Source organism: Aphis gossypii, chromosome X (assembly GCF_020184175.1).
Source record: "Aphis gossypii isolate Hap1 chromosome X, ASM2018417v2, whole genome shotgun sequence".
NCBI classification, from domain to species: domain Eukaryota; kingdom Metazoa; phylum Arthropoda; class Insecta; order Hemiptera; family Aphididae; genus Aphis; species Aphis gossypii.
Window position 1 is genome coordinate 56,092,923 of NC_065533.1, and position 144,179 is coordinate 56,237,101.

The 144,179-nt window shown below is 30.8% G+C and overlaps 6 protein-coding genes and 1 long non-coding RNA gene across 10 annotated transcripts; 3 read left to right on the forward strand and 4 right to left on the reverse strand.

The window, feature by feature from the left end:
- Nucleotides 1-2,458: 2,458 nt before the first annotated feature.
- On the forward strand, nt 2,459-18,945 carry LOC114125280 (AT-rich interactive domain-containing protein 1B-like). Its single transcript, XM_027988871.2, has 13 exons — nt 2,459-3,150; nt 3,420-3,980; nt 4,056-4,258; nt 8,739-9,275; nt 9,419-9,607; nt 9,724-9,857; nt 10,572-10,756; nt 10,875-11,084; nt 11,788-12,831; nt 14,278-14,595; nt 16,640-17,002; nt 17,323-17,761; nt 17,904-18,945. The coding sequence occupies exons 1-13, from the start codon at nt 3,069-3,071 to the stop codon at nt 18,277-18,279; spliced, it is 4,641 nt and encodes a 1,546-aa protein (XP_027844672.2). The 5' UTR covers nt 2,459-3,068; the 3' UTR covers nt 18,280-18,945.
- Nucleotides 18,801-27,812, reverse strand: LOC114125283 (uncharacterized). The gene is made up of 3 exons (XM_027988873.2): nt 27,285-27,812; nt 20,884-23,025; nt 18,801-19,254 (listed from the first exon to the last, which is right to left on the reverse strand). The coding sequence occupies exons 1-3, from the start codon at nt 27,751-27,753 to the stop codon at nt 19,175-19,177; spliced, it is 2,691 nt and encodes an 896-aa protein (XP_027844674.2). The 5' UTR covers nt 27,754-27,812; the 3' UTR covers nt 18,801-19,174.
- A 932-nt stretch (nt 27,813-28,744) lies between these two features.
- LOC114125285 (uncharacterized) lies at nt 28,745-36,352 on the forward strand. The gene is made up of 5 exons (XR_007605718.1): nt 28,745-28,842; nt 32,377-32,624; nt 32,705-32,942; nt 33,059-33,362; nt 35,603-36,352. It is a non-coding gene; the product is annotated as an uncharacterized LOC114125285 (long non-coding RNA).
- Nucleotides 36,353-36,557: 205 nt separating this feature from the next.
- On the reverse strand, nt 36,558-44,791 carry LOC114125286 (rho guanine nucleotide exchange factor 7). 4 transcript variants are annotated; one of them, XM_050206121.1, is made up of 11 exons: nt 44,520-44,791; nt 43,746-43,839; nt 43,225-43,351; nt 42,995-43,166; nt 42,707-42,925; nt 42,439-42,637; nt 41,904-42,125; nt 41,090-41,168; nt 40,877-40,998; nt 38,378-38,486; nt 36,558-37,322 (listed from the first exon to the last, which is right to left on the reverse strand). In XM_050206121.1, exons 2-11 carry the CDS (start codon nt 43,809-43,811, stop codon nt 37,210-37,212), a joined length of 1,428 nt encoding a protein of 475 aa, XP_050062078.1. In that variant the 5' UTR covers nt 43,812-43,839; nt 44,520-44,791; the 3' UTR covers nt 36,558-37,209. The 4 variants fall into 4 exon arrangements, with proteins under 4 accessions (XP_050062078.1, XP_050062079.1, XP_050062080.1 ...); XM_050206122.1 differs by lacking the exon at nt 44,520-44,791 and adding an exon at nt 44,315-44,394; XM_050206123.1 differs by lacking the exon at nt 44,520-44,791 and adding an exon at nt 43,999-44,138.
- A 9,405-nt stretch (nt 44,792-54,196) lies between these two features.
- On the forward strand, nt 54,197-56,373 carry LOC114125292 (uncharacterized). The gene is made up of 6 exons (XM_050207244.1): nt 54,197-54,259; nt 54,326-54,635; nt 54,689-54,819; nt 54,869-55,028; nt 55,103-55,305; nt 55,828-56,373. The coding sequence occupies exons 1-6, from the start codon at nt 54,197-54,199 to the stop codon at nt 55,972-55,974; spliced, it is 1,014 nt and encodes a 337-aa protein (XP_050063201.1). The 3' UTR covers nt 55,975-56,373.
- A 756-nt stretch (nt 56,374-57,129) lies between these two features.
- On the reverse strand, nt 57,130-65,786 carry LOC114125288 (zinc finger protein 271-like). Its single transcript, XM_027988882.2, has 3 exons — nt 65,515-65,786; nt 61,675-61,830; nt 57,130-61,599 (listed from the first exon to the last, which is right to left on the reverse strand). Exon 3 carries the CDS (start codon nt 61,536-61,538, stop codon nt 60,252-60,254), a length of 1,287 nt encoding a protein of 428 aa, XP_027844683.2. The 5' UTR covers nt 61,539-61,599; nt 61,675-61,830; nt 65,515-65,786; the 3' UTR covers nt 57,130-60,251.
- Nucleotides 65,787-105,975: 40,189 nt separating this feature from the next.
- LOC114119386 (transcription factor Sox-2-like) lies at nt 105,976-112,749 on the reverse strand. The gene has a single exon (XM_027980914.2). It carries the CDS (start codon nt 112,129-112,131, stop codon nt 110,716-110,718), a length of 1,416 nt encoding a protein of 471 aa, XP_027836715.2. The 5' UTR covers nt 112,132-112,749; the 3' UTR covers nt 105,976-110,715.
- Nucleotides 112,750-144,179: the final 31,430 nt, after the last annotated feature.

The following is a 144,179-nucleotide window of genomic DNA, read 5'->3' on the forward strand; positions in this document are numbered from 1 at the left end:
AAATGATTTATTTATGCTGTTAAAATGATTTGACCTTATATGTAGATTAAAACAATCATTTAATTTAATTTAAAAGATAATTAAACATCACTTCTAGCTGAGGAATTGTATACCTACCTAATTATTTGTATTAGACAATTAATAATAATTACTATAGTGTTTAAAACCAATGATTATACGCATAATATATTATATCACATGTAATATGCATATTGGCACATACCTAGTATACATTTTACATATTTTATAGTCCACAGTTGTGTGGTACTTATAATTAAAATATATATTGCAATAGGTAGTTAATCTTAATAGCTTAATAAATATCTGAAAGTAATTATTCTATTTTAATTGTTTATTCTACAAATTTTATACTATACCTAATGTTTATTGGTTTAACTGGAGTTGGAGTAATCTATTTGAAATGTCCCGTTACGATTTATTCGTTATAAATAAAAAACGGACTTTAATGAGTTTAATGCACTAAAATAACTTATAATATCTAATCACCATAAAAATAAAATAACACATTTTTTAGTATTAATTACAGTGGTATAAGTTACACCGTGTAATTAAATAAATCAAAGCTCTTTTTTGTCCTACTAATTATTATGCATTATCTTAATTTTTTATAATTGTCTTAAATATAAAAATAAGTACTTAATGATTTGTTTTATTTTCATATAATCTTTATAAATAAACATTTTTTAAGTAGAAAAATAAAAGAGAGTGTTCAATAAGTATTAAGTAGCACCTTTAAACATAAAACATTTAGTTAATATGGTAATTTTTGGTTTTTCATGATAATTTAATTAATTATTTTGTTAGTTTCAGATCTGAAAAATTATGAAAGTAACTATATTTTATTTATTTTTGTTTATTTTTGTTAAATTAAAATATTTTGTATGGATTTTGTAAAGCTATACAAAGATACGACTCTACACCTGCCCCTAGATAAATTTATAAAGACTGAAAATAATTGCCATAAAAATGTAGAAGTTATTATAAATTTCATCATCGATGGAAATCTGGAACCGATATAATTCTATATACAATTTTTATATGGGGCAAATATGATAATACATAGGTATTAGGTATACAATAATATTGATAATTTAGGTAATATTATTGTTATGGAATTTGTTTTTTTTTTTTGTTTGAAAACACAATGATGTACATTTCGGTCCATGTACATTACATCGTAAGAATATCAATTTTTCAAAAAATGCGTGTTTTCATAAAAATCATAAAAACCAAAATACCCATATATGGGATTATGGGAAAATATTATGCGATTCATTATTAAGAATTTTTAAATTTATTTCTACGTTTACAACTACGATTATTTGACAATTTTTTTAAATACTAAATACAATTTCGTATGCAGTCCCAACTTCTAAATAGATTTAAATAATATTAATAATTATAAATAGATAAGTGGTTAGAAGTGGATAAAATATAGGTAGGTATTTTGCGAGATAGGTATAGTACGGCGGCGCCGTGGAAGTAATGCGCAAGCGGTCCCCACGGCGTCGTCGATTCCAACCGTAAAAAAAAAAGGTATAGTATAGTATACTTACTAGGTATATATTTAATACCTACCTACGTACCCTCCACTTATATCTAAACTTTAAATACTTATACTTACATTTAATATTGTAGCGTATAAGCGGTTCTATAGACTCTGTAGTTGTGTGGACCATAAATTTTGTGAAAAAATCTTTGAGGCCTTCTAATAGCACACCTACTTACGTATATACTTAATATTGATTAAATATTTTTACCTATGTACATAACAATATTATTATAAACATTTACGTTAGTAATAATGTTAATATCACGGTTCACAGCTCAGTAGGTACTACGCGCTAATCGCGGCCCACGAGTGGGCCATCACCCTTGAGTCGGTTACCGTTGCGTTACAATAATATAATTATTCATTTTACGCTTTACGACGATCGTTCGAAACAGTTTTAAAAATACATCGTCAAAAATGTAAATAACTGGAAATCGATATTTTTAAAACACTAATATTATTCTAGTCATTTCGACTCGTGAATAATATTATTATAATCGCGCGCACAAAGTGAATAACAGCTGCTCCTAACCCCTTCGTCAGATCAGCAACTCGTTCAATATAGGTATCGTTGCTGTAATTAATATTTAGTAATTTTCAAATCGTTTGTCGCAGATCGTAGTGCTTTCGATCCGGTACGACGCTAACCCGTATAACATTACCCGCGTCCGCGCGTCCCATTGCATAATATAGTACGTACCGCGGAGCTTCGCCGGCGGTTGCCTCCATTTCGGCGGCCGTGGGACGCCGCGTGGAGGTGACGCCGCCGCGGCCGCGCTAATAGTGATTACACGACGATTATTACAAAATAATAAATTATGACAACAAACGCTACGCCGCGCCGCCGTCGCGCACTCGCGTCGTAAACCGCAAAACAGCAGCGTGTTGTGCCGTGTGTTCGTGCGCCCGTGTGTGTTGGCGACCGTCCGTCCGCGCTTGTGTGCGTGTGCGTTTGCGCTTGTGTGCGTGTGCGTTTGCGCTTGTGTGCGTGTGCGTGCGTGCGCGCGTGTGTGTGCGCTCTTGCCCGTAAGCGTGCGTGCGTGTGTGCGTGTGCTTGTGTGTGTGTGTGTGTGTGCAAAGGATAACAACACCGACGTCGTACGTACCGTGTTTGTTTGGTCGTCGCCGTTTGTTTGTTTACGATCGCGTCCGTTATTCGTGCGTTCGTTGTCCGACGCGACAGTCCGAACAGCCCCGCTCGATCAGCGGCACTCGCACTCCGGTACTACCGTCCGAACGCTCCGAACATTTTACCGGCCGGCGGCGGCGGCGGCGGCGGTTCGCGATACGCGACGAATAAGATGCCCTAAGCGGCGTCCACGGCTTGGTGCGGCCCCCTGTACGTGTTCTTCTCGACGATCGAGACCCAGCCGACGGCAACACCTGTGTCTGCAGATCCCCGGTCCGGGACGAAAAGCGATCTCTCGCGCGCACCGACGAACGGTCGAATTAATTCCTCTTGGGTCGCGGCGTCCACCCGATCCTCGCCGCGCTCATGGCGGCCATCAACAGTGGCAGCAACAACAGCAACAGCAACAGCACTAGTGCCGGCGGCAGCAACATGTACCGCGTCGGAGGTGAGTTTCGGTCGAGTTTGCCTGTCTACCTGTACGGTTTATGCCGTCGCGTTCACTGTTCGGTCGTACTTTCCGTCACGAATTGTCGTTTACGACGCGCGATTTACTTGACTACATTTTTTCATAAATTATTTTGCTCTCTTATAGATAGGTACCGCTGCGATTCATAAACATAAAACATTGGTTGTGATCGTATCGCGGTGCAAACCGTATAGATGATACTCGTGTGTGTGTGTGTGTATTTTGTATCAACTCTTATTTTGTTACAGATTATGTGTACTTTGAGGCCCAGCAGCAGCAACAGCAGCAGCAACAGTCCATGCATCATCAACAACAGCAGCCTTTCCAAATACGTAGAATCGAAGAGCTCAATAAAACTGCGGGTGGTAACGTTGAAGCCAAAGTCATGTGTTTCTACAGGAGACGAGATCTCCCAGCTCAACTTGTCGCACTGGCTGACAAACACCAACAGCATCAGCAGCAGCAGCAACTATCATTGACTTTATCATTATCTCCCGGTGGAAATAGCACTGTTAAAGGAGCTGGTAAACAGTCGTCCGCCATCAAATCATCCTCAGCCAGTGATAAAGACGCTAGTACGGATAAGAAAGAACAAGATACTAGTGGTGCTCTACCAATGGTGAAAAAAGAGCAGCAGAACGATGAACAGTCTGCCAGTAAAACAGAAACATCTGAAATTAATGAAAGTGTAAAAGAGGAATCGCAACAACAGCAGGATGTTGAGATGTCTGAAGACGTGGAAACTAATTCTTCCGTATCCGCTGCTGTCAAAAGTGGAGATGGTGATGAGATTGAGACCAATGACAAATGTAAATATATTCAATATTTTGTGCATTGTAGGAATTTAAGTACTGTGTATAAACATTAATTATTATTTGTAATAGCTTCAGATGTTGTTAAAGATGAAGATAAGACTACACAGGGCACACAACCACAACATGACTGGTGGCGTGGTGAACAGCTTAAACAACGTGAATTGTTCTTAAGTAGGCAAGTGGAAACATTAGCAGCAACACATATACGTGGAAAGTGTACAGTAACATTGTACAATGAGACTGAGTCATTGGATAGTTATTTAGAAAGAGAGGTAAGAACTGAATACAACTCTTGTGTTTGCTTGCATATTATTCAAATTATATTAATTAAGTTCTAACTAAATTTAAATGCATAGGTACGCATAGGTATGCTATCTATTGTAGTTATTTTTATTTTTTTTTTCATTTTATTGCGGTAAAGTACATTTGAGTAATTATGATAAATCTTGATAAATAACAAAAAAAGATAAGGCAACTTGATTACCAATTATATAACATAACATAGAACTAGGAACAATTATTTATTCAGATGAATGGCAAGCATATAGTTCCTTAAAATATATAGATTATTATTATGAAACCGTTATCATTCCAAGTTTTTTGTTGATCCTACAAAGGGCACACAAACAATTGGGTATACATGGAGACATGTCAATACTAAGTACAGAATTAAAACCCAAAACCAACTATTAAAAGAGGAATAGGGGCAGTTAATTAATATGCTACACGACTTATTAGAAGTTTTATGGGATGATGTAAAAATAATATATATATACTTATAACAATATTATAAAATACTAAACTACTATGATCATCAGTCATCATTGTTATTAATATTGTTAATTTATTATTAATCAATAATCAGTGGGTAAACGGTTTTTGTAGGTATCATTTTACAATTAGTAGTTTATTACACCAATAAAGTAGTGGAGGGTACTGGTAGCTAGATGAGTATTAATGCTTATCATTAAAATTTTAAATGATTATGTTTGATGTGCTTTGACGCTTTGTTGATGTGAGTTTAAAACCTTTTATGGTTGTATATTGCATTAAAAATTCAAAGTATACAAATTTGCAAGGCTGAGCATTAACAAGTTAAAAAGTTAAAGTTAAGTTACTTTTAACTAACTTTTTTTTTGAAAAGTAACTTCTATCTTAACGAATTACTTTTTTAAAGTAACATCTCACTTAACGCATTAAGTTATTTTTGTCTTTGTACGAACTTCAATAATTTATTATTGCATTTTGTGGTAATAATAAAAAAAAAAATAACAATAACAATAATTGTTATGTTAAATATAAATTATTCTGCTATATATTATTATATAGGTATCGAATATTCTAAATATTATAGACTGTCGAACTGTTCTGTACTAAGTCTAAATTTTAAAATAACTTATTTAAATGCAAGTAGATACCTATATTATTGATTAAATATTCTATAATATTATAGTAACTGTATATTTAAACAATGCTAATAGTTAATGGAACTTACAAAATGTCAAAATTTACTAAACAACTTATGAGAAATAAAGAATAATATTTTATATTATTTCTTATTCACAGAATATAGTATGTCTAGAACTCTAAACTCTATATATAAGATTAGTGCTATGCGAGTAATTATTATTTAGAAAAGAAAAACATATATTATCCAAACCCAATATCCCATATTATACGTTTGTAAACTGTCAGTTTTAATTAAAATTTGTGGTTTGTTATATTTAAATTCATTCATGGAAATGATAAGAATAATTTTGTTCGGAGTGAGGGAGTGACCTATTGTATTTACTATTTACTAATTTAATTATTTTGTTGGATTTCATAATTTATAAGTTCCTAAAGCAAAATACATTTTTTTTTAAGATATAAAGATCTACCTATATTATAATAATATTATGTTATTTGTAAATCTTAGACATGAAGTGTAAATGGTGTAATTATAAGTTTTATATGAAAAAAAAGTAACTTATTTTTAACTAAGTTAAGTTACTTATTTTTTCCAACTAACTTAAAACTTAACTTACATTTTTTCAAATTAACTTAACTTAACGAGTTAAAAAAAATAGTTAACTTGCTCAGCCTTGAAAATTTGTTGCTCATGATTTTAAACCAAAATAAACCTATTATACTTAATTTTGAAATAGTTTAATAAATTATATAAAAATTATTCAATATTGGGTTTTCATTAATTAATAAAATGATAACATTAATACATAAATAAATAAATACAATAGCAAATTTAACATTTTTCAAAGCTATAGTCTGTTATTATTCAATTCTGCCAACCCATTACCTAATAAAGGCACTTAATGTCAAATTATGTTTAACTATCTATTGTAATAAATAATACTAAAATACTAGTTAATTTTTAACTATTATCCGTAGGCCATTACATACCCAATCACTTGAAAACTTGTAGGCGGTCTCAATTATTCTTTCTCTATGCTGTTTACATAATTGGATAATTTACTAACAATAAAAGCTGTCTCGTTAGAGTAAAATTAAGTCTCATTCCTCTATTTTTTTTTTTTTGTGCAATAATAATATATATCTATTTTTTTGAATTAATAAAAACTATATATTCATTATTTAATAAAAACAATAATTTTGAACTTATACATTTACATGGCATGTTAAATAATGAAAAATATATTGATTGTATAAAATTTAATAGTAATTAAATTTAGTACATTAATAGCTCATCAACTTTATAATTATCCTATACTCTAAGAATTTATAGTTTTGTAAAATATTTATACAAATATATCATATAATTAAATAGTAAAATGTTCAATTAATTAAAAACATTTGTTCAGATTCAAGTTATTTCGTAATATATTTTTATAAGCTGATAATCATAAAAATTAAAAGATGGATAGGTATAGTTAAAAATGTAGTTAATAATTATTATTGTTAATTATGCATATTAATTGTTTATAATTTATCAAATAATAAACAGTTGGTGCACATATGAAATTACATAATTAAATACTACATTTTAGGGATATTATTTAATGCAGTGGTTCCCAACCTTTTTTTTTTTTATCATAAACCCCTTTGTAGGTTCTCAAAATTCTCGTGCCCCCTTCCTATAATTATTTTTCATTTTTTCCCTAGATTGTAAAATAAATATAATTAAGTTTTTATTGTGCTCTACATCCAGACCTCCAATCCAATATTAATATAGTCTACTTCTTAAAGGAAACTAAACTGTACAACTTAATTTAAAGTTTTACACAAAATGCAAACTATTAAAAATTAAAATAATAATAATAATGTAATACTCTAACTATTGGCCTTGTAGCTGATGATTTTTTTTTTTGTTTAATAAAATAATAATAAAAAAATAAAAATAAATAAAATTTTACTTTGTAATGACTGCTTGCACCTCCACGGCAATAATTACATGCCCCCCAAGTTGGGATACTCTGATTTAGTGTATCCTTGGTAAAATAATATTTTTAATACCTATAGTATTATTATGAAACAGTAACAAAAGTTAAAAAATAAAATATATGTATTCTCAGTGGTATGAAAATAAAATTTTTATTGAAAACCTGAAATTGCATAGATTTTAAAATTATTATTAAACGAACATAAATACTACTTGATATGAGACATACCAAATTAGCCATGTAGAAATAATCTGTATGTGTAATGTATTTACGTAATAAGTAATAACATTAATAATAATTAATTGTACACATTTTAGCCATAGATTTTTGATATTTAACTTTTAAAAACTTTTATATCAACTGTATTAAACTATAAAATGAAATAATCTTTGTTTACCATTAATTATGTGATAATTAGTTATTATTAATCTTAAAAAACATAGTACTATACTGCCCTGCTAAGCAAAAGTGCCGTAAAACTCAATTTCTTATTTTTGAGAAAAATGAATGTTTGTTTTTTTAATTTTATTATAACTTTATTATTTGTTATCCCAATTAATTTAGTATAATACATATTCACCTTTATAGTTTTTTTGACGAGGAATGCAATGAAATAATAAAATAAAACTTTTATCCATATGTTACATGAATAAAAGTTATTTTGATGTTATTACTTAGAGCCATAAGCCGTAAATATACCACTATTTACTAAATAAAAACGCCGTAAGTCAATTTTACGGCATTATTGCTTAATAATTATAATTGTCTATAGATATAATTACTTGAACTAATGGCCGTAAATAATTTTATATTTATTATGATAGATATTATATCTTGGTTAGTAGATACTATAACTTGGGTAGAACATAGAAATATTAAGCAAAAATGCCGTATCTATCAAAATATTTACGGCGTTTATGCTTAGTAAATGTATGATACGGCGTTCTTACTTAGTAGTTCTAATTTTCTTCGTTACTTACGGCGTTTCTAAATAACGTTTTATGTGTTTGTAGCCTATTTAATGTGATTTTGGGGGTATTTTTTCTACAGAGAATGTGTAAAATGTGTTTACCGATCAGATGCCGTATCTATCTAATTTTTTTTTTTTTTCGAGTTACGGCACTTTTGCTTAGCAGGGCAGTATAATACTCCAATTTTATAAAATACCATTATCCATTAATTTTTTGTCGAAACAAATAAGGTACACATTATGTGTATAATATTGATTGAATGTTAATTGTTTTACAAAGTTTGAGAATGGAATTATTCACTACTATCTTTGTATTAATTATTTTTACAAACAATTTTGCATATTTTCTAGTTTAATAATGAAATTAATTTTTATAACCAACAGGACACATTCTTCTATTGTCTGGTATTTGATCCTGTCCAGAAGACATTGTTGGCTGATAAGGGGGAAATTCGTGTTGGCCATAAATATCAGGCTGAGGTGCCGCCAAAAGCACTATTTAATCGTGGTAGTAGCGATTTAAATGTAAAAGATGTAACTACAACATCGGCAAAAGGAGATATAGTAAAAGAAGAAAATATTACTGATGGTGATGGAGAAGAGCCAATGGCGACGGAATGCAGTCAAGACGATGAGGATGAGGATGATAAAGATGTCGATGCAAAATCCTCTACTGCAATGACTACAGTGACAACAATAGGAACAGTAACAGCAATGGCAATGGAAAGTGATTCTGAACTTGAAACTTTGATATGGACATGTAGGCCACAGTGGAATCGTTTGACTGATAGACAAATAGATCAGTTTTTGGTAGTGTCTCGATCGCTAGGTACATTTGCTCGTGCCTTAGATTGCACCAGCTCAGTGAAACAGCCTTCATTGCATATGTCAGCTGCTGCTGCATCACGTGACATTACATTGGTGAGTTTTTTATATCTCAAAATTGTTTAATGGTAATTAGTTATATTTTATGTGTCTTAACTTGATTTGTATGATATTTGGTTAGTGTTCTATTATTTATTAACAATATTAATTCTTTATGAATTTTTTTATTTAAACAACAGTTTCATGCCATGGACACATTGCATAGGCATGGTTATGATCTGGGTACTGCTACCTGTTCCTTAGTGCCTAGTACGGGTCCTGTATTGTGCCGTGATGAAATGGAAGAATGGTCAGCTTCTGAAGCGAATTTGTTCGAGGAAGCGTTGGAGAAGTATGGAAAAGACTTTGGTGATATACGTCATGATTTTGTTAGTATTTCTTACATTCTCTAGTTTAATTTCAGTAGATATTGCTTTTAATATGTACTGATTATTTGTTATTTGGATATCAATAATCATAAATTTATATGCACATGGTGTTACAGCTTCCCTGGAAAACACACAAAAACATAGTGGAGTACTATTATATGTGGAAGACCACAGATAGGTATGTGCAACAGAAGCGTGTTAAGGCTGTAGAACAAGAATCCAAGTTGAAACAAGTGTATATACCTTCTTAGTGAGTATTTGTTGTAAAATATAATACTAAGTTTACATTTAGCCTATAGTGCGTTTCACAACAACTGCGACTCGTGATGGTTTTGTCTCAAACCAGGCGTTCTCAATCTAGGATAGAAAATAAATACATATTTTTATAGTTTTAAGTTATTTAAAAATAATTACGTGTAACATAAAATATGATATCTTATTTAATAAATGTATAATTTGAAAAAGTATAAAATATTCATTATCAATTTTAAATTTTCTGCGGATTATTACACCCTGGTTTTAGAAACCCTGATGAAAAAACACCACGAGGCGCATTAGCGTCGAGTTGCAGTTGTTGTAAAACACACTATAGGGTATAGTATGCTGTATCGAGCTTTTACATAGTATTGGATATTAGTATCATTGGTATATAAATTTCAATGTGATAAGAGGTTGCTACACTTGGTTATATTGTCTTTATTTTACATATGTTCATCATAGCAAATTTGCGTTCAGTAAAACACATTATATGTTGTTACTTGTTAACTTTAATAAAAGTGATAATTTAACTATTAGCAAAATTAAAGGTTAGAACAATTATCAGGGTTGTGGTGTTGATTTTTTTTTTGATATTTTAATTTTTAAGCTAGATAAAAGTATTTTCAATTTGTGATATTTTGTTTACTGTGCCATTAGTATGTTTTTAAAACAATAGTTAAATTTTAAAAATTTTTCTTGTAAATAGTAATGGAACAAGTGGTGGAAAGCAGCAAGCTATAACATCAGGTGTAACAATAAAATCTTCACAGCAGCAACAACAGCTTGTAAATGGTAATTCAGGAGCTATGGAGCTGTATTCTCCTAAAAATGGTAGCGGTGGATTAGCAGGGGAGGGACCATTACAACCTGGATTGTGTGATCTATGTGATGGTGAGAAAATAATTTTATAAAAAACATTTTCGTATATATATATATATAAATATGTTATATAATCTTAATATATATCATCATGTATTAATTATTGTCTAATTTATATAATTGAATTTAGCTGTATCTTCACAACAATGGTATCCAAACACTATAGGAGCCACAACTGGAACAACCTCAATATCTTATCATCAACAAAACGGAGGGCTATCTTCTACATTATGTCACGAGTGCTGGACTCATTGGAAAAAATATGGAGGACCTAGAACTGCTACTTCCGATAAAAAAGTTATTGCATCAGCAAGAGGAGGAAGCATGTCGGGAGACGAAGGTAATATTAATGATATATCTAATTATGCTTGAAAACGTCTTTGTAGTAGTAACCTAGGAATAGAAAATTAAAACTCTAAAAAGTACTTGACAAGTATTAATACTTAACTTATTCTATTTATGTATTTTTACATATTTTAAATCTAGTGGTGAATAACATTATTTGCTTAGATTTACTATAACATATATGTGTATTATGATTGCATGTCAGATACATTTTCAATACTAAATAAATCCTTTAACGTGGTTGTAATTACAAGATATTAAGATCGTGTGTATTAATATAAAAATATTATTAATTTATAATTCTCAGGTTTAATTTGCGGCTCAATGATGGCCCTTGCATAGTTGAGGTCAAAATGAGTGATGCTGAATTTTCTTATTCAAAATATTTAGGTACATTGTTTTTGTTAATTTTTCCATCTTTCGGTGAATCGCTTACTCGATATGAAAACCACTTCAGAGGCCTCATTTTAAATTTTAATTTGAAATCAATTACATTTTATGGTTTTTGTCTTGACTTTGCCCTTTATAATTATTATCTTCTGTGAAAGTTTGCAATTTTTTTTTGTATTATAATAATACGTGAATGTTTTTGTGATTAGTCAATAAAAGAAATTACAAACATCTTATTTTTATAAAATACTAACACACAATAGTTAATTATATTTAAATCAATATTTGTTTGTAATGTTTGTAAACAGATCGACCACATTCAAATGCGTCATCTAGTTCTGTAGCAGCAGCAATGAACCTGAATGTATCAGCTGGTGGCGGAAGATCTTCATCACACGGACCCACTATGTCAACCCCACCCCATCATCACCATCATCTTATGCACCTCGGTGGTAGTGGAAGTAGTCATCATAGCAATTATCATCATCAATTACCACACCATCACCATCAACAGCTTCACCATCAACAACAGCAACAACAACATCAGCAACAACACCAATCGTCAGCATCTTCACCAGGTGGTGGTGGTTTATTACTACACCAACCACATATTAACTCGTCTGGATCATCAACGACTGCTCATAGGTGCACTATTATAGGGTGCCAAGCAGCTCTATTTAAGAGCAAGTCTCAACTGCTACGTCATTATAGTACAGCACATGGCATTGGATTAAATTCCAACAGCAGCAGTAGTCCTAGTGCTATCATTTCCTCGATTGGTGGTAGTGGTAGATCTTCTGGTAGTGCTGGTCTTGATGGTGGAGGAAGTGGAAAACTATCACCACAACCACCACAGCAACAAGCCGTTTCCGGTGCAGGACTTCTCCACCACAATTCTGGAGGACCTTTAAACTTGAACAGTAGCAATTCAATTCAACACTCCATCAATAGTGGCTCTGCTAGTCAAGTAATAAATCTTATTGCATCATCATCTTCACCGCAACAGCAGCCCAACAACCTATCTACAAGTTCTGGAGGCATAACAACAAATGCAGTTATTGGAACAGGAGGAGTAGCTACTGCCACTGGGAGGCCGGTTATGAAGACAAGAACAGCATTTTATTTAAGATGCACATCGTTGGCAAAAGCTAGTAGGCGCCGAGCTGCGCAACAAGCAGCTGCTGCACTATTACAGCAACAACATCACCAGAAAAAAGCTTCGTCTAGTGGGGCGGTGTTATCCCCCATTGCTTCAGCTATGGTACAACCTGGATGCTTAGCTCGTCCTAGGAATGTAGCTCGAAGACCATTTGTATGCGTTCCACAAACAGCACATACTTACAAACACGAATGTGAGTATATATTGTATTATTTATCGAGTGTTGTTTTGTGTCATTTATCTTACCTAACTTTACCTATTTATTGATAGTGTAGAGCAGTGCTTCTCCACCTTTTTTGTTATAGGGCCCCCTAAATTTAATGTAAATCTGTCAAGGCCCCCTCTCAAACAAAATCATTAATTATTTTTTTCTTAATGATATACTAAATTTATATGCACTATTTCACAGAAATAAATTATCAAAATGTAAAGAAAATAACTAAATAATCGAAAATATTTTAAATGAAATAAATATTTCAAGGCCCCCTAGTGCTGCGTCCCCCAGGATTAGAAGTATTAGTATAAAGTGACTTCAATGGGTAAGGTAAAAACTTTTAAGGCCTATCTTAATTGCATAGTAACTCATTTATTTAATAATATTGACTACTTTAGTTAGGAAAATAAATTTAAAGAATAACAGGATTTTTTAAGCAAGTATTTGACAAAATTGATTTTGATTTTTTAGTTTTTTTTCATATGAACGTGGAAAAATTATTTTTGCTTAGTTAACATGGTTGAAGATTTAATATAAAATTCCTTATACATTTTTTTCATAGACATATAAATTTATTAAAAATACATAGGTACAATTTTTATTTATAAGTATTTGAAGTTCAAATTTTGTTAATATTACTATACTGCAAATATATTTATTTTTTTTTAAATTTATAAAATGTTTAATATTTATAGCTAAAGATTGAAAATTTAATGAAAGGGTTTTTATATGTAGCTCATATTGTAACTGAAAAATACTAAGATTTATAAACACAAGTTTTTTTTTATACACATTTTAAGTTAAAATTTGAACTTTACTAAATATTTGAACTAAGAATAACAATTTTAGCTATTTTGTTGTAATTTAGAAGTATTATTTGTGAATATTTAAACATTTATCATTAAAATTAATATAAACATATAATATTATAATATAATGACATGTTCTAATAAAACATTTTCAGCAAAAATTGATTCAATTTGCTGTATTAATAGTAAAATAAATAATTTAATTATTGTAACATAAAATGTACTTGGTAATTTAGACTTACCAACTGGTTGTTTTTACTTAGAATCTTTTCTTCATGCAATGATTTTTCATTGAGTTAAAATTTAACACATTTATTACAGTGTCTTACTCCTCAATGATGAGGTTTACTAAGATTCCTACTGTATGCAAAGTGGCTACTAGCTACTTTCCTCTATTTTATTTTTCAACTTTGGTCTATTTTTATGTTAAAATGTTAAAATATATGATACCATAAAGGTTTTATAGATCTCATATGTCCTATCAATCTTTTGGCCTATTCCACAACATATTGTCATATTTTACTTTTAAAATATAAACTATATTTTAGATTTAAATAGCTATATACTTATGCACATTAGAATATGTATGTGTAATTTTAAGTATGTCATCTTTCAGGCATGCTATCAATGCAACATGCTCCAGTCCATGAACTTAGAGCGTACTTGAGGGCTGCTGCAGTCAAAGCACATGCCCGGCGACCAGGAGTTACTCGAGTAGCTAATGCATTAATAGCTGCAAGGAGAGGTCGTGGTGGAATGAATTCAGCAACCGCTGCTGATATAGCTGTGCCAGATTGGTTGTCTCTGCCATCTCAGCAACACCAGCATCAGTCTTCACATCATCATGTTTCATCTTCATCAAAACATGGCAAACATTCTTCAAGATCATCAACGGGTGGACGTGTCGCATTTCCTAAGCCACCTAAGGCACCGGGTCAGTGTTAACTCCCGAAGTCTATAATTTATTAGTTGACAATAATATACATATTATGTATTGTATAGCATTTTGAAAAAAATATTGATGTTTCAATTTTTTTGAATTGTAATAGATTAAAATTGAAATCAATCTATTAACGCTTATTGGGTATTTCAAGTAGGGTAAGCTTAAGTTGACTCATTTAAATAAAAGTAAAGGAATGGCTAATAATCATTTTGAAACAATTTCAAATACTATCAATGAATGATCAAAATCATAAATTATTTCCTTCTTAAAATGTAAGATAATAAAAATAAAAATACACAACATAAAATATTTATTGATAGAAATAATAATATAATATACAATTGTTACATTTGTTTTCATTCTAATATTAACTTATACAGATGATTCCAACTAAAGTTTAGGATGTCTAATTAGTTGAATTAAGATTAATTTTATCGATTTAAATTTTTCATTTTTATTTCTGGATCTCCTAAGGTATTATATTTGTATACAATTAGTAATACAAAAAATGATACACTTATTATTTAAAAAAAGTCTGTAGTCACATTTAGAGAATATTTTAATGTACACCAGGGTGACCGGGATATATTTTATTTTTAAATTAATTTTTATTGTTACCTTAATTATAATATTAACTTAATTAAAAATGTCATACTTAGGTATAAATGTTGGGCCACCATAAATTGTATCAAGTTAATTTCATATTTTTATCGTAATTTAACTGGTTTTTAGATAATTATATTAATATAATAATTTTTAACTTTATATTTTTGGTTTTTTTGTCAACAATGTTTGTTTTTTTTTGATATTTTAAGTGAATTAAAGGTTATACTATAACTAATACTAATCATAATTATAGAAATAGTTGTTAAAAATTATAATCTTAAAAAGTATAACTTGTTTACCTAATTTAGTAAGTTTCTTTTATTATTTTCGTTGGCTTTAAAATGAGTAGACTAGATTAAGAAATTAAATAAGTCTTAGAATTCTTAATAAAGTACTATTTAATATGTTGCTGTCAACATTTAATGTATTTTTAGAATATTTAAGAATTTTACCTATTAAATCTAATCTAAAAAAAATTTATTAACTGATAATATTCATTAGCTATTTAAATTTAAAACCATTATTTTAGGCAACTAATTTTATTATCTTCTGCTTCCGTCCCTGAATTAATAAATGTGATTGATGTTTTAAAAATTTTGAGAAACTAACAAGAATTTATACAATTGTTAATATTTACATCCAATAACTTGGTATCATTTAAAAACAAATTACTTTATAGTATAACCTCAATGTTTTCAATGTTTAATACAATATAAGCATACCTTTTAACTGTATATGATTTAATATAAAATAATTCTATATTATTATTACATATTATCTGTTTAGTATATGTATATATATTAAGTAAACAAGATTAAATAGTTGTATATTATTGTCAACAATTTTACTAAGTATAACTGCAATTTTATGGTTATATGATTTCCAACCACAACATTTTTTGGATAAGGGTGTGTTCTGGTTGGATGCATACATGCTTTAGTGCTCACATTCAAGTCATTCTTATGAACTTTTCCACTACCAAATAGATGCATACATTGGCTTTGCTTACGCTTCAAGTGAAACATGGTCCGCTAACTGATAAAATATAATTATTGCCTATGCTGCACTACCTATTTCAATTGAGCATTTGTGAGGGTGGAGTGATGACGTAGAGTTCAGATCTGATGACATCACTGTTGTAGCGTGAGTGCCTATATGTGCCAAGTGGAACATACCATGAAAGCTCATTAATGTTAGAAGTGTACCAAGTGTTCAACTAGAATGCACTCAATGTCTGTGTTATATCGTCATAATGGAAAAAAACTAATGACACATCAGCATATATATATATTATGTAGCAATGACCACTGTAATTCAGTTTATTGTAGTATTTTATATAGTTAGAAGACATTTTATTTAAAAAAATAATTTAAGCAATGTACATAATTATAACTCCATTTTAATAATATACGCTGTTGCGTTATTGTAGATGGAAGTTTGCTATATGAACGAGTGCCAAATAAACAGGAAGCTGCTGCGGCTGCAGCAGCTGCTGCTTCTGCATTGAATAACCCATCGGCAGCTGCGGCGGCAGCAGCAGCAGCTGCAGCTGTTGGACTGAACCCGGCTGCAGCAGCTGCAATACTTGGAGCTTTGGGTCCTCCGGGATCGGCTAGCAGTGGTAATTCTGCGGGGGCATCTGGTTCATCAAATGATCAATCGGCTTCGGGGTTTGATGTAGCAGCTGCGGCTGCTGCTCTCTACCAACAGCAGCAACAACAACAGCAACAACAACTACAACAAGGCTCTTCGTCATCCAGCAATAAAAGGCGTCTTTATGAAACAGATGGTGGTGAGCATCGTTGCATTAAGTGTTCTAATTTTTTACTCTGTGTTATAATCATAATGATGATATTTTTGTGATTTCTGTTGGATTCGATTAGTTAGTTTTAATTTATGTATTAAGTATCTATTGAATTAAAAAAAGTAAAATATGTATGTATCTAAATATTCTGATTTCTCTATTGATAATGCAACCATATGAAATTTTAATTTTTTAGTTTTGAGTATTTAAATACCACCATTAATATTATTATATACACAGGTTTCAAATTTAGGAGGGAAACTATTTGTACAGATCTTAATATAATAATGATTTTTTTTTCCGTATAGCAACTATTCAACAGCAACCACAACCTCAAGCTGGGCCACCGTCAAAACGTATGCATCGGCAACAACATCACTCGCAACAGCAGCAGCAACAACAGCAATCTACTGGTCACCATCATCTTAGTCAACAGCATCAACAACCTTCATCAACATCACAAGGGGGCAGTGGAGCTGGTGGAGGTGCTGTGGATGGAATGCTGGCATCAATCGTGGCGCATCAACAACAGCAGCAACAACAGCGAGGTGGTACATCAAGTGGAGGACCTTTACAATTGACTGCCACGGGAAGTGGTGGTAAATCTGGTGGTCACCACCAGTCACAACAGCATCAGCAGCATAATCATTACAGAACACCATCAATGGCTCGAACCGGTAGAAAGCATGTAATATCGTGGACGGATGCTCCAGACGACCTGTATTATAGATGTACTTCATTGTCTAGGTACGATAACTATTAAGACCTATGACCAGTGGTATTGTCCCAACGTTAGATTAATTTTTAATTTTTAAATGGTTGATTATTCACTTTTTATCATGTTTATTTTGTTAATGCACAACATTATTAAGTATTTTATTGTATATAGATCTTTGCGGAAAGCCAGGATGACGGGTAAGGAACTGAGGCGGTCGGCACGCAAGCCATGGCAGCCGATCGCCGCACTTCTTGGTATATCATTCACAATGCCGTCCTCTGCTGCATCGTCATCTGCAACACCATTAGGAACAGCTGGGCCTACAGGGTCACCGGCTCCACAAACCAGTAGTACATCCGGAAATCCATCATCAATAGGATCAGCTGCACCGTTTGATATGTCTACCACTGGTGGTGGCGCCAGCAGTAACAATAGACAACCGTCCACCATATCGAATCAGTCGGCGACACCGATAGTAGCGCCATGTATTAGTGGTGCGCTTCCAATGTCGTCACGTTCCAGTGGCAGCGGTAGTAGTCATCACTAAGTACCATGATTTTGTATGGACTTAGGCACTGTTGGTGGCTAAAACCCACCAACCGTTTGGACGATAATTTAGAATTTCAATTTTTTTTTCATCATCGTACTATTTTATTTTTATACATTAACAATAATCATATTAATTTTAATCCGAATCCTTTCTATAGGTTAAACCTAAATATGCTAAAATTATTTTTATTATTATTATTTTATTTTTTTTTTACTATTTTACTATTACACACACTATAATTATTGAACTTTATTATTATTGATTACATAATACTTGTAACATTTTTAATTAATTAGGTGATTTTTATTTTTATTTTTTCGGCTACACTGAGTATTTTATTATAATTAAAATACATAATATGATTATTACTTCGATATTGACTATATATTGTAATAATAATAATGAAAAATATTATAGTTTTTAAGGTCATATTTTTACAAACGACATTAGCAATTTAGCAGCCATAGTTTTTAGCTTAATTAGTATAATAGTTGCGGTTTAAATGAAAACAACTGCTGTATAATTGATTGTTTTTTTTTATTGTAACAAATAATTTTCTTATGACTACACGCACATGCGACTTTTCTTTTTGTTTTATGTCTATTTACAAAATAATAAAACAATAAGACGCGACATTTGAATAAACGATTATATATATATATATATTATTATCATTTTACATAATATATATGTATGTATGTATTTATGTATGTATGAATATATATTTACAAAATATAATATTGTTTTTTTATATTCATGCATACATTTTCGCATATTCAGTACATATAGTATTTGACACGATAATGAAATAGTATACTCAGTTAGCCTTTAAGAAGCGGCCAAACAGTCTAATGCTAATAGCTAGTCTATTGTAGTAATTTTCGCTCAAGTGTCACCTGACTCTTGCCGTTGGACTAGTACCACTGACGTTTTCAGCTATAGAATCCTTGGATAGATTGAGCGGCATACAATCTAGGAGTAAAACAAAAATATTATATTTCTATATAATTATAATAATATTTATAAATAACAATCAAAAGGGTTAATTATAATCTGTGCAAAATATTTTTTTTCATAGGTGTTACTTTTTAGAATTATAGTATTAAATAAAAATTAATAAATTTTAAATAATTGTAGATAAAGATGTTTGTGGCATGTTTCAGAAAATCCAAATATATCATAATTACATTTGCAATAATTAATTATGTGGCATCTAAACAACTTCAAACTGACAATGTATTTTGAAAATAAAACTATTATATTTTGCCTAAAATATTTATTTATTTAATCTAGACTCTAGAGATTACAATTTAAATATATAAGGATGATAAAAAGTTAATTTTAAAAAAGCCAAAATAAATGGCCATAAAATTACCTATACCTTAAGGTTTTTAAATACATAGTATCCCCGAAAAGGGGATAATTATGATTACGGGAGGTCGAAGAAGTGGTAAATTTAAAAACTTAAGGCGTGTAGGAATGAAGTTGGCATCAAGACTTTGAGAAGAGAATATAAGTAAGAGGGAATAAGTACTCATATACTTGCGTATACATTCGATTTTAAGAATAAAGACTTTCGTTTAATATAAATAAGGTGATTATTGCTTTTGCTCAAGTTAAATAAGCAGGTTAGGGTTGGCAAAAACGTAAAAAATAATTGATACTTAATTTCACTAATCCCAGTGCCTTTTTTAATGGGGTTTTTTTAACATTTTAATGGTCAATGATAAAATCGATTAACTTTAAATTTGAGGATAATTTACAAGAAGGATAGCAAAAAGAAGCAAATAACTAGATTCTTTTAATCTTTTTTATTATTAAGAAATATTTACTAGATGACCCGAAGAGGTACTGCCGTTTTTAATAAAACGGTTAACTTAGATGTCAGAAAGCAAATGTAATAAATAGAGATGATAAATATATATATCGGTTAAAATAGCATTGGCGATCTTAGTAGGTATCCAAATTTATTTAAGAAAATGTCATTATTTACTTAGCAGCTATTGAATTAGGCAAATGGTAGATATATGAGATTAGATTAAATAGCTTATATGACAGTGCAATTTTTCGAGCGTAACTTTCACATGGCTATAAAAAAAATCATAAGAGCCTTTTGACTAAACGAAGGGTGATTATTTAGTCATTACTTGTTTATTAGATATTAGGTGTAATAATTTATTCAATAATTAAAAATAACATTATTCAGAAAAAGTAGAATATAAGGTTAATATGTAAGACAATACTGAGGCACAAGGCAGGTAACTAAATGTAAAATAGTAATTATATGCTGTTATTACGCTGGTAGACAAACATTAGGAAAATCTTTAGTTTAGTAACTTTTGTTCACTAGTTCAGATGACTCGAGTTTTTAATTATTGATAACCATTGAACATATAGATACCAATCACTAAGCAATCGTATTTTAATAGGCGAGAAAAAAAAAGTTAACCATCAACTATAATAAATATAATATAAAATTGTAAATTAACTAACAGAATAATAAAAGTAACAGTTACGCTGACATTATTATCACAATGATAAATCATTATCTTGTAACATAAGTACATAGTAATAGTAATTAATTATTATAGGTACACTTACCGGTGGAAGAGGATGACTCTTCATCTAGGGTAGCTACAACTTCAGAGTTATTTTCTTCTATATAACCGCCATACTCGGTAGCACCTATCGCCACTCCAGTTCTTTTTTTGACATTACTACCCTGTTGTCGATGGAACGGTGATGGTTGTTGTTGTACCGTGGGCGCTAGTTGATACTGTTGCTGATGGTGTAACAATAAATGGTGGGGGTGAACAGGATGAGGATGCAACATTAAAGAAGGAGGCGGCGACGGAGTAGCAGGTGGCAATAAATTACTGCCATTGACTGTGGCAGCTATCAAAGGTGAAGAGTAAGGTGCCACAACCGTTGATGCAGATGAAGAGATAGTGGCATTAGTAACTCCACTTCCAACAATTGCTTCTGGCGGATGTAGAAGAGGTGGCCGCCGATTCATTTGACGTTGCCAAGTACTATTGGCACCACTGGTTGTGGGAAATTGTGAAGACAATAAAGGCGGTGGTTGCGATTTTGACAGCGGTTGTGGCAGTTGTGCGTGGGTTTGATAGGCCATAGCAGCAGCCATTGCGGCTTGATGGTATAACACATTAAAGTAACCAGCCGCGGCTAATTGTCCAGCAGCAGGATGGTGAATAGTTGGAAGTTGATGAAGAGCAGTTAGAACGGCAGAAGCATTATCAGCTGCATTAGCACCAACTGACGGTATTGACATCGATGGCGTTCCTAGGCCATTTTCAACTTTAACGGAAGCTGCATTAATAGGCGGTAATGATTCGACTGATGACCTTTTTCTGCTGCTATTCGTATGATGCCTGTATCCAACACCATTTGTACTAGCAGCTATGGGCGGTGAACCGCTTTCACCACTGGGACTCTTGAGCAATGTACGCAATAAGGATAGTGGTGCAGGTGATGGCGTATTAAGATTTTTATGTGGTGACAATATTGTACTAGTAGAAGTAGGTGTGGTAATGACACAGTTTTCTGGATCCATTACCATTGAAATGGCACCACTACCATTAGAGCGTTTCGCTCCCGCCGCACCACCAGACAATATCGCAGTTATGCTGTGATCGTTGGTGGACATGGCTTGCGGCGGAGGTTGTGGAATAACTTTTTTTACATTTTTATCAACTACTAACCGTCGCTGCGGTAGTAGCATCTGTTCTGGCGGCTGCTGGTATCCCAATTTATATTTTTTGTGAGGGCTACTATTACCACTCTTATTACTAAGGGTTATTGTAGTAGCTGTGACGGGAATTTGGGTAGCGGTAGTGGGCGATGGAGAAACCATCGATCGCCTCTTGCTACCTCCCGTATTAGAACACGAGGAATCGACAACGCTTGTTGAAGAAACGGTGACGTGACGAGAAACGATAGGTGGGACATCAACGACAGCAGAAATAGCAGCAGCAACAGTATCTCCACTATTGTTAATCGAGAGTTGCCTGCGCAACAATAATTCCGTTGTATGTCGCCGACACCACAGGTTCCGAACAACACATTCTAAATTTATTTTCGGGGGCTTAAGTTCTTGTAACGTGGAGTTTTTAATCACAGATTTTCTCTTTCTTTGACACCAGAGACTTTGCTTTTTTGGCAATGATAATAAGCGCCTCTGAACCTTTATTGTTTCGGTGGCAATCATCATGAACGCCTGATGTTGGTGTTGCTGTGAGCGTCTTGGTAAACCTCGTGATTGTGCGGATGGTTGACAGCGTAGATGTTGAAAATCGGTAATATTTTCTGCTGCTATTGTAGTTGAACACTTTCTAGAAGGTCTTCGCACGATATTTGTCGTTGTTGCAACTACAATTCCACCAGATTGTGTAGTTGTATTACCAGTACTGGTAATGAGAGAAAATGGCGGGGGCGTCGTCCTGTGTTGAAATTGTTGCTTCCGCTCACCAATTCTTACAGTTTGTGGTTGCGATTGCTGTATCGGTTGAGGTGACTTACTGTCAGAGGCAGTATTGGAAACCAAGTAAGGCCATATTGTCTTATTTTGCTGATTTTGTGACCACTCACCTATACACTTGACATTATTTTTATGTTGCTGTATCACTGTTGGAACTGGTACCCAACGACATGGAGATGTTATAGCAGACGTATTGTATGCATTTTGTTGATGATGGGCTGCTAATTGGAATATAAATTTGCCATCTGTAAAAATTATACCAAAAAGTTTATATATTTATGTAAATATTTAATTCATGTAATATTAAAACAATAATAATAACATATTATAAATATTATAATAATATTATAACATTTATCATTAAAATCTATCAAATATAATTAATTTAATTTATATCAAAAACCTTGAAGTTATAGATTTTACAGCACGGGTTCTTTTATTAAACTTCCAAAATAAAGGCAACTAATTTTAGAAAATAGTTTTTAGTAGGCTGTAAACATTTTTGGATTTAATGACTAATATAAAATACCTAGGTAAATTGTAATCAACTATAATTAGTAGATTTATTTTAAATATTTATTCATGTAATTATTTTTATTTTAGATGAATAAAAAATCTGCCACATATAGTTACAATAAGAAAGGTGGAGTGTACATAGTAGTTAGGGGTAGGTGTGAATGAAGATGTTATCCATTGATATTGCTTTGGCATGTTTAATAATTTTTTTTTTTTAATACAATTTTTTTTATAATGTGATATTAATTGTATTGTAATTAAATATGGCCATACACTTTCAATTTGAAGTTGAAAGTAACCTTTATAATCAACTAAAATATAGGTAGTTTTAATTTATCTGACTATTTTTATTCAAAATATTTGAGACACATATTATATTTTTTATGTTTAAAAGTTTAAAATGTTTTGTCCTTTATTAATATTACATTTTGCTTAAGAATATAGTTTTTATTCAATAAAACCAAAATCGAAATATTAACATAAGATACTGGTTTTCTTTTGCTGCATTTAAATCTATACAAGACATTTATTATTTATGCTTATCATTTAATAGCATGATATATTATTAGGTGTAATGCAAGTACACTAAATATATTTAAATACATTTCTTTAATAGTTCATACAAATCTTTAAGACAGGATTTCGATATACATAACAAGTAATATAAATTATTAAAATAAAAATTTCAACTTTTATACAAACTATAGCAAGTAATTAAAGTTAGAAACATAGCTGTACTATTTTAAGTACACATATATTCACTTTTTTTTCAAAATATATTGATAATAATAATTATTTGTATTATAATATGTATATTTTTATTTGTTTTTCAGTATATAAATAAACTTTTTAAGAACTAAAAATAAAAAAGGGAAAGTGGGTACCGCTCTGCTGTACATTATGTGCCATATGGATCATTATTGTATATTATAGGAGTGTTGAATTTGAATTCAATGATAGGTATCATTGTATACAAAAAATGATTCTGAACAAAGATGATTTGCTAGCCTAGGATATCTTTTCGAATGGTTGATGAAAAAGGTGGTTTATGTTTCAATGACCTGAATACACTAAAATTTAAGTTACTTCATAATTATTATAAGCTAAACTTATGGAAAATCTCGTATTGAATTTTTCACTCTTAGCTACTTTTACAAAATTTTTTATGAATTATACCTACAAAATAATTTGCAAATATTCATGATTTTGACGAATTTTTGTCAATATTTGAACTTCAAATGCTAATAAAAAAAAAAACTGTGCCTATGTATTCTTATAATTTTTTAACCACTTTGAGAATAACTTATAAGGAACTTTGTATTAAATTCTCAAGTATTTTGTTTGGGTCAAAAGATTTTATCCACACTTCAAAAAAAATTTTTCAGAAAAAATTTCAGTTGTCTATAAATAGCTCAAAAAAAGTCAAAATATTTTGAAAATTAAATCATTTAAAGAAAATGCCAATTTAAATAACTGGTGAAATTTTTAAGTATCTACGACTTATACTTTTTGAATAATAACAAATATTTAAAATCGTTTAAGGATAAATTATTATTGTTACGCTATTTCGTAAAAATTTAAAATTCAAATGCACTTAAAATTTTCCCTATAATGACGCTTTGAGTTTTCTCTATAGCTACTTGAAGGAAAACTTATGGAAAACTTAGTGTTATATTTTCAATCCTTAGCAATAAACACAAACATTTTTATGATTTAACTTCAAAATTACTTGTAAATTTTCGCGATTTCGTAAAAATTTGAACTATAAACGCTTATAATTTTTTTTAGCTACAATAAGAACAACTCAAAAGGAACCTTGTATTAAATTTTCAATTTTTTTTGTCATCCAAAATTTTTTTATCGACACTTCAAAAAAAATTCTCATAAAAATCGAAAATTTCAGTGGTCTAAAAAACTCAAAAAAATTCAACTGTATATAGATAACACTAACATAAATATTTGATAAAAATGTCAAGTATTTTCAGTGATTAATTTTTGAATTACAACCATATAAAAAAATCGATTTGGTCGAAAACTGATTTTGCATAAAAATTCCCGTTTTCCGTCGTTTTTCTTTTTCTCTTTTTTTTTGTAAACTGTTGGAAAATCTTTACTTTTTACCTCTATAATACACCAAGGATATTACTTTGCCATTGGAAACCACCCCCGAAGTTTGAAATTGAAGCATTATTTCGACTAGTTATGCTATACATAGACACAAAAAAGAACAAAAAAAAAAAAAAAAACACACATCATTGTAAAATCAATACATTTATCACTTCGTTTAGAATCTAAAACTAATAATAAACTACAGTTTAATTGACAGAATGAATTTCAATTTCAATAGTCAGGCTAAAAGACAACTAAAATACTAAGAATTTTCTGACATTTTAAAAACCAAAAACTTAGTAAGTACCAAACTTTTAACAATACTTTGCTTATCTCACGATTATGAGCCAATACTTAATAAATTAGAGCCTCCTTCCCTAGTAGATAGATGTATTTATGATAACTGAGTTTTCTTAAGATAGTTTATTGATGGCTTATTGACTGTCCATAATTATTAAGCCAAATAAATTTTAAGGTGACAAACATTCAATCACGTTCCTCTTATCCATTTAACATTCTAATTTGTACCATCAACTTTTCCCACAATTGAATTATATTTAGGATAATATGCATAATATGCATTGCCAATGAGGATCCGACTGCTTTTGAATATTAATTATAATTGTATTAATGTTTTCTTTTTTAAATATTTTTTTTTTGTTTCTTAGATTAGGTATACCTATATTATTACTATGAATTGTATGTTTATATCTGTAATTATCTATACTTGAATCACTATCCGTTCTGCAATAATATAAGTATATAAATAAAATGTCGGTAGGTAATAAAAACATTGTAAGACCTTATTGTTATGTATTAATCTTATTTAACAAGAATTATTGAAAATTTTTGTAAATTGATTGATAATTTAAGTATAATAAATATTTAATTGTATTCAATTATAACAATAAAAATTATAATATAAATAATACCATTAATCATAAAAATACCATTTTATTATTCAAATTGGTTTTTATTTAATTAATTAAGTGTAATTGGTATCCAAAAATGTTTGATGTCCATATAATGTAATAAATATAAGTTATATTTTTATATCATGAAATAGGTAGATAAAATGTCATTAAGTTATTAAAAACAAATTAGGTAGATATTATTTGATAGGATATCAAAGTTCATGAAAATGTTAATTATGATAATTTTGTACAATATTATTTATGTAGTTACATATCTAAATACCTGCTCTTTAAATACTTTATATCCACTTAGCATTAAATTAACAGCAGATTAATAAATGTTTCAGATTATTTCACAGTTGGATTATTGAGATTAAACATTTTATCAGTAGTTATTAATAATTTAATAAAATAAAAATGCTTTGAAGGAGTATATTATCTATAATTTTTTTCTAATTATACGAAACAAATTTAATACCAATTATTGTTTGGATTACTGATATACAATTAAATAATTGTTACCTACTTATAGGTAAATCGAAAATACTAATATTTTATAAAAATGTTATTTATCGATCATAATCATAAATGTATGTAGGTTAAGTAAGCAATAACTTTAAATGCTAACTATTTTATATTGAATGTTTTAAATGGAACTTTTACTATGTAGAAAGATTAATAATGATATAAACTCAAATGATTTTACATTTCATAACAAAAATGGTCACCTAAGCACTTAGGTGTTTTGTATGCACCTACTCTTAAACTTACTAAACCCAAGCATGTATAAATGTTTAAAAACATTAGATTCTATTTTTCTACATAACTATGTGTATATTTTTTCTTTAATACATATCTAATGTAAACTAAGCGAATATGAAATATACAAAATACGCCTATCGATTTTCTCAATTAAGAATGACACCGACAACAAGTGTTTGAAAATATATTGTAATATGAGTTACCTTTATAGAACGTCAGACGCCCTCCAATACTCGTTGGAGTGGTGGACGCGGCCGCTTCATCACTGTGAGTACTGCTAGAAGAATCTCTATCACCGTTATTGTCGTCTCCCGTTTGTTTGGGCGACGACAGGGGCATTGTCGGGGTTTTGACGGGCGTAGAACAGCCGTCATCAATCGTTGTAGACAGCCTGGTAACGGTGGCAGAGTCGTCGTCGTCGCTACCACTTCTGCTGCTGCTGCTGCTGCTACCGCCACAGCAGCTGGTGGTCGTCGACACTTCGGACGATGACTTGAGGCTGCCGCCTTCGTCTGCGCCGCCGACGTCGTCGTTGCTACTCGAACCGCTCGTAGCGATACCGTTGGTCGTCATCAGTGTCGAGGCGTCGTCCGCTACGTCGGATGCCGCCGATATAGGGCAGCGGCGGCGGCGGTCGTCTAGAGCGGCGACCGCCGCCGAATCTCGTGTCATGGCTATTGCCACCACAACTATTATAAGGGCGACGGCAGCGGTCCGGCGTCGGTGCTAGTGGCGGTGGCACTGCAGGGGCGAGCGTTAGCGGCAGACTGCGACGCACTACTGTAGACTCGACAACTGCGGCGACAGCACCACCACGGCTGCGTACCATGGTATCGAAAAACCATTTGATAAGTGTTGTGTTGCTGCTGACTTGCGGTGTCGGTAGGCAGGTACGGCGTACACGATGAGACACGGGCAGACTGCGGGTGCAGACTCGGAGGCGAACCGCGTCCAGACGCGCTACGCGGCGGGCGAGACGACTTTACGACGAGGCGAAAAACGCGCGTTTCCGTCGCCGACAGTGGACGACGCTGCTACCGCTGTAAATTGTGGCTTTCACGTCGGACGTCAGTATCAGCATAGTATTCGCGCGATCGGTAAGCCAAACGGATGGTGCGACGAAGACGACGTACGTACGTAGGAACGACGACAACTGCACTGTCCTGCACGTCCGCAATGCGAAAAAATATTGAATAATAATATACGTTAGGTAGGTAGTGTTTCGGATGGCAATGGGATTCTAGGGACCGAGAGAAGACCACAAACGACGGTGCGGTGATATCGTGACTTTTGATAAAAAACACAATAATAATAATATGCGACGTTTAGCGACAATGACGATTTCCCCGATCGCCGACCGTAAAACGAAAAAGTGTAATTAAATCGTTTGAATCTCGTCCGCTGTTGTTCTTTCTCGACACGCGTGCACGGTGGTCGACGGTGCAAATATTATTATTATGCAATTATTTATTTTATTATATTTTATCTATTATAATATTTTGGTGGTAGAAGTAGTAGTAGTAGTAGTAGTAGTATCGATGGTTGGTCGTAGAAGTAATAACAAGTAGTCGTTGTAGTCGCGATGGTTTTAGTTAATATCATACACGTCCGTGGTTACGTTCAGTAGTAGGAATAGTTAAAAACTAACCGAGTTACACTCAAATACAGAGCCTGTTTAGCAGATAAGTGAATAATAAAAATGGAACAGAGAACAGACGTGACACGGAGGTAACGACGTATGTGTATGTGGCGTGACAGTCTGTAAGTACGACATTATGTTTGCGTGGTGTAACGCGCACGCGCGATGCCGCTGTTGACGATCGGTGGAGGTGAAAATAATATACGCCGACAAGACGACAAAATGACATTTCTCGTAGGTGTAATCGCGTCTTAGCGTTTGTCTTTTCTGATTTGAGTGGTAAAAAATATTGACAACCGTTTATTCGTCAGCTCTGAGATTATTGGGTACACGATATTATTAAATGAATCTAGGAAAAAAAGCCCCGGAAAAAAAAGCCCCAGAAAAAAAATACGGTAAAAAAAGCCCCGTCATAGGAAAAAAAAAGCCCCGTACCTACGAAATACATATTACTTATTTATAATAGTGTACATTTTATAATTTTAAATTTTTAAACAATATACCTATCTATATTATTATATAATATTTTACACTATATAGGTATAAATATACATTCGGAATATAAAAGATTAAAGCATAGGTACAGCAATAAAAGTAGGTAATTTATTGTCATTTGACTTTATCTAATAAATGATGAAAGTATTATATTTTATTGTAGACACTATCTGGCAACTATGTGGGTATGGTAGGTTAGGTAAAATGAAAATGGAAGTTGCTGCAGACCGCAAGCAAAATTGGCGTTAAGTAATGTAGGAGATTATGGTAATACAAAACTTGGTACAAAAAAATTAACCGAAAACCGCTTAAAAAATTTATGCATGCAAATCAAAAATAATGATATAAGTATATTAGATTTTCTTATGACTGTTAGCCACAACATTAGAAACCAATGCTACTAAATTTTTTACCTTTAAACATTTTTTAAAATATAAACAAACAACAAACTACAATTAATAATGTATTTTAACTGTGATATAATTAATTTATATTTATATTTATTTTAATAATATGTATTCATCTTATTTACATTTTTACATTAAAAAAAAAAAAATGGTTATGGATATTATGATTATAATTAATTGTATAAATCATAATATGGTATGGGGCTTTTTTTACCGTATTTTTTTTCTGGGGCTTTTTTTTCCGTGGCTTTTTTTCCGGGGCTTTTTTTTCCGAGTACTTCTTATAGTGAACACACTAGTCTACCTATATAAATTATAAATTAAATTATATAAATTATAGGTAGACTAGTGTGTTCACTATAAGAAGTACTCGGAAAAAAAAACTATAAGAAGTACCACTAAATATTTCAGTTCGACGATCTTGTGTTGAAAATGGAGTTTTCGCTGAATGAAAGATACCTAGTGGCTAGTACCTATTTAAATACACATTTTCGGATAAATTTCAATATTTTTAAAACTTTCGATAAGTGCCGCATGCGCTGTACAATTTACTTTATTTAGATGGAACTCCATAATTTTTTTTTTACAGATTCGAGTAAAGAATTTTTTTTAAACAATGTTTACACAATTTTTTTTTCTAATTTCGAAATTGGTATAACTGGTATAAGTAATTTAACGATGGTATTAAATATTTACGAATAATTTGTTTTTGACAAAATTAAAACTAAATTCAACTTATTGTTACTTGAAAATCGAAATAATATCTCCGATTTACCTGTTTCCATACAAATAAGATATCAAGTACAAAGTAACAAAAAATTGAATTTGGTTTAAATTTCAACAAAATCAAGTGATCCGTAAATATTAAATTTCATATGCCAATTTTGTAATTAGAAAATAACTTTTTGTGTAAAAATTGTTTTGAAAAAAATACCCGAAACTGTAAAAAAACGTGTTATCATTTAAAAAAGAAAGTTGCATTGTGCATGCGCGGATCGAAAGTGTTGAAAATTTTAAAATTGTCTGAAAATGTATATTATCTGTACCTACTATTATCTTTCATTCAACAAAAACCCAATTTCATTATAAGATCATCAAACTGAGATATTTAGTGGTCCCTCTTAGCGTGAACACTATGTATATATATATATTTATAGGATGATAAATTTAACGTAAGACTTATTATTTCAGATAACACTTATATCTTTAATCGCTGTATTGTTTACTCTTATGAATGACAACCAGTGACGTTAATATAGATTGTTTATAATGGAAAGGGGTTGACTTTAAATTACCTGTAAGTGCTGTTAAACGGACGTTTCGTCCCCATCAAAAACTTAAAAAACTAGTCCACTGACATTTCGTCTCGGAGACGGAGAGTGATTTCCTATAGGACGTTTGGTCCCCAGCATACGTAGATAATCTAAATCAATTAATTTTTAATGAAGAATTAAATGTTTAAATGAAAATACTACAAAATATACAAATATATAGGTAATCATTAATCAATAATCATACAATATAATATTAAGTCAACATAAAACGTCGTAAAAATGAATAAATTAAAATTATAAATATTATAGATACAATACTAAGATAAATTATCTTATGTCATTATCGTCATTATATTTAAATCCTGTACAATATGATTGTAATTTCTTTCTTTAAAACTGAATATTTTCGGTACATATATTATTTCATATTTAATTTTTTTGTACCAATACAGTCGTTAAAAACGCATTGCACATCTGTCTTAATTCAATAAAATATATATGTTAATTCCTACAATATTTTTCAAGACTTCTGAAAAGTTGTTGGTCTGGCCATAGGCTTATATAAATTTATAAATTAAAACAAATTATAAATTACCTTCTTTTACAATATTAGGCGGAAGAAAGGCTAAGGCAGGAATCATTTTTACAGCTTCTCTAAATTGTATGTTTTACTTATATATAATGGCTGATGTAGACTTTTGAACTTTTCGCCAGATAGATTAGTTTAAATGGTAAAAACTAAAAACCCAATTGCACCGATACTTCATTATTAAGTGAATTTATTGCTTGATTATGTATTTGTATATTTCGAAATATTGTTATTTATACATTATGTAATAACGCAAAAATAAATGAATAGAAAAAAAGAGAAAAATAAAACTATAACTATAAATATGATTGTGATATTAATATAGAATATTGGGAGTAGAATAGTTATTTAAATAAAAGTAAGGCAATCACAAGGGACACAAGCCTTGAATGAGTTGAATGAGTACCTTATATATTTCTAAGAGTTATTGATTATTTTAAGTTATTTTGTGCAATTATATTTTTCATGTTATTATCTGCCATAAAATTTAAATTTCAAAGAAAATCTACTAGAAAACATGTATTTTTTTTTTTACCTTTAAAATTATAGGTACTTAAAATTACTGTAATATCAACACTAACAACACAAAATAGATTGAATCAAAATAGATTCAAATTTACTGTGGTTTAAAAATGAATACATCATGTACCTATTCTTAATTATCAATTTAATGTAATTTTTTTTTGTATAAAAGTATCAGTTAAAATATTTTCAATGATTTATTAACATAATAAAATTACTAACTACTAAAATACAATTAATTATACCTATAGAAATATATTATATATGATACAGATTTGTTGTATTATAAATAATTATACACATTATTCACAAAAGTTGTGATGTCGCATAATCTTATAAATGACATTAATGATTCAATTTTAATTTTAGCTTATTTTCAAAAATCGGAATCTATATCAAATATTACACGAAAAATTGTAAAAGATATTGGGGATGAAGTGTATTTGGATTGCTCAACTATAAATAACCTAGAAGTCAATGTTGTATGGGTTAAGGTTGCAAAAGATCAAATTGATGCATCTATTGTACTTTCGTCTAAAAGTACACTTATTGTCGATGATCCAAGAGTGACATTGATATCAGAATTGAAGCAAGATAGCAATCGATACATTATACATGTAACTAGTTTTGAAAAAAAAATATAAGTCCCATGTGCCTATTGAAAACAATCAAAATTAGAAATAATATTTATTTTCAGATTCATAATATTCAGGAAAGTGATACTAGTATCTATCGCTGTGATGTGATAACTGGGATTAACGACAAAGTATCTTACTACACCGAGTTATTGGTGGATAGATCACCATTTTTTATGATAACTCCACCAAATCATTAGTTGTAGTAGAAGGTCAATCAGTGCAACTTGCATGTTTTGCTGGTGGATATCCTACTCCAAGAGTTTTCTGGAGGAAACGTAAAAATGCAATTTTATTTATGTGAGTATCAATGTAAAGGTACCGAAAATAATATAATATACACAAATTAAACATTATTTTAAGCATAATTTATTAATGATTAATTACATAAATTAATTATGCATAACATTTTCTAGAGGTAACATTTTGAAATTTTCTGCTATAAAAAAAGAACATCGTGGAGATTACTAGTGTAAAGCTGAAAATAATGTTGGGAATGGTACCAGTCATACAATTTCCCTAGAAGTAGAATTTGCTCCAGTTGTAACTGCTCTAGAAACTAGTGTGGGACAAGCTGTACTTTATGACGCATATCTTGAATGTCATGTTGAGGCGAATTCTCAACCAGCCATCACTTGGATATATAATGGAGTAGAATTATCTAATAATCAACATTACTTGTACGCTTTTAATCATTGTTATTAATGGAATAATATTTAGGTAATGTTATTTTTCTTTTTATGTCTAGGATATCAGATTTTGCTACTACTGACAACAATATGGACAGTTTTTTACTAATTATGAAAATTAATTATGAACTTTATGGTGAATATATTTGCAAAGCATCAAATTATTTAGGAACTGCTGAAATAGCAATTACTGTTTATGATAAATATTGTTTTTATACATATTTGCATAAAATCTTATGCTTTACAATTTGATAAAAGTTGTATAGGTAATAATGTAATATGAAAAGATTTTAAATATAATTTTACATTTATATTCATTGATGTAAAATTAAATTAAATCAAATTCTTATACAGTTTCTCACTGAACTATACTATAAAAATTAAACACTGTATTAATGAATAAGTATTTATGGTATTACAAAATATATTTTATTATTAATGTATTTTAGATTCTGAACGAAGTGATGAATGTATTGATTTTACAATGGTGTGTGTTTTTTTTTTTTTTTTTTGTTTTTGTGTCTGTGTACAGCATAACTAGTCGAAATAATGCTCCAATTTCAAACAATGGGGGTGGTTTCCGATGTAAAAGTGAATATCCTTGGTGCATTATAGAGGTAAAAAGTTAACATTTTCCAACAGTTTTCAAAAAAATCGAGAAAAACAAAAAAAAAATTACGGAAAAAAACGGCAATTTTTACGCAAAACCAGTTTTCGACCAAATCGATTTTTTTTATGGTTGTAATTCAAAAACTAATTACTGAAAATACTTGAAATTTTCACCAAATGTTAATGTCAGTAGTATCCGTATATAGTTAAATTTTCAAAAAATTTTGACTTTTTTTGAGTTATTTATAGACCACTGAAATTTTCGATTTTTTTGAGAAATTTTTTTTAAAGTGTCGATAAAAAATTTTTGGATGACTAAAAAGTTTTGAAAATTTAATACAAGGTTCCTTATGAGTTGTTTTTAATGTAGCTAAAAAAAATTAAAAATCGTTAGTCACAATTTTTTTTTATAAGCGTTTTTAGTTCAAATTTTTACGAAATCTGTCGAAAACGCGAAAATTTGCAAGTAATTTTGAAGTTGAAAAATCATAAAATTTTTTTCTTTTATAACTAAGTTTTGAAAATTTGGTACAAGGTTTTCCATACATTTTTCTTCAAATATCTGTAAAAAAAAACTCTACCGGATTCAGACAAAAAATTTTTATGAGTGTTTGAAATTTAAATTTTTACAAAAACCGCGTTAAATAACAGTTTAGCCTCAAACGATTTTTGATATTTGTTATTATTCAAAAAGTATAAGTCGTAGATACTTGAAAATTTTACCAGTTATTAAGATTCGCGTTTTCTTTACGTGATTTAAATTTCAAAATATTTTGACTTTTTTTGAGCTATTTATAGACAACTGAAATTTTCAATTTTTCTGAAAAAATATTTTTGAAGTGTCGATAAAATTTTTTTGGCCCTATCAAAATACTTGAAAATTTAATACAAAGTTCCTCATATGTTATTCTTATAGTGATTGAATACATAGGCACAATTTTATTTATTAGCATTTGAAGTTCAAATTTTGACGAAAATTCGTCAAAATTATGAATATTTGCGAAATATTTGAAGTTGAAAAATCATAAAATTTTTTGTGTTTATAATTAAGGATTAAAAATACAACACTAAGTTTTCCATAAGTTTACCTTCAAGTATCTATAGAGAAAACTCGAAGCATCATTATAGGAAAAATTTTAAGTGCGTTTGAATTTTAAATTTTAACGAAATAGCGTAACGATAACGATTTATCCTCAAACGATTTTAAATATTTGTTATTATTCAAAAAGTATAAGTCGTAGGTACTTGAAAATTTTACCAGTTATTAAGATTCGCGTTTTCTTTACGTGAATTATTTTTCAAAATATTTTTTAATATAAGCTGGTTTTTTTAAACCACCTTTTTCACCAACCACTAGAAATTATATGCTAGGCTGATAAATCAACTTCGTTCAGAATCGTTTTTCGTATACAATGATAACTATCATTGGATTCAAATTTAACACTCCTATAATATATAATAATGATCCATACGGCACCTAATGTACAGCAGAGCGGTACTCACTTGCCCACTTTTTTATCAACTGATTTTACTTTTTAACTGTATTATTTTAATTTTTACTTAATAGATAATTTTCTATTACAAGGTTTAAAACGATATTAATTTTTTGGTAATTAATATATTATATTTATTAATTTCTTATATTAATTGTTTAATTTACAGAAACGCTGTTACCACAATGCCCTCCTGCCTGTTAAGATTATTCGACAATGCAAGCTGCTGTTTCGTTCTAGTTGTAGCTCTTTACCCGTATCATATTTTATACATTCAATTATTATTTCCCTGTCCAAAAACAACGTATTAATAATGAAATAATAAAATTCCAAAATAACGTAATAATGATTTCCCTTTATAATGAACAATTAAAATTAAATTTATAATACAATTTAAAAAGATATCATTTTATATAACGTCTAAATTAAATATATGATAAGCTTGTAATGTATTGTTTTAATGTATTTATGTAATTCAATATTATTTAAAAAATTATGAAACTGATTAAATCAGTTGCAACGAAAAATTGTTAGCCAAAAGCCTTTTAAGATATAATAATAAAACTAACAGATCCATTTTTTTTAGAAGTATTGTTGCAATACCACAAAATTTCAATCATTACCATTACTATTTTTGAATAATATCAATTTAAAATTTAATATAAGCTATTTTATTACTTTGAAAACATATTTATTTAGCATAGGTAATTTATATTTAAATTTTAATTGAAAAGAGTGAATCATAAACTTGATAACACTCAATATTCTGCTCATAGTAATCAATTTATACAATTTTTCGAATTTATAAATCTATGCAAGATTATTGCACAATTTATTCTTTTACAGTAAAACCTCTTTATAATGGTCCCTATTTTAGACAGAATCCTTCTTAAAACAAAAAATTGTTGGCCCCAACCGATTCCGTTATATAGAAGATTTACTGTATTCTCAAAAAGTCTCAATAATTATCATTCTTATAATCATACTAATAAATGAATAGTTTTTTACTATTATACTAAATCATAACCGTTATGGCCCCTATAAACATAAAAGTTCATTAGGATATTGTCATCAACTACTGAATGCTATTGAGTTGTTTGGTAAAAAAATAATCAATACTACAATTAAAAATGTTATTTGTATAATTTTGTTTAAAAATATAACATGATGATTTTATAAATTAAATAAAATAAATTCATTATAATACAGATATATATTTAATTATTTAAACAATTTATAAAAATGTACAATATAGTATAAGACTATAATTTAACATATTTATTAACTAATTGTATTTAAGTCCTTTTGGATTTACCTAATGTCTGGGAAGTAACATTCAATGGCAGATTTTCAAATTAAATTCCAGCAATGCAATACTGTAATAAATTTACATTTTTTTTTTCAATAGTTTAATGTAACACATGCAACAGTAAAATTTTATCTAACTACTTCCGAATTTAATATTTATTCACATCAAAATACATTTTTTGATTATAATTTTGTACAGGGTAATAATAATAATAATAAATAAATAAATAAAAACAAATTGATTCATCCATTAAGTACAATAATATTATTACCAAGCAATAATTTTCAACATTTTAATAAACAAGAAAAAGATGTTTAGTATTATATTATTAAAATATCAGTAATAATAATTTAACATAATACTATTTAATGCCTAAAAAAAGTTATTCACAGCCTTACAGAATCATTAATTGTGCAGAAATTATAATATATTTATATTTAGGTATATTTAACTATTTTTTTAATAATTTACAACAATAACAAAGAATGATCACCTGAACTGGCATGTCGTGATTTTGTATTTGAACAAAATGCTTCAAATACTCTCAAGACTTTCCCATCATCTTCAAATGTTCTTTCAGCTAAATTAGAAATAAAAAATGTTTTTATTTTATTTATAATGGACATTTTTGATTAAGATTTATATTATAATTAAATTACCCAAGTATAAATTTAGGTCATGAAGAATAGCATTAGTTTAAAATATAATTTATAAAAGTAATATAGTAGTAATAGTAACTATAATCAGTAGTAATATTAGAAACATTATGGAGTTCCATAAAGGCAGTTAGCAAGAAAAACAAACAATTAAAAAACTGTTACACTTAAAAAAAAATTCTTAATCAATTCGATAGGCAATTAGTTCAATTATTTTAAATTAGAAATAGTCAAATTAGATGTTACAGATTAAAAAGACTAACGGGGATTGTAAAAATATAATAATAAATAATAAAACAGTAAAAAATTATCTTCTGTATTTTTTATATAAACCAAAACAAAACATAAAAACAATTATACTAATAATTATAATAATTAATTTTTCTGCAGATTATTATTCTTTTCCCTGTGTGAATTTATTTATGGGAAGTTTTTTAGAAGACTTTCTACAGCAATATTCTTCTATAATATAACCCTTCCATAAGATATATTGTGCTAACTATTTGATTTGGTTATTTTTGTCATTTGCACATTAATGTTTGTCTTTTGCATAGTGAAATTTAAATTTTGAGATCTATATGCTTTTATAATATTAAAGTTAACTGTAGTTAATTTTAATATAATAATGGCCAACAAACACATATTTAAATATTATAAAAACCATAACTGACATATTAACAAAAATTGGAGTAAACATTGTAAGTAATTACAGGATTTGTAAAAAAAAAATAATGTGCAAAGAATGGAAGAATTGGTAATTAGTTATATAAATAGTTATATTTCTGCTAAAAGAAATTTAGTCATATAGTCTACCACATTATCACTAAACATCAATACTACAAGAAGTAGAGAGAACAGAGAGGGACAGGCTACTTTTTTATGAAAAGAGATAGGGAACAGTTCATAATAATATATAATAATAATAATAATATTTATTACGGAATAAATAAATTCCAATTACATCCAATTATATACTTACATCTTTTAGTTACACAGATATTTTTTTCATTGATGTTATGATAAAATTGAAGTGGTGGAATGGGTCTAAGTCTTGTCACATCCCAAGCAAATCTATTACTTTTTTCGATCTAAAAAAAAAAAAAATAATAACATTTGAAATCAAAATCTTGAAGATTTACATACAGAACTTATATTATATAAAGTTATGTATAATAAATAAAGAGCAGATGTTCATGCATTTGCATATTTTTTTTCTTTAATAATAAAAGTTGCAGAGTAGGACAAACATTTGTTTTTTAACCAAAGAATACAAAATTAAAATATTTATGTCACGTATATTTGCATATTTTAATCCATTTTTCTTTCAAAGCATATTAATATTTTATTAGAGCATAATATTGTATCTTTGATATCTTTAGGTTTTACTTGACATTTAACATTGAATTAAAGTCTATTTCAATATCTACTTTAAAAATTTTATCTTCGTCGATAAATGTTATCGATTAGAAATACTTAATGAGTAATGGCTAATAAGTAACTATAAGTACTCTAAATTACCAAAATCAACAATAAAAGAAGATCCAATACAAATACATGAATTTTATTTATATTTTAAATTTTTAACCGTTTTAATAAATATCTTCTACTATTTCATTGCAGATTTAATGTTTTTGCATATATTATTACATTTTTTTTTAAGTATATAATGGTGTTTTATTGAGCATAAACATCCACCCTTTAATAATAAGTAATATAAACGATTATTATTTCAAATATATTTATTTAATAGTTAAAAAAAATATTAACCACAGCAATTGGCATGAAAAATTTAAATACCTAGTAAATATTTATTATTCATTTAATTTAAAAACATTAAATTTTTGTTAGTTCATTATTAAAAGTAGAACTGTAAAAGCATGATAATTATGTTATGTTAAAATATATGCTAATAGCATCTAATACAATAGTGTATGATAGCATTAAAATCACTATCTAAATAATTTAATACACATTGGTGGAATAACTAAGTCTAAAATAATTGGCTATGTGATTCTAGGCATTTATAACATTTACTTTTTAAAAGCTAAATTATTTAACATTACAGTTTTGTCACAATAATGACAAAACTAACAAAAGAGAATAATTTAATTTTTACATAATATACAACAATCAGTAACGACTTGGGTTCTTATGCGATATAGTAGTCGCACTCCTTTGGTAAATATGAAAAAAAAAAATAATATAAAATGATCAAGCACTTAATTACTTAAGGTATATTATGTATTAATAATTTAGTTGCAATGATGGTTATATTATGGCGAATTTTGTCAGACTATCTCAACATTTTTCTTTATGTCATAAATAGATTTTTTGTTGTGACACTGGAGTGAGATGTATACATTTTTTTTTGCATTACCAAGTCAAACCAACACAAGCCGCCACTGCATACAATCAATTATCTTATTGTGCATCAGTATGTAATAAAAGGATATTTGTGAAAAAAAAAAAATCAACTCGGCAAATGTCAGATGTTAGTTCAAACTGTATAATTTGTGTGACACAACTAGCAACACAATCACAGTCAAAAATAAATTAATATCTTGCCTGAATCACAACTGTCAAGAGGTCCCTGTAGCTTTTTTTTGAGCCACCAATGTGCATAAAGTTCAGATCGAAATGTAACACCTTTGTCTAGTGGCACAGAAACATTATTATTCAGTGATAATGAATCTATATCTTCAAAAATACACGAGTTGATATGTAATGACGAAGAACATTTACACAAATTTTCAGAATTGCTACTAGATGTTTCAGTAGGCGGTAATGGTGATTGCTGTGCAATAGGAATTGTGATATCTGCCAACCCAGAATCAGACGACCTTAAACTGTTATGATCTTTGAAATTGAAATATTGAAAATCTTGACTTATTTCTGTATCTTTTTCATCTTCACCACTGTTATCATAACAGTAAGACGTTTTTAAATCACACAAGGAGAATGTACTATCCTGATTATCTGATAAGTAAATGTCATCTTTATTGTCTGTATTTAGTAATGGAATTGTCAAATGTTTTGGTTTTAAATTTTCAATATTAGATTCGTAGTTCAAAAAATGCTGATTATAATTATCATTCATGTCTTCCTTGTACAATGTTGACATAGTTAAATCTTGACAGGCTTTGGTTTGAATTGGAGTGAACAACAATTTTTTCCCATAAATAATTTTTCCATCTTCTTTAAGAACCATTGACGAGCAATGTCTTGGTGATGCAATATCGTAATTATTTGATTCATTAGATTTGTCATTGTGTTGTGTTCCTTCTAGACATTGCTGTTTACTTTTACAAGGAGAATAAAATTCACTACGTTCATTTGCATAACGCCTAACAACTTTTGATGTATCAATACTATTTATGTATTGTGAATAAAGAATTAATTTCAAAAGTGATCTAGTTATAACACCCTTGCATACTAAATGTGCAAAGTAATCACTAAGGCGGCCAAGACTTAAACTTACTGATTTACTAGATGTAGTATTAGTGGCACACTTATTTCCTAATTGCTTGTTAATTTTTTGTATCCAATCAATTTGCTCTTCTTTGGACTGACAAACAGCAACAATGCGATCAATTAAAGGACCTAAAAATATAAATTTTATTCAATTTATTTTTAAAAAATTTAATAATGTTATAAATTAATAATGAATACTGGATGGATAATTATTTCTTACCAGATATTTCAAAAGCATTTTTTATGGCACCATTATTATCTAATTTTTTGACATAAATTCCACTTAATGGTAATTTACCCTAAAAAAAGATAAATGTAAATACAACTATAACTATCTATTTTCATATTATTTAACAAATATAATTGAATATTGATGAGTTGAGTAATATACATATAAAAATATTATATAATATTATAAATTAATATATATAAAATTATTTTATTTTTTTCAAGATCTGAATACTATATATTATAAACACAATATACCAACATTTACTGCTTTTACTTATCTAATGAAACACAGGAAAATCTAAATCTATAAGTCAATTACAATTGAGTGTAAAATTACTTATATCAAATTAAAAAGGATTATTTAATATATGTAAGCACATTGATGAAAATTGGTAATATCTGTAGTATTCACTAAAAAAGGTAGATTTAGTTCACATTATTATCAAATGTCGACACATTGTGGCTGTGAATTAAGAACAAGAATCAAAAGTTTGGAGATTATTATCAATGGCATCAAAAAAATGATAAATTTTACAATAATATTTATTTGAAACAACAATTTTTACACGAATTACAGATATTAATCCACAAAATATAAAGGTAGTTGATGTACAAGTAATTTATACTAAAATTTATAAATTATGAACTAATATTTATGTTTTAATCAGTCAAGAATTATAGTTGATAACTATCAGATTGTGGACTGTAACTAACACGCATAATTAATGGATAAATAGAGGCAGTAAATATCATAATTGTGTTATGATAAGAAAAAAATAATAAAGATTGTACAATAGGCTTACTTCATATATAAACGAACTTAGTCTTTGGGATACTGATAAAATAACCAGATGAGTAGAAAATAACATTAAATATCTATCTTTATGCTCAGAGCCAAATGCAACAGAACCAATTTTAATTGCATCACCTAAACTTAATGCATCAGTGCCTTCCCATCCTTGTACAACTCCACTTAATATAGATAATTCCAATTCTTTTTGTTTTCTTGTTGATAAGCATACACTCTGAAAAATTAAATATAATATTTGTAATTTTGTTTTAATATTATCTTAGTAGAAACAAATAACAAAATTTAGTAAACCATAATTTACTTTAAAAAATCTTAAGAAAAATAAAATTTTCACAATTTCTAACTGCCAAATAATATTAAGGCTTAGTGATAAAAGGACTAAGGTGACTAAAGTGTTTGTAAATCACATAGTTTAAAAAAAAACTGGATATATTTCATCAAAAAAAAAAAAAAAACAATTGAACAAATTCAAGTTCAAATATTATGGTAGTAGTATTTTATTTTTTGTAATATAAAAATTTACAAACCGCAATTTCTTTATAAATGCTTATGGATCGCTGAGTATCTCCTCTATCAACATGACTTTCTTCAAGATGTCTTTCCAGTTCTTGGAGCATCCCACTATACTTGTCTAATCTTCGAAATGGTTTGCTTAATGACACAGTCAGCACTAAAATTCCAGGACTAACTGCACCCTGTGTTTCCATTATTTGATTTAATTCATCTCTAAAATTTAACCATGCAAGGTAAATTAATTAATTATTTAAGGAAAAACAAAATAATTATAGTCCATACTTGTATTTATCAATGATATTAACTGCTCTGGGATGAGAAGCGCAGTATTGCAAATGTACAGTCCGTATAAAAGATGCTTTGTTTAGAAACAGTTTACCAATTCTTTGATCAGACTGCGGTAATCCAGAGACTTGTTCTAATGATTTCAGAAGTTCTTCATGAGTTTTCGAAACTTCTTCAATATTATTTACTAATTGGTTATATTCTTCAATAGTCATTCTATAATCAAATCATTACTATTATTATTATTATTTATACTTAAATTATATTGTAGTAAAAATGCAATACATATTTGAGTTTTTTAAAGGAATCAAAAAACTCTGGATAAGTGTCTTCAATTCAGTGACATGTGCTCTTTCAGATTCCACAATATCCATGACTACTACAGCTCGGTTAGCTCTTAACTGCTCTGTTAAATCAATCGGTATATTTGGCACTTTATTGTTTGTAGTATTTTCCACTGTAATAAATAAATTTACAATATCATAACTATAAATGAATAAAAATTAATGTTTTACCTTGTGGTTTATATTCTCTAACATAATTTGATGGAAACCAACCAGTTTTTTCTTTAAGAGTTCCTTCCCACCAGCCACCATCTTCTTTTTGAGTGACAATTACAATATCACCTTTTTTCAAACAGAGCTAGAAAGAAAAGAAATATACTACAATAATTTAAATAAAATATTCAAAATAAAATAAAATATAAATAAATTTATATGCATGGGCTTCCATGCACTTAAAATACGCAAGCTCAACACACAATTAATAAATAACACTTAATGAGTATAAATATACTTTTTATAAATATATAAAAATAATAAAATCATACCATAACGTTGGTTCAAGGTCTCCTCTAAGGGATATAAAATGATTAAAGACATGAAAATATAATATTACAATTCAATGTATATTAAAGCAAATAAATATTATTGGCAATTCATAAAAATATAAACTAAGATTAAATAAGCAATAATCAAAACATCAAAATGACATTAAATATAAGCGCAAACTCAATGATATCAACACATTATTTTACCTCGTCATTATTTTTTCCTTTAAACGAATATACAGCTTGTACGAGTAGTGGCTCATTAGAAGTCATTTTAAATTCACTATAAAAACTTCATGAACTGTAACAAAATAAAACAAAATAACTTATTAAAATATCAACATTATTTGTTTAAACTGGGCAGTAAAATTAGTAATGCTTTATATTACTCAGAAAGAAAAAAATTATTATTGATAAAAATGATTGTGAACTTCATAGTACTTGTTATAAATAAGCATACCTAGGATTATGTATTTTGGCAAAGCTACAATAATGACAAAATAAAATATGGTATGAGTGTGTTAGGAATGTTGGACTAAAGCCAATTCATGGTTAAGAATGTAACATTTGGGTTTAATTTTTACAGTAAGTATTAATATAATAAGTCAAGTAGAAAAATAATATACATATATATCAACTTGACACAATAATAAATTGATTTACATTGTCTGAAATAGTAATTTAGTCTTATATCAAATTATATTTTAATAAAATAGGTATTGATTTGAAAGTTTATTGTAATAATTAAAACCTATGTAAAATATACACACAAATACCTTTCATTTTTAAACATAATAGTTCTTAATTTATATTGTTGATGCATCTAAATCATTAACCATTTAACTAACGCAATTGATGTGAAAGAAACTACTAAGAATCAGATTATATAGGTATCTAAGTACTTACTATTTTAATCAGAGATTACCCGCCCACCTAAAACAATTAATAGTTATTGTCAGAGCAATAAATAAATCAACTCACCCATCAATAAATTCTTAAACTTAATAACATATACTGTTTACACTAAATATGTAGACTAATAAAACTTAAACATAAATTAAACTTCATGACTTGATGTTTAAGTATTTGCGACATAATTTAGGTAATTTTATTACGATACTTTATATTCAAATAACTAATAAAACAAAAATTCACAATTCAAAATTATTTTAAAGAATATAAGTATTAAGTAACAAATAATAAATTATTTTTTATTTGTTGCAAACAGGTGGATTAAAATTTAAAATATTTAGTGTTTATGATTGTTGATCACTCACTAAACTATAATAACAAACATTTCGATGTCAAATTCACAGATAACAGCTTATCAATAATAAATGTGGCCTAGTGATTAAAGAAAAATTTCATAATAATATATTACGTGTATACCGTGAAGATTAGAGATATTATATTATACAATATTTATATACTCTGTAATAGATATAATTGTTTATCAGATAATTTGTGTTCCGCATATTAATTCCCGCAATAAAAGAAGCAGGTTTAAATACAAACGGAAATTATCAATTTCCTTAAACATTTCTTACTGAACACAAAATTCATGTAACATCAGGAAATCTACAAATGAAACAATAATTTTACTTGAATGAATAAAATATTTAATTAATATTTATCATAATGTGTGTATCTCATCAAGTATGTAAAATATTAATAAATATTTATGTATTAATATTCATATCTATCATACCTATTATTTGTATTATGCAAATAGTTGACCTTTATGTTTTTACCTGTGTACTGAATAGTTTGAATAAAAGTGGTAGTGGCTACTCAACGGTCTAGCAAACAAATTTTTGTTGCATACTCACATGAATATAGATTGTAGACATTTATATAGGTACAAAATAAAATTTCACAAGCATGTATATAACATATATATAGTTAATTCTTTAATATTTTGGTGTTATATAAAAATTTACTATTTATTTTCACTTTGTTCAATTAATACTAACAACGAAAAATGGGATGAAATAGTAATAACAGTTCTTGCTAGGGTAAAAAAATTAATGTAGTATTGAGTTTAATATGAATAAATTACAATTTTATCAAAATAATGAAGTCGAGTATATAGGATTATTGTTTTGTAAATAATAAGTGAAACCTGCAAATGATAATCCTATCACTACAATTAAGAAACTTTATACATCTTATAACAAAAAAAAAAACTGAAACAAATATTTGGAATAATAAATTGTTCAAGACAATTAATACCAAATTTGTCAGAATTAAGCTCACCAGGAAACTATTAAAAATGAATTAATACTTAATTTGCACAGGCATCAGTTCTAAAACATTTTGACATAAATAAGCAAATTACAGTATAGTGCAGGCTTGCCCAACCCGCGGCCTGTGACCAATTTATAAAAATTAGAAATTTGTATAGGTGCTTTACCTTATACTTGTTTTATCACTGATAAATGTGTTAGAGTAGAATGGAGTTAGAATAAATATGTTTCAGCTGAATTTGAATGAATTAATGAGTAAGTATTAATACTAAATTATTTTTACTGACAAAATTATATGATGCGTACATACTACATATATATTTCAAGATTTGTATTTGCTTTGTTAGTATACCTACCAAAATGTATTATTGGTATTAAAAAATTAAATTTTAAAATCAAGTATTTTTTTCTATTGTTATTGAAAATAGGGTTGCTAACTTTTTTAATTGTAAAAACTGGACATCTAACTGAAAACCGTTTTTTTTTTTGTCTAATATAAATATTTATTATTATGAATAATTAATTTTTTTATTAGTTTATTACTCTACTTCTGATAGGTAATACAATAAATAAATAAAAGTATTTAATATAACATGTATATTAATTGAACAAATGAATAAATATAATAAATTAAGTTTATATATATTAATTAAGTGCTACTTTGGTATTTTAAAATTGTATTTTTTCGGCCTTTATGAGTCACTTTCTATCTCCAAAACTTCACAAAATTTTTAACAAGACAAACTGTAGTAGAAATTTTGTACATTTAATAATTTATGGCGTCCAGTTGAAAGGTATAACTGTACACTGAACAGGAACCAGAAAATCTGAACTGTCCAGGTGAAAACTGGACGGTTGCAACCTTAATTGAAAATAGTATTGAAATCAAAAGTAATCTTATAAAATCTAAAACAAGTGCAAGAGATCAAGTGTAAATGTATTTTCTTCATAAAGATAATGAAGATTGGAGAAAAGAAAACTCCTTCCTCAGAAATTATCCTTTTGGTTATCATTCTCTTGAATTGATTAACTAACAAATTATTCAAATTCTACTGAGATATTGGTAAATCCATGTTCGATATAATTGTTGATTTAGGTAGGTATATTCCAGAATTATTTTTAATTATTATTAGAGTTGGAATTTTGAAAAATTTTGTCTAAACACCAAATTCTCATGACTTTAATAAAGTCAAGATTGAATTTAGCTTACCCAGACTTAGCGTTTAAATTTGAAACTAGTGTATCCACAGTTGGTAATATTATTTTAACATTAATAAGTGTTCTTTATAAAATTTTGTATATTAAATTAATAAATACAGTAGGTACCATAAAAAATGAAATCTAAAATCCATTTTAAAAGACTGATGGTTAGACTGAAGAAGTCTAAAAATTTAAAACATATTTCTTGCTTTATACTAAATCATTATTAGTATTTCAATTATGTGCTGGGTTAGTAAATTTCCAAAATTCAATAATAAAAGAAGTTAAGAATTGTTTATGAATAATGACAACACAAAAATATAAAATAAAAATTCTAATATTCAGTTTTGTTAGATTCTGAAAGGAGTGATGAATGTATTAATTTAACAATGATGTATGTTTTTTTTTTTTGTTTGTTTTTGTGTCTGTGTACAGCATAACTAGTCGAAATAATGCTTCAATTTCAAACTTCGGGGGTAGTTTCCGATGGAAAAGTGAATACCCTTGGTGCATTATAGAGATCAAAAGTAAACATTTTCCAACAGTTTTTAAAAAAATCAAAAAAAAAATAAAGTGACAGAAAAACAGGAATTTTCATGCAAAACCAGTTTTTGACCAAATCGATTTTTTTATATGGTTGTAATTCAAAAAATAATCACTGCAAATACTTGAAATTTTTACCAAATATTTATGTTAGTGCTATCTATATACCGTTGAATTTTAAAAAAAATTTTGAATTTTTTTGAGTTATTTATAGACCACTGAAATTTTCGATTTTTATGAGAATTTTTTTTGAAGTGTTGATAAAAAAATTTTGGATGACAAAAAAAATTGAAAATTTAATACAAGGTTCCTTTTGAGTTGTTCTTATTGTAGCTAAAAAAAATTAAAAATCGTAGAACATAACAAATAAATATAATATATAACTATATAAGTATAGTTAGAAACATACTGATAGTGTAAAATAAAATAAAATGTAGGGGAAATAGTACTTATATTATACTTCTGTACAAAAATTGCAATAGTAAAAAATATTAATAATACTTGACTAGATGCTTAGTGTACATTAAATGTGTGTGTTACAAAATTCCGAATACTTACTACAAATTGTTGGTACCTATTAACGAAAAAAGGATTTAGGATCATATTTTTGATCGGTATGTATATATAAACTTGTGGAACAAATCTTGTTTAGCACCCCCTCAAAATTTTGGAAACCAATGTATTTTAACATTATAAAAATGATGGAGCAAAAAGTTTTTTTTGGAAATCATTAGTTTTAAAGTTATAGCCATGTTAAGTTCACGATTTTCGGTGATCTGCGCACACGCAAAACATCGAAAATCGTGTTTCGCGCACGCAAAGTGGCGATATAATATTATAAAATGCAGGTTAAATAATAATATAATATGATACGTGTCGTAGCACTTGTACGGGAACAAGACTACTTAACCAGGCCACCTTATTTTTTCAATTTTTTTTTAAATAGGTACCTAATTAGTTTTTGGAACAATTGCAGTTTAGCTTCCAAATGATTTTTATGATTGTTTTTATTGAAACATCAACGAGTTAAGAACGACGGCACAAAAAAAAATATGTTCAAATCATTATTTTGGAAGTTAAAAATTAAATTTTTAAGTTAAATTTGTAGGTAAAAACACAGCCAATAATTAAATAATAAAACTATCAAGTATAGTGGCTCCCTTCGCCTACCGGATCGGCCGTCAAATCCCCCGGGGCTAAAATAGCTAACGTGGGGTAGAAGGAAGGGGGGTGGAAAGCATACCTGCCCTTCGGGTAGCCAGTAACCTAACCTAACCGCCCTACCTAGCCTATCACCTCCCCGTGACATTAAAGTAAATATTATGTAGTTGTTATTCCGCGCATACGTGAAAATGTAAAATTGTTAATTGTACTTATTTAATTAAATTAAATGAAATGTTTAATTATTAAAAATAAAAAAATATTATGTTTACAAATTATTTTATATAAGTGTTTGTAAATATTAAAACTTCAAATCAATTATCTATATACATATAGGAGACGGCCCCTATTCACTCATCAACGCCCAGACCAAACCGCTGGGTCTAGAGACTTGACATTTTGTACAGAGGTTCCTTAAGCCAGGGGTCACCAAATGGCGGCCCGCAACCGTCCCGTGGATGAATTTTAACCGGCCCGCAGACAAGGAGAGAAAAAGCCAATAATTTAATATGTAACCTAACTTAATCAGCATACTATAATAAATATTATGTACTTCGAATTTTTATGGCCCTCAAACATTTTCTGAATTCTTAATGTGGCCCACGGAAAGTATTAATTGGTGACCCCTGCCTTAAGCAATGTAAGGGCGCACTAAGAAAGGATTTTTCGAAATCCAAATTTTAAAGGGTTGCTTAAACGGGAATTTTGAGATTTACGATGGAAATTTTGTTTTTAATTTTTGTTTATAAATGGTTGCTATAACAACTTGATTTATGTGTTAACACATTTATCACTTTATCATGTTTTTCACATGGACAGTTCTATATCACATGTTCTAGAGTAAGCTCTACCAGTAGTTTGGTTATTTTAGCCCCAAAAGGTAATACCAAAAATACTGTTTATAAAGAGTTATTGAGATGAATAAAATATTTCAATATAAATATATTTTTTTTTTTGGTTTTTATAACACCATAATGTTAAGTATTTTTTGCCGACAAATTAAAATATTACAATACATGGGCAACCAAGGATCAACATAACATCTAAAAGCAGACTGTAATAAATATTAAAACTGATAAAATAAAAGTTATAGTAGGTAACACAAAAAAATGTACACGGGCAAAGCCGGGTTATTCAAGATTTTTGAGAATCAAAACCTAGGTTAGGATTATGTATTAATTGATTATATTAATCTACCGTATTATGTCGAACTTAGTATAACTTTGATACTTTATTAGAGTTAAATCATACACTTACGTACAAACACCACTAGGTCCGCGATCTACCGCAGGTAGATTGCCTACCTGATAATATACTGCTGCGAATCAGAATTTTTATTCCGGGCAACAGAAAACTTAAGATAAATCTAGAACATCATTCATCGAATATTAAATAACGTATTGAACAAAGTCTGAGTCATAAGGAATTGGCATTTTTAACGGGCAACGAAGTGCAAAACATGAAGTAAGCAACACGAAGTCTGCCGGGTCAGCTATTATTATTATTAATATAATATAAAAAAAATCTCGATTTTCACTTGAGGTGACTTTTGCGTGGGCAACGCCGGGTGGGACAGCTAAAATTTACGATGGAATTTTTGTTTATAAATAGTTGCTATAACAACCTGATTTAAATGGTGATACATTTACATTTAGTCATTTTTGTCCCAAGTGGAAGAACAACCAATGTAGGTATATAAGGAGGTGCTTCAATAATAATATAAAAATATAATAATATTCACGGCCTATAAATATATATGTTATCAATGAATTTACTAGTGCTATGTTTATAGCAAAACATAAGCACACACACACAAAATTAAATTGTGAATTCGACGTAATATTAGCACTATCAATACGATTAAATTAAAAACTCACACGGCATACGAAAATGCAAAAAAAGAAAGTAACACACGGGCAACGCTGTGTCGGGTCAGCTAGTATATTCATAAATAAATATAATATTATATCGCCACTATGCGAGCGCTAAACATCGAAAATCGTGAATTTAACGTGGCTATAACTTTAAAACTTATGATTTCCGAAAAAAATTTTTTTTAAAACGTTAAAATAGATAGGTTTCCAAAGCAAAATATCGAAATTTCGAGGGGGTGCTAAACTAGATTTATACCAAACTAGTAAAGAACGTCATGTTTTTAATAGGTAGTAAGAATTTTAAGAAAAAATACAAACGCAAAAAAATCAATTTTTTTCTACCCTCGTATTTTTAATGGAATGAAAGGTGATAACAATTTATTTGGAACCGTCAATGGACTATGCGACTTCATACTATTTGTACCTGCAGAGCCATGCCGTTAAGATTTAGCGCCCGGGGCAAAATTAAAAATATTAACCCCCTAATATTCTAAAAATTTTTCGGCGCCCCCTTTAAACCAGGAGTGTCCAACCCGCGGCCCAGGGTTGGGGGTTAGGTTAGGTTAGAATGTATTATTATTAAAAAAAAGGATGTGGCTCACAAAAACGTCTACCTATATGATGTGGCCCAGTCTTCACAAAAGGTTGGACACCTCTGATTTAAACCATGCGTCCGGGGCCAGCCCTCTAGCCCCCCCACGGCACAGCTCTGTATACCTGTACGTTTACCGTTAGTCAAAAATTATAATTTGAGATAATATACCTACCACCAGTACAGCCAACTTTTATTTTCCATTATAAATTATAATGGTAAGTAATTTTCTACTAGAATCTTTCACTCCTTCGTGAAATTGTTAAAATACTGACTATGCTTTCAGCATTTCCATAAAGATGTTGAAAACCATTCATCAATATCAATTATTGTAAATTTATAAAAGACAAAATTTTAAATTTTATTATTAATTACTATTCTAATTTCTAACGAATTTTACTAAAAAAATAGAAAGTGACAACAAAACTAGCGAGACATCTGGCAGGCAGGTTAGCCAACGTGACATTAATACCTTTTCCCCATACCAACACGTTATAAGGTTCATGTTTTTTCCATGACAATGGTTTTTTCATCGTCATTCATGATGAATATTGAATATCGCAAGTCGATGTCATTCATCAGGTTAAAACAACGTGTTAGCGTCGTTGACATTTATTATTACGAACAAAAGTTCACGTTATTTTCTTTTACTTAGACGATAGGAGTATAGAACAGATGTTATGTAAGTATTTAAATCATAGATTATATTAAGATTTATAATTTAAAATATAAACCAGTATAACACAACTTCAAATAAAACTTATGTTAAATCGAGTTAGGTTAGGTTAACGCACCAATATAAAAAACATTTCATAACAAGATTCATTGGCATTCAAAGGGACAGTAATTCGTAAGTAATTTGTATTTCAATCATACTTTTATAAATTGATTTTTGCTAATTGATGTAGAAACTAATTATTACTATACATAATGTTTACTATTATATTGTAATACTCAGTGGCGCAATTATCGGGAGTGTTTGGTGTGCAATTCACTGGGGCCCCTCGATTAAATCTCGTATACGATATTCCTACTATAATCTGTATTATACACACGTTATATTATATTTGTTTCAGTATAATAAATAATAATGTATTAACTGTTTTGAATTCAATGAATAATTCGAATTACGCGAGTACCTATGTGAGAAACCAGTGTACCTATCGTATAAGTATAACAGTGTACAGTAAGCAGTATTAATGAATTTGTTGTCGTAATAACAAGAAGAGTTATTTTTATGTTTGATTAACTAAAAAAAAGTAAATTTAACTTATAATTATTAACTATGACATGTGAAAAAACAGTATTTTCTAATTATAATAAGGTATGACTGTTTTTCATTTTTTTAGCAGGTAAGGGCCCCGGTCATGATATTTTCACATGGGCCCTTTATTATCAAGTTGTGCCACTGATAATATTACGAATTGACATACTTAAATATAGGTATAATATCATACAGGGGTGTGATAACGGGGAAGGGGGTGAGGGTGTCATATCCCTCCATGAACTTTTTTTCTTATGCATTTATACATTTTGTGTCTATGACAATCAACAAAACAATACAGTTCATCCCCTTATCATTGGAAAAAACTTAACACGCCCCTAAATTATTATAAAAAAATATTATGTTATTATGATTGGCAAAACATAATTGATATAACAGGTTTTAATTTTTTTTTATTATTAATTTTATATAAAAGATCATTTAATAAAAAAAAAGTTGTTAACTATTGAAAATGACATGCATGACTTATGATAAATATGCTGAATCTAATTTACTGCTTTAAAAATTTATTTATTAATTATAAATTGAATGAATAAAATAAATGTCGTTTATCGTTTTGATAACAAAAAGTTTATAACAAATTATGGAAAATTACAATAATATATTATTAAATAGGTGAAGTTACCTACCAAAAGATTAATAATAATTACGATAACAATACAAGTGGTTAGAAAAAATAACTAAAATTTAAAAATGTTATATAAATCAATGTCTTAATAACAGATAGTTAACTATATAAATTATTAACAACATTAAAAACATTTTAACATTAAAAGTTTTGAAAGACTAATGAGATATACTTAAAAATTAAGTGTAGTTGAAATAATATTGGCTATACGAAAAGCTCTAAGGAGGGGTTAGTTTATACCAGTATTAAAACAAAACAAAAATAAAATGTTAATAAATCTAAACTAAGAGGAAAACAGAAACTAATTAGGGCTAAGATTTCAAAATAAATAACAAAACCATATAAAATATTAAAAATTAACATTTTATCAAGTTAATGAATTTCTAAAAATTCTTGGAAGTAATTTATGGAGCATTTGGATTAAGAAAATCCTGAGATATGAGCTATTATTTAAAAAAAAATTATTTTAAATATTGTTTTAATCACTATTGTATATTAAGAAACCTCATGACTAGACAAGTAAGCCAAATTTGAGATATAATCTTACTAAAGAGTAGTAGAGAGTTTTTAAGCAGGTAATATTTCTGAAATCATTTGTATTCCTACAAATGAAACGAAACTAAGCATCTTATAAGACTTATTGTCAATTATTTTGTATTTAATTTTAAAGCTATGGTTTACAAAGTGATTAATTTTAGAGATGAAGGATATTACTTTGCATTTATTGATAGTAAGAGGGAAAAAAATTGTTTTCACTTCAAAGAATAAATTTATTTCAGCCAGTTTGTAATATAACTTCATCATTGACTGATATGCTTTTAGAAATATTTTTGTATAGGAAATAACAATACACAAATCGATGGTCCGAGAATTAATGGTAAAACATTCATAAATATCAAAATCTTTATGAAAACACTTGATGTTTTACATTAAAATTATTGTATACATAATAAGATTATAAATCAATAGAATACAATTAGATTTAAAATATTAAAACAATATTCTAATACTTATCAGTTCTTAAAATCTTAGTATAAAACTGTATAATTATTTTGTATCCATCCTATAAATTATATATTTATTTTAATCATGTTTTGTATTTGCTTAAGGTGCATTTTCATTAATAACAATGGCCAAGAGGAAAAGAATTGCTAATCGTTTAAGTGAAATAATGAGACCTAAACGATTCTTGGTTAGTATTAATTTATTAAATTATTCGACTTAGTTACATTACTTTATTTTTTGTTTTTTAATATAGAAAACCAAAGTAGTGTTTGATCCATCTGATACTCATATACCGAATAAGAAAGCTAAATATTCTGATAAGAATAAAAACAATGAAAGAAAAAAAGATACTGCTAAGTCAAATGGTCTTCCAGTAAATCCGGAAACTGAATTTTTAGATTGTTCATCAACTGAAATGAATGCTATATCTCCAATACATTCACCAATAAATTCTGCAGTAACTCAGAAAGTATCAAAAAATTGTTGTTTGTGTTCAAAAATGGTAAAAAAGAAAGATTTAGTGGATTGTCCAATTTGTAATATCAGAGGTAGAATAATTGTAATATAAAATAACATATTTATTTTTTAACTAAACATTTATATAAAATGTTTATAGTTCACAAAGCCTGTTTAATAGTGAATGCCCCTACGTGGAAGTTCAAATTAAATTCCAGTCCTTGGCTTTGTGAGAGATGTAGAGAGCTAAGATGCAGTAAATGTCTCAAAGAATGCCATTCGGTAAGTTTAGTAAAAATAATAATAATAATGTTACTTAATTATTCAAATTCATTTGAAGGTAATGTATTACTGCATTTCTTGTGAAGTTGGTTTACATCGAGATTGTTATGAATCATGTTCCATTAAACCTATGGATAAAATCGATGACGATACGTTTGTTTGTATTCCTTGCTTGGATTTGGCTACTCAAATAAACATCGAAGAACTTGATACTGATGGTAAGATTAGACAATTTAAAAATATTATAATTATTAACTAAAAATAAATTGAATTAAATTTGTGTTTGTTGAAGTTGATTTATGTACCGCTAATGTTGTGTCTTTTTCATCTACCAAAGATGATATCGAGTCTGAAAGTTATAAATCCGATAATTCATTTGCTATTGAAGAAGATGATAATAATATCCCAAATTCATTGAAATGGAGTACAAGTGATGTAACTGAATATTTTGAAAATAAATTACCACAAGAAGTAATTGATAGACTCACTAATTTAGTAAGATATTATTAATTAATTAATAAAAAAGTTAGGAAAGTGGGTACTGCTCTACTGTACATTAAATGTTAGATGACTTACATTGTTATATGTGTATTAAATCTGAATTCAATAATAAATTATTGTATACAAAAAATGGTTCTGAGCAAAGACAGTCCATCAGCCAGGCTGACTCAGCCTGTATCATTAAGTATAATTCATGATATAGCTATTAAAGTAATTAATTTTACTTTTAATATTACAGTAGGTTATTCTAATTTTTCCTGAAAATATTGTATTTATTATATTATAATTTATAAGTATTTAATTATTATAATAATATATATTTATAACTCAAAATTTAATGTTATCTTTCTATCAAATCATTTTTACTACCACAAAAGATGATGATAGACAGGAAAAAAGTTAACACACATCAATGTTAAATTAATACATTCATTGATCCGCTCAGAATCAAAAATTACTGCTATGTTGTGCATCATAAATTATTTAACATTTTCTTATAATTTTTTATAATTTTAGAATATTGATGGTCGTGCAATACAATTACTTCAACGATCTGATATTGTATCAAAAATGGATTTGAAACTTGGTCATGCATTGAAATTGTATAAACAAGTGAGAATTTTACAGGCACAAAGTACATACAATCACATATTTTGGGAATAATTATTATTAAATTTTACATCTATTTATCGTCTAGTGATTTAAAATTGTGTTCATTCTTTTATTTTTTATTCTTATAAGTATAATTGTAGTAAGTTTAAGACCCATACTATCAACATTATATAAACTAATTCAATTTGTCAATTTATATAATAATTTTATTTATAACATTTTTTGTGTCTTCTAATAATGAAATAATTGTTTAGCTAATCCTATATTATAAAAATATGTAATTGACAGTATTGTATTTTTGCTATTATTTTAGTAATAAGTTACTTAAGTTATATTATTATTTAAAACCATTTTTTGGTGATGTATAATATATTATTATTATATATATATACAATACATAAATAATTGTATTCACGTAATATAAGGATTTATATTAAGAAACATGCTGAATTATACATTTATTAATAATTAAAATTAACTTACTGGAAATATTTAAGTGATTTTGTATAAAGGAACTAAGTATTTAAATTTTTGTAGATGAAAATTAGCATTTTGCTTTTATTAATATGCAGTACTTAATTAAATTGTCTACAAGTATCTTTAACATAACTACACAACCGAACAACAAAAGCTTAGGTTAGGTTATATACCTACAAAGAGTATTAAATTCTAATCTAATCTAAAAAGAGTATTAAATTTATTTTGAGCATAATATTTAATTTTAAATATTGGTTAAAATAACAATAGAGATATTTCTGAATAACGGACACTGCTAACAAAATTTTAGGAGGATTAACTGTATTATAATTTAAATTATTTTACTATGTAGTAATAACTTAAAAATAATATTAAATTTTTATTACTTGCTGGTAAATAATAATAAATGATAATTATACCTAATATTAATTATTTGGCTAAATAGTTAATATCATTAATAACTAACGATTAATTGATAATGATTGATACATTTATATAATATAAATACACAATATTTAACAAAATGCATTTCTTAAAAAAACAGGGCATATTCTGAATTTGATTATTTCATACTTTTATTTTAACCAGATTAATTTGTTAAATTATTGAATTACGTCGTTGACATGAAGAAACCTCCTATGTGCTAAAACCTAATTTTTCAGGAGGTACGAAAAATATTATAAGAAATTACAAATCATCAATGATTAGTGAAAATAGATTTAAAAAATGTAAAAAAATATAAATTTTTATTCTGAAAAAAAAATTGATATATATATATATTTTATTGTACACATTGTAAATATTTCATCACATTGAAGATTATGTTAATTCTTTTTTTTTTCAACAACGGTTATATCAACAATTAATTCAAACCAGGCCTGTCTAAAAGTTTTTCGAGATTGGGGCATATTAATGTTGGGCCCTTAAACCATAATGATATGATATGCTAAATAAAATATTTTTTATACTAATATATTAATTTTAATACAGATATTTTATTCAATACAATATACTGGGTAGTGGGTATAGTGGGTACTAGTAATAAATATACTTTTTTTAAATGTGGAAATTATGTCTAAATTAGTGTAATAAAAATAACACTATTAATATTTACATTAATTATAAAATATTATAAATATGATATATTGTACATTTAAAAATTAATATTTTTTTTCAATTTAATTTGGAATTGATGTTATTGTTTTTTATTCTAGTCAAAAAAAATTTTTCATCCAGCAGAATTCAATATCATCAATTTGTCAAGACTGGTAGGCTTAGTTAACTAATTATTTAACACTCATTTGATTAATAAAATAAAATAAAATATATGAACTAAGTTTAAAAATTAGTTTTTTGTCTGATTTGTATTTCCAGAAGAAAAAAAAAGTAACTTAACTTAGTTAAAAGCCTGACAAATACAATTTAGAATTAAACCTTTTTAAAAATTTATCCTATAGGAACTTTTGTATTTAAATTATTTAATCAATTAATCAATGTTGAAATCCAATAAAATAATTCAATTCATTATTTAATAAATTTAATAAAATACAATTGATTACATATCATATAACATTAATTAATTAAAATTAAGAATAAAATATTAAGTCATTATTTTAATTTTAGGATATTAGCTAACAGTATTATAATACTTTATCAATATTACAAGTAAAATAATTTGACAATTAATTAAGATTTTTTACAACCATAAAATAATCATTAGCAAAAACCCATAAGTGTTATGATTATATGAAAAAAAAAAACTGTAATTAGAATTTATTTCCGTAATAAAGAAATATTATTATTATTATTATTTACCCAACATTGTTAGTCCTGGGTGTTAATATATTAAAGTAAAGTTTTACTAATCACTTACACACAAATAATAAAAAATTTATTTTTAGTAGATGAACACAGCTATAAAATGTAACGATAATTGTTTTTTTTTGTTTTTACTACTTTTTGTTTTAGGTATACAATAACAAAGATTTTAAATACGAGTATGAATTTTGAAATTGTGTACCTATTATTTATCAAACAGTATAGATACATTTATAAAAAAATCAATAAAAAAAAACTACATTGCTAGGAATTTTAGGTATCTATTAAAATCTTAATAAACAGTAACAATTATTAAATGTTTTATTAGTTAAGGTATTAACTCTTTTCAATACAAACAAGTATAAACTTTCTAACTTCAAGTAAAATAAAAAACTCTTAACATTATATTAAAACCAAAAAATATTCAAAATAAATTTGTTTTATCACTATGAGTGTTCATTTACTAGTACCACAATATCAAAAGTATGAATTCAAAATATTTTATACTAAACAAATAAAAAAAAATGAAAAGATATTTTAGTGGCAAACATAGAAAAATAAATTATTTATTACTCAAAAATTATAGGTTATAATATCAATTCTATTATCTTACTTATATTAGTTATATTATTAATATCTCAGTAGGTGTTAAAGAGACGTGATTTTTCAAATTATGAAACTACATTAGTGTACAAATATATACCACAAAAAATATCAAGAATAAGAAAACACAAATTGCTCCCAGTATATTTTAGGTATAAATTTCTATGTAGGAAATTGCGCCCAACAGAAATATTATTTTTATTATCATAATTTAGCATTACCCAGAGAACAACGTGAGGAGGCGACTATCACTATCCTCCAAAAATTATTTTTAATATTATAGGATTAATAAGTTGTTTTAAATATTTTTAGGTTATTTTTTACAGTAAATAATAATAATAAAAAAAAAAAAATTAATACTAAAATATCAAGTTAATTATATAATATAGAGTAAATAGTATAATAAAATTATTAGTTATATATCAGCATAGTAATGACTAATGAGACATCATTTTTACACATTCAGCTCTCGTAATAGTATTTTAATTGTATTGTTGAATAATTTTTTCCATTGTTTTGAAATTTATGTACATTTTGGACTGTAACTCTAATATTTTATTCATAAAATCATAAATATGATGATGAGGAGTATAAAAGCTTTTATTAAAATGACTGTAGAAAGATTCAAAGTGTTAATGTTACGAAGCTGATGCCCAAATATTTGGAGGAAGGTCAGCAGATAAAATCGTTAATATTATAATAATTAATGGTTACGTTTGGTTTTTACACCAATAAATGTACAAATGTGTTTAAAACGGACAAATTCAAAGTCGCTCTTAAATTAGATAGTATGAGCGCATTTTACTACATAAAAATTTATAACTGAAAATTATTGGGCGCAATTCACCATCGCCCATCTTTACTATGCTTACATAATTAATTTATCAACATTCATAAAATAATATTTAATGTCTTTACTCTTTGTTAATAATTCATTCACCTATAAATATTTTTTTATCATTTATATATAGTATAATAGTAACTCTAAATAATAAATTTATCAAAATGTACTTAACATTAATTTCTAGTATAATGGTATATTATATTATTATTATGCTACCAGAAACTAAAATAAGTAAGAACTAAATACATAAGTTAACAATGTACATACTTAATTTTAAAAACTAGATTCTTAAATCGACAGGTTTATAATTTCTCGGGAATCAGTTTAAACGGGAGAGGACAGGCCCGTAGCCACGGGGGGGCGAAATATTAAAAATATAAGAAAGGCATTGTTTTTATATATAATGCCCCCCCCAAAAAGTTTAATTTGCCCCACCTGAAAATTTGGTCTAGCTACGGGCCTGGGAGAGGGCGATTATCCTATTACCCCTCTCGTATTCACTTGCAACGATATGACTACACTGTCGAACGAATAATAAAAAACTATAATATTACTGTTAACATTAAAAACATATCTGTGGTGACAATCATGCGTTGGACAGAGTGATGACGTCTTTCGACACGTTCGCCAAAAACGGTTGGTCCGGTTGTGTGTGCTTGATTCGCCGGTGCTTCTTCAGAGTACCACTGTCGCTGAACGACTTTTCGCAAACGTCGCAGGCGTAGGGTTTCTCGCCCGTGTGCGTACGCTTGTGCTTGGTCAGACCGCTGCTGTCGGCGAACGACTTATCGCACACGTCGCACAAGTACGGTTTTTCGCCCGTGTGTATCCGACGGTGCTTGGTCAGATTACCGTTGATGGCGAACGACTTGTCGCATATGTCGCACAGATACGGTTTTTCGCCCGTGTGCACCCGCCGGTGCTTCGTCAGACTGCCGCTGTCGGCGAACGATTTGTCGCACACCTCGCACGGGTACGGCTTCTCGCCGGTGTGCGTCCGCCGGTGCTTGGTAAGGCTGGCGCTGACGGCGAACGACTGACCGCACATGTCGCACGCGTACGGCCGTTCGCCGGTGTGCGTCCGCCGGTGCTTGGTCAGATTGCTGCTCTGGGCGAACGACATGTCGCACTGGTCGCACGGGTACGGTTTCTCGCCCGTGTGCGTCCGCCGGTGCTTCGTGAGGAAATCGTTGTCGGTGAACGACTTGACGCACATGTCGCACGGGAACGGTTTTTCGGTCACGTGCGTCCGCCGGTGCTTGGCCAGGTGGCTGCTCTGAGAGTACGACTTGTCGCACACGTCGCACGAGTACGGCTTCTCGCCGGTGTGCGACCGCCGGTGCTTGGTCAGGCTGCTGCTGTCGGCGTACGACTTGTCGCACACGTTGCACGGGTACGGTCTCTCGCCCGTGTGCCACCGCCAGTGCTTCGTCAGACCGTCGCTGTCGGCGAACGACTTGTCGCACACGGCGCACGCGAACGGTTTCTCGCCCGTGTGCGTCCGCCGGTGTCTGGTCAGGTGACTGTTGTCGGCGAACGCTTTGTCGCACGCGTCGCACGCGAACGGTTTGTCGCCCATGTGCGACCGCCGGTGTTTGTTCAGATGCCTGATCTGGGCGAACGACGAGTCGCACAAGTCGCACGAGTACGGTTTTTCCACCGCGTGTGTCCGCCGGTGTTTCATCAGTTGACCGTTATCGGCAAACGACTTATCACAGATATCGCACGGGTACGGTTCCACGCCCGTGTGCGTCCGCCGGTGCTTGGTCAGATGGCTGCTCAGAGTGAACGTCATGTTGCAAACGCTGCACGTGAACGGTCTGTCGTCCGCACACGAAGTCTTCGAACTGTTGTCCGAGAGTTCGCTAGTCATTTTACGAGTAGTTCGTCTCACACCACCGACGTCGTCACGGCGTGTGCTCTATCGGGTTCCGCTGAAAAAGACACCAAAGGTTAACGATTTGGTCGACTTTGTATGGAATGGGTTTTTTTTATTTTAATACGCATACCAAATCGTATTTATTTTTTGGTTAAATAACGTGTGGGGTAACCAGATAATCTGGGTATTGCGATTTTGAAGACGGCGGTTTCACTGGTTTGTCGATTTATCCGGGTTTCGTTATCAGTTGTGAAGTTGTTTGCCAGCTGCCAGCGTGTTTGTATTCCTATTAATAATATACATGAGTATGACTAATATGCGATTAAAAGCTATATTTATAAAATAATAAAAATCGATTTCAATCGTAAGATTCAAAGTTGAATAGCAATCGGCCTAACGTAACTTAATTTAAAGTATTTTGTGATGATTTGATTAAATACTCGGAACAGTCAGAGCAATATTTTTGTTAAATAATTTTAGAGTATATAAGAAAACATAATTTTTATTAACAATTATTTTTAATGATAATAGAGTATATTATATAAAATAAATGTAAAATAAATAGTACAAAATAAAAATTTGAAACTTTTCAAATCACGCATTATGCAATCCAATAGTGTTCGATATACTTGATAATATCAGTTTTTAATAATATGTTCATGAATTAAAAAATTCAAACATGCTCTTAAAAATGTTCAAAAACACATAGGAAGCCTTTAATTATATATTAAACATTCATAATATGAAAACAATTAATTTATCATTAACACTTCATTTCATCAAGTTTTTATTTTTGAATTACAAAACAATTCTTTGTTGTGCATTAATTTATAACTGTTTTTATTGGACTTGTGGGTTGATCATAATTTTAAGAATTTAACTGTCTTAATACATCACATTATTCTATACACATAATATAACCAGTTGGTCATTGATATAATTGTTTAAAATTTGATTTCAATAATATATTGTCTATAAAAATATAAAAACGATTTTAAGTAGAGACAGTGTGAACTGTGTGTTAGAGTATTAGCATTTAACAGTTATATAAAGTAAATTTCAAGAAATCTTTTTTGATATTTATATTTAAGTATCTAATTTATTTTACTTTTAGTATTATGGTAGCTTGGTATAATTTTTCTAAGATAATGTAATATTTAATTATAATAATAATAATAATAATATAATATAATATCATGTTATAAAAATTTAAATAACTCAAAATTTAATTTTATCTATCTGTAAATACTGTAAAACAATAAAAATAGGAAAATAATATAAACACTAAACAGATAATATATTAAAATAAATCAAAAACATCATTGTCTATATTGAAATTCATAATAATATAATAAATTTAAAAAATTTAAGTTCCAAAAAATAATGTTCTTAAATCAAAATAATTAACATCGTTAGGTACCTATTATTTAATATAAGTAGTTTCATCTAAATTTGAACTAATAAAAAGTATTTGTTTTAAAAATATATTTTTTAGATTTAATGGTTTTAGTAGGTACAAAATACTTATAGGAAATCTTTAATTAAATTTTCAAAACTTAAGTATAAAAAAATAAAAGTTCTCTAAAAATCTCTAACTAAAAATGGTTTGCATTTTTTGCATTTTTGACAAATTTTCTCCAAATTTTAACTTTAAACGTTAATAAAAAAATATTGTGACTATAAAATATTTAACATATTATGTTCAATATTTTTAATTGTGACTTATTAATGACTTATGAAGAGCTTTGTATTACATTTTTAAGCATTTCTACTAAGTAAATAAATTTAATCGACAAATATAAAAAATTAATCATAATTAATAATACATATTACATACTCTTATTTTAAATGAAATTGGTATTTGGTAATATATTTAATATAATGTTGATTCCATAATATCACACATCAAAATAATAATTTTTACATATAGGCAAGTAATTATACATATTATATTATGTAGTCATTAATAAATATAAATATTTTTATAGATTCTCATACTTTATTGCCTTATAGGTCGAATTGAAGTCTGTAACTCATTTTACCAGTTTAAATGTAAATAATGAATAATACTTATGCTAGTAGGTAGTATTATTCTTATTTACTGTATTTTTCTTTTATTTGATACTGGTAATAACATAAAAAATATGTTGATAGAAAATTGACAGGGGGGCACGTGCTCTCGTGCTCCTCCCCTGAATCTGCCACTGGCCAAACGGGCTAATTATATTATAGTAAATCATACCAAAAAATAACAGTTGTAATTCCATTTATATTTTTTATAAAGTAGATATCTATTAATATTTACAATAAAATAAATAAATAATAATTTTTATTAAGTTTAAAGAAGTTCAGAATTATTATTTATAATGAGAATTTTTTAAAATATATACAGTGATACATTTGTCAGGATCGTATTATCAAAAACTAGTCTACATCAAATTCTATTCAAAGGAATACCTATTTGATAATCAATATATTAAAAAAATTGTGCTTAGATGTGTATTTGGAGTATTAAGTTGCTGATCAATTCAATATACATCAGATAGATTTAGAAAATTTAAAAAAATCAGAAAATTATTTTTTTTAATTAGGTGATATTAAATAAATGAAAAAATGTAAACAAAAGTATGATTTGGTGTCACATAAATTAAATAAGTTGAATGTAGATAAACTCTATTTGAGGGTTATAAAATATACATTTTACATTTTATTATACATTTGAAATTTGAAAAATTGAATTTTATGCGTTATATCAATTATAAAAGAAGGATATTAATTTTCATTGGAGTAAGAGGTATGGAGTAGTCTTTGAAAAAATGTAAATATTTATTGATACAAAATCACTATAGCGAATGATATAGAAATAAATTATATTAATAGGTTACATTAAACAAAATATTTTAATTTAATTGCTTTAATTGTTAGACTAATCTTTGGATTGATAAACAAAAAAAAAACTTTAATTGTAGTAGTATTTACACAAAGATAACATATTATTTTAAACATATACTTATGCAAGTATTAAAACAATGGTATAATAAATATTAGAGGATGGATGAAGTTGCTTATAATTTTAAGTAAAACATTAAATACAGTGCTTAGGATATTGCTTAATTTGATGATCAAATTAGAATAGTAAGAACAAAAATTGCAGCAATAAGTAAGAAATGTGTGATTGTATGAATAATGATGAAAAGCAAATAAGTAAAAATATAATAAAAAAACAAAAAGTCAAATAGCTTGTTTAAATGGTTAAAAATTCTATAAAAATATAACTTGTGGATTAAAAAACAAACAAATAAAATAGAATAAGACTTGTGAATTAAAAAATACTACCTATATAGTATATATATATATATATGTTATAAGAGGACATAGTACTCGCATGTGTTGTTTCAGTCTTACACAAGTACAACATAACAAATTTTTGTTCACCAGTTTCAATAGTGTGCTGTTAGTTGTGATATTAGAGTAAGTTAATCTATAATAAAGTTTAAAGGTAAGATCCCTACATAGATTAGGTTTAGTTCATAGGATTTTTAATTAAATTATGATTTTTATGAAACTGTACATTTTAAAATGATCAGAACTTACTTAAAAATAATAATATCAATAACATTTTACACAGGGATCTAGATAATAATCTTACCTTTAAATTTTATAATAGGTCAATTCACTCTAACACTAAAACTAATAGCACTATAACGGTGGCAGTAAAATTATATTGTTTTGACATCACTGTAGCAGTAGCCTTAAAATGCAGCTAATATAATTTACCTCTACTGTTACTATCACAATGTGTTAGGACTTCTTTAATAATGAAATTAATATGAAATGTAAAAAACTTGTGTGGTGTCAAAGGCTCTCTTGCAGACTGCAGCAAACACCATTAGGTGTCATATGCAATATGCCTTAGTTTCATCTCAAATGGTTACCAGTAAATAAAAATAAATATTTCTTAGTAATATACCTGAATGTATGAGTACATTAGATCCAGTTGAGGTATCCAAGAGACATGGATAAAAATTAATGATACTATAATATGATCGATGGAAAGTCACCAACAAGTAATAAAAATAAACTAAGTGACATTAAGATTTGGCTACGAAAAGTATTGAACAATTAAATGTTATTACTAATATTACTATTCAATATTGTATTTTATAGTATTAAAATTTAAAACATCATGTTATGTTTTTTGTAATATTATGTTATAAGTTTCAAACACAAATAATAAGTAATAACATTTTGAAAAGGTGATAATGTAGTGATTATATCAATGATAGTGTATTATCAGTAAGACTATGGTAAGTTGTGATCAGTCGTCAGTTGTGTAGTATTGTTAATACCTAGTGAGTAATTCAAAAGGATAGTATAAGTGGTAGTAAATATAATGTTCCCGCTCTTCTTTAAAACATGAAAAACAACGTAATATTAATAATATAATACATATTATTTTATGATATATTATATGTTGACCTAACTTACATAGGCACATAGTTGTTCACAACTGTTGTTTCATTCACTGTTGTACAGTATTGAACTGCTATCATCGTGTTATACAATATAAATGATATAATAATAATAATAATTTAGATGGTTATAGTCAATGTAAGTAGGTTCCTAAGTAATTAATAGGAAATTTCCACTCACGTTCAAATTCAACAAATCCATGACCACATGAAATCTCTGTTCGAAAACGTTGATAGATCACTGCTAAGTTCTACAGGCTTACTTTATTAGGTAGGTAGGTAGGTACAATAGTTATTTATGCTCATCATCCACCTCGACGTGGATTAAAATGGAGCTGCTCTTCTTAGTCTACATGCATAGGTACCTATGGACTGAATAACAGATAAAACTTATACTGTATTAAAATTTAAAATTCAAATGCTCATAACATTTTTTCTATAATAACGCTTCGAGTTTTCTATTTAGCTATTTGAAGGAAAACTTATAGAAAATTTAGTATCGAATTTTTTTTTATGTTAGATATAAACACAAACAATTTTATGATTTTTCAACTACAAAATTACTTGCAAATTGTCACGATTTTGACATATTTCGTAAAAGTTTGAACTATAAACGCTTATAAAAAAAAATTGAGACTCACGATTTTTGATTTTTTTTTTTACTACGATAAGAGTGACTTATGTGAAATCTTATATTAAAGTCTTGAGTTTTTTTGGGCTCCCAAAATTTTTTTTATTGACACTTCAAAAAAAAGTTCTTAGGAAAATCGAAAATTTCTGCAGTTGTCTATATATAGCTCAAAAATAGTCAAAATATTTTGAACTGTATGAATGTATAAATATATTTAACTGTATATAGGTAACACTAATATAAACATTTGGTGAAAATTTCAAGTATTTACAGTGATTAGTATTTGAATAACATTCATATAAAAAAATCGATTTGGTCCAAAACTGGTTTTGCATGAAAATTCCCGTTTTTCTGTCATTTTTAATTTTTTTTCTTGATTTTTTTAAAAACTGTTGGAAAATGTTTACTTTTGACCTCTATAATGCACCAAAGATATTCACTTTGCCATTGGAAACCACCCCCAAAGTTTGAAATTGAAGCATTATTTCGACAAGTTATGCTGTCACAGACACCAGAACAAAAAAAAAACACACATCATTGTAAAATCAATACATTCATCACTTCGTTCAGAATCTAAAATATTTTATCAAATGTATATTTTGTAAGAGTGTCATTTGTACTTGAGTGTCGGTTTTTTACGATATTTTAATTTTTAAGCGAGTTATGAACATAATTTAGTATAATATTTAGCATATACTTGTATTATTATTATTCAAGAATACTTCATGGCCATTTTCTTTGAAGTCTCTTCTATGGTTTGTTATAAGGATGGTGACATTTTTAAACTATTGCAACTTTTTTTTTTTTCCAGGTTGAATCGACGACCGAGAGGGAACCGCTTTCGCATTAGGTACTTCCTCCCAAAAAATATTGCAACTTAGAAATACTCATAATAACTCTCTTAAAAATGAAAATATCGTAAAACTCATCATTCAAACACATATTACAATTTTACCAATAGACAATAAGTTGTTTGCTTTCTCGATATTTTGAACCTTTTAGGATATTAGAACACTCAATATTCAGTAGTTTGAAGATTTTTATATGTCCCACCAACTTCAAATTATTGAGCCACCCGTATATTTAGATTGCTTTTATATTAAATAATTATACGGTCGGTAGAATACATTGTCACCGAAAACATTGCATTTATTATACTATTAATTATTATAATAGAGAACAGTATATATTTATATCATAAATAATAAGTGACTGTATATATTGATTAACTTTTAAATTTATACTATCAGTATAAGTAGGCAATGGCTTAAAATTAATCTAACTATTTTGAAAATACTTTAGTGTATAATATTATATAATATTATACTTACATACAAATGTTAACGTGATGTCACATTGGCAATTAGCCAACTTCAAGCACATTTTACGATATTTTAGTTATCAAATTTTTTTAATTTTGGGATACATTTGGATTTAAGTGATTTAACAATTTGTAAGAGAAAGAGGGTACTATGTTTGTGTTGGTTAGTAATGTTACCGACAAGTTATGACCTAAATGTCCTAAATATACGAGTAATGAGTAAATATAAATGTATGAATAATCTAACTGCAGGTTAAATACTCATACTATAATATCTGAGTGTAACTTATTATATCTATATAAACACCTTAGTATTTTATTTACATACATAACTCGTAACATTAAAAATATTTTATAGTGCGAACTTTTATAAGTTATAACCTTCAGACATTAACCATAATATGAAATGTAAAATATAGTATTATTAATAGCATTACATTATATTGTTAAAAATATGACTGAAATTATTTGAGTTAAATTTATTAGAATGAACCACGAGTCTAAACTTTTAAGCCATCACACAATACAATTAATACGAGTACCTAATATTATAATAACAGTTTTAAAATACATACCTATACATCGGTATAGTTAGCTACGCCTTATTGTAATATTAGAACAAATTATTCATAACGTCATAATGCCAACTGAATAATGATTGCGAAATAGGTCAAATTAATACAAAAAAAAAAAAAAAATAAAATAAAATAAAATAATTTAAACCCACACAGTTTTTATCAGTTATACCTACTTGCAAACACGTAACTATGTTAGGTATAGTATACGCGTAAACTGCAGTATTTGTAGAGTTAAAAATTAACTCCGAAACTAGTTAACGCTCATTGCTCTTTGCTGAATATCTTAAAAATTGAGTATAATAATATATACTTGTCGGTGTATAATAAAAGAACGGTTTTCTGTGTGCGGTTGAAATTTAACAAAGAATTGCGTTTGTAACCGAGCAAACGAATCAGCCGCATTGCAGCAGAAGGTGTGTAGAGCTGCTACTATATAGGTAAAATAATGCATATATAATAATATAATAGATATACCTACGCATTATTCCGCAAAATGTGCGTACGGTAATTTTATTTTTTTTTCTTGACACCGCACATAATTTCGGCACAAATTGTACACGAATATTGAAATATATATATTATTATACACACGTCTTTCGAAATATTTTACACGCAATAGCCACCGAATGCGTACGCCGTTTAGGTACGTATTTAATATATTATGTACACACTCACACACGCACGAGGCTATCGTCTATAGTGTCTATAATACTCTATATACATACGTGCACATATAAATACATATAGAAAATAGAAATAATAATATATGTATTATTAATAGTATAAGGGACGGTGGCCGGGTTCGTTGTATATTAGGTACGCATATTGGAAAAATATAAGACAGCTGAACGAAAATCGATTATATTTCCCTTTTATGTACATTTTTGTGCGTACTCGAAAGGACGTGTATATAGAGTCGGGGAAGAAAAATGAGGATTCTTTACCAGATTTCGTCCTTTTCTATATCCGACTGTAACCCCCGTTCCACCAACCCCACATATGTATAATGTATATATACTATAGTTAACCGGACTATCGTCGCACACAAACCGTCGCTCGTTCGCGATATCTTCTCGTGAGTGAGTATGTATGTGTGTCTGTGAATGCTTCGGAAAACTGCTGTTGCTGCTACAGAGACTGTCGCCTCTCCTCAGTGGACCGTGTCATCTATAAAGCTTTGGTGCGTCCACCGCAAGTCATTACATCCGCCAGACCGGAACTAGGATTTTTACCCGCCCAGCATCAATGCGACCGGAACTTCCGGGATTTCGTTCATCGGATCCTTTTTATTGACCTTTTTGTTGACCCGATCCATAAAAACGTCCATGTCATTTTCGACTGAATTCACCCAAAATGTGTGTGTATATCTATGTATAATCTATATAATATTATGTATCTATGTATAACGCATTTTATGAAACATAATATTATGTACACTTTATAAATTTATTATGGGGTCATTTTTACCAGCTGCTAATGAACATTTCTGAATTTTGTATTCCATGTTGATTGTTTGCAGACTATTTAAGAAAATATTTTGAAAAATATAACTACAAAATAATATAAAAATATTTTTAATTATAACGAATTTTGTCAAAATCATAACTTTGAACATTTATAAAAACATTATGCGTAACCACACATTTTTAATATTTTTTAAATAGTACATGAAAAACTTACGAGGAACTTTGTATTAAATTTGAAAAGATTTTGATTGAGATAAATTATTTTTTTTATTGACATTTATAAAAAAAAAAAAATAATAAAAGATTGAAAATAATAAATTTTTATAAATATCTAGAGCTTAAAAGTTTTTAAAATATTTTTAAAATTTTATTATGTTTAGACAATTTTGATGAAGAATACGGCGAACATATCAAGTATCTACCGAAAATAGTTTTTAAATTACAACAAAATACAAAAAAAACCGATAATATCAAACATTTTTATTAAAAAAATCTATAAATACTAAATAGCTTAACAAGAATAAAAATATTTATAAGACTTCAACGATCCTCATAAATAGTTTACTAGTTCATAATGAAACAAAAAAAACATTTCAATAAAAATAGTTTTTATTATTATTTTATTGGTAATAACGCCCGCTAGGGCAAAGAGTGCCGAAGGTATATATATATATAATAAGGGACGAACAGGTATTACTGTATTAGTATACAATCAATGTAGTTTATTAAGCGGTTATTGTTTTTTGATGTTTCACCTCTGGTAGGCGTCCCTCGATGGCTCAGTTTTTTTTATCATTCGAGGTTGAACACATAAATTGTGACCGTTGAATTTTGATTTTGCCTGACAACTTTTTTTAAAGTTTGGAGTTTTAAATGGCCGGGTTTTATAAAAAATTGATTAATTTAATGGGGAACAATCATGGGCCACAAAATCATACTTTAGAGACCATTAACTCATCGCTATTGATGATTCATTAAATATTTAGTGATTATTTATTCAACCCAGCGATAATATGTCTAAAAGCGTGGGAAAGAGTATGATTTCGAAAAAAAAATAATAACCTTGACACTAGACATGGTACAAAATGTGTGCAACTACCTACACAAAATCAATACCGATGTAAAATAATTTTTATTTTATCTGATTGTGTATTAGAATACAATATTACTTAGGTTAAAATAATTATTACCATTTTTGCAAGAAATTATTTTTTTAAAGAGGCATGTTAATTATATGAATTCGTATTATAAAATTTGTTTCACGAACTTACCATATACTTACTTTATCAAAGCTAATGAAAAAACTGTTAAGGTAATTAGATATATTGTATCATTCAATGTTCGTTATTAATATCATTCCTAGTATACTTGACTTTAATAAACATATATACTTACTCTACTCAGTTTTTATATTCAGTAAAACATATTTATTAAGTTGTTATAGGTATTACTGAATATGCCGTTTTGTCAATAAATATATAAAGTATGTACTTTAGATACATACATATAATATTATTTATGTTATATACTAGACTACCATCTAAAATATACAGTCATGTATTACCATTATTTTAACTACATAAATTATTGTTCTAAGATGGTCTATTATTAAATAAAAATAAAACGTTTTTATACAACGAAGATTTATTCGTATTATGTGATTGAAAACATTTTATATAATTAAGAGCATACTACATATTTTTATAATACACATTAAAATAAAAATTAGTTTCTCAGTTATTTTAATGTAAACGAGTGATTTAATAGTATATCATCATGCTGTATAAATAATATAATGTACATAACCGAAGCAGGAAAACCTTTTTTATAAGCATATATACGACCACGGTAGATGGAAATATTAAAATAATATATTCATCGCATGTATCCTAAAAGACTTGTGTAAAAGAAAGACAAGTCCGCATTACAGGTAATCCGGACACGATAAGAAGAAGAAAGACAAGTAAAGACTCTTTGTAATATAAAATTGAAAAGCGTAAATACTATATTATTATACATATGTTAAAAAAATTGTTCGAGTTGTACCCCGAAGGTAAGTAATGAAATCTTTCGACTATTATTTATTATTTAAGTATACGCATGTTCATACAAAACAAATACACTTTAATTTTATATTTATACGTATACATTATACACTATACAAATTACAAGGTATAATATATAGGTACAAGTGCAATGACGTTCATAACGTTCATAAGGTGGAAGGCTCGTTGGGACATTACTATACTTGGGATTTTATTGACCGTATATTATGTTATTTAATATCATCCATAATAATAATATGGCATTATATTATAATATAGTTTATAAAATATTTCTGAATAATTGTTGTAGAATAATAAAGATTGTTTTAATCTCTGTAGCCACCAGCCGGTGTAGGTAAACCTAAATATTTACTAATTTACCCATTGAATTTTATTTTGTACTGAATGGAATTTTATTCTGCCAGTACGCTTGAGTAAGTACCTACCTACCAATTCATATAATATAGTAATATATATATGCAAGTATGTGCCATTGCCCATTAATAAAATCTGATATTTTTTCATAGATAAATATTTTAAATGTCAATTGGGTTTTATGTTAATGCATGATGGTTATGCCACGCAGTGATAAAATAAAGTAGTAGGTATGTACTCGTACATATTTAATGATTTTTGTTCACGTATCAGCGGTACTTCTAAATTGTAATTCATGTGTAGCGGTTTATTTATTTTTACTGTTGACGGCAGATGCGACCAAGTGGAAAGCAATGCGATTAATATATATTAATATATTATAGTATTATATAGCAGGTATCTAAATACTGTTTTCTTCACTTTCATTACTTTTAAAATTCATACAAAAGTTAATTGTGTTTAAACTTAATATAACGATTCATTTTAGTTAAATTATAATTTAATATACCTACATTAGACGTCTTAAGAGTTTTTAATTTATTTATCAATTATAATAAATACCTAGTTATATGTAGAGGCGTAGAGCTGACCGACAGAATAACAATTAACAATTAATCTAGGTAAATTATTGTAGTTTATATTATTGTATATTTTAAGTTGAATAAAGCATTCCAATTAAAACAAATCATTAAAAGAAAATGATTTTATTTGTTAGTTGCAATGCATTGTAAAGTAGCCAGTACCTGATTAAATCTAAAGTATACAAGCAAATTCAATAAGTACCTACATACTTGAAATTTGAGGTAAAATATTTTTATTATTTATTATTTTGTAAATATCTACAATTTAACTATTATTATTTAAAATGTTTTTTGTTGTTGTTGATGTAATGGTCACTAGTCATTTAATATTTTATACACTTTATTGATAAAACCTGAATATATTTAACTTAAAATTTAAATAAAACAATTAATAAATAAGCATTAAATTTAAAGTTTAAACAACTAGTGTATAGGTAAACATACATTATACAAAATTATAGATAATATTATGTACATAGTTATTTAATGTATTATATCAATAATTATTATCAACACTTGAAAACCCTTAATTATTCTTTTTCATAACGTGTAACTAAAACGAATATTAATTTATAAATAAAACTGCAAAAATTGTTGGATTTATTATACATTTAATATACGGTATAAACCTATTATAAGATGTACTAATTAGTAATTTTCCGAAATATATAAATAAATGCATAATAAACTGCATTAAAAAATAAACTTACTCGTATAATGAAAACTTTTTTATTTTTAACTAACAATAGTGACTGCAATATGGTTTATAAATTCTAAGACATTATGTTTAGTATGATAATAAAATATGAGCAATATTTTATTTTTGCATGGTCTAAATATAACTTTATCAAGATGTTTGCATATTACATAATCTCCGGTTGAACGAAATCAGTAAAATTTTGCATAAATTTACATGTCATATTATCTTTAACACAAAACATATTATTTTGCACATCTATTGTATAATAGAAGTATAATGTTTTAAGTATTAATTGTTGTTTATTTTTTTCAAGTTTTTAAAATTGTTAAATTTTCTCGAAGGATTCAGATATTTTGTACAGAACACTAAATATTAAAAAAGTATACAACTATTACAATAATAATAGTATAATGTGATATTTGCAGTTAATTTGTATTATCATTTTCGAGCTTTTTATTTTTGAAGACCGTTATACTGCCGTAGGATTTGTAGTTTAGTTATATGCGAAACAGTTATTCGAAGCTGTTATTGTACTACTGCATCGGAAATAATATATTACACACGTGCACTCGCATACAGCGTGCGCATATACAGTATTATCACTCGCGTATACACATTGTCAGCGTATATACAGCAACTAGGGGATTTCACTAGATGAACCGGATATCCGGCATTTGCTGCCTATATAGGATATGACACTTCCTGCCTCTTTCCACTAGCGCCTTGCCTGTAATTAATTCTGCGCCTATATATTGCTGGCGTGGACCATGCTACCGTAGCTGTAAAAAAAAAACTATACACGCGTATTACGCATCGCAGAACATAATAAATATACAGTACCTGGCAGTATATATAATATATATTATATACAGTATACACTACATTAAGGTTTATATGTATATATATTGGTCAAAAACATTTCAGTCAGACCGATAAGCGTTGCAACGTTTTATAAAAATCATTTGAGCTAGTCCAGCGCTTAATCCTATTTGAAATAAACAAATAAATTAGCTTGAAAAAAAAAACCTAAAACGTAAGAATATTTTTAAGACTGTAAAATAATAATTGTAAACTCTATTATAACGCTCGTCTATAAAATATGTTTAAACCACAATTAGTATGGATTTATTTAAAATGGTTAGGTTAGGTTATGTTTGTATACTATGAAATGGGGTTAAAGTGAAATGTAATTGGTGTTATTTTGACTACATTAGGTGGTCAATGGAACACTTAATCTATGGCTAGCTGAACTACTCTTATGTTAACAAACTACTATAAAGTTATAATAACACCAATCGAATCCTAGCTCAATAATAACGTTCAATTGTGTATGAGATTTACATCAGTTGTTGTTAAATCAAATACAGTTTTCTATGTGTGTAATGGTTATGATTTGTACTATAGGTACATATTTTTAAGTAAAATAATATTTATAAAAATGAGATAACGAATACAGTAAAACCTATTAAATATGTGTCTACTTATTATAGATTTTGTGATATTATTTATGACCACTTAAAACAATTGTTATAGTTAAGTATATAATGTTTTTAAAACTTTTTTTCGCAATTGTTAGTCATTTATTAAAATTATGCTTTTTTTATAACGTGTGATGAATAATAACTGTAAATGGATGTTCGATGTTCTGTATAATAATCTAAAGTTTAACATTATTATTATGCTATTATCCTATATAATAGTATTACCGTAATAGCAGTACTGTATTTAAATGACAAAATAATAATTAACAAAATACATTGCTATTTACTTAAAAATAAATAATTTTTATATTATTATCCTATAATTATGGTATGAATTATTTCTTAAAGTTTTACACCCCTCTTGTATAGTTGTATTATACCTTTAATATGACTTTATTGTCGCAGTTATTGGTGCTTGGTTACGTGTTGTCGACACAAAATGAATTAAACAAACATCGTGCGGTCCATCGTGAAATGGCACTGCAATCTTCGTATCATAAACGTACATTATAATAATTTCTGCGGTGAAATGTTTCGTAATTAAATTCCTGCGTAAGCCTAAAACTATAAATTTGCCGTGCGGCCATCCTTGATATTTATTAAGGAGAGGAGGGTCTTATTACCGGCCTTTCACGCTATATACGTATTATGGTTCCACCCTTGTTGGTGAACTGGGGGTGAAGAGCGGGGTGGAAAGTGCGCGAGTGAGAGAGGGACAGAGAAGGGCAGACAGACTGCAGAGAGAGAGAAAATGTTTCCCGCTATAAATTTATCGTGGCCCGGGACAAATGGGGAAATAAGTTTCCGGACACTGACACCGGATGGCGGGACTTTCGCTAAATCGTCCGGCCATTATTATTCTCCGTTTCGATTAACTTCGGAGGAACAAAAAAAAAAATAAAATTATGATAATATAATAAAAAAGGGGTTATACACATTTCAATGATTTATCATGATATTTGCAGCACGCATATACATGCATAAATAAATAATGCCAAATTCTCGATTTTGAGATATTATAGTATATAATACACACACACGTGATTACATAACATCACGTGAGTGTACCGTGATTACCTATGTAGGTATATAGTTTATAATATTATATATATGTATTCAGTACCTATAATATTACAACGATATTATATGTTTTTTCTTTTTACGCTAATTGTATAAACAATATATTATTATGATGCACCTAACCGTACACAAAACGCGTGAAATTGAAATGTTTACAAAAACTATTTATATGATGTGATAATTGATTTAAGCGATGTGTTAAAAAAACAAACAAATACAATCACTGCGGGTGGTACCTCGCAATGGGTATTACCATAATTCCCGAGCAATATACATACATATATATTATATATATATATATATATATATATACAGTAAATAGGATGAAAGGACTTGGGTTGTTCGCCCTCTCATATTTTTTATTCGTGTTAGAAGATAAAGGGGAGAATAAAAACCGAGGTGATTATGTTAATTTCTGTTTTGGCTATACATGGTTCGTGAAAATTATATTACGTATATTGTATACACTCCGGTAGTGACCAAATGAAAGTGATACAAGTATACAACAAAAGATTTTTGAACCATTCACGAAAACATTTTCATAAATGCTATTTTATCGTACATTCCATTATGGTATTATTATTATTTTTTTTTATCTACATATATGTCCTTTTATAATTATTAAAGTTTCTAAAGGCGAGGTAGGTGAATTATGTCTTAATGCAGGGTTGACTGAAGGATCACAGAAATAATATTTATCTTGATGTATTTAAGTATTTGACTATGATAAATTTGTTGTTTTCTACTAAAGAAATAGACGTCTTTGCAGATGGAAAGTGGAAATGGACACATTTACTTCGCAGCACTATCACCTCTATAGCAGAAGACCACACAAGACTACCAATAAAATTACTCGTTATATTGTTCGTGGCGCTGTTAATTACTTTAAATTAACAAATAAATTAATATAATAACTAAACGTTATTATTTGAATATAGATAATTATTATTTTAAAAGTTCGACGTATATTTTAAAATTATTATTTTATTTTTTAAATTCGAACATTAATTACTGTGACGTCAAATTAAGTACCAATGAATTTAATGTAAAATATAAGGTAATAGTATTTTATTATAATACATAGGTAATAATAAGGGTAATACAACCGTTGAATATTGTAGAACTGTTTACATTATGGTGTTGGACCTTATATCAAACGTCCAATGCTAAAAAACTGTACCCTATAACATTTTTAAATAATGGTTTGATTATAGTAACTACTTTTAAATCATATAATATAATGTATAATGTAGGTTTTGAGGTATTTTTTCTCTGCAATTTCCCAATACACAATATTTCTATAATTTATTAGTGTATACGCATGACATAATATCACAAACGATAAATAGTATATAGGTGATATAGTGTCCATCATCTCTGCAATTGTTTCGTCTATATTACGCGGATTTCGTCACCTAACTATATCAGTCGTCTGCATATACGAACAATCACGTATATATGTTCACGAAATATTATGTAGTATATTAATAACGAATAGTCGCTGTGTAAGTACGTACGGTATTAATATTGTAGGTAGGTTAGGTCTTAAAAAATGTGTATCAGCTGTTTGTGTGCCGTTTAAATAATAATAATAATGATTGGGCAAAACACACTCGGCCATTTATGTAATACATATTATATTATTATGCTGTCGTTTGTGTGTGTGCGTGCGTGTGCAAGTACGGTGGTACTCACTGTGGGTATATAACAATAATAATAATAATTATAATCATATATATATATATGATACACAGGTGTATATAAGTATGTGTATATTATAGTTTTTGGTGTACAGACGGTGTCCGTAGTCCGAGAGCATGTGTCGAAGGTTGTTGTTGTGGCGGTGGTTCATTAGACGATACAAACATATTGTGACTAATAGCCATGTTATTACGTGTGTGTGTGTGTGTGTATCGACGTGTTATTAGTATTAATTTCTTCTCCCGTTTCGTGTGCCACCATCGCCGCCGCAGCGGGGCGTTACCCGTAGGGTTTTCCGCGTTTCCGCCGTAGACTCGTGTGTACGAGACACACACACACACACACACACACACGTTTATATTCATAAACGAATATATGTATAAATTATATATAAACACTTAAATATAATAATACTTACAGCCCGTGAGCTCTTCTCTCGTCTTCGTCCGACCGACCGACCGAGGCAGCGTGTCTTGCGCATATGACATCTGTTTACCGGCGGTGGCGTATATACACACACAACACGCTGCTGCGAGTACGGTGTGTGTGTGTTACAATGTACACGCGGAACGGATACACAATGGCTTCCGTTCCAGAAGTGTTTAGAGGAGGTAGGTAGGTATCCCACGAGAAAAACGAAATGCTCGCGAGTATATTATAATATAATATATAGTTACACATAAATGCCCGTCTATACTACTACTACGCGTGTGTATCGAACAAGCTTTCCACGGACGACCTGCACATGACAATAATTCCGACGAGGCAACAGGTGCAGGTGCTGCGATGTGAGAATATCTAATACTGTTTCAGTTCGTCGTGCTTATATTTATTTATTCCCTCCCCTAGTCCCTTCTATTCAACACACACACATCGCATTAACTCGGTATAAAATAATGTGTATAATGACTATACGACATGAACGGTTCACACGTGAAACGCGGCTGTATGTAGGTATAACGCATGGACCTCGATCGATTATCGCAACGACAAACGACTTCGTTGTATTTCGACTGAACGGGTTATTGGTACAAGATATCATATTATACTTGATGTGGACCAGTTGCGCCTACTGAAAAAATTTGTATTTAAGGAACAATTATCTGCAGTATACTAATTGAGCTCCTTATATTTAAGACCTAGAAACTATAATTGTGTTTAATTTTTAGCTTTAAGCTCAAGCATGAAAAATTGAAAAATATGTTTTAGTACAATATAATTCTCCATCAGGCATTAACGTTCAATTATCACACATTGTAAATGAACTGTATATTATCATTTATCATGTTAAAATAATTGAAAATTTAAAACTCATATTTTATTAATTTTAGAGTCACCAATTTTTGTGACTAGTATTTTTGCTTTAGAAAAAAAAAACAATTTTCAGGCATTTAAAGTATTAATATATGGACTGTAACCAATATAATATATACTATTATATAATAACTGTTTGGTCTAGGACTTCAATTAAACGTCATTATAACCAAAAAACACAAGTATGAATTTAAGTGATACCAATAGAGCAGTGGTTTTCAGCACCGTTGATGAAATATGCCGTGATATACACTTAAGCACAATTTCCTGAATTATCTTTAAAAGCAATACCTAACAGTTATACTATACCATTTTCCACACCGTATCTGTGCGAATGAGGATTCTCAGTAGTAGCCAAAACTCACATCAGTAAAAAGTAAAAAAAAGGGAACGACTTCAATCCGTAGAAGAAAAGCTTAGAGTAAGCTTATCGACAGTTCGTCTTCGAATTAACATTTGTACATACCACGTTTAACACATCATCTCATATACAATACACATGTATACATTATTATACAATAAATATTACTGGTTTTATTGAATATATTTTAAGTTTAAATGTTATAATTTAGTACAAACCAATGTTTGGTCTATTAACTCTGAAAATTACCAAACGCAACTGCAGGTTTGTTGGCCTTAAAACTATTTTAAGCGCAATTGATAAACTTCTATGATGAATAAACGCAGAAAAAGGATCCGATCTCTACACAAAGCTTGTCCTCATTTCTCATAGACAATGATGATTAACGACAACTCACAAACTGCAGCTATTCCTGTTTGTAGTATACTAATAATATGTACATAACATATAGTATATAGATATTATAATATATAGTATATACTTATAAGTACCGACTTATGGTATTGCGTTTACTTTGCAGTATACTACCTCGAGTACCGCGAAGGGTTTTCGACTGGGCGAATAAAGTTCTTACACGAAACATATAGCAGCTAAAAGGAAGTCATATATTATATTATTGTCTATGTGTATACATGGGTATTTTTGAGGTATGCCTGTCTAATAGTTTCTATACGGCTATGCGCTTACACTGTATAATAATAGAATTGAAATATATTAGTTATAACAAGTCACGTACACTGGGGGGGAGTTGTTTTGGGTGTTCAAACTTTGGTTTTTGTATGGTTATTTACTTATTCTATTTTAATGTAAATTGTCATATTATACTTTAATAAACAACCCTCAAAAATACCCCCCAAAACTTTTTTCTGCGTACGTTACTGATCACTATTTACTATTCTCACTACACAGTGATAAAATTAAAATCTCACATAGTTAGTAAATTTATATTATTCAATCTCAATACTAGGATACGCTTTATAGACAAATAACGATTTATTGTTTTCTAGTTTTGAGACATTTTTTCTTGTATAACACTTTGTTGTTATTCTAATTTTTTGTTTGATAATGCTTCAAAATTTTTAAATCTTTATAACTTGTGTATAGATAATAACATATCTTATTTTTGTCGTCGGGTAGGAAGTTAAATATTTTTTTTCACCATAAAAACTAGTGGTTTACAAGTTTACAACCTTATTAACAATGAAGTACAGTTGATCTCTTACACAATTTTTGTGGCACACCAATAATTCATATTATATTATACTATATTATATGAAACACATATAATAATATACAAAATATTAGAAACGTGACACATTTCAAGGATACTCGAGACACACCGATTGAAAACCACATAAACTAACGTATGTATATGTTTTTATTTACTGTAGATTCGTGTAGGAAGAATGAACCTACTATATCTCCTCAACCGGCGTATCGATTGTTAGGACGACAAAACTAGATGGCGCAACGTATTATAGTTTTTTTAAAACCCAAATGAAATAAAATCGTCATGAAACATTAAATCTGTAATGCCCCTTTAGTTTAGTTCTCATCGAAAAGTTAAAAATACAAAAATACAATAAATAAAAAACAGTAATATACATAAAAATAATATCATTGTGAAATAGATTAAGTAGGTACTGTTAATACTGAATATAGATATAATAAGATTTTTTATTATACTTGCTACTTTATAAATTAATTTTTTATTTAATACGTTAAAATTCATCGTTACTATATAATAATTAGTTTATAAAAACAATTTCAATTTCTTTTTTTTTTTTGTAGAAATAAATATTATAATACGATAAAAAATAGATATGGTATTACTTTTTTGACAATTCTTGAATCTAATTTTATAAATTATATATTTTATTTTATTGTTATCCTGTAATCATCAACTTAGTATAATATATATTATGATAATTGTGTATATTAACATAAGTTACTTACCTAACTACCTTGTACACAAGGCAAAAGTTATGCTTACAGATAAAAAATAAAAAAATGAACTTGTGAAATATTTTATAACTTATAATTATATAATATAAACTAATTTATCTGCAATTTTGATAAAATACACAGTAAATTCAAACTTTTAACTTATTTTTAGTACTTATAGGTATATAGTTCACAACTTGTAGAATTTTGAAAATTAACTACCTATTATTATCGGTTTCCTATAAAATATTTACATAACAATTTTAAAGTTTAATTTATTTCTCAAAAATAGTTTTTCTAAAACAAAAATCTCTTAATTAAAATTTTATTTAGAATCTATACGAGACAAGCTTAAAAATATAAAAAATATTGTTCATGATCTACGGTCAAACATTAAAAGAAATTACAGCTAATTATCTTGTCAACTATGGTGTTTTAACATGAAGAAATTACAAAACACAAAAACCTACTTGGTATCGGTAATATTATTAAAACTAATTATGGATTTTGATTTCTGGAAACTAACAATTTAGTTCTTTTATTACTTTTCAGAGACTGTAATGATTACGAATATAATATAATATAATTTACTTATTTGTATGAAATATTATTAATTAATTTTTTTTTTAAAAAGATATTTACTATCAAAGGAATTTTATTTGAAATGACCTTATAAGGTTTCTATCAAACACAGTTCACAAAAGCAGGAGTTAATATAGAGATTATACAATAAGTTATAAATGTTTAAAGAAAAAAAAAATATTAATTGATTTTTGTAAAAATTTCTCATTGAATTAAAAAGTTTTAGTTTTCTAATTAAAATCAAAACCATATGACAGCTGAGTACTTACCTGTGGATGTAAATTAATGGGAGGAATGGAATGAATTTTAACACCAAAAATTATTTAACCTGTTAAAAATATAGGTACATGGTGTCTTACTACCTATAATGGCCTTTCTAATTATTATTTTCAAAATTATTAATGTATTAAAGAAAAATATTTATTAAAATTACAAGTTTTTGTGATTTAGATATTCATAGGTTATAATTAAAAAACAAAAAAAAATCATTATTAATTTCGTTTGCATACTTTTAAGTTTAAACAAGGCTATAAATTATGTAAATTTTTTGAACCTAAATAATTAATTTCCATTAATTAAATATTTATAATTTAGTATGTTCAGTGTTTACTTATAAATATTACGTCAATGTACAGTTATGGCAACCACTGTGAAATCATCCCAATTTGTTTACTACGACTTGCTCAGATTTCTTACTTAATAATTTTTAAAAGATATATGAATGTTACTGATTAGTTTTTATTCGTTAGAGAAGTAACCTAATCTAAAAATGCAATCTAAATAAATAATTAAGTGTCATATTAAAGTATAAATCAGTTTTTCTATAATGAACTAAAAAATAATACTTTACAAAATGGTTACATAAATAAAGTTCAAACTTTTGCAAATAATGACTTACCTTACATTTAATTTAGCTCTTATATAGTCTAGACGGCTATAATGATAGCATATAGAAGCATACAGTTGAAACTATTTTAATATATAAAATGATATAATATTTATTTAAGTAAATTTTTAACACATAAATTTAGAGACTTGACTATTTATAATAACAACAAATTATTATTGAAAAATGTTCAGACAATTTTGACATTCCCGAGAATTTTCGGCCTTCTCGGGTTTTGATAAGAGTGGAAAAAATATTTCATTAACAATCGACAAGTTTAAACAGAATAAAAATTATTTTATTATTCCGATAATACAATTTATACATAATTTATAAATAACACTATTATAGTTAGTAACTATAGTAGGTTCTTAGAAACCATAAATAATATATACAATTATTATACGCGTAAGTATACATAGGCAAAATTGGGGATCTGCTTTGAACTGCTATAATTTTTTTTGATTTATAGTTTTAAACATGATATATTAAATATTCTTCATGAATTTCTAGTGTCTTCTCCCGTTTTTATTATGATAATTCATAGTACATTTATTTTATTAGCTTTATGTTTTATTTGTAATCAATTTAACTGTGTAGGTACTTCATACTTATTTGTTGATAAAGTAATACCTACTCAATTTCAATACATCAATGTCGACAGACACGGTAGTACACAATAATGTAGATATACAACGAACCTAATATATTATGTGGTAAAAAGGAGGTATATACCTACCTACTAAAAAAAAATATAAATGTACGATAGGTATTGAAGTATTAAATCTCACCGATTCTTCCATCGCAGTGGTAGTTGGCGTTTATGAAATTATTATGATTTGGAACTGGACAACTGGCCTCAAACGTTTTATTCGATAATTCTCTACACTTAACTTTTTTAGCCGATCATGTGAAGTGAGAACTACAATGAATAATCTGATATTATATTTATATTATAATATTGATAGGTATAGGCTAACTCACCGCCTACTGCACAGACTACCTCACGCATTACAGATGGCTCGTTTGAGATGCGTTTAAAATCTGACAAGCATATTATTATTACCATTCATTTATAATTTGTTTTCGCGACTATCGCAATAAAAGGTCAATAATCTTTAAATATTATCGCATTGTATAGTAGGTAACCTAAATCTTTAAGTCGTATCAAAATCACAGGATTATAATATCAGAAAATAAATTTTATGATTTGTACTGTTACATAGTAGATATATTTTATATTATATATACATTATATACACATACACTTATATTGATACATATATAATATTTATGATTTATATAGAATATAAACCATAATGTTGAAATTTTGAATTGATTTCGAAAACCGCGTTTTTTACACTTCTTATGCTTATATTTTAGAATTAAACTATAATAGTGAATAACTGATTTTACAATATATTACTATACTTACCTATAGTGTGGATATGGATTATATAATAAATTTAAACCGAAAAATTTCGACCTGAAATTATAAAATTAAAATAATCTTTAGTAGCTTCCCTACATATTTACTATCGATTTAATTAATAAACTAGGTATACATTTACGTTATTTTTATTACTAGGTAAATGTATGGCTATGAATTGAGTGCTATTTTTAACTTTTTTTAATGTAAATTGTGTCCTAAATATTTTTTTATTATACCTAAATTACATCGAGCGATATTTTGAAAAGTCAAAATGTTTTTTCTATTTTACAGACCACTAATATTATAATAAATATAAATATTTATATGATAAAAATATAAATTTTACTGTTTATGTAGTTTATGATTAAAATATGTATTATTAAATATTAGTAATTATGTTATTAGGTAACTGGTACAAACATTTTGTATGAATATATTATTATTTCCATTCTAACATCTAAAATAATAATACTTTTTTTGTAATTCTTTTTTTTTCTTAAATTTTTTCATAAATTTTTGTATTTTGTTCCTGACTGCTCAAACAAATATATGTATCATTTGCATGTTTTTTAAATGTCTTGGTACACAATTAAAGCAGTACCTATATGTTGGTAACCTTTTTTCGACAATATTATTATTTATTTACTTACTTCGAATTAAAATATCCGTAATTAACATGATTTTCAGCCCTAACGGTAAACTAAAAATGATACATTATGAGAATTTTTTAAACGGATATTTTTATTATTATTCATATAATATGTATACGAAATAAAGTTTTTCTAAATTATTGTACTTATATAGTTTTGTTTTAATTCAGTTTGATTGATCTATATAAAGTAGCTAATGTACCTACTACTACTATGACAGTATATTTTTGTTATGCAAATGATTTAAAAATTAACTGAATGAATAATTTATGTTTTTCTTTAAGCCAAAATCAAATAATGAAAAATCATAAATGAAAAATATTATCATATAGGTACAACTTAACGATTGCACAGTATAAATGTAACGAAAAATTGGCAAAAAGTTAATTTCACGTATACCTACACCCAGCGTTAACGTCGTTTACTGCAACAAAAGCTTTATTGTTTTTTTTCACTCATTCTCGCTATCATGCTGCAAGTATTGATTAATGTATAATGTAAGTACAAAAATTATGATATACTTTTTAAATTTTATTTTTTTGTGAAACGGCCCGCTCCAAAACCAATCAACTACTCATTGAACTGTGACTATATTATACATATATATTGACTATATTGACATAACATAATTTAGCCGACTATTTTAATTTAAAATTATTTTTATATTGACAAAAAAAAAAAATTAAAATTCGTTATTTTTCTTCAAATGAATATTATACATATATGTCCTATATAAATAATTATATTAGTTATTATAGACTTACGGTTACATAACATAGATTTTTATTTTTTGTTTAAATAGCTCAAAGGAAAATTTAACTAGGAACATTATCGTTTAAACTTAAACGCCTTAAATACTTAGCATCTATAGTTAACGTTTTAACAGGACTATACTCGTTACTGAACATCCTGTACTACACGCTGGTCCCCCCAAGATTATATAGTTCTAAGTTATATAAGTATAGTACAACCTGCAACAATTGTGATAATGGTTAGTATATTAATATATACATTATACATCGTACACTATAATACTAAACATGCGGCTGTTTATCCGTAACAATAGACGACGAGTGTATTGGACGACAACATATTATATACCGAGACTAGTGCGCATCGCGGGGAATATATAGTAAGTATATATAATATATAGGAGCCTATGTACACTGTAATAATGTTTTATAATATAATATATACCTGCTACAATATTCGTTCGGGAGACGTTGACAACAATTTGGCAACTATATAGGTACTATAATATGTTGCTCACAGTAATATCATATTATGCATTATACACTCTCGTATATAATGTTATATCTAATAATAATAAATTAGATACAACGTCTATAATATAAAATATATTTTGTATAAGTAGGATAATATATAACAATAAATATAAGTATAACTATCTCGTTTATGGTAATCTTATTAAGTATAATATTGAACATAATATTATATTTTTACATATATTTGTGTAGAAAAGCGTCCATGTAGTGTGACATATATTATGAGTAAGAAACTATGCGGTATTGTCACTCGTTTGAGAGGCTAAATCAGCATAATATCTATGATCGCCTTTATTTTATAGAAAAAGGTTTATAAACGTTTTAAATATTCCGTACAGCCATTATGTTCATAAATTATTATGCTACAACGCCATTTCGATTTTGTCTCAAAACGAGCATCTGTATTTATATATTTTCGTACAATCATATACACTAGCAAGTTGAAATCAATTGAATACATACCTTTATTATTTAATAGCCATATAGGTTAGGTCCTATAGGTATAGGTTCTATATAAACGTCGTTAAAGACACTTCCGGTTTATCGAAACCACCATAGTGCTGGACAAATACTATCATTGGATAAAGCATTTTTGAACTATATTATGGTCGATAAAATTGTATACTGGTACCTATATATAGACTTCATGTTATACTTCAAAAGTACAAAATAAATACGTATTCTATGGCGTTTGCGTTAATTCACATGTCACGTTATACTCTGCTTTATAACAATAGACCCCCTGCCGATCCGAACCATCAAAAACTCTGTGAGTGCATTTGAAATCTAATCCCTATTCAAATGTGCTTTACCGAACGAAGTTTTTCCTTTTAATAAACAACCGGTTTAGACCGAATGTCGTTCTTTTTACAGAGCGACAATTTAAACTGCTGAATCCCAATATATTTGTCATCAAATCATTTACGTGGCATAATCGTTGCCAAACTGTCGTCATCACGTGCATAATGCGAATAAATTATGACACATGAAAGTAGAAAAAATGTGACATATTTACAAGGGGTTTGATTGGAAAACGCGCGTACATGGTGTATTATTGAATATTATACTACAATATATAATATTAAAATAAATATAATCCGATATAATAGATAATAGATATAATAAATATCTACAGTAAAAATGTTCAAGTAAAAATTCCCAAATACTAAATAGTAAATATCCAATACAGATATATTATCTATCATACTACATACAACTGCCAGGACAAAAAAAATAACGCAGAACAATTTATATATATTTTACTATATATTTATAGTGTATATAGAAATTATGTTTTAAAGACTCTCTGTAAACAAAGTCATTCAGTTAAAAAAAAATATATAAAAATAAATATTTGACAATCGAATACAAAGAATACATTTTACTACAAATTAAAAACACTTTTGCTTTTGACTATCCTTTTTTCCTGTATTAAAGAAACTGAAGTGGCAACTGGGTTAATATTACTATTGATTATACTATTATAGAATAGTCAGATACTCCACTCAATAATAATTTTTGGCGACCGCACGTAGGATTCAATCGCTAGGAAGCACTAGTATAATTGGAAACCAATGTGGTTGGAACTCTATCGTAAATATTTGACCTTTTCGCGTTTCTCATCTTATCGTTTTATGACAAAGCCACAGAGGCACCACTACCCCGCATCCTGATCCCCTTCATATTTTTTTATTGTTTTATGTATAAGAGTTACTACCACCTTGGACATCAACTACACTAGTGCTTTGTTGTATACTACGTGTAGTCGTCAAAAATTATCATTAAATGAGCTAACTGCAGTGTATACTATAATCAATGGAAGGTATTACTTCCGCCTTAATCGCATCGTTTATTGTACTATAAATACATACAACATAGCATTGATTATTGCAGTACGTATTATATGAAAGGGTCGAGTGGTTGACGGTTAAGCTCACAGCTATCTGCATGAATCGATTTGGCTGCAGAAAGCTTCGTTAGCCGACCGGATCCCGCCGCCGCCTAAGCCTCGTACTAACGTCCAATTTTCCCGAGTCGACTGAAACCCGCCACTCTAGAATATTGTGCTGCAGGATCTGCCACACTCGTCGTCTCACTAGCGGCATCATAGAGGGCAGAATGAATAGAGACTTGGTCGATCGTGATAACGATATAGTGTCCAGCTCCATCAAAGTCGCCTAGTTGTCTAGCATGCATTTAGGACAAGATTTTCTACTATTTTTGACTATCTTCAGTATTGTAAATTACTAACTCTTATTTCGGGAAAAATCATAAATACTTTATTCATGTATTGCAGTGGTAGTGCAAATTACAAACTCTCGACGTTTTTTTTATAGCTTGTTTCCCTGATTAATATATCTAAAACGTTATCTATCATAAATATTGGATTTAAGCTTCTTTTAAGTTTTAATTGGGGTATGTTTAAAATATCCCACGATAAAAATATTCTCGTTAAAATATCCTCATTTATATTATCCCTTATTTTATATAATCCTATTTGTTAAACGTATTTTATAAACTTTTTATAGTACTTAAAATCATATGCTTTTCATTATCATACATTAAAAATTGACTTCATATTTTTAAAAATCATAAAAATTATATTAAAATAATACAGTATATTTTGAATCATAGGTATAATATATTATAGAAGAAAAATTTAAATATACATTATAGTTGTTTTTATTTAAAACAACAGGTTAGATTACTTATAAAATAAGTATTATTATTATTTTTTTTTTAAATAATTTTTTAATAAAATATTATTTTATTTTATAATTTCAATATTATATTGATATGAAATACCTAAATAGTAATGGCAAATGAAAATATACAATTTTAAGTTTAATGTAATAATAATTTTAACGAAATTTAGTAAATACATTAGAATATGCATAGGAAATCCGAAATAGATCTGATACATGGACATTATATTATATATTTTAAACAAGTTGCAACTAACTGTTCCGTTCTTGAATATATAATGAATATTAACGAATATTATCGTTTGAGTAGGTTCAAAAATCAAAACATCTCTCATATTGTCTCATCTCGCTATATCATATTGTACCCTATCATGGCATCACGTACCCATATTATAGACGTTCCGCATTTGACTGATGAGATATGTACCTATACTTTATACAAAATAAAACCACTGTGGTACATCATGATAGTATATATTGTTATTTTAATATACGCTCGCGCGTGTACTACGGCGGCGGCCGTTCGAGAGGAGGAACGGCCCCGCGGACGGGTTTGCCCCGGCGACCGCCGCGATTCGTCCGTTATTATTGTAATTAGCTCGCCCGCCCGCCGGAATTCGGATTGTTTTACTGCCAACGACGACGACCCGGAGGGGACGGACCCTTTTTAAGAGGTCCTCGGTGGGCATACGTGGTATATATATGTACATATCATACATATATATATATTACCTAACTACCCCTGCTACTACCACATGAACAATTATATATATGCGTTTCGAATCACCCGGATTTTCTCGGATTTCTGGGCGCACGCACACACACACATATAAATACACATAAATGTGAGGGGATGGGGGCACCGCGATTACATATATTGATATATTTAACGGCGAGTATGCTGTGTTCAATTATAATGTATTTATAAACACATATTAAGTAAAATAAAACTTTTTTTTGGAAACTTCTTCTTTAGCCAATATGTTATTGTCGAAATTATTTAAATTAAAATATCGAATATAAACAAAATCCAAAACTTTTATATCAGAATGTCTCCGTCCAATTACCGTCAAATAAAGTATCCTTATACACGAGTTTCTCAAACCACACTCTTTACAAGACCGAAAAATCTCTCCATTCCAGCAGTGTCAAGTGTAGAGATATCTTTCTATAAATGTATCCTTTACAAACGCAACCACTCCAACCTCCAAAATCCTCTCGTCATCCTATACTATATCTGGCCTGTCTATTCATATTATCACAATTATCTCAAACGAGACGACTAAACGAGAATAGTGTCGCGACCTGCTGGATTATGAAATAAATATACTCTGCATGCATAATGATAATGAAAAACCATCAATGGATAGATTATTTACACAAGCCTCATCAATTTATCGATCACACACTTCACTTTTTTAATGTAAAAATAAAACTATAGATTGTGAAATATATTTAAAATAATAATAAAAATCACATATATTATATTATTGAGTCTTTATAAACAGTCGAGACCAAAATATTCTCATGTATTGTGACTATTAATTATAAATAATTATAGTAGTATAAGTTATACCCATACGTCATACATGTATAATACGTAGGTATATATGATAATATAATATGATATAGCTATAATAACCTAACGAGAATATATGGTATAAAATACCTAATAAACATTTTGACTATAAAAGAAGAAAGTTTTGACAAAAATTCGATTGAAATTATTGAAGTAATTCGTAGTAGTTCGTGGTATATTTTAAAAATGTTTGTAATTTATTTTTGTGACATTTTTAGAGGAAATAGAATCAAAAATGTAGTTAGATTCTGTGAATTCAAATCTACAACGACTACAATGGTAGGTGTGTGAGTAATATAATATGATCAAATACTGTCACATAGGTATATATATATATATATAACTATATAAGCGATAAATAAAAAAACTATAAATCACTGCTCTTTAAAAAAAAAAAAAAAAAAAAAAACACAACATTTGTAGATTTATACTCTTATACCTTTTACCTTATAGGTCTTTCTAGAGTAATTTGTGTATAATTAAAATATAAAATCTGTATATTTCTAAAGTGATAAATTATAATGATTCATTACGTTTTTCTATACACCTATTATAATTAACTAAATAGCAATAAAATATTCATATTATTCGGAAGTATTATAGGAAGGGATTAGAAAATTATGATATATTATGCTAAATACTCAAACTCAAGTTCCTACCCAACCTCCTAAATATGTAAAGCTATTGAATAGAATTTATTTTATTTTTAATATTATACTCGTAGTAATGTATTAATTTGTATATTATACAAAGACGGTTCTTTATTTATTCATCCCTATATATTGTCAAATGTTTAAATATAATGTAATAAATTATATAAGAAATAATGATGAAACTACAATAGCGAAACATAGATTTTCCGTTCCAAATTGTATGCAACTATATTCCACAGCAGTCTTTATTGAAAATTGAATACGATAGGTTTATATATACATATATGTTACTGGAAAAGATGAAATTTATAGTCAATGCTGAAAATGACTGGTCAATAACGATAATTCCTGATTTAGTAAGGAATTAATGTCAATAACTAGTCATTGATAATAATTCCTATAATAAAAGAAAGCAATGATAATAACTTTAAAAATCAAGAATAATACATTATAATATACTTATTATCTATTTAGGATAAATCATTTGTCAATTTTATTATAAGTTATAAGTAATAAAAACGAAAACATAAAACCGGGTTTACCATAATATATACTAAGGTACCTACTACCTATGTTTAATCAGATTTGTTTACCGATAAAGCGATGTTGATATTTGTTTTAACGCGAATTTATAACATTACCTAATATAATAAGAAAATGTTGATAAAACTACAAAATATCCAACATTGTCTATTCTTTCCAGTCATTTTCAACTAGGGGATATCATGACAATTCCTGAATTATCATTTTTTCCGACAATATACATATATTATATATGAAATATGAATAAACATTAATGTATTGTATTACTGCGATTAAATATATTAAATATTATTTACGATTTATATTCAGTATTTACCTACGTGTACTTTTTAAGACATGCAAATGTAAAAATAAGTACTGTTTGTAAATAATAATTATTGTGTGATTCAAATAAATAAATACCTTTTTTTTTTATATAAATTGTGATTTCATCTTTGCTTTTTGCAGTTATTACTCATTATTTATTTTGTTTTGTTCTTATTGTTTATTACTGCAGTTAAATGTATTACATTCGATATTTCACTTGTATACCTATTACTTACACGTATATAATTTGACCAGATTAAAAATAAAGTAAAATACTTAAAGTCCATTAAAAGTATATAGTACTTATAATGTTGTATAATACCTCAAGGTATACAATACAATAATATATTATATAAACGCATATCTGGTATCCGGTAGCTATCTATATTCTATATAGTATATTATAAATGTATTGTAATATAGGAGCATTAAAGACAAAAAAGTCGTACATCGTGTATATATTAATTTCTGTATTGTCATATTTTCAAATTAATTTTTATTTAAAACAGTATAATGTGCCGTCTATACATACATTATAAGTTATAAAGCATTATGCATAATATGTACTTGAATTTGTTTAATTATTATAATATATTATGTTAAAATATTTCATAGATATCTGGTGTAATATAATGTAACGTAGCACTTACAATATATATCATATTCAATCATTGTTGATACTAGCTGGTAGCTGGTATAAATACCAATTTTAGAAGACAGTAAAACAATTATCTCAACCTATATACAAACTTTTAATAAATAGATAGTACATGTTAAATAATATATTTGGAAATCTGATACGATACTATCTTGGATAATGTATAATATATACCTATATTAGATTATATTAGACAATAAAGTGTATATTAATCTTAATAATACTGAATATTTATTATCATTGATTTGATTGCAAGTTAATTTTTTGCTATATAGATATTTAAATAGGTACCTACCTAGCTACATATATTATATTATCACAATAATATAATCGCATAATATCACTCGTCGATTCTAAACACAGATATATGAATATATTATACATATAGAAGTATACCTATACACCTATATAATCGCAATGAACGAGTTTTCTTTGTTTCTCGAAGGTGTAATGCAGTATAATATATAGGTACATATATAAATGTATATCATGTATTATATTATTTAAATGAAGTAAATCTAATCTGTGTAATTCATATATTGATATAAACAAAAAACTTACCTTTACGCTGCACGTTCCACAAGAAGTCCTGTATTGAAGATGTATACCTATATGTACGTAGGTATATTCGCTATACATGCTGGGAAGCCACAAAACGCCGAAAGTTCGATTTAACCACATATTAATGTTTATAATAGTATCGTTAATTTTATTTACTTTTGTCGACGTGATTATAATATAATTAATCACAATAATTATTGTCTCATAATAAAGACATTAGGTATTACTGCATTTATCTGTAAAACGCCCGAGCAGAGAATGTTTAAACTGCGTTCCTGAGTACCTGCAACACGGCTATAATGCGTGTACCTAAATATTATGCACCTTCTGAACATATATTACATAATATTATATAACATTATGCTCTAGAATCATTCATAGGACACGGCACTCGCGTGCGTTATTATACGCAATAGTGATTACTGATTATTATTGTATAATATATATACATACGACTCTTGGCGTAATTTTGTACAGCAGCAGTAGTATATAGTGTAATAGTACAGTGTAGTATAGTGTGTATTGTAGGATATTCCACCGACAATTCTATTACACATTTGAATAACCTCGCGAATTCGCCCTCACAATGTGAGCGCACGCATTTAGAATATATCGTTCATATATAATAATAACGTAATATAATAATATCTTACGGGTATTTCGCAGCATTCGCCGGCGCCCTACATTACACACACGTGAATTCCGAACCCTTGACGCGTTTTATATGATTATTTTAAATTCCCCATTGACTCGCGGGCTCGTTGCAGGCGATATAATACATATATATGTATATAAACGAGCAAGTATATATTATACGTGTGTATATATGCACTACTATGTGTGTGTATATATATAGTAACCGATGATTAAACGCATGAAACAACAATATGTTCATTTTTAACGCATTCGCGGGTCTCCGGGGAGACGAAAATCAATTCCTACCCCCAGAGATTGTTTGGTTATGACTTTCTACCACACCCTGCACGCGACTCCCGCGCGTCCCGATGCCAAGGGGTCTAAAGCTGGTTGGTGGGTGTGTGTGTGTGTGTGTAATATAAATATGTACAAACCAAAAGCACCGTATCCATAAAGAATTAAATCAAATGTTTATTCAACAATAATTTCTTGGCCCATTACACATGTAAACGGTATATCTTTTTATGAGCAAAGTTCGTTTTTCGTATTCTGCAACAAGATTTATCTCGTATCTGTGTCTTTTGTGTACTTTATTTATTGGATTAATCTGTCGTTTAGAGCAACGCGTTCGATAGTCAATCGCATGTACAGGAAGAATTATAATAAACAAAAATGTTAAGACTGAAATTGTGCGTTCAGGATTTTTATGAGAATCCTATAACTATATAATGAAATACATACCTCTAAATACTTTTATAATGACGTGAAAACGGACAAACAATTATCACAATTAAACTAATATATCGGTATTCATCGCAAAAGTGATACACTTCTATGTATGCTATATGTAATGAAATATATATATTTTTGTATTTGTGATTAGAATAAAACAGGTGGATTTTTGTAAGATATGTATAATATCGAATATCGATGCGCATTTTTCTTGTATAATATAATATAATAATATGAATTATTTGGAAAATATAATGATAACATAATGATAGGAGCAAAAAAGCTAAGAATAATTAAATAATATAAATACAATGTATTTATATAATATTACGAGAGGGTAAATGTATGTGTATATGTGTATGTGTTCGACCGTGGTGCGTATAGGTCAATTTTGATATTATTACTCGCGCACCCTTTCCACTGTGCAGTAATAATAACATCGTCAAGACTTTTAAAAGGCCATTGTATAAGGGTTTCGATAAACCAATTATGATTGCACCCCTCCTGGTAATTTAGCGCCATCGGATGCATTTTGCCACGGAAACTCGGCAATCATGAAATATGTGCTTTGATACACGTATATACGCCACAATGCCACATATATACACCGAATATTTATATATCTAAACAAGCATAAATAGGCATTTGCAGAAATATATATATATATATTATGTTATATAATATTTTAGTCGTAGTTGTTAGCTGTCACGGAGACAAAACTGGAGAAAAATTAAATCCCCATCGAGAAGTTTTTCCGACAGGATTTCCTGAAACATCGCCCCTTAAGCAGCGAGTACTTCTATTTTCATTTTATTTTCACCACCCATTCTATCCCCCACTTGTATATTTACATAAAGCCAAATCCACCTGGCATTACGTAATTCCCACAAAGTGTTGGAAATGCTGAATGTTAAAATAATATTTCTCGGCCCCTTCGCTTTTCCACCGTTTTCTAGCGTAATATATACATTTTCAGCTTTTTAATGTAATGCCATTTTTACTGTTGTCACTTCCCCCTAAAACCATTTGTTTGCTTTATATTTCACGTAAGTTATGTAACATGAATTTATTATGAAGAACTATATGAAAAAATTACCGGTGAACACACACAGTTAGTGGTATATATATGTATACATATACATTTGAAGCAAATGAAATGTCGTGCAAATATGAGACTTATTTATAATCGTTCAATCGTACCTATATTAAAATTCTTAAATCATCAGCCATATTATTGTTTTAATAAAATAAATATCTACTATATAAGTAATAATATCCAATAGAAAAACGAACAAATTTAATAATACGTGAATCATCAATACCTATCTACCATGCCTAAAATATTTTATTAAAATTCTAGATAATTTATGTAAAATAGAAAAAATTTTAATATACAATGTAGATAGATAATATTGTGACTGGATACTTACCGGCCGACTTCTAGCAGTATTTGGATTAGCAGATTCAATTATTGTTCATTTAATTTTTCATAGCGTTTCTATATATATTATTCGATTATAGATTTGAACAAAAAAGTTACGTTGTACAAGTTTACTTGTATACACTATAACTTTCTGTTATTATATTAATCATCTAGATTTTATTTAATTAAATAATTTGTACCTAGGTACCCACATAAACTATAAACAAATTTCATACCAAAAATATTCTGATTATAGACTGCATAATATTATAACAAATAATGATTTCAAAGTGATTATTAGGTATACAAAAAAAGTACAATTTAAATTGTTGTTGAAATTATGAGGGTCAATTTATTTGGAATATGTATATATAAAGCCTTTCTCACATCGTGTCGTTTTAGGTATATCATTAATAATTTGATTTTTTTTTGTTGTTGTTATTATTCAGTTATCCAAAAAAGGCGTGCGCGTTCCCGAACGTTTCTGCAGCCTTCATAAATAATTATTATCAATAAGTGATTTCTCAATATTATCCCGCTGGAATGGAGATATTATTATTTTCAATCGAAATGGTATTAGGTATAGGATACCGCCGGCAATATACCCCATTAATCTTGATATTTAATTGACAGTACCACATCCGCCCAGTATCTATATATAGAACACGCAGACCTAGATGATATGATTTACCGTTTTGTGTTTTTGGATGAATGAAAAAAAAAAGGGATATTATAAAATCGTATAGATATATAATAGGTACATATCGTGTAGAACCCTAAAAACGCGTTACGTCGGGTAAAAATGAAACGACGGAGGCGTTGTCGATTAATTATTTGTAAATCGCGTGGCGGACGTGCAGTATGCGTGTATAATATATATATATATATATATGTATATATGGCCGAGGGATGCACGCGTGGGACCTATATATATTTTGGGATTGTGTCCAAAACGTTTTGGGGTTTTGTTAAGTGCATTGGTACGCGTGTACCCCCGTTGTTTGTGAGCGAAACACATGTGGAGTACATTTTTACACGCCAGCAACAACGCAAAAGAAATCGTCATCGCGTATTATATAATAATATTATGCATATATAGATCGTCGTCGCTCGTACAGCGTGGGCACGGAATGTAAAAGTGTATGATCATCATTATACGATTTACGAGCAGGCGCGCGTGTAGTACCTATCTACACGCTGCGCGAAGGAAAATTATAAATTTTTTAAAAACATAACTTGTGCGTTTATTAACGGGTCGTTGAACGCTGTAACCGCATACATATACGAACGGAGCGGAGACCGCGAACGACAATATAACAATTATCACGTACAACGACTATAACTATATACACTATAATATACCTACAGACACGAGCAAAATTCGAGCTGTGCAGTAATTAAAGCTGCAAAAATTAAAAAAAATAAACCAATTAAAATGTCTGTTTGTATGGCATTGGTGTATACGCATCAGTATACTGTACGCGCTGCAGTGGCAACATTACGAAAAATGGAGTGCGTGTAAAAACTAGTTCACAATTCGGCGCATTGTTATAATAGTGGGTGGTACTTAAATATAATTGTACCGTTCTAGTCGCAAAGGCGGAAGACGAATCACGCATGTCGGATGTATTATATTATAATGAAGATCGTATTATTAACAAGTAGGTATTATCATTACGGTCTCGAACCGAGTGCGTGGCTTTTGTGTTGTAGTATTCAAAAAGTCTGTCGAAAATTCGGCCGACGCGACGGCTCTTATATCCGCGGCCTGCGACGACAGAGACCGCGGTCGACTATATAAATTATAATGATATCTATATAGATGGGCCCTCGGGTGTGTATAATCACACGCAACCTGCAGATGATGATGATATTGTACAGATATTATATATAGTATAGATAGGTAAGATACCACGCGCGGCACAAACAGGACCGTTTTACGACACGGGTCGCCGACGCTATATACGCATACTCAAGAGGAGGGGATATAACCAATCACCTTAGGACTATGTATAGGTACTGTACGTTTCCGACCGGGGGTTTGGGATTTCGTGCCGTGGATATACCGGACGGGTATAGGGGGTGAGAAGGGCTCGCGCTTAGGTACGAACGGTGCCACCGGCTAGGGGTGTTTTTATAATATATAACGATCGTTTGTACCTCGCTCTCTCTATATACGTACATACGAATAAATAAAGAAAAAAAATCATAATAAAATATTGTGTACAGGAAGAGAACCCGTTCGAGGCCTCGGCGGGGATAACGGATAAATAGGGGACGCTATTGCCACGGCGGCCGATGATACAACTAGTTTTATGTTTTGGGGTGCGTTGTGCGCGGCGCGGTCGGTCGCGCGTCCCCCCCGCGAGTACGCGGCGGCGGGGACCACCGTCGCTCGCTCACCCGTTGCGCGTGCGCGCTGGTTGGTGAGAGTGAGACTGACGAGTGAGAGGGTGACGGAGATTGGAGCGCTTGTGCGTATTATATATATATTTTTATTTTATATATACCTCCGGGTGGTGGCAGCAAATAAGGGACCGGGGAAAATTCGTTAACGGACGACTAGAAATAATACAATATAATAATTACCATTCGACCTTTGATAAAATTATTACCTAAATCACAAAACTAAATTTTTATTATAAATAAATAAAATACGTATTAACTATATACATATTACAATTTTTTTAAAAAATTGTTAAAAAAAAAAAAACTGTGTGTGACAGGAGCATCGCGGTCGTCAGTAGAACTAAATATTATACAGTACCTAACAACGACTATAATATTATAATAATATAGTATATTATTAATTATTATACAGCAGGAACGTCATGTACAATTTTAATTTTGCAAATAGTATTTCAGAATACTCTAGTAAAATATTGTATAAATAATAAAATGCATCTTCTATTGAGGCGTTGATATTATATATTAAAATAAATTGAATGCAGTTTTAAGAGGGAGATACCTATATATGTACATACATGTTATAGAATATTATTAAATGAAAAATGATAATATAGGTATATCACATATTATTTTTATTGGACGCGTTATACATGTATATAGGTACGTTATATATTTATGCACCCGCTGTGTTGCATTTATGCATAATATTTTTCTAACGGCAATCGTCTCGCGGTGATTCGTGTCGCAAATCAAAATCTCATTATTCCTCGGTGAATTATAATAATATAATATTGGATGTTCTTTGTGCACCCGGTGCGTATACTATATATATAGGTACACGTTCAACGATCGGCGGGTTATTCGCCGCAGTTATATAGGTGTGCGCGTTTTATTGTTTTTCAATAATGCACCCAAAACTATAGAATATCGAAATTAAAATAATCAGAGGTCGTGTATCGTTTAAAACGTTTTTTTCAATTAAAAAATACGATGGCTTAAACACGATGATAACTGACGATATATTTTTACCTACTTTGTTTCTTGTGTGCTGTTTGTACCTATAATAAGCATTTTTAGTTACTCGAGTGTTGCAGATAAACTAATAATTATTATTTATTAAACCTACATATAATATCATGGTCGTTTAAACAGATGCTGCGATACGTTTCTGTTTAAACAAGAAATAAGTACTGTATCAGAGATGGGTGATGTAATCTAATATGTAAACATAATAAAATTCATGTTCGTATCATCGGTTTGTTCACGGAAAACGATACCGACAGAATAGAATAGATAATAATACCTATATATAATGTTTGCGAGCAAAAATGATATTATAGTTTAATAAAAATGTATTACCTATCCCTCCATTTGACAGACTCACACACATCATACGTGCATATGTAATACAAATTATTTATTTTTATTGTACGTTGCAGTATTGAATAAGCAATTTGTTGTTGTTCTATAAAATATATTATGACACACTGACTGTTGTGGGTTCTTTACTGACGAGGGGAACACTATATCGAATCTGTATAACGCATACTATTGTATAATATTATTTAATATGTACGTCGCATTAATTAATTGCTACTATAGCTGCTTTAATTCCCACCGCGGAAAATCATATGTTGTATGGTTATTACCGCGAGCTGTGTAAGTACACGATGTCGGGGGATGCTGACGACAGCCGGAAATTAAACGCGACAACGCGATAATGTTCGAGCGATGATCCCAATAATTCTATATTATCTCATACATATATTGATATATACGATGACAGCAACGAAATCTGCAACGGGTTAGTATGTTGTAAAAAGTAAAAACCTATTTTGGTGTTTTTCGTGACTATATTTTGTATATTATATAGGTATATATGTAATCGTATATAACCTGCAGTCCTCTGACCACAGCTGTTATACCTACCTATAATATTTTATAGGTACCTAAAGTCCTAAAATAATATTGTAAGTATTTTATTTTACGTAAAACGCCGCATAAAAGTTAACAAATCTACACAAATGCCAACGTTATACCGCAACGCTTGATGTAACCTGCATTACCTATGTATATATAAAATTGAAATTCGTCAGCGCACCCGACAATAAGTTATAAGAAACCGTAGTCAGTTTCTGTAGTAACTAAGCGAAAGTTAAAATCGATATGTATAGTAATATTATAAATCGTTATAAGGTATTGCTATTAAACCGTTTTCGCGGTATTCCGTGCATTATAATGTACCTATATAGACATGTGTACGCGGTTACAACTTATAAAGTTATAACCCTTTATATCACTGCAGAACCTATGTACCCATATCAAACGATTTAAAATATTCAAAGACTCCTGTACCGTGGCGTGCGTATATATAAAAGGTGGTTAATATATTATTATAATTGATAGTATCTGTAAATGCAGTTTTATCTAAAATCGAATTTGGATAACGAGAGAAGATTCTGAACATGATGTATACCAGGTGACAGCTGTGTAGGTACCTACACATAAGTACCCCCCCGAATCGACTAGCCGCAGACGCTTCGAGAGGTAATATTCGCTGTAGCCTATACGCAGACAATAACGTTCATTCCGGACTCGCGTACACTATACTATTGTGCCTGCAGTATAATATATAATATATGGGAAACGGAAGCAAAACGCAGAATTTCACCGTTATCAAACGCGTCCGCGGACATCTGCAGAATACCGCATGCGTAAACGCTCGTGTGCTCGGCACTTACGACCTGTGATAATATATTGTAAATAATCTCTCGCCCGTCGTCCGCACACGGCCTAAATAATAGGGGCACACACGTTATAATATCGTCTAAAATATATTACTATATTATTATCATTACGATGTATAATCTTCGTGTTCCTTACCCGCGTCGTCGTCGTTTCTCTCCGCTCTGACGATACGCACCGTCGACGCGAAATGTACTCGGGCTCGCGGCGGCCAAAAAATAAAAAAAAAAAACGCCGCCGGCTGGAAAAACCGATGAAAGCGAATTAAGCGGCGTGCGCGAGCCGTGTGTGTGTGTGTGCGTGCGACCGAGCTCGACGGGCGGGAAAGGCAACGCGCTCTCTCCCCGCCCGTCCGTACGTCTTTCCCCGTCCCCGACCGTCAGCCGGCAGAGGCGTTGCTAATTTCCAGTGTTGTTGCGCGCGCGCCGGCCGAGCATTCCGACGGGGAGGGCGGCCTCGGGCCCGGCTATTGGTTAACGGTACCGGCAAACCGTCGTCGGATGAGAGTAAATAATAATAATAATAATAAAAAAAAAAAAAACCGCGCTGGAGAGATTAGGTTTGTCCGGTGGTCTGCCTGCATACAACAATAATATAATACCTCCACACTCTGCAGCAGCACTATATATGTACCTTCCTTTTTCCACAGCTGCTGCTGCTGCAACGAAACGCGACGGTTGTATACACATATTTTATAACATTAATATTATAATAAAATTTGAGAGAGATCGGTGGAGGCGATCTCTCTTTTGAGCTCTACATATACGTGACCGACCGCGCGCTACAGATGTCGCGATCTATTATTATATTATCATATAATATCGAGAGGTCGAGATTTGTATATATATAGGTATACGCATAATATGTATAGTTGATTTACCTATTACACAGATGACCCGATCGGATTTCCGCATGCTGTACACACGCATAGAGATAATTAAATATATTATAATAAATATTTGGGTCACATTATCATGTAATGCATATACAGAGTATATAAACGTCGAAGAAACCGTCAAAGCGTAGTTGTATACGAACAGGGTTTCTTCCCGGAAAAAGCTGCACTGCGTTTGTTCGTAACCGAGGTATACGCTGCATATACGTTATTCTATACTATTATTACGCCGTGTACGTTATTATAATATAATAATTATTAATATACCGTGTACCGAGAACATAATTTAAATATAAAATTTAAAAGTGCGTATAACAAGACGTCGTCGTCGTCGTCGTCGTCGTGCTCGAAAACCGTTATAATAATAATAGTACCTATACGTGTGACAAACGGATGGATCGTCATCATCGTCGTCGACGTGGTCGTTCCGGTCTCGGATAATAATACAACATTTTTTTTTAAAAAACCGTTCGTATTTTTGCATCGACACTGTTTTTCGGTCAACTCTTTACTGTCATTTTTCCTAGGTGTGTCAGGGTCGAACACGACACAACGCGCGTTTTTCGCAACAGCACATATAATATATCTAATACCTATACGTATTATATTACATACGTATAATATAGGTATGTAGGTTCGAACGCACGGTGAAAATCCAATCAATATATCTACGAAATGATACGGTGCACAGTAATATTATTTGAAGTAATATATAAGTCATTACGCACTACAATAATAACGATATACGCGTATGTATATTATTATTCATTGTTCGTTCAGCGCCGGGGCGACCGCGAATAATTCGGCGTTTTCGGAGTGAACGGAAACGGACGATAGCGATCTACGTATACAATAATATATTAATATAACGCATTACATATGACACCGATATTATAGTAAATTGTACTTAGAATATATATATTATATAACAATATTTAACGTATATATATATAACACCATTACGCTGCAATACAAGGCGCACAGTTATATATATACGCGTTCTATAATAATATATGTTGTGCGCGTCGGAATATGATTTAGCGAGCGCGAAAAGGAATTTTAAGCCGGATACGAGCCGTCGAACCCCATTATATACGTTTTGCTATAACCGCTGTGACATATATCGACTATATATATTATATTGACGAGTGGTGCAGTGTTATATATTATAAGGAACACGAATCGTCAAGACGAAGCCGAGGTACCTGCGTGGCGAGTTTGGAAGCCGCTGCTATAGAAATTCGGACGAAGACGACGATGCGTATTATTATTCGCTACAACAGTCGTTTTGAATTTCAAACGAAACCCGTTTTCGCGAGAACAAAATGCACGCATTCATATAATATATATATATTATATATAATGCCATTGTTATCCGCCCCGGCTTTTCGATCCGTTTCGCAGAACACACCCGTCAAACGATGACGGGTAGGTCGCGTCGCACGTCTGTACATATACGGAAAATATATAAAAATACGAAGAGCTAGCGGCTATACAAGTGTGTGAGAGCTGTATACCCTGCTCACGGTGTTGTTCTTCTCTATAATACATCATATACAATAGCGAGAAATACGGAAATTCACGTGTAGACGTCTACAATAATAATGCATGAGAAAATATATAAGACATGACAATATCAATGCGAACATTTTTGCAGACGTTTGAAAAATCGCGAGAAACATAACGACTCGAAAAAAATAACCCCGTCCGTCGTTTCGTCGAAAGCGCGCGGGGCTCGAGTCATAATATAAGTTTAAACGATATACAATGATGATGGTAAGGTACATGTGTTTTCTCTGCAGCAGAATCCAAACGCATAGGTGCATTTAATGCGACGCTCGTAATAACGAAAGACGACACGCCGAATTAAAAAATATTATATAGATTAGTAAACAAAATAATAATAATACACGACTGCAGACGGTATCCGAACTCGCGGAGAAGAAAGAGCGCTGCACCACAATCGAAATAACAAAATGTATAACGACCGGGGAAAAGTTTTTCGAGAATCATCGAGGCCGACGTCGAAATCGAAAACATAATGATCGACGATCGATTTCAAATTTCTTTGTTGCGCGTGATTAGTATTGTCCCGTACAAGATTTACGCACAGTCCGTCTCATACGCACGCATGTAGATAGATAGATAGACGTCCATCCGATGAAACGGCTCCACAACGAATTATTCGGCTGTCGTGCGCGTTCCGACGTAACATAACACTTCATATACACGTCATATACTGCACTGCGTAGTTATTAATATTTTATTACCGTGTAGGTAAGACAAGCGCGGAGGAAGAAAATATGAAAATTGAAAGAGTTCAGTATATATAGAAAAAACTGGCTCGGTCGCGCGTTATATAGGTACAAAGTATATATTACCTATATATATATATAGAGAGTATCATTTCGTAGATATTCGATTATTTTTTCACTGGCTGTTTTGAAATCCAAACGGTCGTTACTGCCACGCTGACGGTGAAACGAACACGGACTATATAGACGCACGATTTACACAACCCGCGAGCGATTGTGATATCGCGGTTTTTAAAACGTTACTGCACAGTAACGAGTCGCGGATATATGTATGTTTTTTATTTATGTACGTAAAAACGTCGACGTGAATAACACTTGATTACGAAAAAATCGATTAGTCGAGCCGTCGTGTTTAAAAAATGAACTGTGAGGGGGGGGGGCACTAAGACCGTTACCGTCGCGAAAAAATCGTATAAAACGAAAACACGACATTATATTATTACGCGATCAAAACCGGATTCGACACTGTAAGTTTCTCCGTTGCACTCGCGAGACGATAAAAATTATTGTATTGTATAATAATACGCAGCGTGCAGCAGAATAATACAAGCTGCACATCTGTACAATCACTGCAGTAGGTGTAACAATATACATTTTTTTCGATTTAAAATAAAACATTACGCGGTGTTTAAATTAATAATAATGATCGACGGCAAATGATTTGCGATCAAAACCTACCTATTATAAATATAATATAATATTATAATTAGATATAGGTAGGTAAATCGGTAATAATTAGAATTATTGAGAAAAATAAAACCGAAATCTGTGAGACGATTAATATTATATTTTGTTAGATGAAAGCGCGTAGTAACGTTTTACGACGAATTAGTGTACGGCGGCGTTTTTCGTTTTGCGCAACGTCGTACAAATCTTAAAAAACCATGCTCAGCATCTTCAACTATATTACTATTAATATTTCCACTGGCAAACACGAAGACTCCTTAACCTATATACGAAATATTTATATTATCAATAATCATATGTAAGGTATAACAATAACATAATATACCTATGCGTCTTTATGATTTACCCGAAAATACACACTGCGATAATAATAATAATAATACTAATAGTAATAATAATAATTATATTAATAATAAATAATGATAATTTATAATAGAAAGAATATTATATAATTTTCATTATCGGACCAAAAAACCATACAATTTTTTAGTCAATTTCACTACGATTTTTACGGTCATTATTAATTTAATTTCATGAAATATTAAAATATTTCATTTGCACTCAATTTAATGTCATTAAATTTTCGGACTTAATTGTCACCTGTGTAGTTTCGTCGGCTAAAATACTAATAATTAACATGGAGGCGCATATTATTTGTATCAAATCGTACAAAAAAAAAAAAAAATTAAAACTCGGACTTCAATAATACATTATCAATATATATTACTAATAAATAATACAGACCAAACGCTATATCAGACTTGGTACAGAAATTTAAGTCTAAAGACAACAGAACAAGTACAACATTACTTATTTTTGTTATATTATTACAATTTTATATACAAATTTTTTCAAATTGTTTTATAGTAAATTATTTACAAAATGTAAAAATAATAATAATAATTGTAATAATTATAATAGTAATAATAATATAATAATAATGATGATAATAATAATAATAATATCCATAATAATAATAATAATAATAATAAAAAGATAATAATATATTAATAAAAAAAGTTGATGAAAAAAAAAATTGATTCGGGCTTACAATTAATATAATATGATCTTTTTTTTTTTGAGCTGTAAACCTTAAAAACACTACAGAAAATAATACAATAATAATAATATTATCATAGCACTGCATCCGTGTCGGATTCAATGTTATCGAATTCGCATGCACAACGGGAAAACAATAGGTTCTCCAGCCGGCACGGTCGTAGGTCTAAATTTATAGTATTATATTTATAGGTGTTTTCATCAACAACGAAAAAATTATAATAATAATAGTAATAATAATAATAATCATAATCATAAAAATAATCATAAAAATAACGCGAAATGTGTTCGGGTCACTGTAATTTGTATAATTAACTTAAAATAATATATTTAAGATGAAATAATAACTTCTAATAGCTTGTTGCATATTTTTTAAAAATGTATTTTATCGTTTTGGAGAAATTATCAGTTGTTATCTTTTTATATATATAATATTTTATATATTGTTCCTTAAAAATATATACCCTATTTAATATTCATTTTTCATCTCCAGAATCACTTAATCACGATACAACAATATTTACATATATATAGTTTTATACAAATTATTATTATTTTATTCGATTTTGTATTTGTTTTTATGATATTCATATATCATAATTACGCATTTAAATATATATTTAAAAATATTAATTAAAATTGGGAAACAATGGCACAAAAACAACTCGGTTCGTCGTAAATGGCAAGAAACATATTATTATGTAATTGGGGTTCATCGGTGTGTATAGAAGGAAAAATTTAAATATACACATTAAAATATTTAAAAAAAAAATCACACACACATACGGTTGTTATATTTAGTCAGGGATTGTTGATCAGGAAATCAAAAAGAGAGGAAACGTCACGACTCACAGCCAAAGAGTATAATGTATGAACGAATGACATTCAAGTAAAAATAATCATAAAACACACTAAATTATTGTGAACATAATAGAAACACTACTATTGAAAAAAATAATATAAACATCGGCATTATACACGCCGTGGACGCGATAATATTATCAAAAAAAAAAAAAAAAAAATCACAAATAAACCGCAAGACCGCGTTATAATATTAAGATGGAGTTCGATCGATCGCACGTCATAATTTTGCGTCAGGTATTACCACAGGTATTGTTAGGTTATTTTGTGTGTTTGTTTTGAATTTTTTTTTCTTTTTCCGTTCTCTGCGCCCAATTACGAGATATCAGCCCGCGCGAGTGAATGATCGCAACGAGCATAATATCGCACAATTGACTGTACCGTGGACTTAAAGTATATCGTTATCCTATTACGAGAATGACGATATACTTAACGTTTACGCGTTCAGTGCGGGAACATAAAAAGTAAAAAAAAGAAAAAACCAACGGGTAAGACGGAATCATAATAATGTTATATAAATCGGAAAAACAGAAAAACAAAAATTAATAATAACAATTTCGGCTCGTGACAGGCGATTTTGGAGAGAACCACCGAGGACGTGCAGGTCGCAGTGCGGCGAGTACTTTTAAAAAGCGTACATCAATACCTGAGCATATCGACAATAATATCGGATTAAAAACAACGTTATAATATTACTACAGCAACTGACACATTATATGTATATATTTTTATAATGTGGTAAAAGCGATTTTAGTACGGCGGGAGAGGCGCGTCGCGTAAAATCGCTAGTACCGCGTTAATGTCGTATATAAATATAATATCATGTGTGCAGTATTATATGGGTACGTGATAAAATAACCGTGTACGGAGTTTGAAGCGAACATTATCGTCGATAAGCGCTGCGGAGATAACCGAAAATCGTCGACAATTTAAAAACTATATATACCTAATAACAACAGTAATGGTAAAAATAGAGGGAAACGGAAAAAATTCGAAACGCGTGCACGGTTTATTGGATATTCTCCTAGGCGGCGGAGAGTCGTCATCTAACGTATATAATATTATGATGTGCTCTATCGAAACTATTAATGTTGTCATTATTGTAAGGGGGTTACGGTGGTTTTTATTATCGACAATACTATGCACGGCGGGTAGTACAGCTGTACTCGTTTAAACGGTGTGTAGGGAAAAATTCACGGTCGCGGCGGCCGTCGTCGCACAGATAAAATAGGTATGGGTTTAAGTATTGTCGCCGTACGGTTAACGGAAATCTTGGCGATAATATTGGGAACACTTGCAATGCACGTAATATATGATATATAGAGGCGTCTCGATGGACGAGCGGGAGACCTGCTGATCCGGTCGGGAATTACTGCTGCAATAATTTTATCGGAAACGAAAATAACACGAAACGGACGATCGTAACGCACGCACGAGAAAGCGATCGCTGATTATTGAACTCACTACAGAAAACGCGACAAGTTTATTTTTAGCGTCTCGATCACATTTCAGCAGTAGTAATAATACACGCGAAATGTGATGGAGAAGCGAAAAACAAATTCGATGCCGACGATACGGCCGTAGCGTGAATTCGCAGCGTGTCTTTTGTCTTGGGAAATGTCGTCGAAAACGATAATGCCCGGTGAACAGGTGATACTACACGACGATACCCATCACTTATACGGGTTAACAATCGCGTTCGGCGGCGACCGTGTTTGACATCAAATCGAAGCGGTTTAAGGCGGTTTGTTTTGTGCGTGCGTGCAAGACACACCTTCCACGCCCCGTCTAACGATCTTGTTTGAAAATCGGGGAAAAAAACGACGGAAAAAAATATAATAAAACACATCACTAATTGAATACAATATATTACACGTATATAATATATAATATACACACACACTCATTATGCGTCTCTCTCTCCCCGGGCGTCGGCTGTGGCGGCGTCGACCTGCAGAGGAAAGGGAGACGGGTAACCAGTTTTTTATTCCTCTTATTATGGTGTTTTATTTATTTATTTTTTTTATTTCGTTTGTTTTACTGGATTACGCGCTTAATGGTGTGCGTGCGTGTGTGTTTTGACCGTCGATGATATTATCGTACTATAATCTTACAATATTAATGTCGACAAGTGGCATGGGTGGTAAGCTAATATACAATGTATGAACTATATTGACTGGTGCAGTCCAAGGTGGGTTTTTTGTTTTCGGAAATTTATTATTGTTGGTGTGCGATCGGTTCATGAAATTCAATGTACGGCAATGTCGTGATGAGAATAAGGATGATGGTCGACGGTTAGGACGGATTTCGATTTGCAGAAGAGGCGAACGTCTTTTTCGATTTGCAAATTGTCGGGTGTTTGGGCGTGTGTGTGCGTTTTTTATTCTACAATTTTATTTTCGATTTTAATTTTATGGCACAATCTCTGACGGCTCCGCGCCGTAGACTCGACCGAAACACTTAACAACGTATATAGATATTATTATTGTTCATTTGCGCGCATTTTTCACACAAGTATGTGTATTATTATAGTAATGTATATTATACTTAATGTAAAATATTAATTGTTAAAGGCGTGCGCGCGACTGGGGAAAGGTTCGGGGGTAGTTTAATTTAATCTCTTTTTTTCGTTAAGCAAAAAAATACACTTTTATGTACAAAGCAAATGTATAGATACATAAAAGAGTCGTTTTTTGTGCGTTCGAATTAAAACTGTACCCGCGACGATTAATGGATAGGAGGAATCACGCCTAATATTATAGTATCGCAATACATATTATAATATGATATTGAATTATGCACGTCGATTTTCGACATGTAGTCGCACATAAAAATAATAATAGATTAATATTATCAATTATTACACGGGAGAATAGACGAAAATGTTATTCGTGTTTAACATGATTTTTTTACGTTTAACGGAAAAAGGACGTGTTTATTTCGTTACAAATTTTGTGAACATTATATTTTTTATAATAAGCAAATGGTTTACGCGGCCGACACGCGGTTAATGTTTTTCAAAAACAAATTTGAAAAATAATCAAAATTATAAATAATAATAATAAAAAAAAAAAAAAATATATAATGAAACAGGAAAAAACAATAATCGTCATCATAGAAATGTCTACTACTCGCGGCTCGTGCAAGTATAAAACGTAAAACGTTTAGTTAATCGTTATAATAATATGACAATGTTATTAAAAAAAAAAATATATCCCAACGGCGAGCAAAGATCACGGGACAAGACCGAATCGTTTGCCCGCCGTTCGCGCCGTTCTAATGTATATTATATAATAAGTTTTAGTAATTTTTTTTAAATTTTTTTTTTTTGTTTTTTTTTAAGTATGGCTTACATGACACGCGTAGTGCGCGGCGCTGTCCTTTGGTGGCGCTCGCGGACGTTGAGATGAGAACGGTGTCGACGGCGATGAGGAGGAAGTTGCGGCGGCGACGGCTGCGACTTGTCGGTCGTCTGGCTGGCTGGCCGGCAGGCAGACAGGCTGGCGGACCGAAGTCGTTTACATGTGATGGCCCAAGTGGCCCATCTGGAGATCGGGCGACATGGAGTGTGGGTGAGTCTGCTGCACGAGGTTCTGCTGCTGGCCGTGCGACAGATACGGGTGGCCGTGCACGCCGGGCTGTTGGTGTCCCTGGGCGGCGGCGGACAGCCGGGACTCGAGCGGCATGTACATGCGGAGCAGATCGTTGCCGCCCAGCTGCTGCTGTTGCTGCTGCTGCTGCTGCTGCTGTTGCTGGTGCAACTGCTGTTGCTGGCACAGCCTGGGGCTGGGCGAGTGTCCGCCCGACTGGACGGGCGGCGAGATCCTCTCGGACTTGATGCTGTCCGGGCTGTGCGACGTGGACGGCGGCCCCTGCTGGTACTGGTTCATGTCCGAGTACAGGTTGTAGCTGCCGTTCAAGTAGTGCATGGACGCGGCCGCGGCCGCGTTGTTGTTCATCTGCGGCATGTCGTACCGGTAACTGGCGGCGGCGGCCTGCGACGCGGCGGCCATGTGCGACGCGTACGGCGACGGCTGTTGCGCGTACGGGTTCGGGTCGTGGTGCATGCCGAACCCGCCGTTGGGCATGTAACCGTTCATCTGGTGGTACAGCTCCCGGCTGTTGCTGACCATCTGCTGCTGGACCGCGGCCGACGCCTGCGAGACGGCGTTCCGGCCGCCCACCGAGTTGTCGCACGGCTGTCCGCCGGCACCGCCGAGGGACAACGGTCCGCCGCCGCCGGGCAGCGGATACTTTTCCTTCTTCATCAGTGTCTTTGTCTTGCGCCTGGGCCGGTACTTGTAGTCCGGATGTTCCTTCATGTGCACGGCCCGCAACCGCTTGGCCTCGTCGATGAACGGCCGTTTCTCCGTCTCGGTCAGCATCTTCCACTCGCTGCCCAGCCGCTTGCTGATCTCCGAGTTGTGCATCTTCGGGTTTTCCTGGGCCATCTTGCGGCGCTGTCCCCGGGACCACACCATGAACGCGTTCATCGGCCGCTTGACGCGGTCCACGTTCTGGTTCTTGTTGGCCGACGACGAGTTGTTGTTGTTGGGCGACGGCAACTGCAGCTGGCCGCCGACTACGTGTCCGCTCACCTGATGATGGTGGTGCGCCGCGGCTTGCTGCATGTGTTGATGGTGCTGTTGCTGCTGTTGTTGCTGCTGTTGCTGCTGTTGCTGTTGCTGCTGCTGCTGCTGCTGCTGTTGGTGCAGCGCGGACTGTTGCTGTTGCTGTTGCGACGGCGGCGGCGACGAGAGCGGCTGCTGTCCGCCGCCCTGCGGCCCGCCCAGCACGACGCCCGCGGAACCGATGCCGGCCAACATGCCCATCTGGTTCAGGTTGCCGTACGTGTGGCCCATGTGCGCGGACGCGTGGTGCACTCCGCCAGCCAACAGGCCGGAACAGTTTTTTATTTCGGCGTCCATTAGCATTTTATTAATCGCTGCTGTTGCGTTAGTCGTTTGCGGTCGACGGCGCGACTGCGGGTACTGCGAGTTATCGTCAATTATCGACGGGTATTTACCGTGAGCGGTGAAGATCGCGGGCGACGAGCTCGCGTGACGGTGTTATCCGCCCGCGGGACCGGTGGTGGTGCGGCAGCGGCGGCGGTGTCGGAGCGATGTCGGCAGCTGCGCGACCTGGTCAGATCAGCGGTGTCATCCGCGCGAGAACAGCACACGGAAAAAACCACGAAAATCCTTTTGGAAAAAAAAAAAAAACCGAAAACGGAAAAAAAATTAAAACGCGAATAATTTATATTTTATTATCGTTATTATAATATTATACGACGAACGCAGGTAAAACGTGAAAAAAAAAAAAAATAAATAACACTACAGCGACGACGACGACGACGAACACGCGATCAACGCACGGACAAACGGTGTCATGTGTGTGGCGCGGCGAAAAACACTCGGCCGTGAGGAAACACACGCGCGCGAGACTTGACAAAAACAGAGACACCGCGATGGCGCGCGTGTTGTACGTGCGGGACGAACGTTGGACGTGTACGACTGCCGTTGTGCGACTACGCGGACGGCCGATCGTGAATAGCGCGGCGCGCCGTGTACGCTCTCGGTGCGGCGGCGGCGGCGGCGGCGGAGGGGTTGCTCTCTCCCCGCCACGCCGCGCGCGCAGGTACGTATCGATTGTCGTACCGCCTCCCCGGCCAATCGGGTGCCGCGACGTCACGGCCACTGGGCGGCCGCCGCCGGGTGAACCATATTTTTACTCGACCGCCGCGCACGCCTAACCTTCTTTCCGCCCGACGCGTACCCCCCGCCCCCGCCGCCGCCGTGCCGGAGCACCGTACCGCACCGCCCCGCGCAGCGTGTTACCGCTTTGCACGTCCGAGCCCCTCGCCGCCCCGCCCGACGATCGGTCTTCCGTGCGCGCGAGGCACTGCGGCCGCGGAGTCGGGGGGGGGGGGGGTAAAAACCGAAATTTCGACGGCGGACGAAAAACGACGCCGCGGCGGTCCCCTGCCCCGCCGCGGTCTCGTGTCGGCCGGAAATTTTTACGCCTCTGGAAACGGGAAAAAATTTGCCAACAAAAGCCGCAAACGCCGCAACTCTCCGCCGCGTCTGCACCGCGACCTTTGTATATAATATATAAGTGTAGGTGTAGGTAATATCGCGCACGCTGCACTGTATAATAACCCGCGGGCCCCTTCGAACGAGTCACACGTCGTTGTCGTCGTCGTCGTTTGCACACTTTATATTATATTATTATTTTTTATTTTTCACGTCATTTTTTTTAAAAAAAATCCGCTAATTCGCGTTTACGAATGTAGGTACTCTAGGTACCTATAATTCGACGTGCGGCGATTATACCCATCATATTTACGAGCCAGACGATCGCGCGCTCGTTATATGACATTATTATTAGGTACTGTGAATTATCGCGTAAACATTACACTGTAATATATATATATATATATATTATGTATATAATACAGGCGCATTATAATATAATAACGCGCGATACGAAAAAAAAAGGGTCTCCTCTATAGTCCTCTTTATTATACACATATATATATAATATATGCGCTATTTGTAACGCATTTATGTATATATATAGCGCAAGGTCATAGGTCAACAAAGTCTATACACGCTAGTGTGTTGCCGGAAAAGTATATGCACACGTTATATAAGCGTAATAGATATGTATATTATATTGTATACATACATCAACAGATCACACACACAATGACTATATACAGATATTATATGTATACGTTTACAATAATACGCATATTGTGCTTGTACACACGACCGTCGTAAACCTGCAGTGGCGAGTGCATTATCTACACCGCAGAACGTGTGTATAATATACACCTATGGGTACACGCTGTTGTATATATAGTGCACACACAGTATGTAACGGGTAAACCTTTTATACTTCTATATAACTGTCCGTAATAATATATACCATATAAATTATAAGAACATAATATATATGAATGCAGAATTTCTGCAGTGCGACGGGACTGCAAAACTCATAGGTTAGGCCAGCCTTCTTGCAGTTCAAAAAGTGCAAATATTTCTGGAAATCTTAACGACCTCCCCTCCCCTCATAAAACTATTATTATTACAATTATGTAGGTATAGGTAATTGTATTGTCTATGTATATTATGCGCTGCATTTATAGTAGCAGTATAGGTAGGTACATACCTAAGTAACAAAATAAAAATATCAAAAAAATTACAAATTGTCAGGTTAGGTAAGAAGCTTAGAGGGTGATGCCACTGCTCATACCCTGCACGCCCACTGGCTACGCCTATGATCAAACTGTATGATGGGTTTGTTTATATGGGTATAATTATAATTTATAGTATATATATATATATAACTATGATACCTAATTATGATTAAATACGCATGTTAATACGATGTGCATATAATAAAAACCTCGATGTACATTGTACTCCAATTATAAATATTATATAATAATATATACCTACGACGGAAATGATGTTCTATGATACGCGAGGTTGTGTCTATCTATAGATAATATATTGCTGTGACCACGTTTTGCAAAATACAATTTGTGACGAGTTTACGATTTAGTATACACTTATATACCTACAATGTGGTATTTTATAATTTTTAAAGATACATAATATGCTGTTGTCTAGTGTATGTATAATATATAATAAAAAGTATGATATGTATTCCCATTTCCCATATAAGTATTAATCATAATATAGTTTTATGCTGGTATAGGTACATAAGGTAGATATAATAATAAAGTATACTATTTAATTTTTTACATTAAAAATATAACCAGAAAACATCACGGAGTTAAAGATTATTATGTCTTTTAAAAAAAAATTTTATATTATTAATATATAGTTGTTACAAGTATAGTATTTAGTTTCTATGTGTAGGTACCTATATATAATACTATATGTGTAACAAGCGTTAAGTTATATGCTATAAATTTTTTTATTTATTAATTAAATCAATTTTATAATATAAATAAAAAATGTAGTAGGTACCTATACGACATTGCATATGTATTGATTCAAACAAATACAGAAGTATACAATATACTATATATACCAGCTAATATATTAATATGTCATCGATTAAATCGTGTTTAGAAATATATAACATAATAACACCGCACTGAGCTGTTAATAAGTATATTGTTACCAATAGATTTATTGGTTAGATATCGCGTGTAGTAAATATTTGTAAATCAGTAGTATATATAAATTAAAATGTATTCATGTTTGATAACATGTGTGTCTGTATAGGCGGATCGATGTTGACTTCACTATACCTACAATAATAAATAGTGGTATAGTGTAAAATATAATAATAAACAATCATATGTACATAAAATGTCTTTTTGTTGGATATATATTATATTATATAATGCCTAATTTCCTCAGTGTAGCTGGTGAAAAACATCAAATGAATATAATATTATCCGGTGAAATAAAAAACAACCATTTTATTTTTTAACAGTGGAGTAGACCGTATTTTGTATTTCATATATTTTTTTTTTTTTTTAGTAAACTGCGGGTAACACATGTATAATATATAAAGGCCATATCTAAATTCTAAATAAGTAATTACAATCATACATTTTTTATTTGACGTAAATTGTACATTTCCAAGTAGTATATATAGGGTCAGAAAAAAAAAAATTAAATTAAATAAAGATATACTGGTGGATGTATATTACGCGCCGTCGAGTCCGCCCGAGGTTTAAGCCGTACAAATAACGCTTTTGTGCTTCACAATAGAATGACCCATTAAAAAAAAAATATATATATATATACGTGTGCGTATATATATAATATTTCCCCAACTTTTACCGTTTAAAGCACACAATTTATTGTTAAAAATAAAAAAAAAAACATAAATCCTAATGGAACATCTTAATAAAACACAGCTGGACGACCCAAATGTTGTTGGAAGTGGAGGTAAACAAACATTAAAAATAGCGGACATTTTTCGCACGTATTATTGCCGGATAAGTTGGTGTTTAGTATAGGTCAGAGTAACGGATATCGACGTACTAAATTTAAAAAAGTCATTTATACTAAGTACAGTGTATCTATAATTTTTGAGTGCACTAGGATATTTTAGAAAAAAAAAATTAACATATGTATATTTATGTATACACGATATATTGCAGTAATTATGGTAAAAAAAATTATAGTTGACATTCTGAGCTCGTTAGAAATATGGTGTCTAAAACTATATATTATCAAGCATAACGTAGGCATATACACAAATAGGTATTATAATTAAATATTATCTAAACTGCAGTTAAATTCGTCGTTTAAAAACAACAATATAATTGTATATAATATACAGTATTCATATAAATATTATATGTATTGTGTATAATATAATATATCGTTTGTATTTTTTTCTATTTATACCCTACACATGCCATCGACACTATATAAATCTATAAATATCATGCATTTTTTATATTTTTTTCATTATTATACTATGTGCTTATGTATATACAATAGGTACAAAGTGATTCTTTTAATAAACGACATTTATTATTTCAAAATATACCTATAGTATATTATAATGTTTTTAAAAATATTTTTTTAAATAATTTCCAAACCAAATAAAACGATATTTTTTATCGTTACAGTTTTCTGCTTCGAATTATGAAATTAAAAATGTTCATGTTGTCATTCGAAAATGTAAACAACTTTATAACAGTATTATTAAGATAAAAAAATAAATAAAAATGTTTTATTTTGACTGAAAATTATGTACCTAAAAAAAAATATTTTTAAAAACTTTAATAGATTTTGAAATAATAAGACTTTGATAAAAAAAATCACCCTTTTACCCTGCATTAGACTGGAAACGGTTGGTATATATACCCTCTCGTTATATATATACTCGTATCAAGACGTTGAAAGTGTTTTTCCTCGAATAAATCAAAGGGATCATTAAGAGTTGCAAGACGCTGCAGTATCTTTATCTATATATATATAATATATATATTTATAGTAAAACATAAAACTTATTTCCACTGATTACTATTATTATGATTATACGTCGTAAAGCATCATCTGCTTTACATATACACGTGCGTTGCACAATCGCGAGTGTGTGCACACACACGCACACAGTAATACAGTATACACACATAATATACATATACTCGGTATATTTTATCGTGTCAGTTCACAAAGTCACATTCGGTGTAATATATGTGTACATAAATATGTTATAGGTAAATTCTAATCTCGCGACGATTCAGACTAATTGCTGCGAAAATACGTATATATATAGGTACTAGTATAGATAATTTTTATTGAAAAGATATAGGACGTAAAAGGTATGTATTATTATAAATTATGTAGGTAAATACTAAATACGTTTTCGCAATTGAAGCGATTATGGTTGCCACGACCATCACAAAAGCACGACACGACGATTTTTAAAAAGTGATTTTTATTTCCACGGGAAATTTAGTAAAATTTTATGATTACTTCGAAAAATATATGTACTCCGCGGCACGATCGACCGTTAAATACTACTACGCTATACATATAGTATATATATATATAATATAGTGGTTTGTATATTATATATACACAGACGATCGTGACGTGTGCACCGCGGCAGTATATATACGCATGCGAACGTTTCGTTTTTTTTTCTCCTATCTTTAAAACCTTCTTAATGAGTGTTATTACGGCACGTTCACGAATCGCGATAACTATACATATATATACTGTGTATAGTGTATATACATGCAAACGGCGTCGGCACATAACCGGAGTAACCACTAACCGCGCGCCACCGTTGACTGTATAGCGTAGAATAATAATAATAATGATATATGTAAGTAATAATATATATAACGTGTGCTGAAAAAAGCGAGGAAACTATTAGCGCGAGTCGACGTCGTAACGAAGACGTAGTTTTTTGCACCAGCGACATATGAATATATATATATATACGTCATATATGTGTATGCTACACGCACACAAATTTAAACGCGGTATAATAATATGTAATATATAATTCGAGGAGACGAAACCGTAGGAATAATAATATAATATTATAATTGTAGGTTGGGCAAATGGAAATTATCGTGTTACAGCGGTACACGAGTATATACCTATAATAGATTTAACGCTGAGTATAATATATGTGTACACAGTAAGTAGGTATATTAGTCATTATATTATCTATATGCGGGAAAACGAACGGCGATGATTGAAATATCAACATAAATACATACCTTTTAAAACTAATTATTCATATTATACGCCGTAAATATTTAGCTTAAACTCTGTACGAGTTTAGAAAATGTATTACAGACGCGATAAATACATTTGAAAATAGCCGCAGACTCGCGGAGAGTTTACGATTTTTCGTTTCGTACAGGTGTGTATTCAGTCGAGCCCAGACCACAGCAGTGTGACTGCGTACTCTATTGACCTATTGTGTCGGCCGCGGATGCAGTTGTAATATATTATTTTTGTGACTTACTCGATTTCCGGTCCCTAATCGTCGTATTGACCACATATTATAAAAATACACGTATGCCCATAATATATGTATATGTACTACATGTATGTTATAAAACTATACTCGAGCGATGCGCGTGTGTTTTTGAGTCTTGTACGAACTGTCGTCGAACGATCGAGAGAAGTGTCGAGCGAGAAAGGGAATGAGAGAGAGAGAGAGAGAAAAAATAAACACTTGCAAAGTTCTCCGACGCGAAATATTAAATTTCTCTAGGGACCGAGCGCGCGAGTAGGCCCATCGAATCCGTCCCCGCACAGCATAATAATGTATATAATATATTAAAACCCCTCCGCGGAAAACGCCTATCGCAAAGACTCGCGGCGGTATAATAATATACGCCGAGATAAGAATATGTCCTATATTAACTAAATATACACAAGTTACAGACTTCGCCGTATATAATACACGTACGTGACGACGGAATCCAATAGGTACTATATTATAGGTATGTGTTTATTGTTTTGTATATACTTTTAGGTATCCATCGATCGTTATATTATTATTTATTATAAAATATTACCCGATAAATAAATACTCGGTTTTATGTTCATATATTATAATGCACTCGCAGGACACGAAGTTAATATACGTATCGTTAATATTATATAGCATTGAGAGGACGCTATATACCCGTGTGTGCAGTGGTCTCTGAATAACATGGAACAGGTTCAGTAGAACCGATTTTATAATAATAATAATAAGTGTAATAATAGAGAGAATTGACCAATGATTAAATTTAAAGGCGAGAACAATGAAAATTTAAATATCGTAAACAAATGACATATCTTCCGTCAATTAATGTCCTTACATTTAAGTTTGATCACCGGAAAATTTATTCTATACATAATAATATTATTAAATTGAACAACACAAAGTCCGTTCTACTGAACTCGTTTTTGTTATGTTGCGCACATTTTGTAAGAATCAAGACAATACTTGCAGTGGGTGAAGTGTGATTTATTTTATTTTATAAGCTATATTGCACCGAATTAAGTAGGTATTTATTATTTCTATTGATTGTAAACAGTGGCGCTATATATAATAATTAATGCTATTTGATACATAATACTTGTAGGAAGCGTCATTTACATGAATATTGTAATTTTGTAATACTTATAAATATTACAATTTATCATAGACTACGCGTGATAGATGGAAACACTGCAGAACACTGGAATGAATGCATGAAAACATAATAATTATTCGGAACAGACTCTAATATTAGACTCGTCATTACTTAATAAGTAATAACATACTTTATAGGTATACTATAAAAATAATTATATATGTAAATGTAAAAATCAATCGTTTAGTTATAATCGACGATCATATTATGGGTCTTCTATTTTTCGTAACAGTTTATCTATTATTCTATTTCTATGACACACATTCATAATATACATATATTTATCGTCTGCTTATTATAATAACTCGTTTGTCGATAAACTCATAATACGTCCGATTATACATAACACACACATACACATGCATTATATAAATAATCATACTGTACGCATGCAATTAATAGACAGGAGTCTGTCCATTATAATATTATAATGTTGTAGGTACGAACATTCCACCCGCACGTAAATATCTATTATACACACATCACTATTCTAATATTATTATATTGCCGACCTTGTCGTAGAAACGTTTTTTTCTTTCTTCAAACAGATTTCTTAGACAAGAGATCTTAATGTGGATTATTATTTTCAACGTAGCATCTAAACAGTCTAATAGAAATTATACATGTATAATATTATATCATCACAATATATACATATATAGATACTATATTATAGGCGTTTAATTAAACGTATATATTTTATGACAGCTGATTTCTCAATAATTGTACACTATACGCTATGCTATTTATTAAAATATATAATATTATGACGTATAGCAGCGACTCTCCAGATCGACGTGTATCTACGTGCAAGTATCTTTTTTTTCTTCTTTATTTTTTCTCCCCTCCCCGTGTTCAACTCGGCTAGTGCATACAACCGGAATGAGACGAGGGACAAAGTATATATATACGCATTCGTTGTACCCGGGTACACTCAGGAGGAGTGGGCACCCTTTAATCACGCTATCCATATGCGCATTTATGTATTTTTCGAACACACATTTATAATATATTATGTGTACTGTATATATATATATATATAAACAACTCGCCTACGTTTAAGTACCCGGATATAGGTATACATACATGTATACATTTTTTTTTTGAGAGGAAAATAACATAGCTATGGGAATTTGCATCACTATAATATACGCACGGTTACGTATACATATACATTTATACACATAATATATACTCAAATACCTACTGTATCGGACGAATATGTTTATATATATATAACACTGGTAGGTACCTATTCGTTTTTAATTTAACGAGTAGGTAAGTCGACATTATTTTACATACCATATATCGTCTCTGAAATAATTTTTATACATATATGTAATGTTATGTAATATATCAATACCTACTGCAGCCCCGATTGCTATATAATATGTTGAATGTTGATGTACTTTAGGTTCGTTTTTGCTTTGATTCAGACGTCTGTTAGTAGTCAGTGCTGTAGATAATACATGCATCGAATGACCTTATGATCTATATAATTCCAAAACGTTCGATTGATACTCAATTGTATTCGACGTTTCAAATTGTTCGATGAAACGATCTTCGAAACATAATAAAACACCGTATATATGATATTACATATGATAATATATCGTTGACGAAATATTATTTACAGTATGCATTGCAAAATATGAGTATATTATAATACTGCTGCAGTCGTAATTATTTTTCGATTTTTCGTCCATTATAAATGGTTTAACAACTGGTTCAAGTACGAATTGAATTTATTGCTCGAGTTCTGTATATATATTATATATATGTATTTAATGTGTTGTATTAGTGTTCCTTCATTGCAGGCGTGCTACTGTACCAGTGTTTCTTTGTTTGAAACACAATTATTATTATTTTTTTTCAATAATATAAAAATAATTATCATTTAAATGGTACCATTTTATGTTTTAAATTGGATTTTCGCAAAACGTGATTAAGATTAAAACATAATTAGTTACCAATCTCCAAATATAATAATGCGTACGACGAACGTATTATATATAGGTACAGTGTGTCTATGTGTCTATACGCGCGCACAATATAATATAACATTGGATTTGCTACCTATGTTGTAAAATAGGTGTGACTAATCAAAGGTGAACCACTTTTTTTGTAGACACGCACTGCTTGTGTAAGTCCCTATTGTTTCGTAGGTATAGGTACTGAATATATTTTATTTTTTTATTAAACGCACATATAAAAATCAATTTTCGTGTATACAGCGTATGTATAGAATAATATTATAACACCCAAAATGTTATTATATTATGTTTACGTCGGACTAATTAGGTCGAGCCGGATAGACGATAAAAATAATTTAATCGTTTCGGTGGCTTATAGATGAAAACGATTTTCTACAATATATTAGACGCAGTTTGACTATACCTGTATGTGAAAATAAAATATATAACGTGCAGCGTATATAGCTAAAAGTGAAATGCCCATATTACTCGTTAGTCTTACACTGTGTATAAGGATATACGTCGTTTTAAGGCTACATATTATATATGTTATACACCTATATATTGGTATCGCAGCCGCGGCAGGTACGATTTCATGCGCATTCCGCAGTAACCGTCACCGTCACTGTCGTCCCATGTATATATCATATATATATATATATATCGTAGGCGCACGAGAGACTGACCCTCTGCGCCGTCCGGCCGACAGCATTGTCGACGTTGAATTTCTTTTACGTCCCGGAGACCTGGACACACCTATTTCACGTTATTTTCCAAAAAATATATAAACAAGTACGTGCCTGCTGCATGACGTGTACCTATACCTATATACGACGTGTCTTCACGCGCGCGAGCCGCGGAGAACGGATCTGTTGTTTTTACGTAAATCATCGAATAAAGGTACGTGGTTGTACCTATGATGACGATGACGACGACGACGACGGAGTGTGTGTGTGTTTTTCGAGTCGAGTGTATATATATAAAAAAAAAAAAATGAAAATTTTCCACGCTAGCACACTGCCTGACAGTCAGCGCTGAGCACCTGGCATTCATTGTCGCGTTCTGGAATACACACACACATCACATCATATATATACTTACGCGTTACGTACCTACTCTGCGTGTTCACCCCTCTTTTCCCATTGTGGTTTTTTTATTTTATTTTTTATTTTTCGATGTATATACGGGGTGATTGATGAAACGTTTCACACCCAATTTCTCACCGCGGGTCTCCTGAGATAATAAACAATAATATCAATTAAAAATATATATATGTGTAACCACGCGGGGTGCAAGCGCGTTTGCACTTCATTAGTTTGAAACTGAAGAGAGCCGCCACCGCCGCCGCCGCCGCCGCGGCCGTCGCTGTAAATACGATCATGAAAAATGATTTCTTATACTATTATTATTATTATTATTATAACTATTATTACACATGTGAACCGAATATAATTTTAGTTTACCCACACTCGTATACAGTCACACACATCACGTACCTACGACGTATGCACTGACAGACGCATTCGTGATTATATATATATATAATGTGTGTGTGTGTGAGAGAGTATGTAGTAATGTATAATATTATATTATATACGGTTGTGATGATTGGAATGACGATTCCACGGTGAAGGTGTTGACTCGTCGACCGGCAGAGGCGGACCCACTTGGCCAGTCACTCGAACAACACTCTGAACAATATATCAAATATTTAAAAAAAAATAAAAAATTCGAGGGCTTCTTCTTCGAGATACAACGTTCGTCGTATTGACAAACTGACAACCGCGTGTATAAAGAGTATATATTGGAAAGCAAATTGTTTCCTTTGTCGTATAAACATGACGTAAAATCATAAGTTTTCAGCGAATATTTTAACGATGTTTTCTCCCGTACGTTGTTTAACCTATATCGTATAATATAATATTATAACGAACGTATAGTGTATACATAGTGAGCGTAAGTTCGTGCACAATAAATTACGAGTTATGAGTTTATCTGACGACTTGCAGTAGTGACTTTAGACATCGATTCGTTATTATGATTCCAACGATTTTTAAATTACATCTTTTCGCACGTTAAATACTCGCATCGATGTGGTAATAATATTATATATTGACGCGTATTAACGCGTGGGATTGATTTTCGTAATAGTAGGTATGAACAACTATTATTTAACACTATATAGTCTGGGAGTGTATCGATCAAACGGTTATGAGACTATTATGTGTCGAAGAATAATGTTGTATCTATGCAGAAACCCGAGTGTACACAAATAGTTTTTTACTGTAATTGTATAGAGTAAATATATTATGCTTTATCTGGTTATAGTCATAGGTATATTCCCTTTAGACAAATACGGCTGGTGAACGATGTTTGTCTAATACGATTGCTTACTGTATTAGAAATTTATCTTGTTGTAAAAATTACTATTTGTATGGATGAATTACTCGATGAGTATTTTTTATATTAAATTGTTGATGACATATGTAATGAAAATTTTAGATTAGCATACAGTTTTAAATCATACATATTATTATGTTTTTTTATTTGGGGGGGAGGTCTTTATATACTTTGTTTAGAGTTACGTTGGATGCCTGCTACTCTATGCTGATGATTCAAACAGCGAATAAACCGTTTTAGTAGGTAGGTAATAGCCAATAGGTATATTATATTATACACATATTTTCGTCTTTCACAATACATTTTCATTAAAAGTCCGATGGTCACTATTTTTTCGAACCTACATCCTGTCTGCGTTTTGTTTTCGTTTTTAAACGAGCAGCTCGAGTTGCCGAGTGTATACGCGGGCCGTCGACTTCCTAACATACTGGCATCAGAGGTCGTGATTTAGTTTTTTTATTTTTTCTTTAGCGCTCGCGCGTGTTTGTGTGTGTGTGTGCATACGAATAGACCCCGCCAACGACTAGTCAGTTTGACTTTGAAAGAGTTCAATGAGCCCCCTCTCACCTCTTGAAGAGCAACTGATTTTCTCAAAACGAACCGCTCATTGTGCGCCGCAATGATAATATATACAATAATATATACACATACACATATATGTATACATACATAGTGTGTGTGCGTATAGTACAAACTATTTTTCTATATGTAACACTTACTAACAACTAACAAGATGCTTGACGAGGAGGCGTAAGACGTAAGTGTGAAGAACGCGTTAGAAAATCGAAAGTTAAAAACGTCGATCGAAACACCATTAATATATATATATAGATGCAACGCATTTATTATATTATATAGGTAAGTACTTGTGTATGTAATAAAAATCGATCTCTGGATATTAGGACACGACTCTAGAACGATAATAACCAAAAATGTTAAAACACATTTCAGTAAGTATATAAGCACGGTGTACATACGTACAAAAAAAATACATCTTTTTCGGTCTCTTCGGATTAGTCACGTCTTGGTGCGCGTTTTTTAGAATTTATATCGTTTAACGCGTATACGCGTACTTATACACACATACACTCACATATGTATTTATATACATATATAGGTACAATATGTACTGCTCGATCCATACGGGTTGTTTTTTTCTTTGAGATTCTATTGAAATCGTCTTTTTACTTCGAGTTTCGGCGCCCACCATCATAAAATATAATCTAAGCCTACAGTAAAACTATTTATTTTCTCCCACGTACCCGACTGTCGTCTCATAATACCGAAGACATCATTAAAGTCGCGTGTGCAATGCATCTATTAGCTGAACCTTTTTTTTCCTTTTGGGTCATAAACATTAGTCCCGTCAACATTTAATATATTGTAACGCTTCGTTTTTGTGTTGTTCCATAACGCGTGTATAACATGTATAATATAAATTATGACTTACAATCACATTTTTACAAACATTTTTAGTTTTATGAAAAAATAAAAAAACTGTCGACAAAAATTATAACATTCATATCTATATAATAATATTATACTCGTGTATTTACAAAAAATATTGTTGGATAAATACACTTTACAAATTACTTTTGCAATCGAAATTATTTATTGACCATTCATCATACGAATGACTGAAATATAACACACATAACACTTACCTATATTAGTAAGTTATTATTGTAATTTGAGTAACTGCGATTTGTGTGTACACATTTCATTCACTGTACATAACAAAGCGTGGTACTATACCTATACACCTATATATTTACTACGAATCGACGTATTCATATTTTTAATTAGACGATGTACTTAATGCGATCAATATAATATTCACCATTGACTATACGCATTGTGTACATATATACAATAAAAATATAATAATTAATAGTAATTTTAACAGGTGTTTACGATACTTTTTACGCGTACTTGCGTATTATAATTTATTTATGATATAATGAAAGTGATGTGACGTTTTTTCGGTTTGTATATTATAAAAACGACGACACGCAACATAGGTACGAAATAATACATACGTATAGGTGCAATAATGCGATTTAAACATTACGTAGATTTATAGGTACTTACTCGGAAAATAGAGAATAAAAAAAACCGTATAAATACCTACTATAAACATATTATTATAATATTGTAATACTTAGAAATACAGAATATACTGTTGTGATTTATTAAATGTTGTGTAAAAAAGACGGATGTATATATTATTATATATTTTTGGGTATACCGAGACGGATTGATCAGACGTAACGGTTATTCTAGAGTTTATAATTTTTTTGATGATTTCCGACGATTTGTACCAATGTACCTATTACTTACCTATTATTATATTATTAATCAGAACGATCTTGTTCCTCAACTCGATTATAATCGGAGAAAAAAATATAGGGGTCTAGTGTCTACATATTATAATAATACATATAATGTCAAATTATAATGAATGAATATTAATGACGACATTTTTTTTTTTGCAGTGTAAATTCGTATACTTGCAGTCTGAGACTTGAGGGAGCGCACTTGGTCGCGACAATGAGAAACGGCAGTAGGTATATATACATTATATATTATAATAATTACTCTATAATAATATATATGGGTGTGATATGTGTGTTTATATATAGTTAAGTGCGGATCAAACACCTCATCGTAAATTGGTCTGCTGTAAAAACAAAGTGGCACCTTGCAACCGGCGAGATTCAAAAAAAAAAAATATATATAATAAAACCAAATTGTTTTTATTATTTTTTTTTTGTATATACATATTTTCGGTAAAAACATGAGTATCGCATGCGGGTAAAAATCAATTTGATTATCGTTATTGAATATTATCGGCCGCGCGATTGATCTAATAAGAGTGATTACACTGGCGTGACAGTCGAGCGGTCGGGTCCTGAAGATCGCGTGAAATTTATTGGGAAAAAAATTTAATATACGATAATAATCGTAATAACATCATAAAACGCGAACAGGTGCGCACGCGATACTCACGGTTTGCGTCTCCACACTTTATATATACTTCGGCGGTGACTTCACTTTACGTGTCTATATAATATCTATATAGTAGGTATACACTGGAAGATTATTCTAACAACAAACACTCATGAATCGTGATCCTAAAAAGTATTAGCGTTTTCTAATACTTTTTTTTAGTCGATTTGAAGTTGCTATAAAACAATAATTTTTACAATTTTTATTCTCATCATATTTTAAGCGTTTTTATTCAATTTCATAATCGGAGCATAAAGTTTTCCCGAGAATTTTCACGTCGAAATTTATAGAATTTCAAAGGAGTATAGTTTATTATATAGTTATAAGTATTTAAAAGTTAGAAGAGCGGAATAATAGACCAATACACTTTGAACATTACCTTTGTCCCTGCGGCAGTCGTGTTATACTACACTCCATTCATCTAACTCAACTCGAGTGTTATGTATTATTATTATTATTATTATTATGAATTACGAGCGACCCGCCCGCGCCACGGTATGCGGTCGTCTATGGGACGCGAAACAAACAAGAAGAAAAAAAGGAAGAGAAACGCACTTGTTTCGCGCGTATTTAAAAACAGAACGGCAGAAAAGAAGAGCAACCGATACGATATATTATTATGAACGACATTTCGAAAAGTGATATTTTCCCGAGCGATATTCCCACCGGGTGGGCTCTAAAGGTTATATGTTCTCGGTTATTATTTTTCCTTATGTACGACAGTGCACACATTTCTTGCCGGAGCGTCCCACAGGCGTGTCCAATGAACCGACACGATGCATTCATATTATATACGTATATATACGTTTGTGTGTCCGCATACACGTGCATGTGTCATATATATATCTGTTACACGCATTCGAATTTGTCTCCAAAAATCTCTTGTACGGTCGTTGGGTGGTTTTTAATGTTATTCCGGTCGTGTTTGTATATGTAGTACGCATATATATATCACACACACACACACACACACTTATACATAAACGCATTACTCACATATGTGCGGTGTACGCGCGCGTGCTCGGCTCTTCGCAAACGGTCGCATATAACCGATGTAATAGTAAAACGCACACATTGCAGCACGGAACACGAACGACAATATTATAATATATATATATATATATTATTATTGTGGTGTCCGTCCGTCGGTCGTGTTGTCGGTACGTTTTTATTAGGGTCCAAAAAAAAATTCTTCAACTCCGAAAACGCCGGTGTGGATTAAACCGCTATACTATTGTACGCGTGCACGGGATGGTATAGTTTATGTAGCCATAATATTGTGACGAACATGCGCCGTCGCATATATTATACATTTTTACTTTTTTTTGAGACGAGACGGATGCGAAACAGACGCGCTGCGCAAAGCTCTCCGGCGGAGACGCCGTGGCGGCACCATACGAGTATACACGTATAATATGGTCGGGGCGAAAAACCCGACCGATATCCGAGGCGGGGGAGGGGAGGGGCAAGAGATCGGTGGAAAAAAAACACGATTAAATTGCATGCGCGGCGAAACATCAAGAGGAATGTGCGCCGAGCACACATCGTGCAGTGTTTTTTCGGGACGGGCCAGAGCTCGGATATCGAGTGCGTTTCGCGTGTCTCAATCGATTTCGTCGTATCAATTAGTCCGTCGGACGTGTATTGTATACGCCGCCTAAGTGAAAAAAAAAAACGTTTTGTGTCTACGGGGCAACACACACACACACACTCGATTTTATACAGGTATATAACGCGTAAACGCTTCTATGTATACGTATAAATATTATATACTTGCGTATACTCACGGACGTACTTGTAAATTATCCTGCAGAGGTGCACCGGCGGCTGCGGCGGCGTTGCGCGGAACACGCGGCGGCGGCGTTGCGGGCTACTCATTATTATGCTGCGCACTTTCGGGCTACCACTTAATACACGGGTCTTACGGGTACACACACACACACGATAATAATAATAATAATAATGTATATAACACGCGCGCCCGACACGTCTCATTATAATCGTCTGGTGTCTGATGCGGTGTGTGTGTGTTGGATTTCAGTCGGTCTGCCGTATGGTATAATATATAATATTTTATTATTTTTTTATCCACGCCTATAAAAATATATATACAGTTCATCATCGATCAAATATTTAGTGCGGGTACATTCGTGTCGATTTTTATATCAGGGATTTGCACAATACACTATATACTTATACATATATATCGGTTAAAAAACCCTCTCTATAAACGTCTCCTCCGGGAGTAGGTATATATACCATATATACATATACGCGTGTGTGTGTGTGTGTGTGTTTGTACGTGGTTTTTTCGTTTAGATCCTGTTCGAACCCATTGCGGGACACAAATCGGTGCTGCAGCAGCTAGGGACCAACCTCTCTTAGCTCATTTCAACTCGAAATTGGTTTTCCCCTCGAATTCATGTCGTTAGAATTCAATAGAACCCGCGCGCCTACGATTCGAAAAGTTCTGAAGTCAGCGACCAAAATATATGTGATTGAAGTTTTTGCGGCTGTCCTTGCAATACCTATACGTTTGTGCGCACAGTTTTCATAATTTGTACAACGCACTATTTTTTTTTTTACTTTTAATATATTAAATAAACGCTTAATTTGTTTGTGATATTCAATTTATATAACTAAGATGTTCTTTTCCGCCTGTATTCATTACAACTTGGTATAGTTGCCAATTGTTAAATATTATATTCATTGTTCTCTATTTAAACGTTCAAGTGAATTCAGACTTTTAAGTTATCAAAGTTTTAAATATTGTATTAAAAATAGATATTATCTGAACGATAATTAATAGTTACTATTTTTAGTGCTTCGTATGTTATTTAAAATATGATAATTTACAATGTAATTAGAAATCATATCCATCATATGCAAAAAATTATAATATTTATACTAAAATAATATGTTCAGATACCTATTCTATATTCTTATATATCATGATAATATTAGGTAAATTATATTGGTACCTTGTAGTTTATAATGTTTAAAGTTAAACTTAAAAGAGTACAAAAATAGGATGAGATACAAATGAAATAGAAATAGATATATTATGCAGTTTAAGATGAATATGGGCATGTGGCAATGTGTGGTGTGATAAAGAGTGGGTCTATAACTATATAGTAACAATGTAATTATAGTTAATAGATTTTTAAGTACTGCACATTCTTAAAAATGTACTACCAACCTATAGATAGCTGTATTTTTAAACTTAGATCTGTAAAAGTAATTAAAATGTCAGAGTTATATACAGTGTTGTTCAAAACGATTCATCCGATTTCAAATGCTTATATAATTTTTAGGTTTAGAAAAATATGTTATACATTAAATAAAAAAAAAATATGTCAAGTTTAATTAACAGTACCAATAAATGTTCTACGTGGCTTTTCTTGGTCACAATAAGAACAACATCTAGTTGGAATATAATCTATCGCAATTGATTGGTGACTGCGCTATTTTTGAGCTTTTCTTTGGTTGATGATAATAGTGGTACAGTATCTTTAAAATATCCACAAAGCACATAGTTGCATAGCGTAAAATTAGGTGACCCAGAAAGTCAGGTGCAAATCATCAAATGATTTATTTTGAATAACCGTGTATTTTAGCTAATTTTTAGGAATTTTTTTTTTTTTTTGAAAAAAAATAACATGAACTTTGGCATTTTAGTCTAGTGGAGTAACGAGGTTTTTGAATATTTGAACACATTTATAATTAAATAAAAAAAAAATGGAGATGGATAACACTTTGTGAATCACTACCCTTATTGGTTATTATATAAATATGATTATTTAACTATGTTCTATAACCGCGGTCGATCTACGACTACGACGATGAGAAAAAAAATCAAAATCGATTAATTTCGTCGTTCTTCCCAGACCAGACCTTGTCGTTATTATAATATATTATTACACGAGAGGCAGGTTTTAGTTTATATACAAACATGCACTGCAATACACTGCAAATCGATTCGACAAAAGCACGTCATAACAGGCGGCTTACCCGAAGACTGTGGTGCGTACGTACGCGGCACAACATAATATATTATTATTTTATATTAATTATTATTATCACTATATCATTATCGTATAACCGTCTCGTGCGCGTCGCGTTTGACACATCGATACCGTCGCCACGCGTGCCGGCGGTTTGTCGACCTCTCTCCCCGAGGGGCCGGGGGTCGGTGGCCGGATTTCGCACGCCAAAACGCCCTGAGGACACGTTATATAACATACAAGTCCTAATAATATTAAGATATACACTTGCACATACACTACGTTTTGTATATTTCACATGCGCCATACATTGGAACCTCCCTTAAATGACATCTCGCAATAGTGGCAGTTTTCTAGGGGAGTTTTCTCTACTTTTCAATAAGAAAACTTTCGAACACCTATTTTAATCTTAATTTAAAAATGATGAAAAAACAATAATATAATAACGCTCTTAATGCTATATAGTATATAGTAGAACGATAACCAACTGGTTTAAAACTTAACTTTTTCACACCAAATTGAGTTGAATTTAAGCTAATTACATTCATTCTTTTTTATATTTATTTAAATATGTATTATTATGTATTATTAAAATGTTAAAATGATTATTTTATCAAAACATTAAAATATAAAAATATATTATAATTAAATTTAATCCAACGCATATATTTTCTTTTTAAAAATTTACCTTTTTTGAATCTCAAAAATTAGCCCATCTCTGAATAGTGGATATACCTTCAAATAACAGACGACATTTTTATGACCAAAAGTGTCCACTATTTGGATATTTCACTGTAAATAGATACAGACAGTCAATGGGAGAGGAGGGGATATGACTATATGAGGGATGCCTTTGTTCTTATATATTTTTGATTATTGATCAAAATATCAAATTCACTCTAACATTAAAAATTGTGAACTAAACGTGAATTGCTAATTGTAATTTACAATATAAATAATAAGACGGAGTCGCAAATGTCGATAAGATATTCTCTTAATATTTCCTACTTACATTAAACGTATATTTAGATCACATTAAAATTTGAATAACGATACCATTTTCATTCCTTAATTCACTTTTAACCTCTTCAACTAATGTACAACTATTAACAGATATTTCACATTTCTACCTACATATTATACAATAACACAAATATAATGTTACTATTATTACTCTATTCTATGAATATAATTGTGTATGTGCCGTATGTTAATACGGTAAATGTATAAAATATATTTTATTAAACTCTAAAGCAGCTCCAAACTAATTGTTCTATTATCGTTAATTTATTTTGAAATGTTTTTATTTTCCTTATACGGTCATTAATTAGAGAACACCTCAATTACGACCGGAACTGCCCTATATACACTCATTATTATATTTAAAAAAACATCGTTTCGCGTGGGAAAGAATCATGAAGGCTGTACAATGTACCTTATTTATAGTCTATTCTAATTACTGAATAATGAGTATACAGTGATATTAATTTAGTTGCCTAAATATCAATCATTTTCATTAGAGATAGATGGCAATAATTTTTTACTGTGTAGAGTATGTGTCCAATTTATTGTTGTTTTCAATGGTATAGACGTAAATAAGGTTTTGAAAACTTGGTTCAATTTTGAAATATTTAATTGGTAGGGAATCATTCTCCCATCACTATCAACATCTACTAATTTGCAATAATGTTTTACATTTTTTTTTCAGTACAACAGTAATATATAAACGCTCAATGCGTAACATTATAAATTTAGAAAATTCTTCAGGTTTATAATAATTTATATAAGCTGCTATATTGTTGTCAATATTCGGTTTCGGTATTATTTGAATTTTGTCTTGTTTTCAATATTTTTTAAAAATATTCTTAAGTATTAATTTTTTTTACTGGTTAATGTGATTATATGAATATAAATTTTGGTTGATAATATCTACATTATTCATATGGGCGCCCATAGGTAACATTTTAGAGGGGGTCAAAAAAAAAAAAAAATTCAAGTGTAAAATAGTTAAAATAATAATAATATGATAATATTTATTGAGCTACAAGTGCATACTATTTTTTTTCCAGGGGGGGGAGGCAAGTGCCCTATCTTGCCACCCCCAATAGGCGCCCACGATTATTCATATTAATGTGTAATGTGTCTTTGTATATAATACACCAGTATTTATTTAATTAAAAAAACCATATTATTTGTGTAGTTTGTTGGTTAATTATAAATATTATATTTTAAAATATAATATAAATGTATTGGATAGAACTGCACAAGTGCGTATACATATAGGGTATAAACATTACCTATTAAGGCGTCTGTAAAATATAATGTATTAATGTACACTGTACGATATAAAATGTACTAATTATAGTTGTAAGCATTATAGAGTTTATTTTTTTTTTTATTACGATTTTTTTATAATTTACAGGTACATTTTAATCGTAAAAAAGTTATATTTTATGATCTCATAACATCGTATTAGATAATTTTTAATTCTATAAACATTAAAGAAAATAAACTTTATGTGAATAGTAAGTAATCCGTATAAAACGTATACCCTCCATTACATAATTTTTTAATTAATATTAACTCTAAAAAAATATATATATATTATATAATTAAATGTATATGAATATCAAATTGCTTGAATATTTTTATAATATTTTATACGTTATTTTTGTATGTAACCATCATAAAAGCTATTTTTCAATATATAAAATAGATGTATCGATCAAACACACGTTTTGTGTATACTATAATGATTCAAAGTTGAAAGTCATGTTCCAGTTTAAACGTGTAACTCGGAGAAGGTTAGGTTATAGAGGAGGTTTCATTTATTATTCTCCAAAAACTAAAATAAATGAAGACTTTTACACAGTTGATTAAAATGATTAGGTATAGAAAAGCGGAGTCACGCGACTATTTTACACTAGAAAAAATATGTCAAAGTACAATATAATACAATATGTATTGTCATACAAAAATATATACTTTTTACGTTTTAATATTTTTTAATTATACACAAAGTTTTTTCAAATAATTACGGACAAACGACTTGTTTTGACATTATTAAAAGTTTATTTATTTATTATTTAATATTGTAATAAAATAAACAATAAAATTGTTTTTTGCATAGTGTGTATGCAATGTTGTTTATAATAATTTATGTTTTTTTTTTAAACATATGATAGTAAATTTTAGATTTATTTTCTTAAAAATTAGTACAGGTAGTTTTATGTATATTATATGTTTTTTTGTGACCATTCGCTCTTTATTGAGCAAAATTCTAATAGTTTGTTTTTGCCATGTTATAGTATCTGAAATATAACATTTCCGAAAATACCACTTCAGCTTATTACACCATAGGTGGTTATTAATTTCAACAATGCTAAATAAACTTAATGCAGTTTAGGTATTTCTAGAATTTGGTTTTTTCTCGATAATAATTCAATTATTATAATACATCGTTTAAAGGACATTATTTTTTAGAAAATTTCGATTGTATCTACTTGTCTATAGGTATATGTTGTTTTTCAGTCAAAATAAATAAAGAATGTTTCGCAATAATTGCCATTTTCATAAGAGATGGGTATTCTAGATATATAGTTCAACTATACAGGTAGAATAAATGGAAATAAATATGGAAAAACACTTTTTTTTTTATATTTTGATAAATTATTCTCGGAATGCACATTGTATACTATATAGGGTCTCCATGGGCGCAAATCGATTGGCATTCGCCTGTCGGGTAGGTATATGTATATAAACATATAGTTATACATATTTTAAACGTATATTACGAATATATTTTTTAGAAAATGTATGGAAATAATAGCATATATAGCAGGACACGGATAAAATGTATACACGGAAATATTGGAAATTCGCCTAAAAGTCGATCAATTCGTAAATACAAACAAATAATATATTAATTCGAATACGGTCATATAATATAGGTGTGTATACCGTATAATATTATGTGGATTATATTATATGATAATAATAATATATTGTCATATACCCCCCGGGAGTCTACTACTGTGTACACCATTTTAGCGAGCGATGTATTATTATTTATTATTGATGAGTTATATATAATATTTACGACTGACATAATAAATTTTTTTCATCGTGATCTACAGTATCTGTGAATTTTACTATTTGTATAAAAAACTAAAATCGTATCGAGTAATAATTTCGAATCGTTATTCCAGCGGCGTTCTCAGATTTTTAAAAAGTTTGGGATATTATACTTGTTATACATATACAGTTATTAATATCTCGGTGTAAATCATCCTGTGTAATTTTATTAGGTACTTTATTGTTATCCTTATCAACTTGACTTGAAATCATAGCGAAAAATATTTTGAAAATATGCATTTAAACAATAAACGATGAGAAATCAATAAAGACCAAAGTTAATGATGCGGTGAATGTAACTTGAAACACATGAAAATCCACGACGAAATAGTTTTCACTATCACAGGCTCCGACTGCCAACAATGTTTTGTAATATAATATCTTTATAATTGTAACAGTCGTCGCGACTCGCGTATCATTGTATTGGCTCGAGCAAAACCGCAACACTCTACGGGCTCTCGCACGAGCATTGACAATATTAATGACATATATAATATTATATATATATATAATATTTTGTTTGTACACACTCAACACTTCGTCGGTCTCGTTACGATAATACGCGCGTGGGACTGCACGTAAAAATATTAAGTTCCTATATACTTTACCTATGTAAAGTCTCTTACTTCTATCATCATACGTTGCTTATTCAAGTATCCTTGTAAAAAAAAAATAAATGTATCTAACATTTTAACACGCAGTGGAACTACGACATTGAGAGACGGGTCAATTTGACCGGACGAAATGTCATTGATATATTATTTTTCGTCTACCTATAACAACACATAAAAATCGTCGTGTACACATATAATTTATTATTATCGGGTACGATCAAGAGAGATCGAAAATAACAACAATAATAATAATAGTAATATATAAGTAGTAGTTATTAAATGCGTATTTACAAGAAAAGGATCTACACAACGTCCTGCAGTGACAATGGCCGCAAACCAACCCTATACCGACTGCTGCCCTCACAAACACACGAAACCGTTTACATACATATATTATTTATGTTGTGTACACACATAACGGTACAACGACCTTACTCGCCCGTCGTATTTTTTCTCTCGGACACCGTGTCCTCGCATCAAACGCCGCCGTACACAGAGTTTTCAGCCCCGGTTCCTGCAGGTACGAACACAATGCGCGTGTGTGCGTGAGTTTATATATTATATTATATATTTTGTACACACACACACAATAGGACGCACATACCCAGTACTGTCACAAAGAGTGCGGCGCATGTGCTCCGACTCAAGGTCCGGAACCCATTTTATAGGGAATATTCCGAGAAACGTGTCACAGCAAACGACTAGAGCATATATATGTACATATACGTGCACCATATAATCCCGATTGATTTATCGGTTCGTCCTGTGGCGGCGGCTTCGGTGACGGCGACCCTGTCCGGTCTCGGGATGGTTTTTGTGTGCAGCACTAATTTTGTCGCCGACGCCGCCACCGCCGCCACAACCACCGCGACGCGACGCCGCCACCCCCGATACCATATATATTAAAATATAATATATAGCACAACCCGCACAATATAATAATATAACAATAATAGTATGTGTACACACTAACCTCAAGACATATCACGTGTGTACAAAAACTGATCTATATATTATGCGCGCGTGAGTTTATATATTATATTGTAACCACGTATCGTACCTATTTATCATATGGGGTACATCGCACCCCGTGCACTATAAACGCATATTATATACGTTGGTCCGATGGACAAGCGATGTTATCCTACTATATACTGTTAATGCATATACTTATTGGCGTATAGGTATGTACCGCACACAGGTACCTGGTTTAGTCTCCACGGGCCGAGGCTTTCTCCTCTATACCCGTCTCGCGGACGCGTCACGCCGTGCACCGGTTTCACATTTTATAGGTATTTTATTTAATTTAAATTTCCTATACAAAGAAATAACACTGCGCGCCGCAGGCCTTACCGGGAAGACTCGTCTGGAGGTCCGCGCCTCGGCCGGCACGACGGACAGTTGTATTATTGTGTTGTACCTACGATGATATATAAGACATACTACGCGTTTGGCCGACAATAATATTATGTCTCCGTGCGCGTTTTTATACATATTATAACGCCCGCTGAGGCGGCGGTGTCCTGCGCACTATACTACGATAAATGCGATTCGTTTCGTCCGGTACACACAACAACTATAACAAGCCACAATAATACACGGTACGCAGGTAGCCACTGACGCCGGGGCTATTATGCATTGTGCGCTACGAGTGCGTCTAAATAGTGCACAAAACACGATATGCGGATTATACTAATAATACGATTAGAATGTAATGAAACGTGGAATTTAACCGCAGTACAATGCGCCGATGTTTACATAGGTCCTGCGCGTTAATTTTTTGTCAAACGCCGCTACATGTTTTTTAGCTCATAGTATAGCATAGGGATTAGTATCCTATGTTGTGACATCGCGCACGAGCCCGCAAAAGCCATATCGCATTGCAAACAAAAAACCGACAAACCAACCATAACCACATCGAAACCACAACAAAAGTATATACCTAGGTATTATAATAGGCATATACAATATACATAGACGCCGCGTCGCCGTGGGCCGTCGACTAGTTTTCTTTTTTTTTTTTTGGTGTTTCCCCGAAACGTTTATTTTTTACCTATAGGTACTCGCGTGATGTTCATCTCGTGCGATTGTGCGCGACTGCACTTTTCTCACTACGTACAGCCCCGGGGGCGCAGAAGCGCCGCGTTTTGTACATATGGATTCGTGTTCAATACCGGATCGCACGTGTGCACTTATACTGTACAGTACTTACGCCCACGCCTTATAAGCGTATACGAACACATAACATTATTGTATTATATTATGTACAATGTACGTACACATCGCGACGATCATTGTTACACAGTGTTCGACAACCCGACGGAAAGTTTTCCGTTTTACACGCACAAGGAGTAACGTCGTTTTTGCACGACTAGCGCGTGTTCATAGCAATAATAACCCTGTATAATATTACATTGTATTTGCAATAATATTGCGAAAATTGCCCGTAATAAGTCACTACGCGGTATTCGATTAATACAATTATACGTATACTGAAATCGACTTGTGCCTAAACCTCGGTCATTGCCTTTTCGTCCTGTTTTGGCACAATATATTATATTTGTATCCATAATTTATGCACTCTATGATAGTTGCGTATAATATAGGTACGTTTTATAGTTGTCTCGCCGCCAGTATATGATAGTATATAGTTTTATATTAAATATTAAAAATTACCGAGATGTGCGGGACGCTCGAGCCGAATATCTCCAACACATATTTTCTACGAATCTATAGGTGAATAGTCCCACCTGATGACCATTTCTGACTACAGGATTTTAGAGGTTCTCGAGAAAAAAAAACAGTATAAAAGATATAATATCTACGTAGTAATAATTCTATAGGAATGAAAACTAATACATTTTAATAATAATAAAATAAAAAAATACAAAATGTTAATAATTGCTGTAGGTACGTTACATATATTTTGTAATATTATGCTTTATTTTACCTAGACAATATAAAAAAATTATCACTTTAGTTTGCTATCGATAATTTCTCATTATTGTCATCGGTCATCGCTTTCTTAATGCTGCATTTAGGAGAAATCATTTTATTACATATTCACAATTCACAGTTAATATATTTTACACCATCGAGTGTTTCGTAATGTGTAATACTTGATAATAATACATTTTTTTTTCGTGATTGTTAAATATCCTTTTCTTCAAGTGGTAGTCGACCGATTACCGTTTATTTTCTATTAATTTTATGATATACCCAGATAACGTTAACCGGATCAAAACGTCTAAACGTAGTTTTTATTTTCATAACGTATAACAATGTATAATATACATTATATTATAATGTTCCTTGCTCGGTGTACTTATAGTTGAAAAAGAACAGTGTTTTATAATAATTTAGTTTTTAATTGTTTTTCGGCGAAAATTTGTACACGCAATTAAAATACGCGATAAAAGGGTGAAATACGAGAAATTGGTCGATCTCTGCGTGAAATTAATTGCAAATATAAATAATGGTACTGCCACATACAGTTTTGCGTGTATATATGTATATAAATAAAACGCGTGTTCGAGTGTCCGCTACAGATCCGCAAGAAACTATAATATATACACCGGCGAGGTTTTAATGAAATTCCAGGAATAAACCGCACTGCTTGTATTATATTATAATATTATTATGTACAAGTGCGGAGCGGCGGCGGTGGTGGTGCGCTCGTTGCCCGCCTTAATGGCGAATAAATTCGAATATAATAATATATATATATACTGGCACGTATGTCAATGCGAAATTTGCTCGAATTTATATTTCTTTAAACCATTAATAACGACCGATTCACAATATTGTTTGGTGTGTGTGTGTACAAATGTCAATTGGAAAAAGTCGTTCTGCGGTCTGCGGACTCTGATCGAGCACTTAATCAAAATTCCGTGTCAACGACAACCCGAATAACCGAGTCCCGTCTCTATTCATCGGGAAACGGAGCGTGCGGTTTTTTGAGAATCGGGGATTTGAGCGCACGATAATAGTAATAATAATAACATAGTCTTATCCCGCGAATATAATGCGTGACGGTAGTATAGACATTATAATATACTTCAGAACGCGAATTCGGACGGTCACAATAATGCATTGACATTATATTAATTATCTTATTGTGTGTGTTATCGTTGCAGTTATTGACGCTGCAGATGATTCGGTTCGCGCCCACGAGCTATTATATACACAATAATATGCACTTAGGTACACTATACTCGAATATTATTGTATTATAAACGGATTTACCGATATAATATCGTATACTGTATATAGCTCTTGTGCAGACAACGAGAAAAAAGAAACGATAAATACTGACGACTTTTTGGTTTTTTTGAAAATCTGCGTATATATGGGTACAATAGCAGCGACCGCGTGTACAATGATGACAATATTATAATATACCTATACTGTATAACGTATGTCAATAGCATATATATTGTGAAACTCGACCAAATGAAAAGGATCGTACCGACCACTGAAATGCGTGCACACTCTATACGCGATACAGTAGTAATAATCTACATTATTCTATACGACATTGTCGTAAACCTACCTATAATGATGTAGGTACATCGTCACGAAGACCACGGAGTGTTGTGTGAATATAACTTGCGGAAATGGTACCTACCTGTTAATAACCATTTCTGTAGAGTATATAAAAATAATTGTAATATACACGGATGCTGGACGCCCGACATAAAGACAGGGAAGATGAAGCATTATTATGATTTATAGGGCGGGACGGAGTCGGATTCGTGTCGATCATCACTCCTCGGGCGACATATTTCATATACAATAGTCTATACGCATTTAGAGTATAAGTTATGTATTATACAACCCTTACCCATATTAACGTATCATAATAATATTATACGATTTTGACGCGCGAGGTTCTGGTAGCCGGAGACCTCGGGCTTACGACTTAAACTATACGTATGCTTAGTATCGGGAGAAGAAAATAACTGACATATTATATTATATACTCGTAATAACAAAACGCATAGGTACATATTATTATAATAAAATTTAATAATATAGTACTTATGGTTTCTCTGACTACCGTCGCGCAGCTGTTTAATATTTTATATGACGTGTTTAACGATTAAATTATTTATGTACGCATTATAATATTATGCTACACCTCGATCGAATCATTGCAGGTCTCTCACACTCTCTCGCGTCGAAGAATATCCTAACCTACCAAAGAATTAAAATAAACACAAGCCGCGTTTTTTTTGGGGGGTAGCCGCGGAGCTGGCTGCGTACGATATGCGGTCCTCGATTGAGAATCCGTGGGTACCCGAAGGCTCGTAATATTTTATTATTTTTAACAATCTGTATAATAACTCACTGTAACTATAATACGAGAACGCGATACGATCTCGCGCGGTCTACTACTTTACAATACCTATATATATAATACCTACACGTAATTATTATTGTTTTTATATAATATATATGCTTACCGGGCCGGGACAAAGAGGTTCGTCGTCGTGGAACGGTCGCATCGACGTGCTGCAGTGGCGGAAGAACGTACATAGAAGACGACGAAGACGACGTCTCAATCAGCGTGAGCAATGGACCATCAACCGCGGCGACGGAAAGCCGTAGCCGCCGAGACGCTACGATCGGGTGTTGACGTTTTTTATTATTGTTTTTTCTATCCTCCACCCCCTCGCCGTATACCGCCGACACGGCTACGCATCGTCTGATTTGCCCCCGCGCGTATTACACTTACACAATAATAGTAATAATAATATGTGTCTATCGACGTCGCAGTCGTTCCTATGTATAGTTATATATTATTATTACGAATACAATATATATATGTATATTATATTATTATATGCTCTCTACCAGTATACCGATTTTAGATCTCTCATGTCGAAGGCGGCGTTCGGGTTAATTAAACGGTTCACGGGTTTACACGGACACGTGGTCTTGGTCGGTTTTTTCACCTTATTATTTTTAAATTTTTTTTTTCGGAAACACGAATTAAATACACCTATACCCGCCCGCCGACGTGTAACGCGACGCGAACACACGCGCACAGTATCATCACGCTGCCGACAATCAAGACCCGTGTAACGGAATTTTGACTTGCTCCGGCGGACGCGACTTTGGTCGTCGGTTCCTGTGTACACATAATAGGTATATTATTATAACAATGATTATCGTGGAAAGACGATCGCTGGTATATTGGTAAATAAATGTTTAAAGACCGCGGTTTTTTCTACGGTAATAGTGAATTATTTTATATTATACTAATAGTTTGAGCAACGCTGTAATGATGACTTATTTGTTACGAAGGAATAATAATAATACGTGAACTATAATAAAATTAACTTATATCTTTTGTACCTTACTCTGTATCGAGTCTGTATAGTGGTCACGAATATTTTTAGCTATTAATATTACAATGTCATTTCATATTCTTACAGCCATACCCAAAAATGAGAAAAAAAACAATGTCCTCGTGTCCTGTTAGGTCAGTCCGTCAGCCTATCAATAATATTCAGAAGTACAAATTATATCGCAGACGAACCGGGTGCGAAAAGGTGTGAATTTATTATCTTGTAGTGTTGTTATATTATTTTTTTTATTGTACTTATTGAAATGTATTTATAATTTAGTTAAATCCATAACAATACAAATATTAATAATTATTAATATTTACTTACAGCACACAATTATTATGTGTTGAAATAACTTTGTTTACATATTGAATTTTTTTTTTTATTTTACCTCTTCCTGTCCAAATTCTTTCTTGTATGGGCGCCTATGCATCTATAAACCTGTGACTATAACCTTTAATTGAATATTTTAGTATGAAATACTGCGGTGATGCATAAATAAGAACTGAAAACATATAGACTATATTGGCGTTTTCCAAACTTTTTCCCCACCGGACTCCTTAGAGATATTAAAAATGATATCGGATCCCTTTAATAAACATAAAATTTTCGTTTTTATATATTACCATATAGTATTTAATATTTTCAATTTACGTTCGTGGACCCCTTTCGGTACACGTACCACTAGAGGTCCGCGGACTACAGTTTGGTAAATGCTGGACCATATAATTATTTATACATTATTATACCTATATGTATATATATATAAAACTAGTCGAATTCATAATACTGACAAAACGGTAGCAAAGCGATATAATGTACCTCCTACCTAGTACCTATACGACGAAAATAATTGTATTATATTATTATGTTATATACACGATATACCCATACGTGAACTAAAACGTTTTGGTCCCTATATAAAAACATTAATATATATTCGGATTATACGTGATAGTGTGAGTTGTGGGTATGATTTTACAATCGGGGACGCTGCTGGGATGAAAACGGTAGATATGTCAACAACAATAACAAAAAAAAAAAAAAAAATTAAAATTAAATAGATTTGGAAAAAAATAATTTCACATTCACATATGGCGTATATATAATAAACACATGTGGAATGAAAAGCTTGCACGGAGCGACTAGGATATTATATTTTGCACGATCTACCGCTGAGCTACCTTTTTGCACGCCCCGCGTCGCCGTGTTGTCCGCAATAATGCGAAAATTAAGCTCGCTATCCGATCTCCTGCAGTATGCGTCTGTCTCCGGCCGCACGGCGGGTGCGCACATACGTCAAGACGTGTCCGCGTCGCATGGAAAATGTCGTCGTGTACCTGTTACGAGATACCCGTACGAGGTCGAAGTAATATGAATTACAAAGAATTTGCAGTAAATCCAGATTTGTATAGAAATCGTTCGGGTAGCAAAAACAGTGTTTTTGCCCTTCGTCATACATATACATGCGATAATATAATAACAATAATGAAGTTTGCAAAAATTTGCGATCACCCGCAGCCATCATTGCGCCGCCGCCGCCAACAAGTCGACGTCGATAATGATCCAGGACGCCATCCAGCAGCGCGCAATGAAATGCTCTCCGACCGGAATTATTCCGGTATTCCAAGATTTACGATGTACGTATGTATAGTTTATTATATTATTGTGCGATAAATAAAAGTCGTAAATATCATTTGACCCTGGTAGGTAGGCGTATCCACGTATAAAATGATACACTGTACGCATAATCGTTTTAAAATTTGGTTCGAATTATTATCCGCCTTCACCAACCGTTAGAAGGGTCACGGGGATTTTGATTCGAAAACAAATTCACTAT

Excerpts from the sequence above, each read along its gene's own strand:
- LOC114125280 (XM_027988871.2), top strand. The coding sequence starts at position 3,069 with ATGGCGGCCATCAACAGTGGCAGCAACAACAGCAACAGCAACAGCACT. Across the intron at positions 9,276-9,418 it reads CATCACGTGACATTACATTG|TTTCATGCCATGGACACATT; the intron begins GTGAGTTTTTTA and ends TTTAAACAACAG. Across the intron at positions 14,596-16,639 it reads TAAGCCACCTAAGGCACCGG|ATGGAAGTTTGCTATATGAA; the intron begins GTCAGTGTTAAC and ends GCGTTATTGTAG.
- LOC114125283 (XM_027988873.2), bottom strand. The coding sequence starts at position 27,753 with ATGACACGAGATTCGGCGGCGGTCGCCGCTCTAGACGACCGCCGCCGC. Across the intron at positions 23,026-27,284 it reads GCGTCTGACGTTCTATAAAG|ATGGCAAATTTATATTCCAA; the intron begins GTAACTCATATT and ends TAATTTTTACAG. Across the intron at positions 19,255-20,883 it reads AGAGTCATCCTCTTCCACCG|ATTGTATGCCGCTCAATCTA; the intron begins GTAAGTGTACCT and ends TTTTACTCCTAG.
- LOC114125286 (XM_050206121.1), bottom strand. The coding sequence starts at position 43,811 with ATGACTTCTAATGAGCCACTACTCGTACAAGCTGTATATTCGTTTAAA. Across the intron at positions 38,487-40,876 it reads ATACTACATCTAGTAAATCA|ATCGAAAAAAGTAATAGATT; the intron begins GTAAGTTTAAGT and ends TTTTTTTTTTAG. Across the intron at positions 37,323-38,377 it reads TATCTGTGTAACTAAAAGAT|CTGAAAGAACATTTGAAGAT; the intron begins GTAAGTATATAA and ends TTTCTAATTTAG.
- LOC114125292 (XM_050207244.1), top strand. The coding sequence starts at position 54,197 with ATGGCCAAGAGGAAAAGAATTGCTAATCGTTTAAGTGAAATAATGAGA. Across the intron at positions 55,029-55,102 it reads CGAAGAACTTGATACTGATG|TTGATTTATGTACCGCTAAT; the intron begins GTAAGATTAGAC and ends TGTTTGTTGAAG. Across the intron at positions 55,306-55,827 it reads TTGATAGACTCACTAATTTA|AATATTGATGGTCGTGCAAT; the intron begins GTAAGATATTAT and ends TTATAATTTTAG.
- LOC114125288 (XM_027988882.2), bottom strand. The coding sequence starts at position 61,538 with ATGACTAGCGAACTCTCGGACAACAGTTCGAAGACTTCGTGTGCGGAC.
- LOC114119386 (XM_027980914.2), bottom strand. The coding sequence starts at position 112,131 with ATGCTAATGGACGCCGAAATAAAAAACTGTTCCGGCCTGTTGGCTGGC.